General features: G+C 36.6%; 10 protein-coding genes, 2 long non-coding RNA genes and 1 pseudogene across 36 annotated transcripts; 4 read left to right on the forward strand and 9 right to left on the reverse strand.

Moving 5' to 3' along the window:
• On the reverse strand, nucleotides 845–2,720 carry LOC18783822 (shikimate O-hydroxycinnamoyltransferase). The gene is made up of 2 exons (XM_007217168.2): nucleotides 2,270–2,720; nucleotides 845–2,028 (listed from the first exon to the last, which is right to left on the reverse strand). The coding sequence occupies exons 1-2, from the start codon at nucleotides 2,675–2,677 to the stop codon at nucleotides 1,054–1,056; spliced, it is 1,383 nt and encodes a 460-aa protein (XP_007217230.1). The 5' UTR covers nucleotides 2,678–2,720; the 3' UTR covers nucleotides 845–1,053.
• On the reverse strand, nucleotides 11,512–13,014 carry LOC18783866. Its single transcript, XM_007216352.2, has 3 exons — nucleotides 12,352–13,014; nucleotides 12,226–12,270; nucleotides 11,512–11,784 (listed from the first exon to the last, which is right to left on the reverse strand). Exons 1-3 carry the CDS (start codon nucleotides 12,807–12,809, stop codon nucleotides 11,727–11,729), a joined length of 561 nt encoding a protein of 186 aa, XP_007216414.2. The 5' UTR covers nucleotides 12,810–13,014; the 3' UTR covers nucleotides 11,512–11,726.
• On the reverse strand, nucleotides 13,483–18,036 carry LOC18783061. The gene is made up of 13 exons (XM_020560270.1): nucleotides 17,283–18,036; nucleotides 16,952–17,164; nucleotides 16,578–16,782; nucleotides 16,392–16,467; nucleotides 16,133–16,268; nucleotides 15,947–16,051; nucleotides 15,585–15,665; nucleotides 14,751–14,840; nucleotides 14,539–14,604; nucleotides 14,304–14,360; nucleotides 14,077–14,154; nucleotides 13,954–14,001; nucleotides 13,483–13,838 (listed from the first exon to the last, which is right to left on the reverse strand). Exons 1-13 carry the CDS (start codon nucleotides 17,910–17,912, stop codon nucleotides 13,767–13,769), a joined length of 1,857 nt encoding a protein of 618 aa, XP_020415859.1. The 5' UTR covers nucleotides 17,913–18,036; the 3' UTR covers nucleotides 13,483–13,766.
• LOC18782131 (histone acetyltransferase HAC1) lies at nucleotides 18,460–31,180 on the reverse strand. Of its 3 annotated transcripts, XM_020560266.1 has the most exons (17): nucleotides 30,598–31,148; nucleotides 29,603–29,914; nucleotides 27,775–27,883; nucleotides 27,295–27,589; nucleotides 26,732–27,214; nucleotides 24,758–26,586; nucleotides 23,542–23,838; nucleotides 23,165–23,443; nucleotides 22,241–22,369; nucleotides 21,950–22,150; nucleotides 21,701–21,843; nucleotides 21,291–21,603; nucleotides 20,889–21,028; nucleotides 20,410–20,488; nucleotides 19,913–20,305; nucleotides 19,253–19,470; nucleotides 18,460–19,140 (listed from the first exon to the last, which is right to left on the reverse strand). In XM_020560266.1, exons 2-17 carry the CDS (start codon nucleotides 29,797–29,799, stop codon nucleotides 19,026–19,028), a joined length of 5,220 nt encoding a protein of 1,739 aa, XP_020415855.1. In that variant the 5' UTR covers nucleotides 29,800–29,914; nucleotides 30,598–31,148; the 3' UTR covers nucleotides 18,460–19,025. The 3 variants fall into 3 exon arrangements, with proteins under 3 accessions (XP_020415855.1, XP_020415857.1, XP_020415858.1); XM_020560268.1 differs by lacking the exon at nucleotides 29,603–29,914 and having other exon boundaries at nucleotides 18,517–19,140; nucleotides 30,598–31,147; XM_020560269.1 differs by lacking the exons at nucleotides 18,460–19,140; nucleotides 19,253–19,470; nucleotides 19,913–20,305; nucleotides 20,410–20,488 and having other exon boundaries at nucleotides 20,916–21,028; nucleotides 21,326–21,603; nucleotides 30,598–31,180.
• LOC18781628 lies at nucleotides 34,615–38,929 on the reverse strand. 2 transcript variants are annotated; one of them, XM_020560271.1, is made up of 12 exons: nucleotides 38,317–38,922; nucleotides 38,131–38,233; nucleotides 37,731–37,854; nucleotides 37,571–37,591; nucleotides 37,279–37,344; nucleotides 37,073–37,111; nucleotides 36,881–36,961; nucleotides 36,722–36,769; nucleotides 36,563–36,613; nucleotides 36,390–36,458; nucleotides 35,486–35,731; nucleotides 34,615–35,205 (listed from the first exon to the last, which is right to left on the reverse strand). In XM_020560271.1, exons 1-12 carry the CDS (start codon nucleotides 38,603–38,605, stop codon nucleotides 34,954–34,956), a joined length of 1,389 nt encoding a protein of 462 aa, XP_020415860.1. In that variant the 5' UTR covers nucleotides 38,606–38,922; the 3' UTR covers nucleotides 34,615–34,953. The 2 variants fall into 2 exon arrangements, with proteins under 2 accessions (XP_020415860.1, XP_007215360.1); XM_007215298.2 differs by lacking the exon at nucleotides 37,571–37,591 and having other exon boundaries at nucleotides 38,317–38,929.
• Nucleotides 39,451–68,953, reverse strand: LOC18782062. 5 transcript variants are annotated; one of them, XM_020560272.1, is made up of 47 exons: nucleotides 68,406–68,953; nucleotides 68,071–68,148; nucleotides 67,066–67,178; nucleotides 66,713–66,806; nucleotides 66,158–66,195; nucleotides 65,892–65,960; nucleotides 65,482–65,543; nucleotides 63,924–64,125; nucleotides 62,828–62,896; nucleotides 62,663–62,742; nucleotides 61,851–62,000; nucleotides 61,674–61,737; nucleotides 60,595–60,696; nucleotides 60,213–60,410; nucleotides 60,011–60,135; nucleotides 58,679–58,829; nucleotides 57,866–57,961; nucleotides 57,624–57,725; nucleotides 57,011–57,069; nucleotides 56,785–56,887; nucleotides 55,567–55,749; nucleotides 55,363–55,479; nucleotides 53,844–54,124; nucleotides 51,780–53,359; nucleotides 50,544–51,637; nucleotides 50,004–50,132; nucleotides 49,777–49,926; nucleotides 47,994–48,566; nucleotides 47,850–47,921; nucleotides 47,297–47,758; nucleotides 46,968–47,151; nucleotides 46,116–46,881; nucleotides 45,916–46,032; nucleotides 45,466–45,739; nucleotides 44,957–45,070; nucleotides 44,794–44,877; nucleotides 44,259–44,309; nucleotides 43,995–44,174; nucleotides 43,598–43,920; nucleotides 43,157–43,498; nucleotides 43,002–43,065; nucleotides 42,580–42,726; nucleotides 41,337–41,441; nucleotides 41,154–41,264; nucleotides 40,971–41,075; nucleotides 40,819–40,888; nucleotides 39,451–40,652 (listed from the first exon to the last, which is right to left on the reverse strand). In XM_020560272.1, exons 1-47 carry the CDS (start codon nucleotides 68,500–68,502, stop codon nucleotides 39,964–39,966), a joined length of 10,419 nt encoding a protein of 3,472 aa, XP_020415861.1. In that variant the 5' UTR covers nucleotides 68,503–68,953; the 3' UTR covers nucleotides 39,451–39,963. The 5 variants fall into 5 exon arrangements, with proteins under 5 accessions (XP_020415861.1, XP_020415862.1, XP_020415864.1 ...); XM_020560273.1 differs by having other exon boundaries at nucleotides 68,479–68,952; XM_020560275.1 differs by lacking the exon at nucleotides 47,994–48,566 and having other exon boundaries at nucleotides 68,406–68,952.
• LOC18781955 lies at nucleotides 69,537–71,155 on the forward strand. 4 transcript variants are annotated; one of them, XM_020560422.1, is made up of 6 exons: nucleotides 69,537–69,692; nucleotides 69,785–69,880; nucleotides 69,974–70,108; nucleotides 70,234–70,307; nucleotides 70,586–70,723; nucleotides 70,878–71,155. In XM_020560422.1, the coding sequence occupies exons 2-5, from the start codon at nucleotides 69,833–69,835 to the stop codon at nucleotides 70,719–70,721; spliced, it is 393 nt and encodes a 130-aa protein (XP_020416011.1). In that variant the 5' UTR covers nucleotides 69,537–69,692; nucleotides 69,785–69,832; the 3' UTR covers nucleotides 70,722–70,723; nucleotides 70,878–71,155. The 4 variants fall into 4 exon arrangements, with proteins under 4 accessions (XP_020416011.1, XP_020416010.1, XP_020416008.1 ...); XM_007216830.2 differs by lacking the exon at nucleotides 69,537–69,692 and adding an exon at nucleotides 69,697–69,722 and having other exon boundaries at nucleotides 69,812–69,880; XM_020560421.1 differs by having other exon boundaries at nucleotides 69,603–69,692; nucleotides 70,586–71,155.
• Nucleotides 75,378–78,081, forward strand: LOC18783536 (mannan endo-1,4-beta-mannosidase 1). Its single transcript, XM_020559246.1, has 5 exons — nucleotides 75,378–75,728; nucleotides 76,120–76,314; nucleotides 76,891–77,013; nucleotides 77,094–77,299; nucleotides 77,697–78,081. The coding sequence occupies exons 1-5, from the start codon at nucleotides 75,378–75,380 to the stop codon at nucleotides 78,079–78,081; spliced, it is 1,260 nt and encodes a 419-aa protein (XP_020414835.1).
• LOC109947882 lies at nucleotides 80,369–81,782 on the forward strand (annotated as a pseudogene).
• On the forward strand, nucleotides 82,626–85,438 carry LOC109948255. Of its 14 annotated transcripts, none has more exons than XR_002270866.1 (4): nucleotides 82,626–83,243; nucleotides 83,415–83,973; nucleotides 84,392–84,539; nucleotides 85,146–85,438. XR_002270866.1 is itself a non-coding variant. In XM_020560668.1 (3 exons), exons 1-3 carry the CDS (start codon nucleotides 83,153–83,155, stop codon nucleotides 85,353–85,355), a joined length of 519 nt encoding a protein of 172 aa, XP_020416257.1. In that variant the 5' UTR covers nucleotides 82,627–83,152; the 3' UTR covers nucleotides 85,356–85,438. The 14 variants fall into 14 exon arrangements, 1 of the variants encoding a protein (XP_020416257.1); XR_002270863.1 differs by lacking the exon at nucleotides 84,392–84,539 and having other exon boundaries at nucleotides 82,627–83,243; nucleotides 83,415–83,572; nucleotides 83,696–83,973; XR_002270867.1 differs by lacking the exon at nucleotides 84,392–84,539 and having other exon boundaries at nucleotides 82,627–83,243; nucleotides 83,415–83,572; nucleotides 83,751–83,973.
• Nucleotides 104,371–106,323, reverse strand: LOC109947858. Its single transcript, XR_002270629.1, has 2 exons — nucleotides 105,851–106,323; nucleotides 104,371–105,478 (listed from the first exon to the last, which is right to left on the reverse strand). It is a non-coding gene; the product is annotated as an uncharacterized LOC109947858 (long non-coding RNA).
• On the reverse strand, nucleotides 106,437–107,409 carry LOC109947857. The gene is made up of 3 exons (XR_002270628.1): nucleotides 107,259–107,409; nucleotides 106,840–106,917; nucleotides 106,437–106,625 (listed from the first exon to the last, which is right to left on the reverse strand). It is a non-coding gene; the product is annotated as an uncharacterized LOC109947857 (long non-coding RNA).
• LOC18783218 (homeobox-DDT domain protein RLT3) lies at nucleotides 108,408–117,693 on the reverse strand. Of its 2 annotated transcripts, none has more exons than XM_020559787.1 (17): nucleotides 116,882–117,693; nucleotides 116,130–116,486; nucleotides 115,647–115,705; nucleotides 115,298–115,537; nucleotides 115,115–115,177; nucleotides 114,821–115,034; nucleotides 114,604–114,704; nucleotides 113,897–113,983; nucleotides 113,680–113,811; nucleotides 112,955–113,095; nucleotides 112,329–112,451; nucleotides 111,754–112,212; nucleotides 110,805–111,218; nucleotides 110,085–110,699; nucleotides 109,372–109,476; nucleotides 109,065–109,284; nucleotides 108,408–108,881 (listed from the first exon to the last, which is right to left on the reverse strand). In XM_020559787.1, the coding sequence occupies exons 1-17, from the start codon at nucleotides 116,943–116,945 to the stop codon at nucleotides 108,877–108,879; spliced, it is 3,399 nt and encodes a 1,132-aa protein (XP_020415376.1). In that variant the 5' UTR covers nucleotides 116,946–117,693; the 3' UTR covers nucleotides 108,408–108,876. The 2 variants fall into 2 exon arrangements, with proteins under 2 accessions (XP_020415376.1, XP_020415375.1); XM_020559786.1 differs by having other exon boundaries at nucleotides 108,408–108,957; nucleotides 116,882–117,691.

Below are 119,638 nucleotides of genomic sequence, written 5' to 3' on the forward strand. Positions count from 1 at the left end.
TTCGACTTCTGTATCTTTTTATTTTAGTTTTTTTTATTTTCTCACGTGCCGGGCGTGGGGTTTTCACCTACCCCTAAGTCTGGGGCGTGACACTTAATCCGTAGTATAATGGTGTCTGTGGCAGAATTCTTGCTCTCAATCCTGTCTCGCCTCTTCTAGAAGCTTATGTCATGGTTATGGAGGAAAACACTCGTCAGTCTACTATGCTCGGGGGAGGTGCGATGGCCCTAAAAATGGATCATGCTTGTAACTGACCGATCACTCGTCCTGATACGACCGGTCGCCCGTCATCTCACAAGCCCGCATCTTCCAATGGTTCTTGTCCTTTTGAAGGTCATCGTAAGTGTCGTCATTGCAATGGTGATCATTAATCTGAAAAGTGTTTTCAAGAGCATGGTTACCCTAATTAGTTTGCTGACTACAAAACTCGTATGTATAGTCCCAAGGCCGCTTGCACTATGACCCAAGACAAGGCCAATCCTCAGGCCCCGTCTGCAAAATTTGTGTTCTTCTGAGACTATGCCAGGTATGGACTCCAATACTCGGATAATTGACACTGATGCTTCTGATCATATGACTTGTGATATTAATCTGTTTGATGAGTTGTCTCGTACCCTTCATGACCCCTATATTATTAGTGCTAATGGTTTACCTTCCCACGTTTCCGGTTAAAGTACCATCCACCTTACCCTTTCTTTACCCTTATCTCATGCACTCTTGGTTCCAAATATTTGTTACAATTTATTATCTATTGGTCATTTGCTTGACACATTTAATGCGTCTACTACTTTCTATCATACCCATTTCTCTTTTTAAAATCTTAAAACTCACGAGATGATTGGAGTTAGTAAATAAATAGGGAGGTTGTATTACATAACGTTACCAGCTGCAGCAGTTCGTGATTGTATTGCTAATAAAGTTCATATGCATGCATGCTTTTGATACAAACAAGACATACATATATATATATATATATATATATACATATGGTTACAACAATCATGCTATTATTAAAGATAATGGCATAGTTCATGGAAGTGGTAACACTAATATTCAAATTTGACTAAGATAATCAAAGGTCAAGCGTCTAAACACGTGAGCAGCCGCCTTCTCTATCAACTCCAACTGCCCTTTGAAGATGTGCATGTACACAATCCAGTCACCTTTCCTAGCCGGACTCGGCATTGGCATCACATACCCGGCATTGCCGCCCCACGGGAAATGGTACGACCCGAAAACCGGCAGTCCCCACCCGAAATCCACCTCCGAAACAGGAAATCTTTGCCCCGATGACACGACAAAAGCGGGCCCCTCTTCACTCCCACTGCAGTATATCTTGGCCAAGGCTGGCACCGGTTTATGAACCTCAACCCAATCTATTAACCCCAAAAAATGCTCCTTTGTTACAGCACATTTCAAAAAATCATGGACTTCATCAGCTACCCAATTCAACGACTTTTCAACTAGGTCTTCCACTTTTTCCCCACCAAATGGAATGGATAGCACATTTCCAAAGTATGTAGCCATATGTGAAGCTTGGTGACTTCGGTAATTTCCTCGCTCACTTAATCTTGTACGTCCATCAACAACAATGCCCATTTTGCATAATTTTTTGGCACAACCAATTTTAGTGTCAGATTTAGCCACCATCTTCCACAAGAATGCACAAAACGACTCGAGCTTGGTCCTTTTGAACCCATTGGAGCTTGCAAGGGCTTGCAGATTATCAAGTTGCTCTGCTGTGACGTAGTATATGCGACTGATGAGATGGTCTTGGTTAACATCAGTGTCGTTTTTGGGAGGTGGCAGAGCTGTGATGGGCACGTACATGTCGTTTAGGGAGGGATCAATGTGACCAGGACGACGAGGGTTGAGCAAAGAACGACGAAAAGTTGGTAGCAGAGAGAGTGATTTCGACTGAGCCATCTCAGCCCATGAGACCAGAAACATGTTGGTCGAGTAGGCATCTGCTATGCGATGATCAAACGAGCATGCCACCACCATTCCTCCACACTTGAGCTCAGTTGCCTGCAATTCATTTTGTTTCCATAGTGTTAGGATATTTTGTTATAACGTAAATATGATTTTAACTAAGGTTTTGTGTTTGCAATTAATGAGTCAAGTTTTTCTGTTTAAGGTTCTGTGTTTGCAATTAATGAGTCAAGTTTTTCTCGTGGCATTCGATATAACTAAGTCAAGTTCTAGCTGGTCCAGATTTTATCTATGTCGACATAACATGACCTATCTAGAGAGACAGTCTGACAGATACCTGGACAGCCAACACCCCATGCTTCTTCTTGGGAACCAATTTGCCCTCTATGCTCTCATCAGGGTCATAAAGGTTAAGGTCCTTAAGCTCAACATCTGCAAAGGCTTCGAAAAAATCGACACCACGGTTGTTGCACAAGATCGCAGGCTCCCCAACAGAGTTTTGCACCACCTCACCAGAGAAGGCATAGAAAGTGACCAAAGCTTGGGCCATGGCCTTTCTCAGAACCCCAACCATAGACCAGAAGCTCATGCTCTGCTCATTTTTGTAGCAGAAAAACACCCCCACGTCCACAGGAGGCAGAAGCAAGTCAAGGTTGGAGAGTGGCAGCCAATGCTCTTGCAATGGCAAGGCAGCAGCCACCACTTCCTGCTTGCTCATGGTCACCTTGAACTCTCCTCCCTCCATGTTTGATTATTTGATTGCTATATGGTCTGATATTTTTGTGAGCAAAAGACGGGAAGAAAGGGAGGCAATTTATAAGCAGCCAATAGGCTCAAGACGTTTAAAACGAGAATTTTCTAGCAAGACTAGCTAGCCAACTACCCTCCTATTGGGATAAAAAGACAATAAAAGCCCTCAAAACCTGGGAGATGTTTTGGTATTGTTCGGCGGAAAATGGTTCCAAGTTTGGTAGGTTTTTTTTAAAAATAGTACAAGCAATGGTCCAAATTATAAGAATAGGCTTTTTGTGAGAGTTTTTCATATCTCCTATATGAGAATATTATATTTATTATTATAGTTTGATTTTTCAAGCTTTTATTTATTTATTATTTTTGATTATTTTGAGTTTGTAATGTTCGTTGGGATGTTTATGCAAGAATTTCTTCGATCATACATGATCGTTAATGGAAGCATATACCAGATTATCTTAATTTTAATATTAAATCTCTTTATTATTATAATGACCTTTTATAACTAATTTGTATTGATTGTGACTAATAACTTTTTTAATTAAATTATAAATACAATCTTAGAATTTCTCAACAATAAAAACTATAAAAAGAGAGTAAAAAACATTGACAAAGTATTTGATGTTATAAAATAACCTGGAATATGTGCGGATATTGAGCTGCACATAAAGTAGATGAGACACAGTATTTAACGAGGTTCGGCTATGCCTACGTCCTCGGAGAGCAGCAGTAGTAACTTTTCCACTATGTAAAATAATAGGGCTACAACTTTAGTGTTTACAATATGTGTGGCTCACTGAATTTTCTCTCTAGGATAATTTCTCTCTACTCTCTCTTTCCTCTTTCTTCCTTCTCTTCCTCTTGTCTCTTTCCTTTTCTCTCTTTCCTCTTTCCTCTTTCCTCTTTTCTCTTTCCCTTCTTTCTTTCCTCTTCTCTCTTTCCTCTTCTTTGTTTCTTTCCTCTTCTTTTTCCGTTTCTCCCTTTCTCTTCTTTTCTTCTTTTCCCTTCTTTCTTTCCTCTTTTCTCTTCTCTTCTCTTTTCCCTTCTTTCTTTCCTCTTTTCTCTTCTCTCTTTCCTTTCTCTTGGTCACACGGCAAAGGCAAGATAATGCCTTATTTATAGGCAGAGAAAATGATGCCCGTAAGTGTGCATGTGATAAGCTTCCAAAATATTTTGCTTAATTTCTTTGTGGGCCCCATACATGTGGGCTCCACATGTTTATTCTTTACAACATTTGAGTTATTCTTGCCTGCATTGATGGTGAGTACAAGCCTGCCACTTTTTATGGACTATTAGAACAAAGTCAATGTGCCGTCGATTCTTGCTTTAACAAATTAGGCCTCGAGGACTGTGGCGTGGTGATTTTATCCCGGTCCAGTGCCACTCAAATGTGTGCCTCCTGTGTCGATTCTTGCTTTAAGAAACAAAGCCCATTTTTCCACGGTTCTACAACCGACCATAAAAAAGGTACTAAATTTTGCTATTAAAAAAAAAGACAGTGAGCTCACCTACGTACTACCTACCAGATTGGACTCCTTCCAATAAATTGTCCAATCTGGCAGTTCTGCAACCGACCATAAAAAGGGTACTAAATTGTGCCTCGTGTGGTAGGTTCTTCAATTGTGAAACAAATTGGTTCATATAATCAGGGCCGGTCTTGAGATTTTGAAGGTCCTGTGCAAACTTTAAATTGGGGTCTCACATAAGCTAACACAAACTTACACCATTATGTAATGCCATACAATAAATGTTTTTTTTTCTTCAAGTGATCAAAGTACCCCTACTCCCAAGGACAAAATTGAAATTTCACAAAAGAATTAAATTGGATTAAATCGATTACATTGGGTTAGAGATGTGGTCGGGTATTTATTATTTCGGTTTGTGGTTGTGAAAGTAGATGAGATATTGAATGTTGGTGTTGACATTGGACAAGCCTTTAACATAAGCAGGTTTTGAAGTCGAGTCCTGAATAGAAGTTGAGGCCCTACAAACCAACACAACTAGAAACGTCTTTGTGTCAACAATTTGCTCACTCTGTATATATATAACATTTGTTATACATATAGAGTGCTGCTATTTCCACCCACCTGTCCTATTTTCTCACCCACTATGTAAATTTGAAAAATTAAAATCCTACTTTTTCACCCACCATTATTCCTAAAATACCCTTTAATTATTAATTCGACCAAACACCATCAACTCCAAGTTAAAAACATAAAAATTTTAACCCAAAAAAAAATATATATATTTCTTCATCTTCTTCATGTGTTTTCAACATCACGACCTTACCCTACCATATTAATATTCTCATCAACCCCTTAGCAGTATTGGTGGCTTCACGACCGCGACACCACCACCACAACAACATACAACCAACAAGACTACAATGGATTTTTAATTGAAGTGATGTTATATGGAATAAGGACCCGTATGTGGGTTAATTAGACTAAAAAATCTTTAAAATGGAATAAAATTAAAGGACAATTTGGCCTCTATTATCAACACCTACCAACCCTGACACAATATTAAAGGTGGAGTTGAGAATTATGTGACATAATGGGATAATTAACATTGTGAGAAATTTAAACCCCTCAACAAGAAAATGTAGCTTAGGTAAGTTGATCAGGGCAGTGAACTCACATTCTTGAGTTCCTCTTCATGCAAATTAAATTAATTTAAAATAGTTTAGATTATCGCTTGTAATTCAGAAAAAGAAACCCCTTAACTAACTAGAGATATAACCAATATTATACCAGATGTTACTTATACTAATTTGTGATACAAGCAAAATCAATGCATAAAATTAGGTAAATTAGTATAGTAAAGGGATGATATTAGTATTATTATTATTATTAGGTATATTAGAGGATAATGTTGCATAATTTGGTTTTTATGTAATAATCAATGCCGATATTTGGCATTCCTGCATTGTGTGCTTTTATTAACAAGAATGTGTCTATTTTTGCATAGTTTTTACAACCAAGAAAACTCTAACAAACAAAAGACTAATCATATGTTTATAGTGATAAAATAGGATCAAACAACAAAGTATACATGTACTTAACACGAGCGGTGCTAAAATTAGTCCCCCACAATACATCGAAGGTTAGAATTCTCCCATTCCAGTACAACAAAGTAGGGAGGGATTAGCAAAGGACCCACTAGTGTAGTGGTTTGGAGTATTTACTCCCTCAGGCAAGGTCTTGGGTTCGAGTCCCAGCATCCGTGTTTGGTGTGTGAGTTTAATATGCCATTGCCCCTTTCAATAGGAAAGGTCCTTTAAAAAATAAAAAATAAAATAAAAACTAAGGACGGATCTACACTTGGGCTAGAGTGGGCTCTAGCCCATTCCTACTTTAGTAAAGAGGCTTAAGGGTGTAGTCTAACTTAGGTATTTTAGAAACCAGCCTACCCCTCTATACATAAGTCAACCTATTACTATGTATAAAAAGAAGGCTACCCACTTAGCCATCTTTACACACAAGGAGTGGATAAGGAATTCACTAAGCCCAAAAAAACCAATGAAAATAATAGAACAAAAGCCTCCAACCATCTGACCCAAAAAAAACAAGTGTCCAACCAGGAAGCAAGCCAAGCCAAACTTAAAAAAAAAAGCCTAAAAGCCTAAAAGCACGAGAGAACCAAAAAAGAAGTGACTCTCTTCCTCTCCAAAATTGTATCAACATATTTTCAGCGGGTTCTTCAATCTTAGTAAGTTTGTCTCTTTATTTTTATTTTAGTTTAAAGTTTAATTGTTATTGTTAAGGTTTATGATTTAGGATTTCTTTGTTAAATACTGAGTTGCACTACGTGCGTGATAGAAAATTATTTTTGAAAAATTGTAAGTCACACTACACGCATGATGAAAAAAAAAGTCTCCCGCACTCGCGGTAAGGGTGGACTAAATTTTTTTCTTGAAGCAACCCCTAGTAAAATTCTTGAATCAGCCCTTGCAACTAAACCTATCATTCTTCTACCTACAAATACCACTCTAAAGTCAGAAGAGAGAGAATCAATCAAGAACGGACCAAGGCATGGGCAATTTGGATCTGCCAACAAAAGCTAATTGGGCGGGCAGTTCTGCCCAGACTAACCAAGGCAAGAAATTTGGCCCAACATATCTGGGCATAAATTCATGCAAATAAACTCTTTAGGCTCTTGACCAAAATAATAATAATAATAAGGGAGATTCACTATTATACCAAATATAGGAGCCCAAATTATAAAAAAAAACTCTATATGAAATGGACTTTAGAAATACATCCAAAACCCATTTACAATATAACAAAAAGGCTTTTAACTTTTTTTAAATTACAAAACTGCCATTAATTTCTTAAAACAAACTCAACCCCAAAATCTCTTTAAAAAAAATCCAAAACACTCAATAGGCCATCAAAGTAATTTAATAATCAAAATTAAATTTAATAGGGCTAGCTGTCATTTTTTGGGTTTGTTTATAGAAATTAAATGGTGTAGGGTTTATTTATAGTTTTAGTGCTAAGAATGGGTATATGACTAAATATTATCTGAGGAAGAAGAAGGATATAGAAACAGAGAGAAATTGCAAATCTTGATTTCTGTATTGCTTAATCTGTTTTAAGCTCCAGCACTGTTACACTTTATACATGTTAAGTAAGGCTTAACTGTGTAACCAATCAAGCTGTCTAACTAACTCTACTAACAACTCACGTGCCTTGCACACCTGACTTACTAACTGTTTAATATCAATAGTTAATATTTTCCCTACCCTATTACATTTCCTAATCGAAGATGATTACAATGTTGTGAAAATGTAGGACTATGTAATCCCTTTGTGAATACATCTGCCACTTGCTCTTCTATAGGAAAATACTGTACAAGTAAGTCTTTCTTCTGAACTTTCCCTCTCACAAAATGATAGTCATTGTCCAGATGTTTGATCCTGGAATGGTAGACAGGATTAGAGTTAAGTGCTAGGGCAAATAGATTGTCACAATACACCACAGGAGGATTAGGTAGAAAGAATTTCACATGTTACAGCACTTGTCTGATCTAGGCAATATCTGAAACAGTATTTGCCAAGGCTCTATACTCTGTCTTTGTTGAGCTTCTGGAGACTGATCCTTGCTTTTTGAACTGCCAAGAGATGGGATTATTTCCTAAAAACACTATAAAACATGTTGTAGATCTCCTAGTATTGATGTCTCTAGCCCAGTCGGCATCACTATATGCTGACAGCTGCCAAGGATCACTTACTATAGGACTGGTACTAGTAAAATTAATCCCAAAGTTCAGAGTACCTTGAACATACCTTAAGATTCTTTTAACTAGCAACCAATGAACATCAGTAGGACTATTCATCTAGTGACACACTGTGTTTAATGCATAAGCCAAGTCAGGTCTTGTTAATGTCAAATATTGTAAAGCCCCAACGACACTCCAAACAACCCCTTCATTTTAAAAGAATAAATAGGTTTTTTTTTTTAAAAAAAAAAAAGGGGGTTCAAAGGGTATATTATAATTTATTTTCTTGATTTCAAAACACAACCCCTTCATTGATTTTAAGTGACATTTTGTTCTAATTACAATCACCATCAAAGCTCATAACCTCTCAACAAATCCAAGAAAAAGTAAAAAGAAAAAGAGAAAAAGTCTTAAGTAAATTTAGATGAATACACTGGCATTTGTACCATCTTAGTCGTTGATTTTGAGTGTCGCCACCATTAAAAGTATAGAAGATGATCAGTTGAAATGGTACAAATAGATTTATATCAACTCATGATGTTGCGAGTATTTGAATATATGACTACTTAAACCATTCATACATGATAAAATTCAATTACACTAGTATGTACATTTCTATGTATAGGGTGTTGATTTTTCTACTCCCCTTTTATCCACTTACACTGCCTTTTGTTTTTTTAATACTTTTTACTATAACATATAAGGGAGTGTAAGAGGACAAAAGTGAAGTGGGAACATACAATTTCCAATAAAGGGTGTGTAAATGGACAAAAGAAGAGTGAGAAAATCAGTTCCCTATATTTAAAGAGTAATTTCATTTAAATGATGACAGATGGTGGATGAGGCAAAACAGGAAGCTGATGACAATGGAGGGGGAAAAGATGATAGAAAGGGCGAAAGAGATGAAGGAGAAGGGCAAAGTAGTGGAATTGAAAGGTCCCCTATGTAATGACCCAAACCTAAAAATTATATTTAATTAGTAATTTATTATGCGGAAAGACAATTTTGCCCTTTGACTAAATTATGAACTAAAAGTTTACTTTTTGACCGAAAAGGAATTTGACAATTCCACATATACCGTTGCGTGGAGCACGACGACACGAGTTCATAGACACGAAGTGAGCTCGAATCGGAGTTTTAACGAAGAAAATACGATTAAAATATCATGAGGGGCAAAATGGTAAATTGGAAAATCAGAATTTTTATAAAACCTCTCTCTCTCTCTCTCTCTCTCTCTCTCTCTCTCGTCGCGCGACCCCTCCTCCAGCCGAGTTTTCTTCTTCCCGCCACCACTACGTCCGGCCACCAATTCCGTCGGCACTGGTCCCAAAAGAACCAGCTCGTCCTCCTCTACATGCCTCAGCCATCAGCCGCCCCACTCCGCCGTTGCCGTCGCCGGAATTTGCAGAAAACCGATCGGTTTTGTCAAAACTTCAAACCGTTCGTTCTCCTTCAATTCTCCTCCAAATTTGTCGAGTAAGGTATGAATTTCTACCTATTTTCCGTGCTCTAGCTAATGGTTGGGTAGGTTTACATTGATTTTCACCGTAGCTAGCTCAGTTAGCAAATTGAAATTCGGCCGACTTTCGGCCTCCGTGTTCGGCCACTTCCGGTCAGTTTTCGGGGTTGGTCCAAGAACAAAAGTGGTTACAAATATGGTGTTATACCTAGGATAGGAGTTTGGGGCCTTGGTTTTGAGATTTTCCTGCGAGGCATTATCGCTTTGGACGAGGGTGGTGCCATGACACTGTGTTCTAATGCGATCCTTAGGTCGTCATGAGCGCATAGGAATTCGCGGATCTCAATTTGGATACCGTTTGAGCCTTGAACGGATTTTCCATATCGTGCGAGTATCGGGTTTGATACTGTTGAGCCGTTGGATTGTAATCAATTTCAGATATGTTGTTCGAGATAATTTTAGAAACGTGTAGGATTCGACGGATCGTGAATCGGAGTCCTGGATACTCCGAAAACGCGAACCCTATGGCTAGGGTTTAGAAATTATGCGATTACACGATCGTGATTAATCCGACCGTCCAATTGACACCAATACCCTCGGAACATGTGTCCTAGATATATTGGACCTTCTAGTGGCATCCGGATCATATTGTGAGGTCATGGACTCGTGGGGTTCCAGATTAACGTTTGGACTTTAGCGCTTTTTGAGTCCCAAGATACCGCTAAACTATCTCACGTGGAAGGAAAGCTGTTATGGCCTAGGGATCACTTTAAATTGATGCACGTACTTTTAGGAGTCGGGGGTAGGATTTTTCATTTAATACTATATTGTATTCATAGAATATTATGGTAATTGAATCAGGCACCCGGGCACCAGTTGACCCTCAGGAGGGACCTTTAAGAGGTCCAGCGAGCTCAGACTATCAGTGAGTGGACTCTTTGTTTTTAATAAATGAATTTAAGCAGTTCAGTTTCAGTTATCAGCTGTTTTATTATGTTAAATATTTTATGTTGCATGCTGCCGAGTGACATTTCCTTTAAAGAATATAGGAACAGATATTCTTGTTCATTATCAGATAAATGGCAGCAGAATTTTAAAGGTTACAGAAAGTTAATTATTCATAAGATTTTCTTCAGAAACTTTATATTTTCTTAAACCACCTGGTACCCAGATATTAAATGTTGCCTTCGGATTATATTTGTTGCCTTTGGTTTAGTCAGCATGCTTGACAGTTGCCCCACGAGTTCCTTAGTACTCGAACTCGTGTGGAGCGAGTAATGCGGATAAAGGTGGACTACGGTTCCCTGAATCCTGCGAGTTGCGGCTCAGATTGACCTCCTGTCACTGAGACCTGCGAGTATGTGTCACCCATGGTGATGCAAGGAATTGACGGATATAAGGAAATTGACGGAAATAAGGGTACATCTAGGTGATAGTTTACACTGTTTTCAAATGTATATAATTATCTACATGCATTGATTTCAGAAATAAAGAAAATAAGCTAGTTTGTATAACTGTTTTTACAGTGGGGTTAGTATGTTCATATGGTATTTTCTAAACTTTGGTTTTTGGGTCCACTCACCCTTTTTATTGTTTGCTCCCCTAGGCAGTAGACGTGCCCAGAAATCCACCACCGGGCCACTTCCCATCTTCCGCGCCTTTCTTTGATGTAGGCTTTGTATTTTGTACAAAGATTCACTCTTTTGTAAATTCTTAGTAGTCGCTCCGATGTTTTGCCCTAGACTGAGCTTTGAACTCTTGGCATGTGTATATATATGTATGCTGGCAGTTGGTTGTATATATATACTTGTTTTGACAGGTGTAAATGTTTTGGTATTGAGCCAGTTACAAGGGAAACTCTGCCGGTTTTTCGGTAGAAGTCAACCTTGTTATTTTTATCATGTTTTGTATAAAAGGGCAAATAGGTCATTTGTGCCCGACATTCGCCAAGTGTCGGACACGCACAGGGTCTAGCTCGGATTCCAAAGTGAAATTTGGATCGGGTCCTATCACCCTATGCCTCTCCCATTTCATCTTTGTTTTCTACATCAGGGCTTTAATTCCACCTCTCTTGGTACAAAGTTCAAGTCTCCTTGTTGTACTGCATAAGCTGAACCCTTTTGTTTTTTTTTTTTGGGCGATGCTTATTTTTTTTTAATTTATGTTTCCATTTAAAATCTCAAAATATATAGCAATGTCACTTTCCAACCTACACATGCAGTTTCATGAGAAGGTTAAATTTACAATATTTGATTTGAGTAAAATGCCTAAACTCTTAAAGCCCCCCCCCAAAGAAATCAAACTGAAGGCTATACAATTTCTGGTTACAAAAAGATCTTTCAAAAAAAAAAAAAAAAATCAATCAAGGCCCATCGTCACCATCCTTAATCAAATTGCAAATATCTGAGCACTCCACCAAACTGCAAGAAATCCAATTTCTCAAAGAATCAGAAACAGAATTGAGAATTCAGAGTTGCAACTCAAGTAAAATATTAATATTATGTCAACAATGCAAGGAAACTATTATGCCAAAATAGAAAGAAAACACAAATAAGAGAAGCTCTGCTTCTCAAGTGACATTTGGGGTAAGAACAAAACTACATATCTGTGGCCATTGGCTTCTCAGAAGAATGATCAAGCAGCATGTTGCATATACAAGGAAAAATTCAATGGTTGTGCATCAACTTGGCTTGTAATGGATTTTTGAATAAATATCTCTATATGTATTGAAGTGATGCTAATGAGAATAGTATTGTTGAGTGCCAAGCATTTAAAGACAGCAAGCAACTGAAGTGAAGGGCATATAAGTCTATAAAAACTTGCTTATGTTTTGTAAGCTGAAAAAAGAGAGGAGCAAGTACCAATATTGACGACTTCTGAATCCTTGCTTGAAAACAACCAGAGGCCTGCAGCATCAAAACACAAAATGGTAACTCAAAATAACGCAAATGCAATGGAAAATGATTATAATATATTTGTATCTATACCTTCTGACATTGAAGGGGCCTTCACCAGGTGAGCCATCACCTCCTCTGATGCAAGTGGTGACACACTTGATAGTGCAAGACTCTGCCTTTCTTGATTTTGGTCTTTGAATTCTTGCCTTCTTGCAATCTGTGGGCAAAGCACACTCACCAGATAGAGTCTGGGGTATGTTGGAGAGAGTCTCGGAATTCTCAGGAGACTCCATTGCTGCTGAAGCTGAAGTTATCACTGCAGCAGCTGCAAGCAAGCCTGCAGTTGCTAAGAGAATGCTTCTGCTTCTGCCGGTGCTGGTGCTGTTGGTGCTGGTGGTGGCTCTGGTGAGATGACAAGTGCTTCTTCTGAATCTGAGGTTGATGTCATTTGCTATATTAATCTTGTTGGTGCTAATGTTGACTTGTCCTCCAAAGGGCTGTGGGATTTTATGGACAAGGGTTGGAGTTTTTGGGCCATAAATTAGCATATTAAGTGCTATGATTCTGAAACCTGTTTTTCTGGTAGGCTCATTTCAGAGGAAGAGAATGTAACTGACTGTTGGAGGAGCGAGGGAGAGAGAGAGCCTTCTCTCTCAGATTTTCCTTATCCCTTCGGTCTCTGTGAGATGGGGCTGTGCCAAGACTCTCATTTCTGTGCTGATCTACGTGTCAACTCTTGTGGCCTCAACAAGATATGTGTTCATGTGAGAAACAAGTAGTGTTTATTAGTACTTGGAATTAGGGTGCTCTTACCGTTTTGATTTTGGGATTAATTACCATTGGAATTTAAATTTAACATATCTTGGACTTAATATAGAAAAAAATTGATAGTGATTTTTGTCACGTGTAGTTTGCAGGTGATTGTAAATTAGTGTCTAATTGTAAAAAAAAATGTGGATATAAAGCCCTTTTTTTTTTTTTTTTTTTTGGGTTGACAATTTGATATTCTATTCGATTGTAAATTAGTGTCCTTATCTATATATTTTATCATTCATTTATAGTTCAGATTCAAAACAAAAAACAAATTAAAATCAATACATATTCTTCTTAATCTTCGTTGGTGTATTCTTTTAAGGTGGAGAAAGTGGTTGACCCACTACTTGCTGGCTGCATGAGAAAACATGAAGTTTTTAACTTTCATTTACCTCAAATCATTCACTGTTTACTTCTATCTTTGTGTCTTGTCACCATTAATCAGAACCTGAGCTTTCTAAGCATGTAATTGTAGTGCTTGTTATTTACACTTTTGACTTGATTCATGACAATGAAAAATTCACACCCATCGGGGCATCGACATACGAATTTTACAGCAAGAAAATGTTCACGAGAGCTATAGAAAGACAATTGCCTGTATCTGGGTTGCGAAGATAAAAAGATATGCTTTATATGCAGCTTTACAAATGTACTCTTATCTTACTAACATACATCATCCATGCTCAGCATGATCAGGTATTCTTCTCTAGAACCGACAGTGCCGGTGTCAGATAGTTATTGGCTTTGTCAGGCAAATGTGCTACCTGCAGAGGGAATAGACGTGAGAATCCAAGTGGTTACAAGTTTACATACACAAAAAGGGACATGTATTTCTTTTTCATATACAGAATCTGATGATTGATTTTTAATGGTCCTTACCAGCTCATAAAGTTCCTTCCCTTGATCGGCAATGTATTCATAGCATACCTAGAAAATTAGAAGACCAGTTTAGCATATGTCAGTTGAAAGTAATATAGTAAAGGCAAATAGATTGTCACCCACATCAAAACTTTTGTTCCTTGCAGTTGAATCATGCAATGCCTTCACACAGATGTCAGCTACATCAGCACAGCTGATCCCCTAATTTAGAAATGGTTGTTGAGGTTAGATGTTCAATGATGTTATATATAAGTCAAAAGATAAATCTCTTTATCGTCTGGTGAAAAGGGATTCAAGAAAATTTCAATTAGTAGCCGTAGCAAGGTTTTTTAAAAGTCAATCATTCTTACCTGAGAAATCCTGTTTCCCTGATCAAATATGAGAGCACGTTGTCCACCTGGTTCTTCCTGTATAAACCAAACTGGTTTCCATCAGATGGAAAGAGAACAAAAAGTGAAAGTACACGGCCCATGCTTTGCAGCAGAAATGATAAATCAGCTGTTAACAGAACCTATGTATATGCGTAATGTCATTTAGCATTACCAAATGATTAGTAAGCCATGAATTTTAGAGTAAGAACTCCACCTTTAGGGGACCAGGACGAATGATTGTGTATCCAAGCCCTGATTTTCGCAATGACTCTTCTCCAGCCTGGAGAAATTTCAACGTTAAATGAATTAGCTATGTTATAAGATCTAAAATAAAAAAAGGCGTCACATCTGGAAAAAATAATAATAATAATAATAATAATAATTTCACACTTAATCAAATGAAAAATAGAAAAAGAAAGAGCTAACCCTCTTGGCTTTAAGAACCTGCTCCCTTCTAGTTGGTTCTATTCCTGATCCCGTACATGAAACTAAAATGAAGTCCGTTTCTTGTCCAGTCTGCAAAACATCCCATTCAAATTTATCTAAGGCCGTGAATATATTTATTCAATCCTATATACACGACACATCATTACGCATGTTCTTTAATATCCATATCTTAACACTAATTAAACTTTTTGTTCCATCTCATTAACCACACTCAATATGCAGTTGCATAATCTTCAAATGGAAAATTCCAGGAAACCGCAGCAAATATAATTTTCAAGCAAGCCAATAATGAAGAAGGCTCCACACATATATGGTCATTGAATGCCAATGTCAGCACACCAGTCATTAATAAAATGACTCGAAAATTTCCTCAAACTTGGACTATCAGAAATGGGTTCATTTGGAAGAACAATCAGTTTTGAAAAGGTATGACTTTTGGTTTACAACGACATTGATCAAGACAATGGCTCTTGTGATGTAAATGTGAAAACCTAGCACCATTAGCAAGAATCTCATTGATAGTCAAGTGACTATAAGTTCTCTGGTACATCCTATCTTGTCACTTTGATATGGCGAAAGACTGAAAGGGTTAAACAATTATTTGGCATTGAGATTTTCAAATGAATAATGCACAACTTTTTAAGTGACTTCATCATATAGAAATTTCCTTTGCAAAAGACATGTATGTGAATCTATTTGGTTATGAGAGAGAGAGAGAGAGAGAGAGTTCTAACACATCAGAACATAACATACCTAGAATTATAGAACATAAACTGACAGCACAATCAGCATAACTCGAATTTAAAGACTTACTGGCAAAGCTTTTACGTATTCCAGAATAAGCTTAAAGCTTCTTGGGTCTTGCTTCACTCCTGTACGTGATTCAACAGCTTTCTGTGCCACAAAAAATAAATAGATTCAGAAAAGACGAGCAGAAAAGCATTTCATCAAATGTTCGAAAAAATAGTTTTAAGTTGCACTGGGGTTTGCGGATTTAGAATAAGTGATTTGGATTAGAATAACAAATGGGAGATTATCCTCCCCAACATTGTAGAAGAAATAGTAATGCAAGTAAAAATCACCTATCCATTTAAATTATGAAACAAGGCAGCAAGGGGCAAACATATGAACCAAATTTGAAACCAACTTCTCTTACGAGCAGAAAATGAACAAACCTGTCTTCTGGGCTCAAAACGTATGGTTAATGTATGTACTAGGAATGGGTCTAATGGTGGATCATCTGGTTTCACGGGGCGGAATGATGAAAATGGTACTCTGACCTGCCAATGACAGATTACGAGAATTAGGGACAGCATACATAGCAACTATACCCAAAAGAAACACAGCGAATAGATACTTACCCTACAGAATCCTGCTTTTGTGCTGAATCTAGAAAAGTATAATTTACTTTGAGATGTATCTGCTAATGGACCAGCTTCAAGAATTAATATATAAGACCTTCCATTCCCACCAACAGAAAGAACTAGACCTTCATACCTGTATATTGGAAATATAGATAATGGAAGCAGATAAGCCATAACAGTTTAGGTAATGGATGTTTCTATACAGAATATACCATAACCAGCTTCTAATAAGCTTGAGAATGCAAATATGGCATACCTGTCAAGAGTACGACCCAAAGGAAGTGAAAGTTTCTTCGACAGGTCAACATACCCTCCCCTGGTGAAAACATATCCTACAATGGAGCAAAGAACAGAGTCAAAACGATTATTAAGGGTTTAGGGTTTAGGGTTTATTAAGCGGTTGTTATTTAGCACCCAAATGCCCATTAGAGCACTTCTTTACCTGAGAAAACAGCATCCCCGGTAAAAGTGAACTCAAACTTAGCATCCATTCCTCCATCATACTTGGAAGAAACCACATCCTGGAAGTAAGTCCCCTGACGAACTTCCCATCCATCAACTGACTCTGGAGACTTGAACTTTGTAATTGTAAGCTTGCTCTTACTACTTTTCCCTGCTCGTAATTGTGCCATTTTGTTGTTGTAGTCCTGCAATGCATAGAGTCATCAGCTTCACCCAAAGCAACTCTCTGAGTGCCAATTCAAATCCACCATGAACCAGTCCATAAGCTCAAACATAGAACCAATCAGATGATTAACCATCACACAAAAGGCTTAATTTTGGTCAAAAAGAGCAATTGGAGGATATGGTTCTGACCTGAAATGATTTGGTGAGGTTGTAGATCCCTCTGTTATCAACCCTGTAGAGGTCTCCGCTGATAGTAGAGCGTGCAGTAGCGCAATAGATAATCTTGTTACAGCCTTGTACGGCGTCGTATAGCGTAGCAGGATCACCCACATCCCCAGTCACAATCTCCACCGATCTCGGCAACATATCCACCACTTCCTGATCAGCCTTCCTCACCAGAGCCTAAGTCACCATCACAAAACCCACCCCATTACACACAACAAAACCCACAAACCCAAAAACCAAATGAACAAAAAAAACAAAGCATCGAGAATCTCAAGACTTGGATAGAAATGAACACCTTAACAGTGTAGCCTCTGAGCATGAGCTTGCGGACCACTATACGTCCAATGCTTGAAGTGGCTCCGACGACCAAAACGGTGGTGTTTTGGGCGCCGGGAATGACGAACTCGCACATGGGTCCTTCCCTGATGAGAAGAGCGTCAAGCGCGTCTCTTTCATCGGCACGACTGGTTCTCGAGATCTGCCCGAGTCCAGAGAACTTGCGCCACACTTCATCAAACAGTTGGCGCGATCTTCGACCGAGCCCAACTGGGTTCACGTCTACCAGGTCCAATCTCCGCTGCTGCTTCTGCTTCTGCTCTTGCTCTTCTTGAATCTTATTACTGGTATCAATTTTCTCGTTACCAGAAGAAGAAGCAGACGGAGGAGGATCAATGGTTTTGTTCTTGGTTTTGGTTTTACTGCTGCTGCCGCCATTGTTGCTTTCAGAGGGAGCTCCAGAGGCCCTGGGAATTAGTAAGGAGCGGTTTCTGGTGGTGATTGTCAGATTCTGGGAGTTGGGTTTTGGGACTGGGAGAGAAATGGGTCTCCAACATCTTTGGCCGCCCCATTGGTACATGATATAGGTGTTACTGCTGGTGCTGCTGTTGCTCAAGCTCGAGCTAATAACGGCTTTAGCGACGGTCATGATGGTTTTAGCGCCGACAAGGCAAGCGCAAGGAACAAGCCGTTTATGAATATTCAGTACAAGGTTTTTGCCCTTAATGTTTTTTTTTTTTCTATTTTGGAATTGGATAATTAGGTATTCTAAGTTGGTATAAAAAATAAAAATAAAACATATAAATAGTTGTAAAAAGGGAGAATGAATGGTTGGTGTTTTGAGTTTGATGACATATCAAAATCTGAGAGACAAGGATGGAATTTGCAGCACACACCACATCCACAAGACATAATTTGAGGTTTGAAAGTCATGAGACAAAAAAGGACACGTAGAGGTCCAATTTTCCTTTCATTTGTTGGCAGGCAGGCATATGCAGCCAGCCAACGGTTGGGTTGTGTACTTGGTTTGGCTTTGGGTTAAGTGGAAAGAAACAAGCCTTCAAAACCAATGCAATTTCGTTTGCTTTGTCAACAGTGACTTGTTTAAACACTATCAGAGAGAGAGCCAACAATTAACAATCAATTTAATAATTTTGGGAACAATATATGAACATGAAATCCAATGTCGGTGAGAATGAACTGAAACAGTATTGAAGAAGCTACTTATTTCTTCCATTAACAAGAACACAATCTACAAAAAGGGTCAATAATATACTAAAAGGGAGAAAAGGGACAAAAACAAGGATCTGAAACTAACTTCCCTCCCGCATTTCTTTGTAAGAAACCATTTAAGATAGATCAGAACAATTATAGTACATTTGCCAGTTAACAAATGGCATTTGACAGATTACAAAGAGGATAAAATCAAAGAATCACCAATCGGGCCACACATCTGCACGCTCACATTGGAGGCATGGTTAGCAGCTGTTGAAGAGGGCAAGCTCTGGTTGATGAACTTCACCTGTCTTCCTCTTAGGGAGAGTTCAGTCATGGAGATAAGAAACAAAAAAATTGTTCCCTAAAAAGTGAATTTAAACCATATACCGTACTGTAATGCTTATCGCCTTCTAACCATATAAGCACCCCACTTTTTCTGCCACCGCCTGGTTCCCGGTAGTGTGTTTGCGGAGCACAAGAAAACCATTGCCCTGTCCTAAGGTTCTCTTTCTCCAAAACATCCATTTCTATATTTACAATTTGGTCACCCAGTATTGTTGTGTAGCTCGGCAGCTCTCTGTCTCATCATCTCCATAACAGCAGCTCTTCTTCGTGAATCAGACTGCTGCTGCAGCCTCCTCAAATGTTCCTTTAAATCTCTGAAAGCATGCACATGTATTAAATCTAATTCTTAAAAAAAGGGAATCAGGAGAGAGAACTAGGGGAGATTTAAATTGACAGCTCTTAATACAAAAAAACTAATCCACAAACCTGCAGCGTGGCACATGGCACTCGGATTCTTTGCAAGCTCGAGCATGAAGTTGAAGGAGATACCACATTTTCTTACAGAGAACACATCCTCCAGATGCCCGGACTTTGCATTGAATTCCATGGCGGAAAAGCCCCTTCACCTTACGACAATTGGGGTACTGACATTGTGCTGAACGACATTGTGATGCGTGCACCAGAAGATCAAGCATTTTCCTAAGCTGCAAAATTAAAAGTGTTAATTATAAGAATTCGAACTCATCAGGATACATTGGCATCCAACCCTTTCCTCCACTACTAAATCCCATATTCGGCATTATTAAGAAAACACAACAGCAAAATTATTATTAAAACAAAGCAACACCAAGATCATCTTAGGTCATTTTGTAATAACATTCTAGAGAAGCTAGAAATAAATAATACTCTGAAAGATGTGAACGAAGGCTGAGAAAGTTGCAGGAAACCTCTGGAACACAAAACTTATAAATACATTTACATTTGGAAAGATTCTAATTCATAAAATGAAGTGAAAAGAAACGTAGAAAAGATGTCCAAGAAGGGAATCACATCATCTCGGTTAAATAAATGGGAAATTTTTACTAGGTCGTGTCGTAACTGAAATCTGTGACCATTTTTAACGAGGAAAAAACTTATATAAAGCACCTGTAAAACTCGCATTTGCCTAGCTTCTTTGTTTTGTGCATCACGATCAGCTATGGATGGATGATTTGTCAATTTATGATGATGATCTACACCTCCTTCCTTCTGATAACAATTGTTGCATACATCATATTCAGGGCAAACTTCACAACGCCAACCTTGACCTGTTTCAATGTCGAGATGACATATATTGCATGTTGTCACAAATGCAGGAGCAGTTGGGTTATGAAGATGGTAAAGGACCATCATAGAGGAATGTTTAGCCCGCCGTAGAGTATCATACTGATAATGATTCCCTTGACAAAGACTGAGAAATGCCTGTCTGGTGTCAAAGAATTCACTCTCAAGAATCTCGTCTTTGTCCTTTGTGTCAGCAGGTACATCAGTAATGTCAAACTGCAATATATGATGATGTCAGCATTGAGTAAAAAACAAGTTTACAAGAGAGAATAAGAAACTCGCAGAGCCATGATAACTGAAGGGAAGGACAATTCACATACAGGACGCAATTCATGTTTTTCCCTCTGATTGGAAGGGTGCCTGTCTCTTTCTTCCCGCTTTTGCTCTGCTTCATAACACCTGTGGTCCCATGTAAAGTAAACAGAATAAATGAAATTAGTAAATGTTAGTCCAACAGCAATTCCAGAAAAGAAAGATAAAATTGGATTATGAAAAATTAAGTGAGGAACTTCAAGAATAGAAGCAGCACGAAAAAAAGTGAACTTTTCATAATCAAGGAGAGAACTGCTCAAACTGTCTGAATTCTAACAAAACCCTAAACTCAATTAGCAACTATACAAGGGACCTTAACCCATTCTTCTATAAACAAACTACAAACACATTGCAGTTGTATATGAATAAGCAAGAAAACGTTGCACGTATAATATGGTAAAAGGGGTAATAAAAACAAATTTTAATATAGTATTAGGAAGCTATACAGGGGAAGGAGGTAACAGAAAAATGCAAGATTGAATCTTACTTATCACAAAGCTGAAAATTTTTGCATTGGGTGCAGGACCAACGGTTTCCTGATACCATTAGTATACAACAGTGAGAGCACGCATACTGCAAATGAACCATGATGAAATCTTCCTTCATCGGGCAAATGGTTTCACCAAGCTGGGTAAACATAAATACAAAAGTCAGCACCAAGTGCAATTAAATCTAATAACATTGAACAGCTTTCATATATTAAATTTTTTAAAGATGATTTCATAGACTGATTCTTTTATAATAAGATTTCATACATCTATGTGAACGTGCTACTAGAATCAATTAAAAACCTGGGCTTCTTAGATGCTAGAACTCTGAATATCTAACAGCAAAAGCTATAAAGACTGAAGATAAAAACTCAGTTGAAAGACCAAGACTATAAAATTACTTTGTGCATTAGTAGCAGATCCTTTGACGCGTTACCAGAAAGATCAGTCTGACCAGACGCTTTTAAAGCCCTTTTTGTTATAGTCTTTTTGGTTGTTCCTTTCTTATTCTGTTTTCTCCCATCCTCTTCTTGACGCATCTGATAAATCAGATCCTCAGCTGCACCAGGCCAGTAGTCACCATCAAAATAAGGCAGCCTAGCTGCAGTGACTTTAGCCTTGCATTCAGCAGTAGTAACAAAGAAATGATCATATAGATTAGTGAGTTCAACAACAATGCTTTCCTTGGCAGCTTTCCTGAGCATTGCCAAATACCTGAAAGAAACAGGGAGATAGAAAACGACATGTATGAAACAGAATACTTGATGCTAATAATAACTGCAAGCCAATTCACAAAGTTTTAAAAGCTCACCATTCACGAAGCTTATCTGATTTTGGTGTTTTCTGAATTTCCGGATGACAATATAAAATATAATCTTCACCCTTCAAAGGAGGACAAGCCCATATGTAGCAGCTTGTAAACCCTCGTTTCTTGCAATATTCAAGGTATCCAATCTGGAAAGGGTATCATAAACTAAGGCCAAAGCTCCAAGATAACATATCAAACTAAAGAAAACACAGATAATGCGAATAACAATACTAGTGAAAGCCTAGGACTCACAAGAATTTCATGGTAAACAAATGTGCGGAGAGCTTCTCCCGTCACCGCTTTAACTTCGGGCCTGAAATACTTAACAGAATCCAAATACGATAGATATACACGGCGCTGATTTGGAAATTGACATTCAGCTCCAAATTCTTGAACATACATGCCAAATAGGCATACTTCTACACCTTCAATTTTCTGAAACAATAATACAACCTAGACAAAAAATTATGTAATTAGCATCATATTGAAACCATTCCCTGTAACCCATTCTATTATCAAATAAGCCTTGAATATCTTCCCAACCTTAGATTTATATGGGAACTCTGTAGGATAATTTTCTTCCTGAAAAATTTCAAGAAACCGCTGCTTCACTTCCAATTTTTTGTCAACTGATGAAACAACTCTAATTACAAGTGATTCTGCCCCAGGAACCTAGTAGCAACAGTAAAAGATAAAATTAGCCAATAATCAAAAACTTGATTAATTCATGGATCAAATTTTTTTCAATTCTACGGTAATTTATCCTAAAAGTATTTCTTTCGAATTTATGCTTCTATCAGCCATCTTAACTGATCCAGCCTCCAAGTCTTAAGCGGGAACAGTCTAGCTGATTCTGACACTATAAATAATGTATACCAACTTCGGCAAAAATGATGTGGGGTAAGTGGCAGTTTCCTACAAAAGTTCGCCAAAGGCCTAGCAAGGAGGGCTCAAAAACCAAAGTCCTAACTGGCATATGGATAATGTTGGGTGCCAGTCTACAGCAGCAAGCAAGACATTTTAATGTCTGGGGTTCATGTGCTTGATAAATACATAGTCCTATAATAAAGAATGTCTGTCCAAAGTAACCTGTTGGGGTAGTAGTGCATGGTCCTTATAGAAAAATTAATGTTAGTTCATGTAACTGGTTTCTCCAGCAAGCATGCAGCCTAACCCAATGTGTGATAGAAAGGCCTCAAAGAGTGATTCCTAGAATCCTACCAGCGTTATGCTAGTAGTTTCTATGCTTTTCCTAGAATTTCCTTGATCTTATCTACCAACAAGTTACAGAGATCAAGAGACTCAAGTTCAATGAACACTTAATTTTCTATGTATAATTCCTTTGCTCCTGTCCTGCATCAGAATATCATTAGCAAAGGAGAAAAAAAAATATTAATAATAAAGAAAGCATTGTGTGTTGCGTGATCCCTCATAACAGTTCACATAGCATAACACTACATAGATCACCTCATCATAACTTTTTCCTTGCTGCCTCGCCCTCTCTTGTCTTTCCACCTTCAGTTTCTTAAATAACCGTTGCTCTATATGGTCACTCAGTATTGTCCTCGGTAAATCTTTGGCCCCCAGAACAGCACTCTGTGGTAAAGGCTTACGCTCTCCCCTCTCAACCTCTTGTATATAGCAATTAGGGCAAGTGTATTCAGCTTGCCCACCATCATTTCTTCGGCCATTAAACAAAGCACAAATCTGGTGTTGCCAAGCTTCGCATTTGTCACATTGGACCCACTGCATATAAGCATTGGAGGTGAAAATCATAAGATTGACTGTCTAGAACATTTTAACTACAGAACCCAAAAAAAAATTTGTTCCAGCAATAGACATACCCATTCTTCAGTCTCCTCATCATTTTTCTTCTTCTCCAGCCTTGCCTTTGGAATCGCAGTCCCATCAACAACTATAGTGTCTCCACGAGCCTCGTTATAGCATGGAATACAGAAATAATGTCGTGTGTCACCAGCCCCCATAGTATAATACATCGCGTTGCGCTTGATACGAGCGCCACAAGGTGTGCAATATATTGGTGGTGGCTCAAAGGTAAGCTTCTCAACTGCACACAACTGACAGGAGTTCTCACTCATTGAATTCTCCATTGCTTGATTTTTCTCTGCCTTCGCTTTGCTCTGTGAGTAGAAAAGAAATTAATTATATTCTAAAATCAACATCTGATGGAGTATCCAAAACAAAGAATAGCAATTTTCCTAAAGAAGTGTACATGCAAAAAATGGTAAAGGCCAACAATATGACAACTGTTAGAAGTATATATTATGACTTATCAGCAAGTAATCAAAACTCTTTGTAGCATCATGGTTACGAAAATAAAAGTGAAAACCATGATGCTAATGCCACAACAAGGCACACCAAGAGAGCTGAGAAACAGACCATGCAATGAGGAGATTCCCTAAACATATAACCATTTGAAGAGAGACAGGAAGGCCATTGTGGAAAGAACAGGGATAATCTTTGACAAAAATAAGAATTACGTAGAAAACCTTGCATATGAAAACTTGCCAAAGTTGAAGGACAGAAAGACAAAGTGAGTACTACAATATACAGAGAATCCTGTACAACCCCTGCAGGCTCTTCTATACATGACTTTTTTCTTTCTATAAATCAGACACGATAATTATTCTCCACCAAACTAAACATGTCCTAACATGTTTGAATTGCATCATGAACTTACATGTATTGATTTATCTACAAAAGTGAAACTAAGGGTCCATTTGGATAAAGTGATTTCAAATCCTAGGGATTTAGATGATATTATAAGGTTAAATTGTTTGTTTAGACTACTACAATCTATGCATGCCAAGATTTGAATAAGAAGGAAAACAAATGGATTTCAAATGACTCCTTGCATGTAGTCATTTCAAATCCATTCTAAATGTGCTACATCTAGTCATTTCAAATTCATACAATCTAATGTTTTCTAGTTTTCTTTAGCAAATTTAGTTTTGTTGTCAAATCTAAATCCTTTTCTTTCAAATACCTCGGAGCATAATAGGGGGTAAGGTGGGAAGGGGTGAGCGTCCGTTAACTAACCTGGCCAACCCACTGCCTGAGACCTGTAATGTGCGCCCTTACTTGCTCCGGAGTGAAAAGTTCAGTCATTGACACCCCCTTTATTTTAGGCTTCCCAGACTTGGTTGCAGCTGCATTTTCCACAGGCTGGGCAACATTTTCTTGTTTAGCTGGATCAGTTTCTTTCTCAAGTTTGATGTTTTCTTGTCTCGCTAAAACAGCAGGCTCATTATATGAAACAGCTTCACCATCATGCCTTGAATTGCAGTTATCATCAACACTATCCTTCATCTCATCAAGACTCCCTTGCCCAGAACTTACAGGAATTTCCATTTTCACTTCTGCAAACTCGGATTTAACTGGCATAGAAATCTCACTATGTTGGTAATCGTGAATCTGTATATCCTCAGATACATGGGGTTCGCTAATGGCAGAAACTTTTACTGCAGAACTAACACTAACACTATCAGGAACAACAGATTGAGAGGACTGCTCTATTTTCATGCGTTTCATAGAAGGTTGCCGATCCTCAGAAGTTTCAACAACCGGAGCCGTCTTCAAAACCAATCTAGCAGAAGTGTCCCCACTATCATAGACTTTACCGGATCCATTTATTGAGTTCTGCAAACCGGAATCAGAAACTCGACGGTTCTTTTCCTTATTCAGATAATTCAACACAGGGCCACAAACGGGGCAAGCTTTTTTGCTTTTGCAAGTCTGGCTATGTAGAACCAATAACTTTGAAATACGACAACGACTATATGTGCATTGAGAAGATTCGCAGGACTTCATGTGCTGCACCAATTTTTGAACAATTACACAACGAGCTTCTCGACATTTCCCTTCAGGGGCTGTACAACAACGAGCATGGAGCATTAACAGAAGCCATCTCTGTTGATTTAGAAACCATTTATCTCGATTGACATAACCAGATCTAGAAGCAGCACTCGATGAATTGGGGGGACGAGATATGCTTCTAGACCCCATATTTTGAACAACATTAGGTCCTTCTGAAGATGAATTATTACACTGAGCTTCATCTTGCCCAGATATCCTCTGACGGAAATCTTCATGGACATGCTGCTCATGGGACATGTTGGCCTGTCTGTGACTCCCATCTTGCAATTGAGGATGCCATTGACCTTGCAGTACTGGTTCTGATTGAGCTCCAACAGAGAGAGATCTGAAATCATTTTGAGACTCTGCAACCAATTGGTGGGGCTGCAATATTTGTTGCATTTGCTGAGAAGTTTGAGACAATGAAGAGGAGATATCATGTTGACCGGATGGGATATGCTGAGCATTCCTCAAACGATCTTCAACAGAGTGCTGATGGAATTGGTTATGCATCTCCGATAATCGAAACGGTTCTGTAGCTTGTTGGTGCATAGCTTCATTATGGTGGTCCATATCACGCTTTGCACTGCTGAGATCAGATGTCATTTGAGACTGACCAAAAGCATCATTGTTTAACATCTGCTGGCGCTGCGGATTCTGCTGCTTCTGTTGACGTTGCTGGTGAACTAATTGCTGCTGCTGTTGAAACTGATTAGGTTGATGTTGAAATTGTTGCTGTTGATGAGAATGGAGGATATTCTCTCTTGAAGATAGAGGAGTTTGGAAATTTATCTTTTCTAACTGATCAAGTTGTTGAGGCTTCACATGTACACTTTGTTGTGCACCGTGCATATTCGACTGATTACTTATAAGGGGAGGGTTGGTCTTGGATATAGCTGTTGAGCTGACTGAATTCAAATTCTGAGCATTTAACATTGACCCAACAGGCGTTGCAGCACCATAGTAGTTTCCAGGCCCAAATGAATCAGCATTACTCATTCCATAGCTATCACCTGGTAAAACAATTATTACTGTTATGATAAACTGCTCAACGGAACACAGAATGACCTGCAGTTTTATAGATAAACCGGACATTTATGATATACATATACGTATGTGATGCACGCACAGAAAGGGACGGGGGGAGAGAAAGCATACCTTGCATTATAGGCCGCTGATGTTGATCAAAGTGTTGTGATGGTTTGGAAGAGTTAGCATAAGGTGTTAATGCCATATAGCCCTCAGAAGTGCCAGATTCATTAACCAGTGGTAAATTGTTCCCAATCAATCCCAACCCACCATTTAGAGCCCCATTTGGCAACCCATAAGGTTTCTGCTGCATGCCAGACCTTATTCCACTGCCCATTTGGCTGCCAACATTATGAAGTATACGGCTATTTTGACCACCAATATGCTGCTTTTGCTGTTGTGGCTGTGTTACCATTGAAGAATCAACAGTAGAGAACCCACCCCCATTATTTGAAGATTCCAAATTCATGTAAGACTGATTACTACTGCTATTAAACCCAGGAGTAGGAATCATTTGGCTAGTAATTCTTTGCACACCCATTGATGACATGTTTCCTCCAGTACCAATGGAGAAACTGGCAGGAGATTGCTGATATCCATTAGACATAGAACCTACAAAAGCAGATTTTGTAACAGTTGTTTGGAGAAGCAGATTAAACAATTTAGAGAAATGATGAAAAAATACAATTTACCGTCAGATCTATTGAATGAACCGCCAGGTAAGGGGCCAGCAGGCAACAGGTTCCCTGTGTTGACTGTAGTAGGTGCAATGCTAGTACTTCCTCTTGTAGTGTTCATAGAAGCATCCACAGAAGAACTAACCATCATATTTGAGTTCCCATTGTGTGACATACCAGGGGTCGGTATCATTGTACCAATAGGAGAGGAAGAATTAACAAGCTGTTGATACTGTTGGCTCTGGTTTTGGGGTGGTTTCATCAAATTTTGCAAACGACTCTCCAACGTTTCCATGTTCATATAGTCATCCTAAAATAGTATTTGCAAACCACACAACCGTAGGTTACTAAAATGATAATTATTTCAGATAAAATATGAATAATACCAAGTAAGAACCTTTTGCAATAAGACTGGTAAAAGAGAGAAACACCATCTACCTAAATAGCCTAAAAGAGACGTGAATAGAAAAACAGATAGAAAAGAAAATGAGAAACCTTTGTTTGAGCATTTCGCAACAAACCCTCTTCCAATTTTTTAACAAACTCCCTAAACTTTGTGTCACTCATTGGCTGGGGATGTTGCCGCTGCTGTATAATTTGACAGCTGAAAAGCAAGATGGTAACATCAGTACTCGGGTAAACAATGCTCAAACATAAAACGCGGAATACTACATTTGAATCAACAAAAGTACAATTATGAGACAACTAAAAAACAAACAGCAAAAGAAAACTCCAAAATTTGTTTTCCCTTTCAAATAAATAAAAGAACTGACTAATCATGCATTATTGGATCTCAAGCAACACAAACAAAAATGTAATATTCATTGTTAAGAGATCAGGAATATTTTCATAAATATGGAAGAAGAAAGAGAGAGAGAGAGAGAGAGAGAGAGAGAGAGAGAGAGAGAGAGAGAACAAGGCTTCAAATACTAGATATTGTGTTGCACTCATAGAATTCATCTGTGGTTTGCAGGACCCAAATCTTGTTTCACATAAAGCATACTAAATAGACATGAAATGACAATCCACTTCAAAATGCAAGAACAATCAGGATATGCAAAATTGACTCCCCATAGACGGCTTAATAAGGTTTCCATGTGACACAGAAAAAACAGTTTAGCCTTTGTGATATGTGCATTAACTGTTTCTTGAATTATTCGGTTGATCATATTGGTTAAGATTATATGGACACTTTGATAGTTTGTATTTTTTTAGTCTGTAGCATGTGGATATCTTGTCCACTTTGTATTTATTCTTTTCAAATGAATAAAGCATATGTTATTCATCCAAAAAAAAATCAAGCATTTCTTAATATTTTCCCCAAGGATCTGAAAGCATATGTACCAGTCAATGCATCTGATATTCAAGATAAAGGCACATCAGCTACTATTTTAAAAGAAATGAATCAAACAAGAATAATCATATATCAAAAATATCTTTGAACACACTAATAACGCAATGTCCATGTAGTTATGCAGTTTATACTCAAATGAAATAAGGTCGTATTATGCTGTATAGCTTTCAAAGAAATTAACAACGAATGTTATCTGTGGGAAGTTTACCTGTTGCTTTAGGAATCCCATACAAACAAGATAATGCATCCATTTTCTTTTTAGCGTAATCCATCTTGATTTCAGGATGGATGGGAGTATTGACTTGAACATTAACTTTTGTTTCTTGGTGTATTGACTTCAATGTAGTTTGTGTTTTGTTTTTAACATATCCTAAAGCTAACAAACTTCTCGTCCATTTTACTTGTACATCTCCATTTAAGTAATAAAGTTTGTGTTTCTTACCACAAAGATAAAAAAAATTAAAAATAAAATAAAATGTTATTCGGATTCCGCCGTTGTGTTCCTGATGGACCAAATCTCGTTTTTGTAAATTCTTCTTTCTTTAATATAGTTGTAGTTTCCTACCCAAAAGAGGAAATAAACAACAAAATCAACAATGGAAGGACTTGTCATATTTGCAATATAGTGTGAATGGTTAGAAGGCAATCCACATGAAAGAACAAAATATGAGTAATGTAGTGTAGGGAGAAGAAATAATATATGTAGATGGTCAAGTATATTTCATTGTTAATTTAACTTGCAAATATCAACTCAAAGATTCTCACAACCGATGTAAATTTTCTAAGGTCTGGGGAAAGATGATATTTAATTCCAAACTAAAGTAAATAATACTAACTTTGCAGAGTGACAATTAATAAGGAATAGCACACTTCAAAGAAAATGAGCAAAGAATAAAGAAGTCGACATGATAACAAGCAATTCAATATCCTTATAAATAAGGATATAACACCAAAGGAAATGCATCTTACATCTTTTCTTGCATAATTGAACGTAATGTGGGAATCTCAGGATCCATGTTAGACATAGCACGAGCAGGCCCACCTAAGTTTTGCATTTGGGGAGGAAGGGAATTTCCATTATGTTGGGGCAGCACAGGCATCTGAGTGCCTGCCTGATTGGGCACCTGCCCAGATATCTGTCCTGACATGTGTGTCTGCACATTCATCTCCTTTATCCTTCCCCACGCTGACTCTAACTACCAAGTAACGCATAACTTAAAAACCAAAACTTTTGAACTGCACGGCCTACTCATGCTTTAGCCATAATAAACTCCCTCCACACTGTACATACAGTGACGAAACAAAGGAATCATATATATTCAGTCAACTAAAGAACATAAATCATGAGTCTCATTTAGTAGGAGAAATGGCACAAACAAATAAAACTAGTACTTAGGAAGAAAAAACTGAATTATCACGACATGATGAGAAAATTGCTGTATCAATAAACAACCATTTTCTCTTCAAAAAAATAAATAAAAAACCATTCAAAATTGCAAGATAATTAGTAGCAGAAAGCCAAGTAAAAATGTAGAATTGGGCAGGTGCGAATACAATGGAAAACAATACATGAAAAATGTGAAGCAAAATTATACCAATAACAATAGCTTCGAAATTGATATTGATATTGAACTAAGCAGAATCAAATGCCATTTTCACGTAAACATTGCAAATTTTGCATATTTACAATGGGATATGATAAGCATTGAAATATTGAGCTTGTGAGAAATGGATAAAACAAGCAATCAGCAAAGGGGAAAATTGAGGTCAATCAACAAAGGGGAAAAATTGGGGCTAAGAAGATCGTAGCCAAAACCTATGCAGTCGTAAGGGGTAATTAAGTAATTCAATAATAAATAAAACAAGCTGAATTTCTAATTTCACAACAATCCCAATCCAGTAAGTAACCCTAAGATACTAAATCGAATCGAATCGAATCGAATCCGAAAATGAGAGCAACCCACCTGAAGGTACAACGAAGAGCAGCAGCGATCGGAGCTCCGAATTGCTAGAGGGCTTTGAAAAAGTACAACCAGTATGCGAGACGGCGACGACGATCGGCGATTGCGAGTAGCAGAGAGAGAACAACGAAGAGAGAGAAGGTCGGTTCTCACCGTCCCCAAATTTATCTACACACGTGCGAATTGACACGAAGCACAAAAAGGGGTCGAAATCGAAGACGAAGAAAGAGGAAGAAGATGAAGACAGCAGGGGTCAGCGAGAGAAGTCGAATTTTTTCGGGCTTGGGTTTTGGGGCTCAAATCTCAATTGCTCAATTTGGGATTAATTTGCTGCCAAATTATAATTGAAATATGATTTTTTTTTTTTTTAATTTGTTTATGAGTTTAATTGCGAAATGGTTTTTTTTTTTTTTTTTTTTTGGTTATTTTATTTACTACACGCAGTGCGAAGTAAGCACCCAAAAATAATTGAAGGCGAAAATAAATTAATGACACAAACAGGGACGACAAGAGACCGCAGATAGATAAAGATAAAGAGAGAGAAGATGGGAGTTTCCAAGTCCACACTCCACACCATTAAACCAAGCACGCAAATTTACAGAAATACCCTTGATTTTATCCACATTTTCACAAATGATATATTATCCTTTCTTTTTCTTTTTCTTTTTTCTGCTCCATCTCCAAATTTTTCATAGGGTTTTGGGTTTTTTTTCTACATGAGAAAATTATAAACCAGTGGTTTGTAGTTCAAGTAGCTAATAGTATTCATCCATGTATACGAGGTCATGTGTTTTTTTTTAATAATCAAAAATCAAAATTGTCAACAATACAAAAAAATTCACACAAGTAACTAAAAATATCCACATCTGCAAAATTAAGCTTCATCTCAAGCAATGCACACACAATCCAAAACAACCAAAATCCTAAAACAACTCATAATACTAATTACTAAATCATGAGAACTAATTGCATCACATGAAGTAATGCCAACATTAAACTCACCGCATCTAACCAAGAAATCAACGTGGAACATGGATTGCAGAAAATAAGGTCTCCAATAATCCAACTTCGCATAACATTGAATTAAGATCTTTATCAGACGAAGATGGCCAAAAACACCCGAGTAGATAGCAGTAAAATCTTCAAAAAGCGTGGTAACACTAGATTTAGATCAAATGAGAAATCTTAGTGGGGGCATTTTGAGAGAATGAATGGATATAAGAAAGAGCATAAAAATGGTAATGAAGTACTCAAATTTGAGCATGGCTCAAGGAAAATCACTACAAGAAACCAACTCAACAGGAAAAAAAAAAATTTGAGGAAAAAATTGATAAGAAAATGGAAGAGGTCTCCTCCTCGTACGCGGCTAGGGTTCTTTGCTTGATTTAATTATGTCGCCTTTTATTATGTCACACGAATTTTTGTGTTCAACTCCCCTATCTCCCACTTGTTTCTAGAAAAGGAAAGTATATAATCATATATGTGTATGGTGTGACAAAAATAGAATGTTGATTCCACCAACATGTCATATTTACCCTTCCACCTTATATTTTCACTCCACAACCAAATTTAAGAAATAATGATCCTCTCTGCCCACCCTTAAATATCCCTAGAATACCCCGAATATATTTAAAACCATTGTACATATAAAAAAAAAAGGCTTCCTCCATATAAATACATCAGTTTACTAATAAATTGTTACTATTTAAGACCAAAACACTTTAAGACAAATCGGGATTGTTAGAACGCTAGTGGTAAATAGGAAGTAGTATACCATTAACTCTTAGCAATATTTTGATTCTCGCATTTCTTCTATTTTGTGTAAAAGAAAAAAAAAACTACATATTATTTGTCTTGTAATAATACATGAAATCTTTAACAAGCTAACTTGTAAAATGTTTGTATGCTTTGAACGATCTATATTCATCCACGGACGTATTTTGCTCATTACTTTAACGCAAGGTGTATCATTATCATCATTTTTAACACTTGACACATGTTCATAGTCATAATCATAGTTCCACAAATATAAAGCAAAGAATTAACTATGATTATACTAATAGATACATGTCAAGTATTGAGAATGGTAAGGATGATACACCTTGGGTAACTCTTGCACTCCTCATTCTTGTAAATGAAATAAATAGCTGATAAAACAATTATTCGTCACAGATTGTCAATTATACAATATCTTTTAATTTAATTTTAGTCGAAACTCTATGAGAATCTAGCAATAAATGCAACTTTGGATTATTATTCTCATTTGTAATAAACTATTTGATAGAATTATGCTTATTAGAACATCTTCAAGAGATAAGTTAAATACAAAAAAAAAAAATTGTGTGATAAAAATGTCATAGAATTTTATTAGATCAATAAGAATAAAGAGTACAAAGGACACAGACTCTAAAGGGAGCCATCCCAATTACAATATGGCAACCATGGGTAAAACTTCCCCAATGACATGACCCAGCAAAAAAGCTGAAACGATGTAGAGAGAATCACACTTGACAATAATTTTTCTAAAACCCCTTTCAATCGTCATAATTTCCTCAAATCTAGTCTAATGACTTCAAAGTAAAAAACTAGCCACTAATCGGCATGACTCTCTTAAAGAGACTAAGAACACCCAACAAACTCAACTAAGTGGAATCATGAGAGAAAAAAACACAAAAAACTCAGAGTTTCTAGACTTTATTAAACAAACTAAATCAAAATAAAAAACTAAAACAATATCGGCAAAAGGAAAACAAATCGCCGCTAATCTTCCTTCGGGGCATGACATAGAGAGCAAAACATTAATGAATAATGGATCTACCATGACTAAGTCACAACACCTCAAAGAGCAACCTCGCAAGATCTAGATCTGCCAAACAAAGAGTACATCGATATAGGTCCACCAAAAATGGAAGAACACCGAAGATTCGATGGGAAGTTTTCTCTCTCGTTTTCTTTATCTCTTAGAGGCTAGGTTTTTATTTTTTGTTAAACACAAAATGTTTGATTTGAATTTGACAGCCTATGTAGCAATTTGACATTTTTAAAATTGTTAAGTCCACATAAAATGTCAAATATCATATCATTTTGATTCTCATTCATGAACTTGGAGATTTAAGAATACTGCTTGCCTTATTCCTGCAAATTACGGTTTAACACATGTGCAAAAATAATTCATCAAAAATACAAAAAGAAAAACTTTTGCATGCATGTTGTCCTTAACAGGAATGTAGGAGTTCCGAGGAAGGAAGGAAGTATTTAATTAACGAAAATGGTGGCTTGGATATGATTTTATTGTTGATCCCAGAAAATCCATTCAGGCGAAGCAATAGCTGTGCCCCTCCCTCTAATCCTCAAATATAAATTCGTTCTTCGCAGGGACAATGACTTTCGGCGAGCAAAACACGTTTCCGGCCTCGACCAAGCTTTCCAGGCTGGCATAAATTTCTTCGACTTTGCAGAAATGTATCCAGTGGTTTAGCGAGCCCAGATTCGGGGGAGGAGCAAGGAGCGAGAAGCGTCGTTTTGGCCACCGAGGTTGTAAAGTAGCTCTGAGAGTATCAGTTCATGCTAACAATGGTGTGCCAGCTTGGTTTTCACTTCTCATGTGTGAAAATTTGTTCCTTGTGTTATGCTGTGCTGAGTGATAAGTTATGTAATGTTTAACTGCAACTTAAAGGCGATTGCAGACAGATTGCATTGATCTTTATCAGATTCATTGACCTTTGGGATTTTCCTTTCACATTACTCTAAATTTGCAGATTGACATGAATTTGACAATGGGTGTTTGCAAATGCATGCTTGATGTAAATTTAAAGTTCATTGCTTTCACATTTGCTTGCCTTCACCCACCCAGCCTTGTCTTGCTTTTTGCACTTTGTTCTTACACTATCCCTGTTAATAGGACTTGAACTGATTAATGACTGCTTTTGTAGCTCTGTTCCCATGCTTCTGGGGACTCTTACTACTGCTAATGGCGGTATTTTGCCAAACATTCATCACTCTGTTGCCGAAGAAGATTGGTAAAGGGAAATGAGACATTGGATCTGCCTCTCAAGAATTTTAGAGTTGCTTTGTACATGGGGAAGAGCAGGGCAGATGAATACAATTTTAACAAGCATTAACAATAGGAAAATTCGATACATCAACCCTCCTTCCCTTCCATAAGTACCCTTGATCTCTAGTCAAAATTACAAGAATGGCAGGCTTCCATGGATACCCATATCCTGGCGTAAGAGAAGGTTAACACAACCACACAGTTTACCCAGGAACCCTCCTCAATGTCTTCCAAGTAGTTAATTGCACCTCTTTCCAGTGCGTTGTCTGCCACAACTGGAAGACGAAACACGAGAGGCATGAAAATCAATTGTATGTTGTAGGTCGAGGTTTAGGTGGTATATAAAAAGAATTCCCACAGTCTATTGGAGTATGCATCAAGGGGTTCCATCTATCAAATACCAATCGGCCTCCTCTGCCAATTCTTCCTCGAAATTTATAAGGTGGTGTTGGTACCCCATTTTGCGTTGAAGAATCTGATGGTGGAACAATGCCTGCAGCTGCCAACTTCTCTGGAACTAGAGGTCTTGTAAATAACAAAACTGGTTCAAGAGGATCCTGCATAAATCCCATCCAACAGTTCAGATTCACTCATATATACTAACCGAAAAAAAAAAAGAAAAAAAAAACAAAGGGGATCCTACATTCTAAATTAATTTTGCTAGAACTCCCTAACATTTGACATGGTAGCTTACTAGATATTGAATTCATGACAGTGACAAACTTCAGAAATCGCTTATGGAGATATCTCCCTAGTAGACAGAAGAAATAGGAAAGGAAGGGGGAAAATGGTAAAGCCGGATAGGTAGTCCAATTTACAAGAAGATAATTGAAGTACCATTTTATGAAGCCACCCTTGTGGCGCATGCCGCCGCCTAAACTCTTGCTTCATGGTTCCTGTAGGAACCATAACCATATTGGAGTCAGTTAAAGGCGGATTCTGTATTGCGGAAGGTCGTGTGCGGGGCCGACTGTTTGCAACATCATCTGAATCAACAAATTCATCCTCACTTGAACCAAATTTGCAAGATACAGGTGGAAATCCAGGAAGGGCCAAGCTATCTTCCAGGAGCTCAGTTTCATGCTGAAACCCAAAGGAACCAAAAAGGTCATCCAAAAAGGTCATACATGAATCAGCAACAGATCTTAAACCATTATGTATTACATGGCCCAGAAAATTTACCTACAAATGTCCTGAAAATTACCTTTCCAATATCAACTTCATGATAAATATGTATATGAAAAAGTTTACACAAGTACTAATCATGTGATTTTAACTTAAGAGTCCTTCATACACAGATGATTCTGTGGACAGCATTATATGCCTCATGGAAGGCATATCATATTTAGAGGTAAAAAGAAATTACTTTTTTACTTTTCCTTCACAATTTCTTTTTACTTTTCTTTCACAGCGGCATAGGGTGCTCCAAATAGGAATAACAATCTCTACGCTACATACCACAATACCAAACATTGGTAGCAACCTCCCTGAAATAGGAGAGGTAAAAGGACAACGAAGAAAATAGAGAAATTTACAATTGAGCTGCCAGTTTTATCTAATTCATTTATAATAAATAAAACAAACTTGTTCATACAACCTTGTGAAATAGTTCATGCAGGAAGTAGACTTAGATGAAAGTCAAATGGTACAATGGGTTTGTCAAGGTCAATCTTAAAGAGAAAGCTACCGCAGCATTGTTGTAGTTAAAGCAACCAAAGAGAATAATATACCCCAAGCATACCTTGTACTTCATTTGGATTATTTGAAGACTAACTTCAATCTCCATGACTTCCCTCTTTTTCTCTTCTCTCTGCATACATTTGTACATAAGCAATCAGCAGCATTGAGGAGAATTTCATCCCCAGATGAATATAATACCACCCAAGGAAACTATAAACACTTCAATTGAAGCACCTTGATTAAAGCCTCCAGTATGGTCTTGGCTTGGTCCAGGTTGCGTCTGACCTGAGAATAGTCAATTCCAAAAGAAAAGCTTGTGATTATGATGGTCAAATATAAAATTGTGAAATAAAAACATTTCTAGAAAAAAGAAAATTTGAAAGCAATACAAACCTGACGAAGCTTTTCAAATGACTGCACATTGTTTTCCCTTCTTTGCATCTAAAAGCAGGACAAGCAATAAAAACAAATTTACAAATATGTTTATAGAAAACCATTAACTAAAAGCTTCACCCAGGGAAAAAGGAAAACACAAACACGTTTGTCACCTACCCTTCTTGTGTGCAGTCTGTGGGTTTTCTCCCTTGGCCTAAAGACATTGTATGGGTTGGTGTCATTAACCGGTGGAGGAGGCTGTACACAAAGTGTAGATGAGAACCAAGAAATCATGATGAAGAATAAAATGATCTGCAAGCACATATAGGCAGTGACAATATAAGCACATAATCAAGTAAATAAACTAACCTGCAAACGCCGCAAAATAGGCTTCTGCCATCGTTCACGCTGCCAAAAATGGGGGAAAAGAATACATATTCATGAAAAAATATTTTTAAAGAAAAAAATTAGCCTGAAACTCAACTGAGTATCATGCAAATCAGGGTAGTCTAGCTGCCTGAAATTGAGTAATCAAATTAGGTTCTAAAACTCTCAAGCTTGTGTATATTACACACCTTCTCTTTCCAATAATTATAAATAGATTGGATAACAGCATATCTGAGGGACTGAGGTTGGAGAGCCTACATCCAAAGAGAAATTTTTTTTCAAATTAGTAACTTCATAAAAGGATTCAACAAGACCAAAAACTAGAAAAATAAGCATCAAAATGCAAACATAATAGATCTCTTATGAAAAGAGAAATATAACTTCTATCTTCAATAAAAGATGACCAGAAATTATCTTTTAGGATCTTCATAAACTGAGAGAATGGCAACCTTTTCTGTTTAGGAACATGAAAGTATGTACCTCAGTCTCATATAGTAAGACCTAAGAAGAACCAAATTGACACAAATAAATGAATGACACAACCATTGCGATACAGCTAATGAATGCAAAAAAGAACTATTCACAACTAGCATTGGCACTGGTCAGTTCATCTGGAAAAAGCAAAAAAAACGCACATCACCTCACTAGCAACATCATGTTGTAGAAGTACAGGGATTGGTGAAGCAAGTGTAGGAGTTATAACTCCTGCTCTTTCTCGCGCCTTATGATCCAAAACCTCCAACTTAAAAATAATACTCTCAAGCCTGCATGTATAAGCACACACCTGGACGATCAGCTTACCATCAACAGAAGTTGAAGAAAATAGATTAAAAACATAAGACAGTTTCTTTTGGAAAGGGGTACGCGGCAAATTCAAGCTTGAATGGTTGGTCGTCTGCATATTCCACAACATCAATTTTTTGAAATTGGGTTTATCAACTTACAGCCTAAATGCATCAAATGAATTAGAATGAAGGACTTAAGGGGGCTAGTTCTACTGTCCTTAATTGCTTGCTAAAAACAATGGGTAAAATGATTACTTGTCAGGAGCAAGAATATTCTTTTCTTTGTTGAACTCGTAGAGCCAGTCCTCATCCTCATTGTCTAGGTCATACTCCACAAACTCTCCGAGCTCGGCCCGAGCTGCAAATGATGGAAACAAGGTGTCAGCAACAGAATATGAAGAAGAAAATGGAGGTAAGCAATGAGTTTGAAGTTAGAAAAACCTCCTCTTGCGCGAAGGTACGAATTGGGTTGGGCAAAAGTGCGAGAATAGTCGCGCTCATAAGTGTCAACAATAACAAACTGAGGAGTTGGTATTTCAGGAGCGAGTTTCTTGTTGGTGGGGGTTTGGGGCACCTCAGTTTCAATGGCGGCATCGGCGGCGAGACGCAGAAGCTGAGAATTGCGAGTAGAAGTTGGGGTGTCATCGTCTTCGAAGTCCTTAACAGACTTGACAATGGGAAGCTTCTTGTGAATATCAAGAGGGCGAGGTCTGAATGAAAGCCTACTCATTTCGGCTTCTGCTCATATCTCTTCAATCCCTTTTGTTTTCCACACGAGACTAATAAACCAGCCTGTTGGGGTTCTTAGGGCTCAATTAGGGTTTGCTTCAGAAGTGCTTGTGATAATTGGACAGCGTATTGAATTGGGAATTTGTGTACGGTTTTGGATGTTCAGGAATCAAGAACTCGGATCAATCAAGCCCTAAATGTTTCTTCTCCGAGAAACAGAGCCAGAGACAGAGAGAGGCAAAAAAGGGATTTCGTGTTTCTGGCGTTGGAGACGAAGCAGTTCTGCAGAGACCGGATTGGATTGGATTGGGTTCAAAATCTTTTGGAAAATTATTGGCCCACTTTTGAATTAAAACTCTTTGAAACTTCGGCCCAACACAGCTGGCAGATCTATAAGCTTTAATGAAATTACTTATTTACCCCTTATCTCAATATTTTTCGTTTCGAACTTCTTATTTATTAATAATTTGTAAATTTTAAAAGAGAACGAGAAGAGATTATGGCGCCTCTTTTACCAATTTTATAACCTTGCTTGCAGCTTAGAAGAGCAGAAACACTTGTCAATTTTTTTAAGTGTTCTTCAAGGAATCACTTAGATTTTTAAAAATTTAAAAAGTTGTTTCAATAAAAATGCTCATGAACAAAGGCGTTTCCTACCGAAACACTCCCGACCGGTCACATTCACCTGGGGGTTATATATACACATGTTTTACGTCAGTTTTACCCCACTCTCTTTCCTTACCTCTGCTCCTAATTTTCCAGTCAGAAACTACAATATAAGTAGAACAAAGGAGAAAATCAAGAGTCCCAAGCAACACAAATTAGACATACCACCTGAAGAGGTGATAAAAAAAAAAAATATTTTCCGAATTCATTTGATTTGAACTTCTGACTAACATTTTATACATTAAATGTTTCAGTAACCACAAATTCACAAGTAAATATATGCAAAACACTTCCTCAAATTAGGAAATGAAAAACTAACCTATATCTTTCTACTGTACAAAATTTTGGCTTCTGTAGAAATTACATATCGAACACCAGACTGGAAATTCCAAGTCTACATTGTGTAAGACATAACGCGGGGAAAGGTCTCTGGCTGGCATTCTTAATGCTGCTTTCCTATCGGGGGAGTTAATAAAATAAAATAAAATCATACAAGTGACTCATTTCTCACTCCCTTCACCACGCTTCCTACAAAATTTAGTCCTTCAAACTGTGATAAAGAAGCTCGACTTTAGACCTAGTTGACATTACTCCATTGTAAAACATCACAAGATCTGTAACAAGTCCTCTGGCCTGCTAGCATTGTGCAAAATTCAATCCTTCAAACAAGTGTATAATTATGCTCCGCCCGACTTATTTAATGTTACTTCGATGCAGAAGATACCTACAACCCCACCCTTGCTCCTTTCCCAATTCAATCGTAGACAATAAATTCTGTAACAAGTTTTCTGCATCTTCTTGGTGCGCCAATTCCAAGTTTGTCTGAATGAGAGGAACAGTAGGATTGTTCCAACGCCCTGCTCCTGTTCCACTGCTTCTTTTAGCTTGCTGGTTTTGCCGCAAAGGAATATTTGAACTGCTTCCAACTATATGTACTACTCCTTGATCACAGTCAGCATGTATAACACTCTCCAAACGAACTTCCGATTCAATTACCCACTCCAGGTCAGCAGGAACACCTCGAAATTCAGGCTTACCTAAGTCCAGCAGACTTGAGCAGCTTACAATTAACACAAGCCTGTGTGTAATGATGACAAATTTACCAGCTTGTCTTAGTTCTTTGCACATGACCAAAATCTCATCCTTGAGCCTAAAACTATCATCCGCCTCTACAAGTGCTGATGCTCCAACAGCTTCTTCCCAAGTGTAAGGTCTTAAGGGAAGTTCCCTGCTTAAAGGCCTTGGAAGACGGACCCTAAAGCGCTGTTGCCCCATTTGATAGAACCTACTCCGGTTTCTGATACTCTGTGCAGTTTTTCCAGTAACTTCAAGAATACTAGCAGCTGGTTTAGCCACAAGTCCTGTAATACCTAAAGCTATGCCTGCACCATAGATATGGAGAACATGAGAGCATTATCAACAGCCAGGCAACCATATCTAAACACCTGAGCATCTTAAGGTGATAACATCCTTTATTCTGTTAGCTGCCGATCATAATGAAGGCAAACAAGATAATGTTATTATTAATGCATCCCTGTATTGCATTACCTGACAGGACACCAGGAAGACCATGTCTCTCAGCTCCTTTAATTGGTGATTGAAGAAGACCTGTGAGTCCCTGGAATCAACAAAGAGAAATTAATTGAATAAACCTCAGCATTTAACAAATTACTGCACAAATTGATATGCTATCGACATACCTCAAACACCCCATTTATCACACCCTTAGAGTGAGTCGCTACACCAATCTGCTGCTGTTCCACTCCTGAAACAGCCTGGTCATCAAATGTAAATGCCACAATGCCCTACAAATAAAAATCCAATTAATATTTAAAGAAGAAACTAAACTATGGACCACAAAATGTCGTTAGGTATGGAGTTACCTTGTGTGCAGCTTTGCTGAACTGTGTGGCAGCATCACTTATAGCATAGACAGTATTACTTAAAAGACTAGTGGTGCCTTGTGCCATGCCAGTAATAAGTCCAGTGGGGCTCTATCAAAGGATAAAAGAATGATTATACTGATAAATAGAGGAAAGTAATTTTTTTTTAATTCCAAAACTTACCAGAAAAATGCTCCGGGCAGGCACTGACAAGAAATCTCTAATACCAAGCCCCATACTCCTTGCAAATCCCATGGGATTGCCTATAACACCAGCAGAACCAAACACCTGCAAAATAGGTAATTCATTGCATGATGAGCAATGTAACAGTTAGAATGAGCAATCCAAGTCCTAAGAAGCAGCAGTCCACACAGACGGAAATTTAGTCTACGCATAGACTCTTTAGAGACTAGCGGAATGCGCCCTATGTTGAGGGGGCAAAAAAAAAAAAAAACTTACATGCCCTGCACTAAAGTGCCATAATACTAGGCTATGGATTTAGTAGAAGCTGAACAGATGTTGAATTATGCGTACAGTTGCATATATATAGGTCAAGATATGAGCCCCAACGTATGTTTGAAGCACAATTGCAACCAGCAGGTGTAAGTTAAAGATATCCCTTTTGGTAAACCCAGCTTTAAGCACAAGTGTGAATGGTGGAGTTTTAAAAAATTTCAACCATACACGATGTGGTGGCATCCGAGCATAATTGATGAGGTTAAAGTTCTAACAAACTTGCAAGAAGTGGATCACAACTAAATAATCAATAAACCTGTTTTTATTAGAATGTTCATCAATACAATGTTTCTATTCAAAAAAAAAAAAATAATCTTCACAATGCTCTAAGGTCTTTGAAATCTCAGGAGCTCTCTCTGAAATTTCAGAAGTGTATGAGACCTATGTGAAAACACCTTAAACCTTAGGGGTGCATCTGCGTTATTAACCCAAAACATTGTAAGGGTGTTTTAGTCCTTTGATCAGCTTTTTCATGTCAGTTACCTGTGATTTGCACAGGTTATGAGCAACAAATTTGAAATCTCTTGGGGTGTAAATTCAGATATTACAAGGGTTATGAGAAAACATGTTAAACCTCAAGAAGTGCAAATCTATAATGATTTTTAAAATTTTTTATTTATAACTAAGAAACAAAATTCATTGAATAAAAGAAGCATATACACGAAGTTCATGACAAAACAAAAAGACAGCAAAAATGTATTCAGCAGAACAGAACAAGGCATTACTAGGAGCACCAGCTCTCCAATCGGAAAGATAGCAAAGAAAAAACTTCCCCTAAACTCAGGGTTGCCAAAATAATTAACCTGTTTAACTAACCAATTGTGACTAAGAGAATAAAATTGCTCACTATTGCCAAGTGTCTCTAGACACCTTAGTAGGTAAATGTTTAGGGTCTAATGTTAACATTTACCTTATACATCTCATGAAGAAGTTGCCGTGTATAATGCCTTACAAGGATCTCTTGAAGAGACTCCAAGCTAGCAATTTGATGTGCAATTGTCAACTGCTTGAGATGGATTCGTGCACCCTCAACATCAGCAAGAGCCATAAGACCTCTCTGCAATTAAGTATCATTGTAAGTATGAGAAAGTAAACAAAGAGATTATGTATGTCTTCGGGCACATGGTATGTGGGTGTCTGTGTCTGTGTACAGCATTGTGAGATCGAAAGCCTATTCCTTCTTATATGACATCTACTCATACATTACCTCATTTTTTGCCTCAAATGCATGTACACAGCTCAGACAATATAAATAGTTTGAAACTTACTTTTTATGCAATTATATTATATACTATTTAAAGCTTCTCTTAGGATAATATTTATGCCACTTACATGGATAACAGATTCTCCAGCGGTAAGAATCCCATTTTTACGCATCCACGGAGCACTGGAAAAGCTGTTGAGACAAAATTCATAACTTGTCAAGTGGCAAATTTTAAGATATTTCCAACTATTCCAAAGGCATTTTTTATGGATTTGCAAGCCACCTTAAGGTCAAGTTGATGGGGCACAAATCAAACACTTCAACATAGATCTTTTTCTGTCTTCTAGCCAAAAGGTAAATTTGCTGCCATGGAGCTCCAATTGGAACTATTGAAGGTAGTGAGAGTCTGGGCTTGTGGCTTTCATTAAAAACGGGAACAGTCATTAAGTGAAGTTGGTTCACTGTTGCATAGGAATCCATTAAACCCGTATCCTTAATATGAGAGCCCAAGAATGGATCTGATAATGAAAAGACTCTACTCTGGAACCTTGAAGATACATTTTTGATGAAGCCAAAGAGGCTTAATATCAATTCTTGCTCAAGCTCAAGACAGAAATCAGCAACTCTGCAATTATTAAACAGACAACAATAAGCACTAAAAGTTATCAAATTATCTGAACTGTTTTAATTGAAGATTAACTGTTTTAATTGAAGAAATGTACACCTTAAGCTTATATATTCAAATGAAACCAATGAGACATCTTTCTTCCTCCACTTTGATACAGCAAGGTAGAATGCAGGTTCAAAAGAGCTGTGAGAAGTCCTTTGCAGCTTTCTTTCACTTCTTTGTTTCGTGACATCATCCTTATTCACATGGCCAATGGGATTGCTTTTGTAATCACGATCAAAAGACAAAATAACAGGATATGGAGAAGATCGCAGCTGGTTATCAATTTGCAATGATGTGATTTGAAAGGAGAGTTTTTGTTGATCCAAACTCTGTACGAGATCAATTGTAATGTTCTTTGCACAAGCAAAAAGCAATTCCTACAAAAGAAACAACAGTTAGCCATAGTTTGACAAAGCTCCACGGAACCTGATAGAAGATACAATTTCCCTACCTGTGGATGAATATTGATCATGGAGATACCAATGTGTTGAATAACAACTGAAATTCTTTCCATGAAACCTATACACTTGTCCTGTTTCTGTTCATCATTCCTTTTCTCTCTTAAGCGAGGGACACTTGTCTTCTTCATGTCATTTAAAATATGGTAACTTGAGTCAATAACATGGAGGACCTGCAATAAAGGAAGACAATCACTAAGCTAATGAAGATAAGTGATAGAAAGTTCATGGAATGTGCCAAGGTATAAGAGATGAACCTTCGTTGCTCCCTCGGCATGGATGGATAAATGCAATGTTCGCTCACGTTTCTGATTACAAAAGTTAGGACAAATTAACATCCAAATAGAATGCAGATATGAAGCTTAGAAGGAGAATAATCATACATGTGAAGCATGTGTGGTGATTTGATACAACATCAATGTAATACACACAACTTTATTTCCAAATACAATAAATTCCAGCAAGTATTCAAACAACCAGCTAACAATATGTATCCCACCATTTGTAGCAAACAAGCTTCAAAAAGTGAACTACATAGGTTAAGCAAATAATCTTTCCAAATTTATGCGTGGGTTGAAACACACGAAGTAGATGGGAGAAAATCTTGACACAACATGCCACAAACTGTTTTCAAACAACCAATTTAACTGTGCTAATTTATGAATATTTATTCAGGGGAAGTAACTACCTCAGAAGATGGGAGAAAATCTTGACACAACATGCAACAAACTGTTCTCAAACAACAAATTTAATTGTGCTAGTTACGAAAATTTATTCAGGGGAAGTAACTACCTCAGAAGATGATGGCAATTGCACTGGACTATACTCTTTTACATCATCAAGAGTGTATGACCCCAAAACACGTTTTCCAGGTACCTAACAAAAACAAAAAACTCTTTAGTAAGCACAATAAACTATCTATTATTACAGTTAACACACACAAAAAAAGGTGTACCTCCACAGTGAGACGATGTGGATAGCATGGTTCATCCCAGGCATAAGGGCAAGATGTGTAAGAGTGAACAGTAGTTTCAACAGTTTCACACCTCTGCTGGTAGATCCTTAGCCTCTAAAAAGTGCCAAGACGTGCAACAAAACCATTTTAGTAAATGGTATGATAAGGTTAAAATGCAAAAACGTGTTCACTAAGCTTTAGAAAGAATGCTCCACTCAAAAGTAGTTCACAACAATGCATTTTGGCATTTGCTTACGGCTCAACTAAATGTGAAACCAAACAGAGGTTTTCCTTAAACCAGATAATGAACAACTACTAATTTAAAAAACATGACACTGCTAGCAAATACTTATGAGAGAGAGACAGATAAACTAAGGAATTAAATGACAAATGACAATCACATCTCTATGAAGCAGGATAACAAGAAAATAGAAGTAAAACTCAAGGTAATACATAAACTATTCTGAAATATAAACTAGTTTTTTGTTAAAATTAATTGTTATACCAACCTCGTTCGAAAAATTATCAATTCTGTAGGGCATATACCCAGTCTCATCATCTGATATGAGAATCAAATTTGTGCCGGAATTTCCATGGAAGTTTCCAACAATCTTTTCATCTCCCATGGAGACGTCAGCATTCTGCACTTCAACACGTATCATATTTAATGAACCAGAAAGATAATTCCGCATTTTCACTTGAGTATCTCCAAGATGATCTGGCAAGAAGCCACCTGACCATTGCCATCCAGGTTCATCGTAACGAATGGAAACCAGTAACTCCCTGCAGAAGATTGAAATATGAACAAGCAAGTAAGAGGGAAGAAAAAGAAGGCTGATAGATAATATACATGAAAGATATCTCATCTCATGTATTTCTCATCTTAAAGTTTAAACTTGAGCATGCATTCAACCTATTCAACAAAGCCAAGATGATTCAGCATTTAAAACGTAACTTACATGGCTGTATCCATCCAGTGAAGATGAGAATGTTCTCCTATGCCCAAATGAAAAACAAAATCAGTTCCTTTCTGCTTATAACACACGTCCTTGCTGCATGCATTGCTGATAATGTACCTGCAAAATAAAGAAATTTTAACAAGATACAGAAATGAAAAAGCATATGATTTAAAATATCGGTGAATGATGGTTACTGTTACCTGGGTTGGAAAGTAATGGCACTTGTCCTCCCAGCAAATGGGGCAGCAACTGCACTAGAAGTTACAGACAACATGAATGCGGCATTTGATGATGGTTGAGGAACAAGGACAGTAGTAGAACCACTAGGTGGAACAAGGGAAAATGGACTTGACCATAGAGAATTTGGCATATTTTCTGTTAGATATTCAGGCAGACACCTGCTCGCTCTAACTGTAACTTCACCAACAGAAGAAACGGGGTTAGGAGAGAACATGCATGCCCTAGCTCTTCCACGCTCATAACCATAAAAGTTGGAATCTTTTAAGGTCAACTGACAGCTTGAACTCGATTGGTTCTGTGAACTATTAAAAAGAGAATTCTGACGGTCTAAATCACTTCTGCTTGAAAGCTCTTGAAAATTTTCTTGAGAGTTCAATGGATTCAAAGGTTTGCTAAGAAATATTTCTTTGTGAGGATTAGCATTCTCTCTAGCTGAGACAATGTGACTTCTTGACAAGGAACTCCCCAGACCATGTGAATCTGTAGCAAGATGATGGCTAGATGATACCAGACTGAGACCATCTTTTTTTCCATGAAGCAGTTCTTGTTCAGCCATATAATAACAAGATGGAACAGAGCAGCTTACTCCTTTCATTTCACTGGAAGCTTCTGAAATGAAGAGAGGAAAACCAGTGCAATTATACAGCAGAAAGGGAACAAAAATAAAAAGTTCCCTGGCACCAGAAAATGCATCCAACACCTTTTCCACGGTAACATATATAGGACCTAAAACAAAGTAAAACCAATACCATCAACAATCCTACTGAGCATAAAGTTACATTCAACAGAAACAATAACAATAACTGAACTACCGTTTGATGAGTCTGTATAAAAGGCCACAATTTCAGAGAGTGAAAACTTCGCTCCAGCAAACTTAGCCATCTTACAGAATGTTTCATTACGTGGGAAATTCAAAACTGCTGGCTTGAAGCCATGCAAAAGGATCTCCAATTTCAGGTGATGCGAAGGATCAACATTATGAAAGGAAGTTTCCACCTACACAAAACACAAAACACAAACAAAAAATAAAACTCTCCTGGGTAATGGTATTAATCTTTACAAGGATGAAGAAAATGAAAAGCAGCAGAGAACTCCTTATTCAGTGAAAGACAGATCTACTTGGCAACATCACAATACAAACCTCTGAAAGAAATGCAGTCCGAGTAATCCCACCACTTTCTATCGTCAATGTCACTTCCTTGGGAAGGTAGTTATTCACTACTAAAGGGATACTGAGAGTCACTTGGTGAACAAATTGCTTCTTTGACTCCTCTAACTTTTGTGATATTTGACCATCTACAACTGATTGCTTTAAAGTACTTTTCAGATGCGGAGAAAAGGTCTTCCTCGACCTAACAGATGAAGGTAAGCTGATATTTCGAACCGAAATGCAACATCGAAAGGGATCACTATTTGGATGAGCGGGATAGCAGACAAAGGACTTAAGAAATCCAATTTTACTCTCCTGTGAAAGCAGGTTGGAGAGGTTATAAACTTCACTCCAGAGATAAGAATCTCCAATTGGACGCCATCTAATCCTACCAGCCTCAGCCAAATGGAGAGGCAGTGGTAACTCTTGACCAGGGTATATTGGGTCTAGGATCTGAAACGGTAACATAAATATGGCATTGTTAATGTATTGAACTAACTAACTATCATAGGTCATAGAAATGAAAAATGGCTTCTGTTCCTACCATTGGGGACACACCGAATGGAATATCAAATCGCAGCTCCAGTGGCATTGAAGATGCATTTGAAAGTAAAACCTGCATGGATATAAAGTGTAAGGGATACCCTAAGAACATAAAATCATATCATAAATTGAGTTGTTATAATACCGTTGAGTACAGTCGTATTAACTTGGTGTAACGCTGTACCGAAACATCAAACACAACAGGAACAACAAAACCACCAATGGCATTTGTTCTATTATTTCCCCTATTGTCGTCGTATGCCATTGAAAAATCAACCTCAAAGTAGGTAAGTCCTACAAGATCCATTGAGATAGGATCAGAAGATACTGATGTTCCATCAAATTGAATGGTAATATACTGATGAGCAACCCCATTTGCCTTCTGCTCAAAAAGCCTCTCAGAAAAGTGAGCTGGCTTAACATTAATAAGTTGTTCCTCGGGAGTATCGTTGATATAGATTGGAATAGAAGAACCTGGTTGCACATATTTTCTGTTCTTCATTTCCGAGACACCAAAATCATCAGGATTAATTGGGCCTCGATAAACGTCATACAATAGAGGTAAAGATGTCAAATTTTGAAGTACATAAGGAGCGTATTTTCCTGCATATGTGTATTCAGCATAAGGAGAATTTAATAACTTCTGGCTCTCAGGAAGATCATTTGGACCTATCAGAACCCATGCATCCTTAATCATCTCAAATGTTCTGAACACACACTGTTAAGAAACAATAATGAGATGGGCTACAAAATTGACAACTTATTGAAAACCAATGTAATTCACTACATAGAAAACATCATAGTTGCTAAAATATTTGTAACTTCCAGATTTATGCAACTCTTGCATGGGTTCAAAGGTCATTATGGCATGTTTACTTACTTGAAATAGGGCAAGTCATGAATCGGGGAAGTATGGAATAGGGGAGATCAACTACCCTCTAATCAACCTAATTCCAGGTTTTTCAGGTATTAGATTACAAATCGTAATGTTGGACTCACATACTTGTTGATTCCATGTTTAGTAAACATAAGGGAAGTCAGTAATCGGAATAATTCTATTAACCGTTCTAGGTAAGTAACATGTCATTAATAGGGAGTCTAAAGTTGATTCGTATATTGTGATAAGAACCAAAAGGGATCGAATGTGGCCACCACCCTCAATGTGATCCAATGATTTGAGCCATCCTAAAAAAGACCCCATTCAAGGATCATCCTAAAAAATAATTAACAAAATCGGAAACTATTTGGTCATCTCATCTAGCTATGACAAAATAAATAGATGAATACACTGCTTCTGAAAGGTACTGAAGTGTCCATTATGATAATGATATGGTCAAATGATTTCTGGTTTTGCTGACTTATTGAAGGGTTGATTTTGGAATGGGAATCTAAAAATTAGACGGTTAGGATGACTGGACCACATTGCAGGATGGCCCCAACAGTGCGATCCCTTATGGTTATTGTCAAAAGGAATATCTCTTAATGTGGGGACCATACATTATATGTATATACTTGAATATTCTCTGACAAGGATATATGATGGGCACCATTTCTTTCTAGGGAGCATTTGAGGGGACGCAAATCCATAACTAACAACGAAGGCAACTACTGAAATGATAGCCATACTTAGTATTCATGAAGGGGGATCATCTTTTCAATTCCTCACAGATAGGTGTAAGATGTACAAATGTTTTATATGAACAAGCCCCCATTTCACTCCTTTCCAATGTGTGTGTTTCAGTTGTGCAATGAATAACAATGTGACTTCAAACAGGTGCTCTATTCAGGTTGCATATAAAAAATAATAAAAAACCTTCACATTTCATAGGTTGACAATAACACCCTTTATAAGATGCTTGAGACTTTTAGATTAGATGTACTGCAAATTAAAGGATATAGCAGGCTAAGGGATTCGGTGAAGTTCACACCTCTATAAGGGATTCAGTGAAGTTCAGATTAAGGTGCGCCGTTGATTTGATATTGATATCTGTCAAAATGGAGCTGTTGAGACTCATCTCTTGCTTTCGAATCACATCAACCTCAAACTTCCAAGGTTCAATAAAAGGTTCCCAGAAGACCTTCAGTCATTAAAGAAAGAAGCTATTAGAATATCATTGCTATTGAAATGCATGTGAAAGTGTTCGTCAAAATATACCTTGTGAATGTTATTGTAGTTCACTTGAAGGTCACCATTGACTGAACCTTTGAGGTTGTTTTGAGTCATATTAGCATGCAAAAAGATGTTCCCCATAAGAATTTGAAACAGCGGTCCACTACAACTCCACTACATAAACGCAAAAAGGAATCATTAGAATGGCAAGCCTCATGCATTTAGGACACAAACATGTCGATTATCTCAAATGCAATTTATTTTTCTTTTTATTTCCTTCTCCTCAGCGGTAAGAAATTCCAAAGTTGCATGTGTGATGAAACCAATCAAAATGATATTCAATACAGTGCTCTACTATAAAATAGATCAAGCACTAAAATGTTGAAGAAAGACAATCACACAAAATAAAAGGCCATGAGAAACCAAGCATTGCATCACAAAAATACAAGAGCAAACAGTAAAAAAAAAAAAAACTAGGAAAACATACCCTTGATTTACCTATAACAATGAATATAAATCAGATGATATGCAAACTATGGAAAAAAAGAAAATTTATAGCTTCAGTACTGAAGAAGGTCTGCATACCCTTCCATCACTTAGCAGAAACGAAATCTTCTTAAGTTGGACTTTAAAATCAATTCCTCCATAAGAAAATTGAGAAGGACCTCCTTCACCAACATTGAATGGTATGCCGTGCCAAAAGTAGAGAATCCTATGTGAAATCCATACATCTAAATGATCACATTGAACATCTACTTCAACATGTGCAAGCTCCATCTGGTTATTATTAGTCTGAGCTTCCAAAAAAACTTGGCAAATCTGGAAAAGAGGCCATGATTGACCACTTTCCTCCTCGCTCAACAATACCATGCCACTCAGTTTTTCCATGTTGGACTTCACTTTCACATTTCTTCCATCAACAAAAAGTTCACTACTTTTACTGCACAAAGTAACTGCAAGGCATCTAAAGTTTTTTCTGTTAGATGAATAATTTGGATGGCCCTCTCCATGACCTTCATCTACCTGATATTCCTCCCAACCATCATCACCAATCCAGACAGGAAAGTGACATGTAACACAAATATTTTCTGACTTCACAAACAGAACATCAGCATCTTGCTTTAAATTGTCAGGCTCATTTATGGATAATTGTCCAGGATAAGATTTCAAACAGTCAATTACATCAGTCCAGTAAGACAAATATAACCACACATCCACAGAAGGCAAAGAAACCAGTAGCTCCATTTCACCATGAGTTTCCTTTGAAAGAGAAAAATCAAGAACTGCTGAGGTTGAACACATGGATTTGAATCTTGCTAATACGACAGAATCAGGTAATGAATATAAAGCTAGTGAGGAAAAACTAAGCACTACACTTAAGAGATCGTCATTTCTCAATGATGCAGAACACATAAATTGCATTTCCGCCTTAGCAATAGGTTCTTTTAAGCCTTTTCCAAAGCGATTTAACTGCATTGACAAAGAATCGCAATAGCATCTTACTTCTGTAAATGTAATGCTTGAAATGACAGGTGAAACTGCATTATTCTGTTCTAAAGTCCTCTTTAACTGAAGAAACTGCGGAACATCAGATTTGAAACATTTAGATACATCAGAAACTTCAGAAAATTGATTTATGGCATCAAGAAGTCCCTCAAATCCATGAAAGAATTGAGCATCTGTAAAGAAAAAGAGAAGGGTTAATACTTCATACATGCAAAAAAAAAATTATTGTGAAGAGAACTTCACACAGGTAACATAATATATTAATACTGAAGTGATTTTGGTTAAGAACTTGAATATGAAATATGAAACTCTTACCCTCAGCCATAAGTTGACAGTTTTTAATCCTCGTCATGACACAGATGGTTGAGGGAGAACTTGAGGATTCATTTTCACATGGTATCTTCACCCAAACATCAGCACATAGGGGTGCAACTAGTGGAATATCTACATGCTCAATATCTTGATCAAACTTTAAGTAACTGCGTCCATCGTCCTTTAAAGAAAGGAATGACAGGAACAAGTCTCGTCCAAATAAATTTAAACAGTGATTTCTTTCAGAAAGTTTATGTGCAGGAACCCAACATTCAGGAGGAATATCATTCAATACATTATTTAAACTGCTGCTATCAATAAAACTACAATACAACTGCTGAAGTTCAGTCTTTAGAAAATGACCCTCATTGCTTTTCATGGGCAAAATCAAAGTAGAGTCCAGTATCTCAATCTTATATACAAGGGAACACTCATTTCCAGTTTCAGTATATTCACACCCTACAATGACAGGCTGCTCATTTGAATCTGAACTCCAATCAGGCAACGAAAAGTAACCAATTAGTACTGCCAGATACTCAGGAGGTAAAATGCAATATACATGCTGAACGCCAAAGCTTACTTCAATACGAGAACTCAAAGGCCCACATTTTTCTTTACTCACTCGTACATTTAAAATAGGAGATAAACTGGGAAGTGAGGGCCCCCACAGAAACTGACGTAAGTTCTGTGGGTACCAAGATGAAGTGAGAACTAATCCCTCTGTAGAACACAATATATCAAAGCAATTTTCAGAAATGAGTACGGATGACTTAGATGTAGGCAAGGTAATCGTCCCAACGATGCATGAAGAATCATGAAAATGCACTCTGATTTCACAGAGAGTTATATCAATGACAAACAGACTGCTGGTATCAGCAGAACTCCCATCCACATCAGACGCTTCAACAACAGATGCGGACTCTAATGGTGTGGCTTGAAAATTTTCAGATACCTTCTTTGTATTGGATTGTGGACAGCACATTCTGCCTTCCCTTAAACAGAAATATTCTCTCCACTCATGACTGGCATAAAGCAAAGAACTTTCAAGGCTACCAAGGGAACCAGAATTGCATATCGTAACAAAAGGAAAATGATCTAAAGGTATGCTTGCATGCTCAGAGGACCCAGTTTCAATGAAGTTCGAGAAACCAAACCTTTGAAACCCAAAACCATTAACCTTTTCTGGATTCGCAGCATCCACAGTTGAGCTAGAGGGCAGGTTACCATGATCAGATGCACCATATGTAGATAGCTTATCAAAAAATGCAATCAGAAGCCTGATTACATTTGGGTAACAGTGTACATCAGCATTATTCAAGCTTATTCTACATTTTTTATGAACTGACTCCTTCCTAAGAGACTCATACTGTAAAATAAAGCATGCTTCAGTATTTACAATGTTTTTGGCAAAATCATCACTACGGTTGCTCAACCCAATACCATGTTGATGTAAAGCACTTGTAGAAGATTGATTCCCATTTGAATGAAGAATAGGGCTATTACTTTCACCAGTCAAGTGAGAAGTGGTGATCCTCAATGCTTCCATACAGATCCAGAACTTCTCAAGTTCTGTAAGAGCATAGCTGCATTTTAAACAACTCAGCATGAACCTCCATTTTTTAGAGCAAGCTGATGATATTCAATTTTGGAAAATTAAATTGTAACCTCAATGCCCAAATACATGGGTACTGTCTGCTACAAGCAACATACAATTTTGTTGGATAAATATGAACTTTATGGAAGCTTTCATTGGCACTCCAAAAATGCCATCCTGCACTTCTTCATATACAAGTTCCCCCTATGTTCTTTTAAGGGAGGCGTGCATAATGACTCTTTTGGAGTGCCAATAACATTTCTGAACTTTACAAATCAAAAAGAAGAAAATACAAGGGTAGTCCATTACAATCCGGTGGCAGAGATACTTGCAACTCTGGCATGCAATGTGCTATCAGTTTACGCAATCAATGGTAAAACATGCAAGTGGATGTAATTGTCTGCTCAAGAGTGCAAACACATAGGCAAACCCACACGTATACACCACCACAAATAAAAAACAAGTAAAAATACCTGATATTCAATTGTTGGAACACAAGCATAATGGATGTACTGTTTTCTTTCTCATTTTCAAGTTCTACACGACAGCTGACTGTCTCCAGTTTGACATTGGTAGAGAAACCGAAAACAGGACTCCTCGATCCCTTTGATGCGACATTAAATGAATCAATAGTTTCCAAGGATACAGATTCAGAGCTCGATTGCAGAGCAACTAGGTAAGCAATTAATCCCAGAATTGCAGCATATAGGGATGGGGAGAAATGAGCATTAAGTGATGATACATTGATATAAACCTGAAATTAAAAGAAAAACTGAGAATCTTTTCAAACAACAAACCAACTGAGAACAACCAAACTATCTCTTAAACTAGCAAAAATAAAAAGTTAAAAGCAGTTTCATGATGCTAAGCAGTCTACCAATTGATAAATTTTGTTGGTTCACCAATGTTTTCAAAAGTTGAAACTACTAGGATATGAACCAACGATTATTTCATATTCAATCACTCCCACAGTCCCACTCACATGTGGACCTCTTCCCACATGTAGAGAGCCCAATGTGGAATTTAACTTACATTAGGGGATGAAAATACAGGGATTCAAACTTGGGATCTCCTTCTCTAACACCATGATAAGTTTGTTGGTTTACACTATTCCTAAAAGCTTAAATTGTTAGAATGCACAGTTATTTTATATTCTAACACCAAGGACATGTTTATATATGCATATGCAAACTTCTACACATGTATGCATAGCTGGTAAGTGGGCAATTAAAGCATTTTTATGTGGTAAACAATGATAAAACAGTACTTTAATATCTGCTTCATTTTGTTTGTTTCACATTGTCAATTTTAATACTATAAAAAACAATAAATTGAAGCAATACAAATGAAATATAAGTAAGACACAAGACAAAACTAACACTGGTAGCACTACGAAGAGTAGAAGGCTACAGTATGATACATAAGCAGGACCTGTACACTGCATCTAGCGTATTTTGAATTTTCCAGATCACCCCAGAATTTTAAAGTGTTGAGAAAACTTAAGCAAAACTAAAACAACAGCTTCAAAATACAAACATAAAGTACAACAGGACTTTACTAGCCTGCATGTTATGCCATTACGTAACCATAAATCAAACCAATGTTCTATATAGATTAACCTTTGAACTTTTCTTTTCTTGTATAGCTTCTTCTTGCCTGGACCAGTGAGTCATTCTACTTCAAATTAACTAGATTGGTCTAACTTTAGTTCAGGCAGGCATGGTCAGAAATTCAGCCTAGCATGTACTATGTGCTTTCCTAATAGGACGCGCCATCCAGAGATGTGGACAATGATTAAGAAGAAAAAGAAAATGCAATGTGCAAATAAACCATCAGCTCAAACTTGTAAACCACAAAGTACAATGCAAAAGACCATAATAAGGTTTTCAACAATTAAAAGAGAAGGAAGTACAATGGTATTCAGCTAAGATATAACCAAGACAGGGTAAGCATGATCTTTTATTTAAAAAAATATTTTACTAGTAAACATGCCTCCAACTGTTTCAATACAGATTCATCTTGGATCAAGCAACGTGCCAAGGAGATAGAAGCACTGAGTTTCTCCAAGATAGAGATCGGAAAAGTATGAGAAGGCATAGTTATCTTCATCTGCACAACAACATTATTATCACTAATTTGATCCCCAAAAATCTGAAAGAATAGATAGGAGTTCAGAGTATCTGACTAGAAACTAACCTCAAAATCATTTAACTTGACCTCAAAGTGATCATATAGATCTTGAAGTTGGAAGCTTAGAGGAACTTTACACTCAGAAACGGAAGTTAATAAGTTATTCAGAGCATATGCTTGTTCATTATCTGATGGATTAGACCCCATATCGCATTTAGTCCTAAACATAAGAGAGCCTGCTTCAAATACCTATCAAAATTGCAATAGAAGGGAGAAATAAGAAGACAAAAATAAAAGATCTTCAGTGTACTCCAAAAGCATTACGCAATATTTTTTCTCAAAAATAGTTAAACATCAAGAAGGGTGGACTGCTATTGAATTGAATGTTTATGGTTTGGTTGGTAGCTTGTTAGTTTTGGTTGTCAGATGACACCTTGTCCTTTGTAACCTTGTGACCTTTCCATTTATTACTAAGATCTCATTTATCCTTTAGAAAGAAAAAAAAATTGAGTTGGACTGATTGATGGCACGTCTGATATGAGAAGATGCAGGCTGGAATCATCTGGAGCTTTCTCTGAAGCCTCTTTTCAGATTTTTTATCCGAACTTTGGCCAGCTAGTACAATTTGGAAAGCAAAGGTTCCTCCTAAGTTTAAGGCATTCAGTTGGCTTGCAGGGCATTACAAGATGAATTGTTTTAATCTGCTACAAAGAAGTGGACCATATTGTAGTTTTCGCATCATTGGTGCATGTGTGCAAGATGCAGGCACAAAGTGCAGATCACTTGTTCATGCATTGCATGGTAGCTTCAAGTTTATGAGAGAAATTATTTTTGGATTTTGGTGCTGAGTGATACCGGCAAGGTGCTTCTCCTTGTTAAGCGAAAAACATGTGGTCTTTGAACAAAGGAAGATGGCTAAAGTCCTCTTCGGGGTGCAGCGCTTTGGCTGTCTTCTAGGTCATTCGGATGGAGAAGAAAAGGAGGAACTGTGAGATCACAGAGAGGCAGGTGCGTATCGCTTTGGGCTAGAATTGGGTTTTGAGCTTCATTTTGGGAATCTATATTATCTTCTATTATTTTTAAGTGAAGGCTGCACTTCGGCAGTTACATGTTTGTTTTAGCGCTGGTATGGGATATGTTGTAGCTTTTACTGTAGATCTGTTTTGTAATTCTGATGCGGGATTCTTGTCCACATTTATTGTACTTTTTTTATCCATAAAATAGCATCAATAAATGTCAAATTCAAAAAGCAACATTTGATGTAACATGTATCATGGGAATTACCAAGCTATGCTGCTCAGATATTGCATCTCTCCAAGGAACATTTATGATAATATTGAAGATACTAACATCCCACAACACTTTCCTAAGATGGGATAAAAGATATCTGCAAACAATAACATTGATATATTCATCAGTTTGTACGAGCCTTGACAACATCATGGATGTCGATAATTCTTAGGGTAGAGACAAGCAATGGAACATTGCAAGTGGCAACAAGAAAACTTACTCAGCTTTTGACAACAGTCGACCATTGACATTTTCGATCCCATTCAGCGACAAGAGGACCTGCAGCAGTTCATATTTCAAGTGTCAGTGGTTGAATAGAAAACCTCCAGTCAAGAACATCCAAAAGCTTATCAATGTGGCAAGGGAAGGAATTCATTACGCATAGTGAACAAAGTTTTCACTCTTGTATCATTTTTCCGTGAGCGAAGCAAGAGAACACTACTAAAATGGTATTTTCTATTTTTAAAACTCTCCAACTTTAGAACACTACTAAAATGGTATCTTCTCACATAACCTTCGCAACCTTTGCTAATTAAAACTCTCCAACTTTAGAAATTCGAGCAACTTGACACTCTGAGTTGCATTTTAAATGTTTTTTTTTAATTTTTTTAAATCTGGGTCCGAAAACATAGTAGCAGCAAAGAATCAATTTGGTGAGCAAAATAGACAAAAATCAAACCAGAGGGGGAGATATATATATATATATGTGTGTGTGTGTGTGTGTGTGTGTGTGTGTGTAATATCGAGCTTCAACAGAGTTGCTGATAATCATGCAAGGCAAAGACCAATAATAAAACAGAAACTTGTAGCAACAAATTTATATCAATTCTTACCCTTCCATGCTGACCTTCAAAGGACTTCAAAACTCCAAAAAAATCAATCAGATTTAGGAAAAATTCTGCATCAATAGTAACTTCCAGTGGTTGAAGCATGCCCTAGGTACAGGTGTTGGATAATGCAACAGTCAGTAAACAACTTCCAGACAAATAACAACCACCAAAACATATCTAGATATCCAAGAGAGGGTCCTTAAATAACCTACTCAGTATCTAACGGCAATAGATCGTAATGGTACCTTAATGGACAACTCAACCTCAAGGTTTGGTGACAAATCCACTTGCAATTTACAGGAAGGATGCACATTGTCCAATAGTTTCTTCTCAATAATAGGCTGAAAAGAAAATGATCATTCACAGGAACTGTCTTCTATAAGATTGCGTGCTAGAAATTAACGATTCCATAAAGATGTTATTTTAAGCAACATTTCTTATTGGAAAGAGAGTCCATTGAGTATGCGGTCAACTGGTTTGGAAATTAGCATGGCTTGAGATACATGAATCACGGTGGTGCAAGTAACAGTATCTAAACACCCACAAGTAACAAATTAATTATATAATAAATGGCATAGAAAGTTTCATCTCTGTCTAACTCAGGGATATTGCCCCAGTACGTAAGACCATCAGAAAGGTGGGTTGAATGAGCTTTGATTATCCACTGGAGTTTCACAGAAACACTTAATACCTAACATGAAAGTCATTTACTCCCCAGAAAAGAAAACCTTTGTTTCTTTTTATAAATTTTGTTTTAAAAAATGTCTGCAATTTTACCCCCAAAAAATAAAGAAAAAGAAACATCAACTAAAGGACAACGAAAAAATCAATTACAAACCCTTCTCATATGCAGAATGACTTCCTTGCTACAAGGATAAACCATCTGCCCTGAGTTGACAGTGGTGACATGGTAGCAGATTCTTCCCAAAACTTACACTTTACAAAAACCTTTGTTTCTTTTTATAAATTTTGTTTTAAAAAATGTCTGCAATTTTACCCCAAAAAAGAAAAGAAAAGGAAACATCAACTAAAGGACAACGAAAAAATCAATTACGAACCCTTCTCATATGCAGAATGACTTTCTTGCTACAAGGATAAACCATCTGCCCTGAGTTGACAGTGGTGACAATGGTTGCAGATTCTTCCCAAAACTTACACTCTACAATCACCCCATTCAACATCAACTCAGCAATTTCCTGGCCATACTTCCTGACAAATTAAACCATATAGTACCTAAAATAAGTAAATGATAAAGGTAATAGTACACTGGGAAAAAAAAAAGACAAAAAACACCAGTGCATGCATCTTTTGTTCGTGAAAGATAAAAATAGATCACTTACAGAGACAGATGAAGCAACTAATATAAAAATAAAACCTTTTGGTTGGCATATAAAGAAAAAAAATAGAAGGGAAGGGGACTGTTTTTGAAACTCCAAAAAAGTCATCATGCACTCTTGCAGTTGCAATTTCTCCCTTGTGTTATTACAAGGAATGAGTGCATGGTATGTTTTTGGACTGCCAATAACAGCTTCCAGAAGAGAGACATCAAATAATTAATTTATAAATATATACAAATGATGGATTGGAAATCCACTACAACAGATCATCAAAAAGAAGATTTAACTCTAATCTAATGATACGGTACAATCAACAGAGGCATTTTTGTAACATTACTGAAACCATAGAAAACAAACATTTCACAATGGCTTCCACTTGTCTACGAATTAGGATAGAAAGAGTCATCAAATGCAGCTATTCTTTGACCTCTTACAGAAAAATAGAAAAACGCCCCCTATCACAGCAAATTGCTATCTGCCTGAACCCTTATCCCTAACATTTCTTTCTTTCTGGGATGGTTCTTTGTTCAAATACATCTGAACTACGATATCAACAATATTTTGGAATCGCGTAATTCATGGATCCAGGGATTAGGTTTTAATGAGATGAACACTACTACCATTAGGCATGTTATGCCATCAAACTGTCATCTTATCAGTGAATCAAATTAACAGTCTGCCAGCATCCAGTGTTCGACTTTCTCGTCTGGCAAGGGAATGCTTCCAAAACTAGTAAGAACATTTTTAGTAAAGTTTAGCTACTATTTTCTGTTCACCAATTAGTAAAGTTTAGCTACTATTTTTAGTAAAGTTTTCAATTTAATTTATATGTGACACTAAGATATCTTCAAGGAAGATGATGTCAAAAGTGAAAGTGACATGTAGAAATAACATCCAACTCTGCTCAGCTTCACCTCAGTTTTGTCAAGCTTTTCTTCACTCATGCCAAGCTCAAGCATAATGCAAATCCAAACTCCAGCAGCCAAATACTTAACAAATTAGTAACTTAGTATTCTTTTTAGCCAGATTAAGTACTGAAAATAGGCATCATACATGTTTCTCAGCGTTGCAGAAATCTGATGAATGCTGAACTGCAGTGCACATATACTGATCTTGTCTGTCGGAGCATCCTGATTAGATAAAACTGGAGGATTGAACTCTGTGGCCTCATATATATCCTGCACATGTAATAAAACACAGTATTTAAAATTTAGCAACAACCTACTTTACTGCTACCTAATTGGATGAGAAATACCTTAATAACTTCATCAGAAACAACACCAGAAAATTGACCCGAATCATCTGTTCCTCCAGCACCAAGCATGCCACGGGATAGCCAGTTCAGCCATCCACGGGATTTGCCCGCTGAACGCTCATCATTAGGTATCCTCTCCACAGAAATACTGGCAACATTTTCAATTGTGTGTGAAGTTGAAGAGTTCGACAAAAATTCCTGAACGAACATACAACCACGTGGATAGAAATATCCAAATTTAACAAGCAAAACTTTGCATAAGTTAATTCTAAAAATGGCTACAGATAATGAAATTTCTTTTTAAGAAACAAATTTTATGATAATGGAATAGGAAATAACACACTGATATGTGTCCAAACCTACAAAGGAATGTCACTCATACCTGCAGCTCACATTCAGCAGTAGACCTGTAACTTAAAATATCATCTATGTCTAATTCTTTCTCCATTTGCTCCAATTCCCATTGAGTACTTTCGTCAATTGGCTGATAACAAGAAACATAATATCATGACTGAAACCAACCTTTAAATTGAATGTTCATACCTCATGCTTAAAAAAGAAGATAGCACTTTTACACAACCAGCCCTATAATGTAACATCATACGTATCCAGTACAACATGGTCCCGGACTTATAGCGTGCAGGATATTAATATTGCTTTCTATTCAATAAAATATGACTTCCAATAAAATCCTCGTAGATTTCTTCATTAACTTCTAAAATAAAAGTCGCAAAAAAATTATCGAGGGAGACAAAAAAGATAAAGTTGAACGAATTCTTATCCATCTAAGTTCAACTATCATAATATAACTACAATAACAGCACTTTTACACAACCAGCCCTACAATAAGTTCATCTTTAATGTAGTATATTTTTTTTTATAAGAAACCGAATGCTGCCTGTTAATGTCTGCCTGTTAATGTGGCTGTTACGAGCTGATCTAGGATTTGATTTCGGAACTGTTGTGAGTAGAGTTTGAATGTACTTGTTTATAGTCGAAGCCTTGTCTGCATTGAATAAAATTTCTTTCTCTTCGAGAAAGATTCGAATTATCATGGACCTCTAAGGCCCTCATGAAGTTAAATTCAACTATAAAGGCCTCTAACGTAATTGTTCTTCTGGCTTGATTGAGCTGGATTCCTCGACAACGGCCATTTTTATTTCTCGCACCATAGTGGGGGTAAAGAGGGGAGCTTTGAATATATTTCTGCCAAAAGCAGAACAACTAGAGAACACAAGTGTTTTCAACAAATATGATGTTATATCCACTGCTCTTACTATTTAGTGTAACTAGAAAACATTTATGATAAACAATCATACCAGAAATAATTAGATACATCCACACATTTGCATGTGCATTATGAGCCCTGCGCAATATTATCAAACCATATATAATATGGATTTTCATGCAGAAATGACACCAAACACCCAGACGAAGACAGTAAACAAGTACAACAATCACCTGATAATGGCGAAGAAAATCCAGCTTAGTTTTATATAGGTTAACATACTTCCGGCAAGAACTTCTGCAATCAGGAATAAATATTGCAATGTTAACATTTAAATTTTATATAAAAAATTACTTGTTATGCCTCAATGAGTATGACAGAGGGTAAAGTATAAACAGAAACAGACTTACAGTCTCTGTCCAAAGTATCTCCACGAGGATTTTCTTAATCTCTTACGAACATCTGATAGGATAGATTCTTGCGCATAACGCCACCACAGTATTTGCCAGCCCTTCATTTTTTTGGATAACAGACTACACCATGGACGATACCGCCAATACCTTCACAATTCAATCACCAGAGATCAATTTAAACCCACTTGAGATTCAGATGTTACTTATTTTTGCAAGTTTCAAGTTTCAACCAGGAATGCCTCAGCTGAATATAAACTTTACAACAACAGAAATAACAGTAGTATCACGACAGTGAGCCAGCTATGCAGAAAATTATTAAAGTCTTACGCGAAGCACATTCTCCTTTTTTGGAATATCGCCAACTTTTACAAAATTGATAACTAAGATAAAAGAAAAAATATTGAAATAAAGACAGAAGTAGGTTGGCCTTGATTAATCTCATTAAATAAAGAACACCGTAACTTCCAGCTAAAAGGGAAAGATAAGAAAACAGGATTCACACTCTTCCCTGATCTTTTACATAAGATACACTGATGTGGGCATAAACTAAGAAAAAACCTTAACCTTGGTGGAACCTTTGATTTCCAAAACATGCTGAAAGGAAGAAAAGGAGGACTGCCTGGTATATGTCTCAACTTATTTAAATTGGATTTACAAGAAAATTTCCCAGAAGGCTCTAGGCACCATCTTCTTGAAGCCCCTCTATATACTAGAGTCTTATTGACAAAGAAGTGGAACAAATTTTTAGTTTACCAACACAGCGGTTACAAATGTAGAGGCTAAAAGAAGTATGGACAAAAAAAACTTACTTATTTCTCAATTCAGATGTGCACAGGTAATCCCACAGAATTAAAATCTGTTGCAACTGAACCTCATTTAAAGACATCACCTGACAAGCACATCATGAAAATATATGAGAAGATAGTACACCAATTAAACTTGTTTCACAGACACCTTAAATACAATTTACCAACCAAGCCAGTTATCTCAGCGTTGATAGAGTACTGTGGGTTATTGTTATCAAGCTGTCCTGATCTGTTGACCTGCATTGAAGTATGTCACTCAACTTCCGTATACAGGAGAAAAAAGTCTATAATTATTAACATCTGTTATACAAAGTACAACTTCATTTTGAACAATTAGAAGGACTCTCTGCCATGAAGACACACACACACACACACACACACACACACACACATATATGCATATACCTGGACAATACAATAAAAAATAACTTACTAACCATGAGAATATTTAACTTGCTAATAAAAAAATATTTATATTGTCAAGAGTATTTTTGTATTTTTAGCATCTTTAGCGTTTCAAGGTTGCCTTATTTAAAGGGCTTGTATTTTATGCATTAGTTATCATTCTTTGCAAGATGCAACCATTTAATAATATGGTTGTTTCCCTCTCTCTTCTTTCTTTTTCTTAACATGGTGTCAGAGCAAGTTCCTCCCTCTCTTATGGCGGCTTTTTTTTTGCTTGATGTTGTGTTCTTTGTATTATTTTCTTGTTCTTGTCTTAAGAAACACAACGGACTGAGAACAATTAGTGGTGTGGAGTTCAATCTGTAATTCTATATTATTATTTTTTATAGGAAACAAAATTTCATAAATAAATGAACTGTATCACACAGTCGACGAGATGTCCTGAGAGCTTAAGAAACTAACCCTGCTTACACCAACCAACTATACCAGCTACAACATCAGATTAGCAGTTACATACAATAAGACAAATAAAAAGAAACCCAACATCAGGTATTTAAAAATTTGGTAGTTGATAAAGATGCATTTGTTTCTGACATATTGGAGATGGAAGTTGGTGCCTACAACTCAAAATTGATGGTGGTGGTGGAATTTTTTTAAGGTTTCAGATGGGGTAAAAAACAAAGAGACTCTTCAATGACCAATCTCATATTCCAAAGACAAGTTGATACAAAATAATTGAAATCCTGTGAAAAATCATAAACAAACCTTTGTCAAAAAAAAAAGAAACAAGGGGGAGAGAGAGCTCATGATATACAACTATAACAAAAGAAACAAAAAGAAAAAAAATTGATTTTCATACCGAAAGTGACAGGGAAACATCACAAGGTGACAATATAGAGTCATATCTTTCTCTGTCCGATCTTGTATCGTGCCACAATTCAGAGTCCCCACCATTGTTCATAGTCATCAATTCCATCGCTCCATGAAATGTGCCACAATAAAATTCCAAACCCGTAATATCCACAAATTTATTATCTTGGCCACCTTTTCCACCTGATGACCTGAGACATTAGAGATTGATAAAATTAAAAGCCATTTGGCACATGCCATAAGAACATAAAAGGTCCACAATCCACAGCCATTTATTTTGTTTATGAAGGGCAAAGAAGAGTACTCAACAAGAGAACAAACGAAACAAAATCAAGACAAAGGCAGTGGCAGGTAAGTCACTGCAGCAAATGTATGCAAGTAGTATACCCACAAACATAAAACAAATAATTTAAAGAAACAAGGGAACAAAAAAAGAAGTACAAACATCATAGAAATAAGCAATATAAGTCACTCAACCAGAACACTAACCCACCCTTAGTCTCACCCATTCAACACCATTAGCGTCACAACCAACCCACATCCATAGCCCGTGATGACCCCCATAAACCAAACCACAACCTCATAGCTCCACAGTTCACTACCACCACCTATGCCAACAAGCACACCAACTTCGCACTATCAATTGAAGTTTCCATGGTCAAATACTGCTATTGTCGACCTCATTCTTAGTTCGGAAATACACAAAAGTTTTATTACTTTTCAGATCTGGGGCCACATTTTCTGCTTTGTAGGCTTACTAGTCAGATCCAGGGTTCGGGGGCTGGGGTGTGTTCAATGTGTTTGGTCTGTCGTGGGTGCGCCCTAGAAGCTGTTATGGGCTGCTTCTGGGAACTTCTTGGGTTAGGGGCTAAATACAAAGTGATTACCCTTCGGCAATGTGCTTTGGCTCTTTTGTGGAATTAATGTGGGATAGGATTACGTTCTTAGCCTCGCTATGGCTTCTCTATCCAAACATTTGAGAGAATTTCCCCTTAGTGCAATTCTTTTTTATTGGGAGAACTGCTGTATTAAGTGGATTTTTTCACGAGTTGATTCTATGGTTTCATATTTAATTATGTGATTACAGTTTCCCGTGCTTGTGAGAGGTTTGCATCCTACTAATTGTTGTACACTTTTCATCTTATTCCAGTATTTCATTTTCTATTAAGAGTTCTGCAGTTTCAGCAGTTTCATCAAAACAAGGAAGACAAATATGGTGATTCACAAACAATCAAATCAGATTTTTTATTTTCCTGAAACAGTAAACTGACAAAAAATCCAAGCATTGTATAAACCAGTTGCATGCTAACATTCGTCCATATAAGTTAACAGAGATGGAAAAGGGGGCACAATGCAACCATGAAATTCTAGCTAACATTACTGCAGTTGAAAACAATGTAGGTCAAATATAGACAAAAAAACACACTTGAACATTCCATACACCTATTCAAAGACTCTCCTGAGTTTGAACCAATGTAAACACAAAAAAGAATAAATTTAAGAAAAACAGTTGAAACTACCAGTATACCAGAAGAACTGTGAATTACCCAAAAGGATTTTGCTTCATTGTCCTCAAGCTGGACAACTTTAAGCCGAACACAGTATAAGCCTGGAAAACAACAAGCAAGACTGGAAATTTATGCGTTGTTAATTAAGAAAAAAGTTGTGAAGACGGGAAAGTAACTTCAAATACCAAATGACATCCACATCTTAGCAAACAACAATATAAAGTAGGTTTTTCAATAGTTCTTTTAACTTGTATAATAATATTAAATTACAAATAAAAAAATTTATTAGTATAATAAATAACTTCTATTTAATAGGAAACATAATAAACAAAAAATATTAAGACAAAAACCATGAATTGAATACAGAACAACTAGCTACACCAAAGATATATATATATATATTTTTTTTAAATTAAAAATTAACAAGGACTAACATGGAGAAAATTTACCGAGTCACTCAGCTTGTCATGGTACAAGATATGAAAATCTTTGATTGACACTTGGATGCTGTCAAGAGCCTAGGAGGGGAAAGGAATAAACATCAGTGCCATCCAGTAATGATCACAAATCCCAAAAATATTGATCTTAAGATGTCTTCAAGAGTACCAAATTAGACAATTAACTCTTTTTCTTTTAAAGTATTGAGATGGAATAATAAAGAACAAAATGCATCACAAAAATCAACCAAAATTTGAAGTTCAGAAGTTAATGTCACCTTTGCAGAAATATATGATATAAGCCCAGCCTGATTTTCTGCCCAAAAAAGAAACATATAAGCACACATAGTTTCAAGTAGTTGCCAAACTTTAATTTGTAAAGAATCTCTCCCCTTAAAAATCTAGAACTTCCATGAATACTAAGAGAACTATTTTGACAAGAATGAGATCATTGCAATCTGTCCTCGACAGTGAGGAGCTGCCCATGAACTGTAGGCCACGTTCCATGTGTACAGACAAGATATGGTGATAGCTTATCACCTAATTGGTTTAACACAATATGAACTTTTTTGGTAGTAAACAGAACAATTACTTCGTATTTGAAAAAAATGATAACCAAGATGAAACAAAAGCCCAACCAGACTTCACTCAAACGTTAAAATAACAATAATATAGTGGTACCTCATTTGATGATTTGTTTGCCTAAAATTATGAGTTGACTTAACTCTTTTTAAAATGTCACTGCAGCCCTTATAACTATCGAAGTATTACCATAGAATAACTACATTTTCAAAAAATTTAACATTATTGAAAATGGTATTTCAGAAGCTTACCACAAACACGTTTTGATAGTTTTGCCAGCTCTGCTGCAGCAAGTTTGGCCTTTTTTCCAGCCAGCTCTCGTCTTTCAACTTCATCCAAAGTCCACTACACCAGAGAAAATAACTTAACAACAACGATTTTAATAAATAAAATTCCAGATACTCTCTCAATTTTTCTCCTTTCTGAAATTTACATGATATTGGATACCTTTAGATTATCTGTAAAACAGATTTCTTTCTATTTTTCACGGTTTTAGTTAAGTCTTATGATTTATTTTCATTTCACTACATATACCAATGAATTTCTGCTTGTCAAATCCAAGTACATTTTCTTTCAAACAAACATATCTGAGAGTGAAAATTACCTCTTGATCATCCCGTTGGGCTGCAGAAAGAAAGACATTTTCTAAAACAATTTCGATGGGGTCCCAACCAAGCTTTTTCCAAGGAATTTTGATGCTTAGCTTTCCAACCCGCCCTATCAATGAAGTCCATGATTAGATGTAGTTACCAAGAATAACTGTGAACACATATAGACAATAATGCCACGAAAATCACACTATTTTTCTCCTAATCCACCAGTTAAGAAGTTATCATGCAGGATTCTAGGTACGAGAACACCAAATCCGGTTTGTACAGCATGAGACATAAGATACCCATCCATCCCAAAAGATAAAACAAAAAATTAAATAAAACCATAGGTAGAAAGTTACACCTACTGCTTTCAATAATATTCCTAATGTACTTATAGAACTATTATGCCATGTTATTAGACATAAGACTACAGCGCCAAATAAACCCTGTTAATAGTTTCAGCACAAATTCAATATTATTCTATTAGTTATCCCAGTAATCTCAATCTCACAGAATTATTCCACCAAATGATCCTAAAGAATTATGTTAGCAGCCGTACAAACCTTAAATGTATGGTCATTGGTCCCAAACATTGACTCTACAAAAAAAATGTAAAATAAACAAAATGGCTACTCATAAAAATAAAAATCTGGGCCGTGCATATCTGATTTTCTAAGTGTAACGAAGACACAACGTAGTTAAACTTAGAAGAAAAATAATTATTGGAATCACGAAAAAATACATGTGCAGGAACAAGTGACATTTTTCAGTGTGTTGAATCCATTTGAAGTTCAAAAGATCGCCAATTAGCATTGCTGAACAATACTAAACCAAGGACATGAAACCCCAAATTACTGGGTCAATAAGATACAAGTTTACTTACATCAGTACATAATGTATACACCCCAAAACACTGGTTCATTCGTATATAAATTAACAAATAAAAAAATTTACAGATGTCCAACTTGGAAGAACTTTTAAGAACGACGATAGTAAGAAGAGGAGGTCAAAAATACCTTGCTTTAGAGCAAAAGGCAACTGGAGATAATCAAAGGCTTCAAGACTTAGCTCTAGATTTTCCAAGAACAGTGCCCCTGCATGATAACATATGAAATTCAATTCACATATCAATTAATTAAGATTCCTTACCTATGCTATATTATGACCAATTTTTTGCCAAACATTTTGTGTTTTGTGTGTGTGGCCCATGTATTTTCAAGTGTGCAAATCAAATAACAGCTGCATAATTCAATCAATTCTCAGTAACAGATATGAAACCAATATCATAAAACCCAAAATTAAATACGGAATATAAAAAAATTGGGTTTATGTCTCTGTGTAAAAATTATACCTTCCCATAGGGTGAACTTGAGCTGGTGTCTCTGAATATCTCTAAAGTAGCGACCGAGAAAACCCGAAATTACCTGATTAACAACTCCTTCGAACATTTCTTTTCGTGTATGGCCTCCCGCCCTTCTCAGTTTTCATTCACACCCATTAGAGAATTACAATGCGAACTCACGCCCACAACAGGACTGAAAGCAAGATAAGGAATTTCGACTCAGAGGCATTGACAAAGAGGAAGAGAGATGGAGGTCTTAGGGTTCAGGGTTCAGGCAGAGCCTCTAAGAGAGAAATTTCCAGAACAGGAATGAAGAAGAAGAAGAAGAAGAAGCGGGCACCGCCGTAGTTGGCTGCATATGAAACCGAGAAATAGAGCGCCCCAGTTTACCTCCCCAATCCAATTATTATTTTCTTGAGTGGCAATTCATTATCAATTTTTAAAAAAAAAAATCCGTTGGACTACGTTGCCAAAGTTTTTTTTTTTTTTTTTTCATATGAGCCAAATATTCTAACAATTCCCTTGTTACTTAAGCTCGGAATTTATCAAATAACTTGCAAAAAAAAATATATAAAAAATATAAAATCAAAATTTTGAATTTAATTTTCATTAAAATATGTGTCATTTCATAATTTATATACTGTTATTTACAAAGTCTACCATTTACAAAATTCGACATACATAAATCTAAACACTAAAATCTTTAATTGTCATAAATTTAAATTATGAAAATTTAAATTCGGTCATTTTAAAATTATATATAATTTTCAATTCATTTATCTAAACTTGGGTGATACAAATTCCTAAATATCAAATTTTATCACTATGATTTATCCGCACATATTGATTTGTAAGGAACTTTTTTTTTGCTTTGATACAAACAATATTGAAAAAAGGGGGATTCGCAGAACTTCGGATGTTATTTTTAACCATTTGAGCTACAATTTTCTTTTGTAATCCTTTATTGGTTAAAAATATTTTTTTTTTAAAAGAAAATCTTTATGTTGCTGGCACTTATCAACAGTTTATGAGTAAAATTGGTATTTAGAAGTTTCAGCAGATCAGACACGGCCCTATGAGCCAAGATGGGCCTACCCAGTTGGTCCTATTTTGAATTAAAAATAAAGATCAAGCCCAACCAAAATGTTGCTTGGACCCAATAAATAACACGCTTTCCTTCACAAAATTTGGTCTGTAGAAACAGAGTTCCCGCGCGTCTGATAGTTGGAGAAGACAAGACGAAGACGAAGATTTGAATCGTCGTCTTCATCGCAGTCAATCAGATTGAGATCGAAGGCACGGATGCTTATTACGTTATGCTTAATAGTAAGATTATTAATGTTAATGAAGATTTATGCTTAATTTCGTACTGTTTTTGTAATCGCAAGGTTCTGTCTGGCTGATCGCTTAATTAGCTTCGTCGACGATCGATCCAAATGGAGAACAAAGACAGTGAATCTAGAAGAAAACGCATGAAACCAGATGTAAGTATAACGCATTCTGCGATCTCCAAACGGTGCCCTGTGCTTCTTCTGCCGTTGTGTTAGTGTCTGAAATCTGATTGTTGAAATTACCAGGAGGAAGAAGAAGGAGCGATCTCAGACTCAGAAAAGGCACAGAATGAAGAGTTGGAGACGTTCGTTGCTGGATCTGAGGAGGTGGAGCTTGCAGTAGCTCATATTCTTGAAAAGATCGAACGGTTCACTCAGCTGGTAATTAACTGTTCAATTTCAGTGTAAATGAAACAAAAAATGAAAAAGAAAAAAATCCTTGTTTGATTGTATTTACAATTTTCTTTTTCTTTTTTTGTTCCTATTATAATTGGAGTTTTACATAGGTATCTGAACTTCTGGGATCAGGGAAGGCCATGTTTCAGAAGATTGGTGATGAATTCGAAGAGCGGATGATTATGTGAGTTGCAAAGTTTTAGTATATGTTTTTGAGTTATTTTATTTTATTTTGTTTTTCTGTTGCTTTTGTAATATATATCGGGTAATATTAATATTAATTTAATAGTCTAGCGGGAGACGCAAAGGGTTGTAGCTAAGTACTTAAAGAGCAATTATCTTTGCTCCCGAAGTCTTGTTTTCAAACTCCCTCCTTCAATATTTCTTGTATCAAAATAATCTAACTAGAAACGAGAGTTATTTATTATTTGGGTTTTCGATGATTGAAATTTGTGGGTGCAGGGTGCACAAGGAACAAATTGAGAAATGGCAGGAAGAGATCAGAGAATTGCGCATCCTTGATGCCTCAAATGAGGAGGCCAATGCTCTTCTGCATAATGCTCGAGGTTTGCTTCACCATGCTCATGTTGATTCTTGAAGGTGACACTCTACCCAATATTACAAGAATTCTCTGTTTCCACAAATTTCTCAGATTTTTCCCCCAATTATTAAAGGCTTTAAAAAGTTCCACCCAACTGGCTGTTCTGTATGGCTCAATAGGTCTTGGAATGTAATTTAGGAAACTGATACGCAGGTTTTGCTGTCTCCATTGATGTTGGGAAGTTACAAGCTAAAGCGACATGTTAAAATTACTGGCTTATTGTGATGGGATAGTTCTGGTGGTACCTGTTGTTGCATTGAACGAGATTTAGAATTAGCATGTGGTTGTAGCTTTGATATTTCTATCAGTTCAAAAATTTGATAATTTCTCTTAAGATTAAGGATCAAGTCCCTTATATAGGGCCACACTGCAACCAACAAATTTCCCTTCCATAGAACATTTCACTTTACGTACGTTCTATTTAACCTTTTTTCCATGGTTGCTTATGAGTTTTTACAATTGGGAATGACACACATTTACCACAATCGTCTACAAAATTGCTGGCCTCTTATCTCATAGAGGTAGGATTCACAATAGTCTAAAATGTACGAGAGATGTTTGCAATAACTAGATATAGTACAAAATAGATTTTTATTCTTTTACAAAGATGTTTGTGCATAAGTCCACTAGTGTAGTGGTTTGGACTCCCCCATGAAAACTAGCGGATTTAGTCATGTTTTGGGTTAGGCAGCTACCTACCCGAAAATTGTTAGAAAATAAAAATAGGTAGATATGAAGCAACAATACCAAGAAAAAAAGAAAGGGAAGAAGAAGAAAAAAAATAGAAAAGAGGGAGAAGGCATCAACAGGCCCAGGGAAAAGAGAAAGAAAAAAACAGGGGGAGAGAGAGGAGAGAGGTATAAAAGTGGCAGAGAGTCACGTAATTAGATATGAGTGGTATTGGACTCTATAATTATTTTGAATTGGGTAACATTTTTGGACACCCAATTTTTTTGTACGCTCTTGCCTGGTTTTTTAGAAATAGATGCTAATTGTTTTTACATGTATTAATTATTTTTTAATCAAAATGCATTTGATTCATATATTTGATAGATGATTATAACATGATGGATTCAATATCAATTTTTTTATTTATATTATTTTAATCATCGTATCGATGTCATACACGTATCCTAGTTTTTGAAAATTTTCTGTATCAGCATACCCGTACCCGTGTTCATGCAACGTGTAAGTTTCACCTACTCAACTTCCAAATCCTGGATTTATCAAAGGTCCTGGGTTAGAGTCCTAGCATCTATGTTGTGTGAATTTAGTATATTATTACCCATCTCAATATTATCGCCCATCTTAATGTACTTAATATCAACCTGACTTGAGTATTTGAATGCGTAATCTTCTCCTTTCAGTACAAATGGATGTAAACATAGCATAATCTTCTTTAATAGTCATCTAAACATAGCATAATTTACTGACTCTCTCTCGACTAGCTCAACATCAATGCGTCCTGTTCACAATTATACAACTTATCAGTCACTTATATGGTGGCGCCTGTTACGATAAATTTTGTCACTACTTATCAAAGTCTAACAGATTAGGCCAGAGGTATGGGCTGGACTTTCAAACTATTGGGCTTCCATAATTTTTTCTCATTGTTGGACTGTTTAATGGTCAAATTGTTCATTGGTTGTTACAGACATGTTCATTATTCATACATGTATGTAACAAACCCAATAATTAATTAAACTTGCGTATGAGTAATGATTTATCGTGTTTGAATGAGAATTTCTTAACAAAACTATTTGTTTGTCAATTGCTTTTTTATTTATTACTTTATTTTGACTTGTCTCTATAGAATCTAGTTTATTTTTTCTATACTCATGATAATTTATAACGGGTCAGTATACTCACAATAAGGCTAATCACAACTAATTAGGTATTGAACTCATCATAATATATATCGCCCTCTCCAATCGAACGTAAAAAATTACCACTAGACCAAAGACTAGTTGGTATAACACGTGTGAATTGATAATAACAAGTCCTGAAATTCTCATTAATATGATCTCTTTAAAAGGAAATCCAGATAGTGCTTAGTTGTGGTGGGTTTTTTTTTAAAAAATTTTAATTTTAAAAAATTTATAACACGTGGTTTTTATTATTATTAAAGAAGCTAGGCGAATCCCAGTAAGAGATCTGTTTATGGTATCAGTTTAAAGATTTGATAATTTCTCTTAAGATTAAGGATCAAGTCCCCTTGTATGGGGCCACACTGCAACCAACAAATTTCCCTTGCATAGAACATTTCACGTTACATACGTTCTATTTAACCTTTTTTCCATGGTTGCTTATGAGTTTTTACTATAGGGAATGACACACATTTACCACGATGGTCTACAAAATTGCTGGCAGCTTCTCCCATAGAGGTAAGATTCACAATAATTTTATTTCTACGAGAGATGTAGTCAATAAGTAAAGAGATTTTTTATTTAAACTCCGCACTTCTCTTTGTTTACTCCAATACTTAAATCATTAAGCTGTAAGTTTTATTACAGTGTAAAAAGACAAAAAAGGTCATCCAACTTAATACTTAACCCTAGTACATCTATACACACACCCTCATTACTCTTTATATTAAGTTTTAGAAAAATACAAATTCCTCACCACTCTTGACATCCTTGAGATCTGATGCATTGAAGCACCGTGTGCGGCAAGACAATTAGGCTCCATAACTGTAGAAGATTCTTTCCAAGGCTTGAGGAGAAAGATCAGCCGTGACAAAATCTCATGTATACTATAAATACTTTTGCTTCAAACTGTTGCCTAGCACAAGAAGAAAATCTCATGTATTTTTGCTTCAAACTGATGCCTTCAAACCGTCCTTAAATTGATGCCTAGCACATACTTTTGCTTCAAACTTTCACCCCAAACAAAATCTCATGTATACTACAAATATTGTTTAATGATTTAAATATTGGGATGAACAAAGAAAATTGTGGGGTTTAAATAGAAAATCATTTTTATTTCTTATTTTTTCAGCTTGGGGTGTATTTAAGGGTAGTTTAGGAAGATAGTGGGTTTTCTTAGAAATTGTGAAAATTTAAATTAAAAGTTGGGGTGAACTTAGAACATGTGGTGAATTAAGAGAAGTGTGGGGTTTAAATAGAAAATCTCTAAGTAAATATAGTACATAATAGATTTTATTTTTTTACAAAGATGTTTGTGTATAGGACCCACTAGTGTAGTGGTTTGGACTCCCTCATGGAAGGTCATGGATTCGAATCCTAGCATCCGTGTTGTGTGTGAATTTAGTATATTATCGCTCGTCCATCTTAATGTACTCGATATCAACACGACTTGAGTATTTGAATACGTAATCTTGTCATTTCAGTACAAATGGATGTTCTATTTAAAATTGCGACTACTTCTCTAAACATAGCATAATTTACTGTCTCTCAACTTGCTCAACATCAATGCGTCCTGTTTATTAAATTAGTAAAATTATACAACTTAATCAGTCACTGGTGGCTCCTGAAGATAAATTTTGTCATTATCTATAGATATAAAGCAAAAGGCAGAGAATGGTGAAACATTCAAAATACCAAAAAAAATCATTGGTTAATGCAATATTAAGAATTGAAATTATTAATTAAATGAGGATAATATGATAAATTCACACTTTTTCATATTTAAAAAAATTAAAATTAAAAAAAATAATTCAGATAATAAATTCTATTTTTATAGAACACAACTACTCATTATCTTTTTTAATTTTAAACTAAATTTTAATTTATTTTTTTTAAAAAGCCTCTCGCAAGCAGGCGCAGAAGCGCGGAGAGGCTAGTTTATCTTAAGCAAATATTAAATGCAAAAAGTCTAACAGATTAGACCAGAGGTATTGGCTGGACTTTCGAACTATTGGGCTTCCATAATTTTTTCTCGTTGTTGGACTGTTTAATGGTCAAATTGTTCATTGGTTGTTACATACATGTTCATGACATGTATGTAACAAACCCCAAAAATTAATTAAACTTGCGTATGAGTAATGATTTATCGTGTTCGAATGAGAATTTCTTAACAAAACTATTTTTTTTGTCAACTATCTTTTTATTTATTACTTTATCTTGACTTGTCTTTATAGAATCAAGTTTATTTTTTCTGTACTCACGACAATTTACAACGGGCCAATATGCCCACAATGAGGCTAGTCACAACTAATTAGGTATTAAACTTATTACAAATATATATCATCCTCTCCAACTGAATGGAGAAAAATACCACTAAACTAAAGACAAGTTGGTATAACAAGTGTGAATTGATTATAACAAGTCCTGAATTTCTCATTAATATCATCTCTCTTTAAAAGGAAATCCAAAGAGTGCTTAGTTGTGGTGTTTTTTTCTTATTATTAAGGAAGCTAGGTGAATCCCAAAAGAGATCTGTTTATGGTATATATTTGAAAAATGAAGCCAACCAAATCTCTTAATTATGGTAAGAGATCTGTTGTGGAGCACAATCCAGTAACTAAGATATGGTATTGTTAATGTATACATGAACTACACGAGGCTGTCCCAATTCTTCTCTCTTAATTTCTTTTTATTCCTAATTATCCATTATATCACTATATATACTAGCTTAGCCCTAGCTAATAAATAAAAAAGTTAATTAAGGCATAAAATTAGTACTCAACAAACCATGTCGGGGAAGGGTTTGTTTGTTTTGTCAACTCTTTTGGTGTTGATCGTCATTCAACATGGAGATTGTAAAGGTGAAGCCAATCATGCCTCTAATGGTGGTGCTTTTGCTCGAACAGAAGGAACCCGTTTTGTTATGAATGGGAGACCGTTTTACATAAATGGTTTCAATGCGTATTGGATGATGTACATGGCATCTGACCCATCTTCAAGAGCCAAGGTCACTTCTGCATTCCAACAAGCCTCCAGGTATGGCATGAATGTTGCTAGAACTTGGGCTTTCAATGATGGCCGCGGCAAAGACAGACCCCTTCAGCCTTCTCCTGGCTCCTATAACGAGGACACATTCAAGGTACTCCTATGTGCGGCTATGTACTTTCATACAGTTTCACATGTGATCTTGCTGTTAAAAATGGTTAATCGGAACTATTGATTTCACGAATTTTGAAATTTAATTTGAGTATATGTATGGTTCATATTCATAGTCATTCAAAAATAAGGTGCATGATTGAGACGGGAACAACTAAAAGCGCTTCTAGAAAAAATATTTCATATAAAAACAATTTCAAACGAGTCCTAAATTTCACTCAATCAATACCAGCATTAACCTTTTCTATGACCCCGGAAAGTATGACCTATTAATTAAAATTTTTCCCCTTTTCTTGTTGTTAAAGATATTCTTGAATTTTGGATTGTGGTCGATCTTATATGATTAATTAATTTTTAATTTTCTTTTGAGGTAGGGATTAGATTTTGTGATATCAGAGGCTAAAAAATTCGGAGTACATGTGATACTAAGCTTTGTGAACAACTTTAGCGACTTTGGGGGTAGAAAGCAATATGTGCAGTGGGCAAGAGACCGTGGCCAACCCATCAGCAGCGATGACGACTTCTATTCAAACGCTGTCATCAAAGGATATTATAAGGATCATATTAAGGTAGGTGCTTAATTAATTCCTATTTAATTTATTCACATTAATTAATTAGTCCACTAATTCTTTGCTTAGCTTTTCAGTTATCAGTTCAATGTTTTCTTTTTTCAATCCGTTTCTTGTATTAGACAAATTATTAAATACCACTTCAGAAGGGCCTCTCATTTGTTTCCCTAGTTTTGCTTAGCTTTGAACTTCAGATTTAGTCATTAATGTCGCATAGATTTACTTTTTCTCATGTATATTTTGTATACGAGTATGTGAGAATGTTGGGAAACCTTGTTACAACTTCTATTTTCTTTAAATAATAAGATTCAGTTGTAGGTAGTCTGTTCCGAATCACAAGAAAATGTAAACGAGACGACTATTCGATGTCGAAATATTCTCAACAGACTTTGCGAGTTTTATTTGTTATTTTTATATATTTTACAATAACATGTAGACTTCGAGATTTATTTCATACATCAATTTTCTCATTTTTCCATGCCACATACATGGTCAAAGATGCATAGAGAGGATGTAAAATATTGAATTATATATAATGTAAAATAGATTTATCTAACAATCCTAATTCCTATGCAGACTGTGCTCACAAGAATAAACTCCATAACAAGGGTGGCCTACAAAGATGATCCAACCATCTTTGCTTGGGAACTAATAAATGAACCTCGTTGCCAATCTGATGTCTCTGGAGCCCTTCTTCAGGTATCTCTCTTCAAATATTATTTGATTTTCCTTTAAAAAAAATTATTTTAAACCTATTTTGGTAAATTATTATTGTGCAGCAATGGGTGACAGAAATGGCCGCACACGTTAAGTCCATTGATAGTGAGCATTTACTAGAAATAGGGCTTGAAGGATTTTATGGGGAAACGACGCCGGACAAGAAGCAGTACAACCCTGGTAACCTAGAGTTTGGCTCTGATTTCATAGCCACCAACTTGCTTCCCCAAATCGATTTTGCCACTATACATATCTATGCTGATCAATGGTACCTTCAAAATCTCTATCTCCTTAGCTATGTATATATGTATTCAGTAATTTGTCGTGTATATTCCAAGTACATTACTAGAAAACCGAGTATACTACTAGAAAACCTCAAAAAGGGTCACAGATGATCTGAGGCAAATGAAAGCAAATGCCACGATATATCCGTGACCAAAATGAATTGTCACGGATAAGATTACGTCATTGTGCTCTTTACATACGGTGTTGTCATTAAGTTTTTACAACTGCAAAAAAGGTGTATGTGGTCAATTGAGCTTTGGGTCCCACTCTATTCTCAACCCTGTCTACGGCTTTTTCACAACATAATCTCCCTAATAATTAAGCTCCGTAGTAATATTATTTTAACAAGATCTAATATATGAGAACATGATGATGGATAGGTTATCAGGAGAAAGCGAAGAGGCTCAAGCTGGTTTTGTGGACAGATGGGTGCAAGCACACATTCAAGACTGCAACACAGTGGTGAAGAAACCACTGCTCGTGGCTGAGTTCGGCAAGTCTTATAAATTGCCGGGCTATGTCCTACAAAAGAGGGACGCCTACTTTGGAAAAATATACAGTGACATTTACAGCAGTGCCAGCAGAGGGGGCTCATGTGTAGGTGGTCTTTTCTGGCAGCTCATGGCTCCAAATATGGACACTTTCGGAGATGGATACGAAGTCGTTTTGGAGCAGAGCCCTACCACTGCCACTGTCATTGCTCAACAGTCTAGGAAGCTTAATGGGTTAAAGGCTAGTCTAGCAATTAATGTCACAAGGACTTGAAAGTATAGATTTGGTTTTGTATTAGTACTAATTAACTACCTTGACTTGAGATCTGTTAAAGAAGCTAGAATGTAGTGTTGGCTGATTACTCATCAATAAATTGCTGAAGGCATCTCCAATTCGTAAGGTCATTTAATTAGGGGAAACATTACATATTTTGGCACCCCCGTTTGGTTGATGTTGGGTTCATTTTTATATATGATTTATCATGTCATTCATCCAATGTTTTGAGTTAGTTCTTGATATTTTATAGTCTTTTGTGATCTTTTTTGTGTTTTTATTTAATATAAAATCTATTTTTGCTCATTTTCGTAGGTCAACTTCTTGGCCTTGGATTAGCATGTTTCGGTGCTCGGATGTGAGGAAGATCTTCATGAAACTTGTTCCAATAGATGTTGACTACAACATATCCGAATTTGAGCTCCATTGAACAAGTATAGCCTAGCGATTAGGGGCCTACATGTCAAAAAGTATAGCCTCGTGACTATATATATATTTTTTAAAAAGACCACAGTATAGCTGTACCGCCATTTAAATATATTATACTAGCCTCTCCGCCTGCGAGATGCCTTTTTTAAAAAAATTTAAAATTATTTTAGAATTAAAAAAGATAATGGGTAGTTGTGTTTCCATAAAAATAAGATCCATTATCTGATTTTTTTCCTTTTAATTTTAATTTTTTTAATATGAAAAAGTGTGAATTTACTATATTATCCTCATTTAATTAATAATTTCAATTATTAATGTTTGCATTAATCAATGATATTTTCTGGTATTTTGAATATTTTACCATTTCTTGCCTTTTGCTTTATATATATATATATATATTTAAACGGTATAGCCGCGCAACTATACTATTTATTTAAAAAAATTAAAAAATAGAACCCTCCTAGTTGCATTTGTTCATACTTTATGGATATTAATTTGCTAGCTTCAACATATCCAAATCAGATATTTAAGGAGTGAAAAGTGGTGGTCTCTTGAGCAAAGGAGGTCCTAGGTGGAGAGAAATTATACAATAGTACGGTATCACCACGTCAGCTGGTGATACTTCCATTCAGATATTGCCATGTGTCTTTTAAAAGAAAACTTAAAAATGTTTTTCCAACTAGACATTGGGTTTAAATTTTACCCTTTAGAATAAAATAAAATATAAAAACAAAACAAAAAAGAAAGAAGTTGACTGCAAACTTGGCTGTATATGTCTCTCTCTCTCTCTCTCTCTCTCTCTGAATACAAACAGAGAAAGAAGTTCTGCGAACTAATAGAGGAGGAGGCTGCGCCACAGTTATTTTTTTTAAAAAAGATACGTGGCAATATCTGAGTGGAAGTATCACCATCTGACGTGGTGATACCGTACCATTTTATAATTTCTCGAGCCTCACGCACTTGGAGTGGAGAAATTATACTGTGATACGGTACTACCACGTGGCAGTGCCATGTGGTAGTACGTTCTAATAAAATTATGACATCTGGCATTACTGTTATTAGAGAGAGAGAGAGGAGTTTCATTAGAACACTGTTAACGCCGTTTACTCTCTTCCTCTCTTTTTTATTTTATTTTTATATTTCTTTCAAAGCAAATAACCCCAATAGTGCCAGATCATTTTTCAATCTGCAGGTTATGCTATGAAAAACAAATCTAGTGCCAGATCATTTTTCATCTGGCATTACTATTATTAGAGAGAGAGAGAGAGGAGTTTCATTAGAACACTGTTAACGCCGTTTACTCTCTTCCTCTCTTTTTTATTTTATTTTTATATTTCTTTCAAAGCAAATAAAACCCCAATAGTGCCAGATCATTTTTCAATCTGCAGGTTATGCTATGAAAAACAAATCTAAAGTAAACTCCTTCCATCTCACAAATCAAGACATTCCAAATAAAAATTGAAACAAAACCAAAACCCCAAAAGTGAAGCAAACCATGCCAAACATATAAAACAAAAAATTGCAGTAAGATTCTAATTCGAAAAAAATTTGAAGAAACTTAAACCAAAAGACTACAAGAAATAAATGAATACAGAGAGTCTAGTTGGAAATCTGGTGAGAAAATCTTATGAAATGGAAGGTAGCCTTACTTTCAAACTTGGAGAAGAGGAGTTGGAGCCTGGGATGAGATCTCCCATAATTCTTCGTCCAAAACAAAATCGAGGAACTAACGAGCCCCAAAAAAAAAGGAAACAGAGTGCAAAAAATTGGAAAAATAGAAGAAAAGATCTGCAAAAATGGGGAAACAAAATCAGCAGAGATCCTAAGAAAAAGAGATCCATAGTTTTCTGGCTGAAAAATGTATTCTTTTTCTCAGAAGTATTTTATGAATGTTGGTGCAGACTCCAATGACAATTCACGGGTTACTTTGCTTTGAAAGAAATATAAAAATAAAATAAAAAAGAGAGGAAGAGAGTAAACGGCGTTAACAGTGTTCTAATGAAACTCCTCTCTCTCTCTAATAACAGTAATGCCAGATGTCATAATTTTATTAGTCCGTACTACCACATGGCACTGCCACGTGGTAGTACCGTATCACAGTATAATTTCTCGAGAGACTGAATAGAAATGAAAATTCCTCTGCTACACGTATAGCAGAACAGTTTTTGCCAATCTTTCTATTCTCGTTCCTTCTCTCCTTCGTCACTCTCCATTCACACACTCAAAACACTAACATTCTTTATTCTTAAATTTTTAGTTATTGCATTGCGTATGCAGGACATAGAGTGCTTGAAATCTATTACAAACTTGCCAATTCTGATCAAGGGGAGTACTCACTCATGAAGTTGGTAAGATGAACTGATCAAGGCTCCAAATAATCGTATCTTTATCTTCACGTCTTGTAAGTATTAACTCATAAAGGGAAAGATAAATTTGCGTAAAAAGGAAAAAGGTCTCGTAAATGTTAACTTCTCCTGGTATTCAAGGCATGATGATCAGTCAAAATAATCGACTCGGTGAAATACATTGGATTGACACTTGAAGTCAAATTTGGCATTAGCCCTTCTGAATAGGTGTTCTTCTTTCTACCATTTCAGCAAGACATGCTGTGGAAGTAGGTGTTGCTGGGATTGTTGTCTCCAACCATGGAGGCCGCCAACTAGATTATACTCCTACCACCATTTCTGTCCTGGAAGAGGTAGAACTCTATTTCTAATTCATAGTTTTCTGGTGTTGCCTGTAAGCACAAACATGGCCTAACTTACGCATGGCTAAGCTTGTATAAAACCGAAATAGGATCTCAAGAAAAAAGGAGTCTTTAAAAGAAACTCTCCTTGGAAAAGTTGTAAGAATGTTCAATCATATATATCCATAATGTTCTCAGGTAGTTGATGCTGTTGGAGGAAAAGTTCCTGTTCTGCTTGATGGAGGAGTAAGGGAGGAACAGATGTGTTCAAGGCATTAGCCTTGGGTGCACAAGCTGTCCTTGTAAGATATCTATATCTATACAAGCTGCCCTTCTGATATGAACCCTTAAACTGCTTGTATTGTTTTGGATTTTCTTATTGAAATACAGGCTAATGTTGCTGCAGGTTGGAAGGCCTGTAATCCATGGCCTTGCAGCAAACGGAGAACGCGGCGTTAGACGGGTTATCAAAATGCTGAAAGATGAGTTTGAGCTCACTGTGCCCCTCTGTGGCTGCCCTGGTGTTATGGATATTACCGGGAACCATGTGAGAACAGAATGTGATAAACTCCACTCCATGCTTTAATTTGTTTTAGAAGCATCAAAATGAAAATTATGCAGTGAGATGGATGAAATGAGAATGAGGCCATCAATTATTTGGGAAACTGCTTCAATTAACAGCTATTGGAATTTAACTTGTTTTTTCTTCTCTCTCATATTGTAATTCAATTTCATTAAACGGCAGGTTAAATTTATATTTACTATGGAAGTGATAGCATAACATGTGTTTACGTGTCACCGGAGAGAACCATCTTTCGGATGTCAATTTCCTATGCAAGGTGTGATCAGCCTTTCACACCGATACATTCAAGGTGCTAGGTGGGAGGACACGGCCTTTCATCTTAATTGTAAGGAGTAGCCGCCAGGGAGTTGGCCGCCGCCTAGGCCGCCTAGCTCCCGCCTAGGCCGCCTAGCCCCCGCCTAGGCAGGCTAGTGCCCGCCTAGTCCGCCTAGCTCCCGCCTAGGATGCCTGGGTTGGTCTGGGCTGGAGTTTTGCCTTTGAGGCGTCGATGCTTAAGGTGGCACAGAGGCGCTGCAGGAAGAAAGACCGAGAGAGAGAGAGATGAAGTCAAAACAGCGAGAGGAAGGAGTGTAGGCTGCGCTGGGAAGAAGAAGACATCTAATAACTAACGGATTTTTTTAATAAAAATGTATAGCCGCCCGCCTATACTCTGGATATATAGAGTATAGCCGCCCGGCTTTACGGGGGTCTTTTTAAAAAAAATATTATAGCCGACCGGCTATATCCTTTACATAATTTTAAGTTTGACCAGTAGGTTTTGAAGAGTTCGATTAAAATGATTTTCAGAAATGCTTGCCTCTTCTAGGAATGACAGATTTCCCAAGGACACTGGAATTGGACCTGATATTGAATTACTCGAAAGAGGGAAAATTCTGTGGTGCCTCAGCTGTACCGGTGCAGCCGGTTATCCAAAGCTCAGTATTGCATCTTAAAAATGAAGGGCTGAGATTGAATGACCTAAAGACTTGTTGAGCCCTTTGTTATTAAATATCACGTGACATACAAGTGACTCAGAAAACAAGTGAAAAGCTTCAACGAACGCGAGGAAGCCCTGGCGTGCGCGGAAGCTGCTTGTCTCTGCGATCTATCTCTCTCTCTTGGAAATCCAATCCTCATCTATATCCCCAAATCAGAATCTGGGCGTCTCACCTCTGCCAACGCCGAGATGCAACAGCCATCGGACATCGCCGATTCCGGAATCACCATCCACGCAAGGTTTGCCTGCTTAGTTGTCTTCTTTTTCCATCGGTTCAATTCAGAAGATTACTCGGTTTTTGTCTTTGAAGAATCTTAATCAAGAAGCTTGGAAGCAATTGGGTTTTGGGGTTGATACATCTGGCATATCACCACATGCTCTCCATTTGTTTGCTGAAATGTCACACTCATGTTGGGTATGCAATGGTGGTACTGCACTTCTTGATTTTGATCTTGGCTACCATATGGGCATTCGAGACAATGGTGGTGGTGAGTTTCTCACGAGTTGCTGCACAATTTTTTCTGTTCAAGAAGCCTCTACGCTAGTGGAGAGAATTGTGCATCAGAGTTTTGGTCATTTGTTTCTTTTTGAATTTGCAATAGTCATGTTAATTGTATCAAGGTTTCCTCTTTCTATTGTTTATTGTGTGCTATTCATAGTTTTATACCAGTTATCGCACGGAGTAAGACTCCGTTTTCAGGCCACTTTTTTGGTGTTACACTCCAAATAGCACGATGCTTCCAGTTTTTGATTGTGTACTGACATTGAGATGGACAAGTTATGTGCCATTCGTAGATGACATTTGGAATGTCGAGTGGTATTTTTGCTTTTCGAGTGTTAATTTGTTTGATTTTTAGATAACATGTTATTTGTGTTAGATTTAATGTGTCAATTTCTGTTACAGAATTATGATCATGCAATTTTTTTTTTTCCATGTAAGAGTACTGGGATGGATGCTTGCTTGGGCATTCTTCTCATTCTCTTTTCCACTGCAGATTATAAGCTTAGATGGGTCTGCTTCAAGAAGCTTTGTTATATTCATAATCAGCAGTTTATTTTAGTTGCTTGCAGTTTTTCGGTGCTCTCCTCTTCATCTCTGCTTTTCTCATTAATTCATTTATTTAGAGTTTTGTCCAGGTTAGGCTTTGATTTTTGTTCTTCTTTTGTTTTCTCAGGGGATTCTTTTGGCAGAGGAATTGAAGGGTTAGAAGCAGTTAGGTGAAGAAAATGCTTTCTTTGAGTTACTTCTATTTCAACTTTCTGTGAAATTCCCTTTTCATTTGACTGAAAATGCTCTGACCTTCTAATGCAGATCTTCTAAGAAAGAAACAAATTGGATGATATTTAATCCAAGTTATATCATCTTTATATGTTGAATAAATTGTTTTAGTATTTGAACCCAAAGATTGAGTCTTTGGGTGACTATGCCTTTGTTTGTTTGTTTAAACTTATTTATCTGTTTGCCATATCAATAGCTTCATTTTGGTTTATTACGAAGCATACATTTGGTATGTGATTTGGCAATAGAACATAAATTCAGCCACTATTCCTGTTTTCACTAGTTGATATTAGTTTTGTTCTTTAAACTATCTATTCTATTTTGTTGTGTATAATGGATGAAGTAAAAAAATTTCAGAGGGGAACAATTAAGAGATAAAGCTGTGAAGCATTTAAGGTATATACATTACTATTATTTGCAAAGGAGGAGGACACAACCAGGAAAAAATTGTTGACGAAGTTAAAGGATCTTCACAGGCAACCAGCAGTTAGATTACACACAACAGGTTGTGAGAACAAAACATGTTTAGCAGACAAACATACAAATTCCACGAAATAGCAGATGATTGTCTTTTTAGCGGAGAAATAATTAGTATAGCTCTACTTTTTCTTTTCTTTTCCTTTTTTAGGTAAAGAGTTAGTTTAAGTACAGAGTTTCCGTATGAAATTTGTTAATGTTTTTGTGTGATATCTGTTTGCTCTTTGTATAAAAAGCCTTAAAGGCTTCTAATATTTCCATTTTCCCAATTGAACTCCTATATTAGTCCCTTTTCCTATAATAGGAACATTTGGTTGCAATTTTTTTCTTTCATGTTCTGTATTCAGTTTAAGTTTCATGCTTCATGATTGTAATGTTTTTTATTTTAATAAAAGAAAAGCGATAATTTTCTTTTTTAGTTGCACTATTAGAATTCTGAAACTTTAATTATCTACTTCAATTTAGGTAATTGTCATTATAGAATTTGATTGGTTGTATTTTGAGGTTCTCTCATTATTTGGTTGTTGTAGTTCATTCTAATTACTGTTTTTTTCTTTCTTGCTGTTCAAATTTGTAGATTGTGCAATTTTACGATTTCTCTTGCGTCTAATTTTTTTCATTTTTCCTATTGTAGGCGCACAAATTGCAAGGAAGTTTTGCATCACTGCATTGGTTACTGAAAAGGAATATGGATACATGTGAAAAAACAAATAAAGGAAATTTGTACTGGATAATTTGTCTTTGTGCCAAAATCATGAGTTGCTTAAGTGAAATACAAATCTGTTTTTATTATTTGATTGTGTCTTCTGAGGGGTGGTGCCAAGCTATGCGTTATTCTCTGTGAAAGGAAAATCTATTTGGGAAACCAAAGTAATGTTATATTTATTCTGTTCTTAATAATGGAAGCAAATTTAACCTTTTGATGAACCGTAATTCTAATATATTACACCACCTAACCTCACCATTTAGCTAACCCTGTGGGCTTAAGAATTGGTGTTTATATGAAACAATAATATGACAATTAATATAGCAAGATATAATGTGTGGCGCAAGTGGTCTTGAGTTGTGTAGAATGAAAATATTAACTTTTAAAAGGATACCTTTGTATACCTTTTATTTATACTTTTCTATCTCATTATGTCAAAGATTTTCTTCAATATGGTAGTATTTTTGTTCAAAATTTTAAAGATGTCTTAAGCTATCTTTAGTTTGCACACAGCCGGTCGGCTTTTGCATTGTAAACATACAATTGCACGACGTTGATGCAATGCGAGAGTGACTGTGCGCAAACCCCTAAAAAGGAAAAATGGATCTTTTTTTTTTCTTTTTTTTTTTTACTGGCATAAGTAGACCTATTTTTTGTACTATCAAATGAAAGGTACGAAATGATCCTTGCAAAGTTCACATGGACGCAAATCATGTGGAACATGGTTACAGAAGTTAGTCGTAACATGAACTTTGGGATCATTTGGATCCCAACCTTGCTGTTTTGGGTTGTTGACAACATGAGGTTGGTTTGAAGAGGAAGCCATGCATTTGTAATGGATAGAGTCAAAGAGGCAGTCACTCAAATGCCCTTTTATAATAGAATGGAGGGTTTCAAATGTTAACGCAAGGGTTATCCGGAAAGGAAAATTCTGTGGTGCCTCAGCTGTATCGGTACAGCCAGTTATCCAAGGGTCAGTATTGCATCTTAAAAATAAAGGGCTGAGATTGAATGACCTGAAGACTTGTTGAGCCCTTTGTTATTAAATATCACGTGACATACACGTGACTGAGAAAACAAGTGAAAAGCTTCAACGTGCGGAAGCCCTGGCGTGCATTGGACCTGCTTATCTCTGCGATCGATCTCTCTCTCTTGGAAATCCAATCCTCATCTATGGGCAAAATCATTGTTTGCATCTATGTTATTTAGTCTACAATCATAATAGCACAACAATCCTTGGAATATGATTCGTATGTGGGCTAAGCAATGAGATTGGATATAAGAAGACTTCTCATATTTCCACTTCACTTCGTGGTCATATATTATCAATTGGGCATTGATCATAATCGAAAAGGTCCAATTTTCTTTTTCGTCAATTCAATGTGACTCAATCAATCGACCATTAAGTAATAATTTTTGTTGAAAGCTTTTAAATTTATATTTGTACCAACAATCATATGTTTGATTTTATTGAATTTTTTTTTAATTAACAATATAGGAATAATTGGAGATAATCAACAAAGTTCAATTTTATTCTCAATACTTCATTGGGTTAAATTAGTAGTAAATCATGAAAGTTATATTCAGTAATTTATGCCCAACAAACCTACCTAAAGAACGCTAAGCGACTCGTTCGTCGGGTAAATAATGTTGTTCGTTGACCAAATTACCCAACGAACTCCTTGATTTACTCAACAAAAAAGGTATTTTACTTCGAAGACGCAAGGGGAGCGCTCGGTGAGTAAAGCTAGTCGTTCCCCGAGAAATTGGACTAACTAAAATATTTTATCAAACAAACGGGGTGTTTGTTCTAGTGAACGCAAGGGTTGCGTTCGTTCAGTAAAGTTATCTGTTCCCCGTAAAATTGGCCAAACCAACTTACTTTTTCAAACAAATGGGGAGTTTGTTCAAACGAACGTAAGGATTTGCTTTCGTTCAAAAATACTCGACGTTCTGCCGAAAAAGAAGGCCAACATAGCTAATTTTTTAAACCAACAGGGTATTTGTTCAAACGAACGCAATACGTGCGTTCCTTAAAAAAAGTTACCCGTTCGCCGAAAACATGCCCCAACCACCTTACGTTTTCAAACAAACGGGGTATTTTTTCACACCAACGCAACAGGTGCGTTCGTTGAGGAAAGTTTTCTGTTCGCCGAAAAAATATATCCAACCAACTTACTTTTTCAAACAAACGGGCTATTTGTTCACGTAAACGCATGGGTTGCGTTCATTGAGTAAAGTTGCTCATTCTTCTAAAAAATGGGCCAAACTAACTTACTTTTTCAAACAAACGGGCTATTTGTTCACGTAAACGCATCGGTTGCGTTCGTTGAGTAAAGTTACCCGTTCCCCGAAAAAATAGGCCAAACTAACTTACTTTTTTAAACAAACGGGCTATTTGTTCATGCGAATGCAGGGGTTGTGTTCGTTGAGTAAAGTTATCCGTTCCCTTGAAAAATGGGCCCAACTAACTTACTTTTTCAAACAAACAGGCTATTTGTTCATACGAATGCAGGGGTTGCGTTCATTGAGTAAAGTTGCCCGTTCCCCAGAAAAATGGACCAAACTAACTTACTTTTTCAAACAAACGGGCTATTTGTTCACATAAACGCAGGGCTTGCGTTCGTTAAGTAAAGTTTCTCGTTCCCCGAAAAAATGGGCCCAAATAACTTACTTTTTAAAACAAACGGGCTATTTGTTCACGCGAACGCAATGAGTTGCGTTCGTTGAGTAAAGTTTTCCGTTCTTCCGAAAAATGGGCCCAACTAACTTACTTTTTCAAGAAAACAGGCTATTTGTTCATGCGAATGCAGGGGTTGTGTTCGTTGAGTAAAGTTCCCCGTTCCCTGAAAAAATGGCCAAACTAACTTACTTTTTCAAACAAACGGGTTATTTGTTCATGTAAACGCAGGGATTGCGTTCGTTGAGTAAAGTTGCTCGTTCTTCGGAAAAATTAGCCCAACTAACTTACTTTTTCAAACAAACAGGCTTTTTGTTCACGTGAACGCGATGGGTTGCGTTCGTGGAGTAAAGTTGCCCGTTTCTTGAAAAAATGGGCCCAACTAACTTACTTTTTCAAACAAACGGGCGATTTGTTCACGCGAACGTTGGGGTTGCATTCATTGAGTAAAGTTGTCCGTTCCTCGGAAAAATGGGCCAAATGAACTTACTTTTTCAAACAAACGGGATATTTATTCATGCAAACGCAAGGAGTGCGTTCGTTGGGTAAAGTTGCCCGTTCCCCGGAAAAATGGACCCTACTAAATTTCTTTTTTAAACAAACACACTATTTTTTCACGCGAACGCAAAGGTTGCGTTTGTTGAGTACGTTGTGTTCATTTGATAAAGTTAAATGTTGGTGTGTTCGGTAAGAAAAAAAATAAGAGTTCATGAGAAAGAAGAAGACATGATTTTTTATTTTTTATGTTGTTTTGTTTTGTTTTGAGTTGAAGAAATTATTATTATTATTTTAAAGAAAAAGCGTATGGGTGTGATATATAGTATTGTTAATTTAATTGGATCTTTCTCCTGATATTTTTCAGGTGCTTCTTTTTTAAAACTATTTAAAATGTGGTTCTTAAAATTTTTCATGTAAGCCTTGTACCAAGGGATATGCACTAGAAACCAACTCCACTAAATAAATTTTTGTGTCAATTTGTTGCACGTTGGAGTATATATACAGTTGTTATAATAATAATATAAATTATGTAAAATAAATAATTTTAGGGGGTCCTCAAAAATCAGGGGCCCTGTGCATTGGCGCCACTTGCACTATTTCAGGGCCGCCCTTTTCTACTAGTTGGGTTAATCTTAACTATCTCATATATGGGAAGATAGTAGAGAGCTCAAGAGAGACCTATGTGCACCATGTTCAAACATGGCTTACAAACTGCTCGGGTTACGTAACTTGGTATGACTATTGTATGAATCTAGATGGTTGTTCCTCATTGTTTGAACCTCATTGGAGCTCTTCATTTATGTAGATGGACACTTATCTAAATTGTAATTCAATGTTAAAACAAACTATGGATTTATGCATGGTTTATTCATTCTAATCAACATTTTATTTTCAAACTTTTCATTAACACACATTACATACCACTTATATTTCATCATATGTATATCTTATTATTAGTAAATTTTGAGTTTTATTTGTTCAATACATTCATTGATAATGTACATAACATTTATGAAAGTTTTATACCAAAATTATGTGTTTCAATACCTATATCTGTCTTCTTCTTTTTTCCGATACCTAAGACGATAATAATATATCCACCGAAATATCCGTAAATTGGAGGCCCTATATTATTTACATGGTTGATATTTTAATCCTTGGCCCACTCGAACCTTCCAAGGCTGAACCATATGTAGCCTTCTCTTTAAGGTTTAATTTCCTCCATTTATTAGCAATCTCTTCTTGTACCTGGAAAAAAAAATCTCATTAAAAGAGCCTTTTTAATAAAATAATTAATAAACTAACCCAATCCATTGTCATCTCTCACCTTATTGTCCAACTTTGCATTTGCCACTTTCCCCATTTTATGTCTTTTTTTTTTTTTTTTTGTAAATCATTTATTTTTAATCAAAAAACCATCATAATATTAAGCAACTACATTTTCGATTTTTAGATGTACGTGTAACTTACATGAAATTAAAAAATGCATCCTGGCCAACTCTTGATTGTTGCACATTACTGTCGACTTTGCGCTTTCCTTTTGTTGATCCCCTTTTTTGAGCTTCCATAACTTGCACAAATCAAGTACAAAACACTATCATGCAATTGTCTCTAGCGCCGAGAATTTGAATACTAATCCAAAGCCTAATACCCCCTAAACCCCGTAAACACCACAACATCACATTGCTTAATTAAAAACATACGGGGACCTGTATTTGCATACAGTAGCTTAGTAATTGCATATACTGATATGCAATTGCTCGATACTACTTGCAAGTGCATCAGCCCTCGATTATTACATTGTACAGATAATGCACACAACCCACCCATGCATTTCTCTATTGGGTCGGGATTCTTACTCATTTCAAATCCCAATACAAATCTTAACCAATCCTCACATTACACTTTCGGAACACTTTAATCCCCATAACAAATTATTCTAAAGCACAGTCAAACCTACCTACCTACCACGAAATCACCTGAGTTGCATAATTTGAAACAAAAACTATATACTGTCATTGCATTCAATGACTTGGATTTGCATACAGGCTATTAGTAATTGCATATAGAGATATGCAATTGCATATTGAGCTATGCAATTCCACGAACATTACAACTATGAATGTGAGATACGTGCATACTTTGGAAAAAAAAAACTATATACTCTAATTGCATTCAATGACTTGGATTTGCATACACGCTATTAGTAATTGCATACAGAGATATGCAATTGCATGAACATTACAGCCATCAATGTCAGATACCCACTTCACCTCACGCCACTTTCAGAATCACAAACCCACCACAATTAAATCATACACAATCAGAGGCCTCATGGGTATTTATATATACAATCAGATCAAGAGGCACTATAACAACCCAGCAGAAATGCAGAGTGGGAAAAGAAATACAAAATTTGAATCATTAATTTATGGAATTGTTCAATGAAAAAACTGAAACAACAATTCAAAATCACTAGAAGAATAAATTAAATAGAACCATCAATTACACATAACGAAAATCAACACACGAACTTACCGAGATGGAGGAAGCAGCTGGAGAAGACGAAGTGGGTTTATGGGTTTTGGCTGAAATCTGCTCCTCAGATGGAGAAGACGAAGTGGGGGGAGCTTTTTCAGGCTGTAGGAAGCTGTGCAGCTATGAATTCACCGAAATAGAGCTGTGGCTGTGCAAAGCTATGGAGGAGGAGATAGACGAAATCGATCTGTGTGCAGCCTAGGTTTTGAACGAGCGGGAGTTTTTATTTTCCTTAGTTTAACTGGTTAACCAAAAGAACCAGTTTTCATTGTTTTTAAAAAAAGGCCACGTGATGGGCTGTACAGGTACACCCGGCGCACCACAGACAAACTCCTCGAAAGAGCAGGAGGGCGTACATGTCTGAAATTTCCTAGCTGATCGGATAGTGGACCTGAAAAATCGTTTGTTGACAGCTTCAGTGACTCCATTTGACCTGAACTACACCCTGACAAGCTTCCCAATATTTCTGATACGCTTCCATTGAAATAGTTCCTTGACAGATCAAGAACCGTCAACTTACAAAGATTTCCCAATGAGTTTGGCATTTTCCCTTCAATTTGATTAGCGGACAAGTCAAGATTGACAATGGCTGTCAAGTTTCCAATGGAATTTGAAATTTCACCTCGCAAGAGATTCAAATAAAGGGATAGGGACTCAAGATTGCTACAAGTGTACAACCTTTGAGGTATGGTACCCCAGATGATGTTCCACCTGAGATTAACAACTTTAAGCCTTGTCATGTTTGCAACACCAATTGGTATTTGATTTGAGTTCACAACCGGACATATGCAACTCTACCAGCATAGAGGGGAGTGTGTTTGTCACCTGAAACCAATCAGATGCTTTGCTAAGATCTACACACTCATGTCCAGGTTCTGCAAGCTCGAAAGACCAGAAAGTCATTGGAGATTCTCAACCTTCGTCTAGTAGTAGCTTTTACACCGGAGTCCTAGAGAGTGTAGACTCGAGAGATTTCCCAATTGATGCGGAATTATTCCAGCGAACTTTGAGTCTGTATTCCTCCAAAATCATTGTTGCTTAGATCCATGTAGCTCAGATGCTTTAAATTTAGTAGAAAAGTATTTACCTTGCCACCCGAAGAGCTTTCTTGATACAAACTGTAATTCAGATACTCATCTGAATAATAATTTCCAAGGTGCAGCTCACGGACATGACTGGTTAAATTGTCGCAGACAACTCCAGTCCAATTGCAACAATATCCCTCACCAACCCAAGATAAAAGCCTATTTGAAGGATCCTTGAGATCTTGCTTGAACATTAGAAGTGCTTGTCTCTCATTTTGTTTACAAGGCACACCCAAATTTCCATTGCATAAGCTAATGGTAGTAATGGTTGCAATGCTTAGAAATCTGAAAACTGAAACAAATCTCATGGCTTTGTCCATGAAGTTATATCTTAATAGGTGATGTGTGTGAGCAATATAACTCATTTAGAATGGTGCAATATACACACATACTACTACACTAGAACTGAGAGTGAAGGTCCAAACTCAATATTTTTTTCAAAATCATTTTCAAAAATGGTGAACAAAGTCGTTGAGTATGTAGACTAGTAATAAGTTATGGGTTTATCCAGAGAAAGAAGACAGAAAAAAATAGAAAAGAAAGAGTGGGATGACTTGATAAAAAAAAAAGAACAAAAAAAGCAAAATAAAAGATTAGCATATAACCTCTTCAGCTGGCGGGGACTGAATTCAGACTTTGTAAGAACATATGAATAACAGGCATAACCTCTTCGGCTGGTAAAGTTTCAAAAGTTGAAAACACAGAACAGACGTGAAGAAAATGAAACAAACAAACAAATACTTCAGATGGAATCACAAATTCCATATTACGATTAGGATCAAAATGGTTTGCTTCTGGTCATTGGTTAGGGAAAGGTAGATACGGTTAAAATAATAATATTAAATAGATCTAACTATGATCACAATTATGTATCCCAAACCAAACTATAAGCACACAGCAAGAACATCCTCTCAGACAAAGCTATATGGCCACGACTGACAAAAGGGATCAGGGAAATTAGTAATTGCTTGTATATATGGCTTCCACCTTCCATTCCACCTATATAAAATCACACTATTTCCCTTGCTTAGTCACAAAGCAGAACAACTTTGTACAACAAAAATTACTTCAGTATTATAGCTCTACCTCTACCATTGTTTTCAAATATGACAAAACCTACGTATATCCTTGGCTAGCCTATGTTTTGCATGATAGGGCTCTACTGCATGATCAGACAGGCTGCAAATATAATTAAGCCAAAGCAATCGCAGGGCAACTCTTTCTTGGCAGGTCAATGAAAATGATTGTACATTTGTAGATGCATCAGTCACCAGTGCCTGCCAAGAAAGAGGAGCCCTATGACTGCTTTGCGTATTTGACAAGTACTTCTTCTAGTATGTATAGATGCTCCTGCCTGTGTTTCAATGATGGACCGGCACAAGTTATATAAGGGCTCAAAGACTCCAAGATATGGAATAAACCAGTAAGCACAAATGGCATATCCTGAGGATTATGCTGTGAACATCCATCAAGGGCTGCTTTTCAGGGATTTTGTTGGGGCCAGGGCTCATTCTGCTGCTAGATTTTTCTCCTCCTTATCCGAGCCTTGAAAGCGCTCTTTCCTAGCATATGAGATTCTTCCACTCTCTGGGTCCATGAAAATGTGCAATGAAGTTGAAGCAGGAAAAAAAGTAGATGAAAGGAGATGCCTCCCCATAAGGGCCTGAGAAAGAAGGGCTGACAGCATATCCTAATCATATTCGTCTTCTTTTCCTTTTTGCCTACGTCTGTATATTAGTAATTTCTGTCTTGAATACAAAAGAGTGTCACTTTTATAGTGAGCCATCATTACAGGATCTCCAAATTAGTTTGACTTTAGTTAATCTGCTGCACAACCATTCCATGATTGTGCGCAATGCCTCATTCATTAATTTGGTAATCATTTTTCAAATCTTTCTTTTGCGAACGATGTACAAAAAAATCCTCACAACTGTAGAAAAATAAGGCCTACCTGAATGGCTTCATGAAGTTAGAGCAGCCCATGTGATCAAAAGTTCTGAAAGTGCTTGCAGTTGTGTTGTGTAATCCTCACCCTCCTTACTAGTTTCCTTCCTAATTACGCTCTTAACAAAATAAACAAAAACTAAGTAATTATTTTTAGAGCTAATTTAGTTTTAATAGTAAGGCATATATTTAATCACAGGAAGGCTAATCTAATCAAGCTGAGTACAGAAAGTTTTGCTTGAACCATACCAGATATGATCAATTCAACACCACATGTGATGATAGGTAAATAAACATGACATCAACTATATAGATTTTAAAATTTTAGGTTCCAATCTCTACAATATTAATCAAATGTCTCAGAGACATATATTCCAGTAATCACTAATTGACTTTATGTTTGGGAAACATAAGTGACCACATCAATTTTTCTTTTTTGATCATGGACTAATCTGTCATGCAGAATCCTTTGCCCCATGTACCTGCACCACATGCACAACAAACGAAACCAAAATGCAGGTTTAAGCAAGCAATTAGTATAAGATTTTCGTGAAGATTACGTATATATGATATGTTTTCCAAGTATACTTGCCTTCCAAGCATCATGACAGTAGCTTGAGGATTAGCACCCGGGGTGTGATAAAACATTGAACCATCAATAACCCTCAGAGAATCAATACCAAGAACTCTGTATCCTTTATCAACAACCCTCCCAACTTGACACCCTCCATGATAGTGCCATATGGTCTGTTGGAAATTTTGGTTTATGGACACTACTTTTCCTGCAAAGCATCACTGAAATATATATTAGAAAAATGTAATTTACATTGATATAGTGGATTAAATAATATCATGCATTTGGTGTTTGAAGTCCATGCTCAATTTGGAAAGCTGCAGGCCTAATTAAGTCAACTCTACATTGCAATTGAGTTCCAATTATGCTAAGGGCCAAAGCTAAGTATATATTAATTAAGACCTCTCGTACTCAGAACTTACCTGAAAATCTTGTACCCCAACAGTAGAATAATAGTTTTAGATTGAGGCAGTAACATGTATGATTAAGTTCTCACCTCTCTGCAAAATACGTACAGTTTAGGAAATTCTTGCAATGAATCTAGATGGGAATTCTGAATTTCCACAATCATCATACCCTCGGTGCAAATAAACTATCAGATCGAAAATAGGGAGCGGAATCTTCAAAACAATAACAAAAAAGGAATCTTGGGTGGGAATCACAGACAACGACTGCAAAAAATGGGCCGCCCAGCGCCTAGGCACCGCCTAGGCCGATTTTTCCAGCACTGTTTAAAACTCCCACAAACTATTTCAAACGGAGAACGCGGCATGAGACGGGTTATCGAAATGCTTAAAGATGAGTTTGAGCTCACTATGGCCCTCTGTGGCTGCCCTGGTGTTATGGATATTACCAGGAGCCATGTGAGAACAGAATGTGATAAACTCCACATATAATGCTTTAGTTTGCAGAGAGATGGATGAAATGAGAATGAGGCCATCAATTATTTGGGAAACTGCTTCAATTTACAGCTATTGGAATTCAACTTGTTTTTTCTTCTCTCTCATATCGTAATTCAACTTCATTAAACGGCAGGTTAAATATATATTTACTATGGAAGGGATAGCATAACATGTGTTTACGTGTCACCGGAGAGAACCATCTTTCGGAAGTCAATTTCCTATGCAAGGTGTGATCAGCCTTTCACACCGATACGTTCAAGGGGCTAGGAGGAGGACACCGCCGCGATTTCATCCTAATCGTAAGGAGTAGCCGCCAGGGAGTTGGGAGCCACCCAGGCCGCCTAGCCCCGCCTAGGCCGCCTAGAGCCCGCCTAGCCCGCCTAGCCCGCCTAGCTCCCGCCTAGCCCTCCTAGCTCCCGCCTAGGCCGCCTAGGCCGGTCTGGGCTGGCTTTTTGCCGTTGAGGCGTCGACGCTTAAGGTGGTACTGAGCGCTGCATGAAGAAAGACCGAGAGAGAGAGAGATTAAGTCGAAACAGCGAGAGGAAGGAGTGTAGGCTACGCTGGGAAGGAGACATCTAACCTAATTTTTAATATAATTAACGGGTTGGGTTTTGTAAAATGGGCTTAAACCTTGTATTAAAACGGCCCTATATTAAAATAATAATAATAAAAAGTAAACTTTTTTCAGCAGTTTTTTTATATTTAAAAATATCAAGGATACAGAAAATACAAAAGTAAAAGTTGTAAAATATCAAGGTTCGAAAATGTTAAACTTATAAATCATTATAATAATTACGGCAACTTGAATCTCATTGAATTTTTAAATAATATTTACTGTCAAAGTATTTATATATATAATGCAGTTTGCACCATTCAGATGATATCATCTTACAAAGGACTGAACACATTCCATTTAATAGGGCAACTTCATAGTAGTGGGAAAAATAAAAACAAAGAAAAGGTTTCAATGTCCATGCAAAGATTCTATATGTTACCTCCATTCTGAAACTAGAACCTGCATGAAGAAGATCAATTGGTGCCATTATTGCGCTCAACTTTTCCTCAATGCTTAAATCTGAATTCACCTTCCATCAGTCCTAACAACCATACTCCTCCAGTATGGCTCTCATCAATTTCAGTGTTATACTATCACCATGTTATCTTTACTTTTGCCATGGTTCATATAAGTCAGCTTTTTAATTTTGAAATTTCCTTAATTGCACCCAGAATCATCATCACTGCTACATGTACCACTGTCACTAAGGTCATCATCAACTGCTCCAGGGTCTTCGGTATCTGATTGGGATTCCTCCACTTTCTTTTCAGAAAAATTAATACGCACAAGATATGTGGATGATGAAATCTTTTCAAATAATGTAATATCGGTTGAAAGAGTTGAACCAATTAAAGACTCTAGTTCCTCTATTCCACTGGAAAGGTTCAATTCAGAAATCTGCAAAACAAAAACAAAGTCCATCTCTAATTCAAGTGTAATATCACATGAGAGATTATGATAACAATATTTTCAAGAAAATTACCTGCAATGACTTCGCCAACTCAGAAACTTTCAACCCATGAATTCCTTGCTCTAGCAGAACTCTAAACAATTCCCTTCTAAAGTACCAGGACGTAAACCATACTTCACAATAAGGCTCATTTCCTAGAAGATTCAATTTGAAAAACCAAATTTCACATTTATAGATAGGTTTATACAACAACAGATAAAGCTTATCAATTGTATAACATAAATAAAACCACCATAAGAAAGTAAATAAAGGCTCCTGCACTTCTCTAGTCATTAAAGCAAATAATTCCAGAGACAAGCGGAGACAAATAAACCTATGCTCAACAAATGTTATTTAGGAATGCACGATAATGCCAACAAACAAAACTGGAGAAACTATTTCCTTTAACATTCAATCACTACATGTTATATGTAAAACCTAAAATTTCTGATTTTGGTCCTTAAATCTGGAAAATGAATCCATCCAACTGGGGCTCTGCCTCAAGGTAGAAACAGATTATTCGGGGTAATGACAGATCTTAAATGACTATTGCCAATAAGGCCTTGAATGCTCAAGGTTTTGGGTGAACACATATTATTGGGCATCTATAGCACTTTACTTGCAGAGTACATATGTGTTGATAATTAAATAAATTTACATAGAGGGGAAATGGAACTTAGAAAAATCAAGGGAGCTTCACTAATATATCCAAAATAGGGGGTGGAATTATATAAAAAAAACCCCACATGAAATGCACTTTAGAAACACACCCAAAATCCATTTACTACATAAGAAATGGGTGTTGAAGTTCCTATAAATTACATGACTGTCATTGATTAACTTAAAATAAGTCCAACACAAAAAACTCAAAAAAAACCTCAAAACAAGCCCAGCAAACCTGAAGTACATTGTTACTACCATATCATAGAAGTACATTGATAATACCATGTCATAGAAGTACATTGTTAATACCATATCATAGAAATACATTGTTAATACCATTTCATACAAAAAACTCAAAAAACCCAAAAAAAAGCCCAGTAAGACATCCGGTATCCTTTGCAGAAACCACCTCCAATTGTTCACAGTTTCACCATAAACAATCGCAAAGGGAAAACGAAATACCTCTACAAGAAAAAGAAAAAAGAAAATACACTGTTAATACTATGTCATAACACTATCTTCCTAGTAAAAATTACATTATGCATATCATAAACTTCAAGTACATAGCTAGAGCAAATATAGAGCATGCTTTGTTACTGAAAATCTGTTAATACTATGTCATAGAAGTACACTGTTAATATTATATTATAGAAGTGCACTGTTAATACTATGTCATATAAATCATCTCAGCTGCAGGGTATGAACAGTATAACAATTGTTCATACCACTTAATGGAAGTTAACAGCTACGTCATTTCATTTACATAATAGGTACGATAAAGAATCCAAACAGTACCAAACATCAAAACCAAGTAAACACTAAATAGTGTTTTACACATTAAAATCACAAAGAACCTAGATCACTGAGAATCTAGATCCAAGAACAATAATTATCAATTTTCTCAGTAACCAAACATTAGATAGCATACACAGATAGAGCCAAACAAGTCAACAACAATTTGAAAAACAAGCGTAATGAACTCTAAATCACTAATTCCAAATATTATATCATTCTAAAATAGAAAAAGAAATACATCAATGACTCATATTGACTAATTAAGTATTTTACGCCAAGAACTCATCCCAAAATTTTGACTACCACCAACGCTAGCATCGTCGGCGCTCCAAAGAAAGAAGAATCAAATTGAATCACCATATTACCATTGCCAAAACCTCAATTCAATCATATGCTAAGCAAACACATAAATTGAACCCCTTGTTAAGGCTTTTGCATAATCTTTGAGAAATTGCCCTTTAAATATATCATCAAGCAACCTGAGCCCATAACCCTTCTTCTCACATCGCAACTTCTCCAGTTTGGCATATCGGCTTTTTTGAAACTGCAAACAAATCTATTAACTAAAACAATTCCCTTTGCACAATAAAACAAAAATTGCTATAAGGAAAAGTTAAAATACCTATTGATTTGAACAAAGGTCTCTACTCCATCTGTGTTGAGGTTGTTATGGTTGACGTCGCTCAGATTCGACGACGCTGTAGAAGGAACTGGAGGTGTGTCGTCAGTCGACGGAGATTGAGACGAAAATGATTGCGGTGGCGTCAGAGATGAAGAAGGATGGTGCGTTCATTAGAGCGTCCGACGGAGATGGAGGAAGGGAAATCGGAGATAGAGTTTTGGGCGAAGGTGAATTGGCGACGGGTTGTGGTGATGGAGTCGGCGAGGACTGTGGTGGAGACGATGAAGATTAAATGGGAATTGGACTAGGAGAAAAGCCAGAAGCAGAGCTTGATTGTTGAAGAAGAAGAAGAAAGTTCGAGATGTGTGTTGATGAAGATTGAGTTGATTAATAGACAAAGGAAAAGGGCAAAACAGTAATCCAACATAGCTGTTGAGTTTAACAAATCAACGGTTGTCAATTTTTGGGTTTTTATTTTGGGTGTGTTTATATGTATTGAATGGTATAGGGTTTCTTTCTAGAACTATGTCTAGGAATGGGTATTTAACTAATTTTCTAAAAAATCAATTGCAATTATATGGGAGTTAAATTAGAAGACCTTGCTAAGGGCATCCCTTCGCCTTGCACCTTGCTTTGAACCAAAACCAGCGGCAACCAGTACTTGACGCGGTATTTCTGTCCATGTTAAAGGGTTTAGTGATCTCTTCTAGAATTCTATTCCAAAGTGGGTTCTTGATTTTCAACCTGCCAAATCATTTGATAAAGATGTTTAGTTATTGAGTACTTCCATTCAATTTTTTCATAAAAATATGAAATAACAATTAATTTAAGAGATGAGAAAAAAAGTTATCGGCTCCACCGTAGCACGATATTGTCCGCTTCGGGCCCCTATTTCTGCCCTCACGGTTTTGTTTATGGGAACTCACTAGCAACTCCCAGTGGTTCGCTCATCTTGAGATTGCTCTAGCCCCAACTCAACTCACTTCGGAGTTCTCATGACTCCGAAGCCAGTGAGCTTCCAAAAGGCCTCGTGCTAGAAGGAGGTGGGCATGTATATATAAGGCACATCACCCCCTCTCCATTGGTCGATGTGAGATGTTACAAAAAGTCTCCAGTGTTTGACAACAATAAGTTTCTCTAATCAACTATACCACAAAAAGCAAGTGGAGCTTCTAAAAGTGCATATGGATGGACTACCAATAGTCTGATTATGATTTTGTTCAGAAAATTTCTTGTCGCCTAAGCGTATCTATCAGACATTCTGGAATGGACACATTTTCTGCCCTCACGGTTAGTCGATGTGGGATGTTACATTCTCTTTGTTCATAAGTTAAATGAACTGCAAATGTCTGTGATCTGCACGATTATATACTATTTGTTCATAACTCACCGAGTGAATAAATGCAAGAAAATTGCATGATTTGCTCAAATGAGGTATATGGATCCACAGCCAAGCTCGGCTTCAACATTAGATAGAAGAAGCTTCAGAAGGGCCACATGAATTTTTCCAAGTAGCAAGGAAAATACATTTTACGAAACAAAGATGTTGAGCAAGTAGAAGACACAATAAATCTGATGTTGGATCAAAGGTAAGATATAACATTGTCCTGATATGCTTGGGCAAACTCATCAATAGTGAAGGAGCTTATATATCTACCATAAAGGCATAAGTATAAAGGAAATGGAAAACCAGCCCAAGAAGTCAACCCAGAATATATTTGAGTACGATAACTAAACAAAATGTAGCAATCTGAATTGATGACCCCCCCCAGACATATTTGTTAACAAATCCAACAAACAAAAAAAACTACAGCAATCTGGAGTGGTGCTTTAACACTGCACATCTTTTCACTCGCCAGTTTCCATAAGTAATCATAAAGTTGACAAAATAATAACAAATTCCTACACTCGGTACGAACTACACAAAAGAGAATTACAAGTAGATTCCAATATCAAATTTAGACCACATTCCATCTATCTATAGTACTTGATATATGTTTTTCTCGAGTATATCATAGTTTGCATAACATCTCTGCAAGAACAACCTATCACTGCATTCTATGCGATGAGAGAGTCGATGAAAAAGATTGGCAAGAGTAATGAGAGACCATTAGGCAGTATTAGCGAGCACAAAATAGTTATTCCAAGCTTTTATAGGTCGTATAATCATGAATAATAAAACAGACCTCATAAATAAGAAAAAGCAAATGCAATAATAGATGGAGTGTATGACATCTTTCACGAACGATGTCCTATATTTGCAAAAGAACTTAATTAACAAAATCAGGCCACAAATAGTTTGCAATTCACACACCTTGAACAGTTTCTTGACAATCTCTGGAGAAGAATCCCAAGGTTACATACAGAATGGCTGCTTCATCTTCACAGAATTTGGAGGAAACTTGGCCAGCAAATCTGAAATCCCAAAAATTCCTTATCCACAGCTCAAAATATTATACATGCAGTTGCAGGAAAATTTGTTCCGTTCTTCCCCAAAACCAACCTTTGCAAAGTGAACAGGCATGATCTCCATTAGTAGTAAAATGATCAGAGAACCCCAGTGCATTTGGGCTTCCTTGTAATTCTCTCAGCTCCAGCTCTTCATCATCCACAAGCATTGCGATCTTATCCAAGTGTTCTTGGGAATCTGCTCCTTCCAAAGCAAGTTCACATTTTTCTTTGCTTGGCAGAGTCTGATTCTCATTGTTAGATTCCACCTTGCATCCAAAAGCAAAATGAATGTTGCTAAATCTGCTAACTTAAACCATATATTTGCAAGAACAATTTTTTCACTTACTTATCTAGCATCAGGATTGGCTGCCCGCCAGACCGTCATCAAACCTTTTCCATCTCGGGGTTTTTTTAATAATAAAGGGGTTCTTCGATCTAAGTCCAAAATCTCTAATTGCCATTGGATTTAGTCCACACCTTATTTGGGCCCATTGACTTTTATAAAAAATTTATTGTGTCAATTTTACCCTTTGAGGTAAATAAGAAAAGAACATTAATTGAAAATTCAAATTAATGTATCGATTCTTTCCTTCTAAATGGATTTCATATTTTAAATTTTGAATCCTTCTATTGCTGCCATGAAACATCTGTACAACAACAAAAAACGTTTCGTCAAGTAAAATACTTTAACAATTAACAATTGCAATATTTACCTAATATATAGATAAAGTACAATTTAAGTCATGAAAGTAATGACCCACATATTTTATCTTACAATGAAACTTAAAACCCATAGGCAAGCACCAACATAAAACTGTACCTATCCATAAGGGTGATTTGTGAGGTTTCAAGCATAAGAACAAATATAAAAAAAGTTCATATAAAACAATGAAAGTAGGAGTATTATTGATGATGTCTTCCCAACAAATATTTACCTGATTACTAGGTAAATATGAGATAATATACCTAATTATTAGGTAATTATAAGATAATGTACCTAATTACTAGGTAAATATAAGATAATGTACCTAAATATTAGGTAAATATAAGATAATGTACCTCATTACTAGGTAAATATAAGATAATATACCTAATTATTAGGGTAGACAATATTATTATCGCCGCCTGGCTATACTTATTTTTAAATATTAGTATAGCCGGGCGGCAATACTATTTTTGACACGTGGCGAAATGGGCTCTAGGCGCTAGGCGACCGGCGGGTCTCTTTTTATAATATAAATGAAGTATAGCCGCGCAGGTATACCACGGTTTTTATTATAAAAAATAGTATAGCCGCTCGGGTATAGTATTTTTGACACGTGACGAAATGGGCTTAGGCGCGGGTGGTGCTTTTTTATAATCGTATAGCTGTTCGGCTATACTCCGGATATTTTTTTATTAAAAGCGTATAGCCGCCCGGCTATACTCTGGAGATATATATATTTTAAAATAGTATAGCCGCCCGGCTGTAATGGAGTCTTTTTTTTTTTTAATAATAAATATTATAGCCGTCCGGCTATACGCTTTACATAAGCCGCCGTTACCATTTTGAGTTGACCAGTAGTTTTTGGAAGAGTTCGATTAAAATGATTTTCAGAAATGCTTGCCTCTTCTTGGAATGACAGATTTCCCAAGGTAACTGGAATTGGACCTGATATTGAATTACTCAAAAGAGCAAGGAGGCATAAATGTCTGAAATTTCCTAGCTGATCGGATAGTGGACCTGAAAAATCATTTGTTGACAGCTTCAGTGACTCCATTTCTGATACGCTTCCATTGAAATAGTTCCTTGACAGATCAAGAACCGTCAACTTACAAAGATTTCCCAACGAGTTTGGCATTTTCCCTTCGATTTGATTAGCAGACAAGTCAAGATTGACAATGGCTGTCAAGTTTCCAATGGAACTTAAAATTTCACCTCGCAAGAGATTCAAATAAAGGGATAGGGACTCAAGATTGCTACAAGTGTACAACCTTTGAGGTATGGTACCCCAGATGATGTTCCACCTGAGATTAACAACTTTAAGCCTTGTCATGTTTGCAACACCAACTGGTATTTGATTTGAGTTCACAACCGGACATATGCTCTACCAGCATAGAGGGGAGTGTGTTTGTCACCTGAAACCAATCAGATGCTTTGCTAAGATCTACACACTCATGTCCAGGTTCTGCAAGCTCGAAAGACCAGAAAGCCATTGGAGATTCTCAACCTTCATCCAGTAGTAGCTTTTACTCCGGAGTCCTAGAGAGTGTAGACTCGAGAGATTTCCCAATTGACGGAATTATTCCAGCGAACTTTGAGTCTGAGAGTTAAGATATCTTAAACTTTTAAGAGAACCTAAGAAGCTAGGTATCTGTATTCCTCCAAAATCATTGTTGCTTAGATCCATGTAGCTCAGATGCTTTAAATTTAGTAGACAAGTATTTACCTTGCCACCCAAAGAGTTTTCGATACAAACTGTAATTCAGATACTCATCTGAATAATAATTTCCAAGGTGCAGCTCACGGACATGACTGGTTAAATTGTCGCAAACAACTCCAGTCCAATTGCAACAATCTCCTTCACCAACCCAAGATAAAAGCCTATTTGAAGGATCCTTGAGATCTTGCTTGAACATTAAAAGTGCTTGTCTCTCATTTTGTTTACAAGGCACACCCAAATTTCCATTGCATAAGCTAATGGTAGTAATGGTTGCAATGCTTAGAAATCTGAAAACTGAAACAAATCTCATGGCTTTGTCCATGAAGTTATATCTTAATAGGTGATGTGTGTGAGCAATATAACTCATTTAGAATGGTGCAATATACACACATACTACTACACTAGAACTGAGAGTGAAGGTCCAAACTCAATATTTTTTTCAAAATCATTTTCAAAAATGGTGAACAAAGTCGTTGAGTATGTAGACTAGTAATAAGTTATGGGTTTATCCAGAGAAAGAAGACAGAAAAAATAGAAAAGAAAGTGTGGGATGACTTGATTAAAAAAAAAAAAAAAGCAAAATAAAATATTAGCATAACCTCTTCAGCTGGCGGGGACTGAATTCAGACTTTGTAAGAACATATGAAGAACAGGCATAACCTCTTCGGCTGGTAAAGTTTCAAAAGTTGAAAACACAGAACAGACATGAAGAAAATGAAACAAATAAACAAATACTTCAGATGGAATCACAAATTCCATATTACGATTAGGATCAAAATGGTTTGCTTCTGGTCATTGGTTAGGGAAAGGTAGATACGGTTAAAATAATAATATTAAATAGATCTAACTATGATCACAATTATGTATCCCAAACCAAACTATAAGCACACAGCAAGAACATCCTCTCAGATAAAGCTATATGGCCACGACTGACAAAAGGGATCAGGGAAATTAGTAATTGCTTGTATATATGGCTTCCACCTTCCATTCCACCTATATAAAATCACACTATTTCCCTTGCTTAGTCACAAAGCAGAACAACTTTGTACAACAAAAATTACTTCAGTATTATAGCTCTACCTCTACCATTATTTTCAAATATGACAAAACCTACGTATATCCTTGGCTAGCCTATGTTTTGCATGATAGGGCTCTACTGCATGATCAGACAGGCTGCAAATATAATTAAGCCAAAGCAATCGTAGGGCAACTCTTTCTTGGCAGGTCAATGAAAATTATTGTACATTTGTAGATGCATCACTCACCAGTGCCTGCCAAGAAAGAGGAGCCCTATGACTGCTTTGCTTATTTGACAAGTACTTCTTCTAGTATGTATACATGCTCCTGCTTGTGTTTCAATGATGGACCGGCACAAGTTATATAGGGGCTCAAAGACTCCAAGATATGGAATAAACCAGTAAGCACAAATGGCATATCCTGAGGATTATGCTGTGAACATCCATCAAGGGCTGCTTTTCAGGGATTTTGTTGGGGCCAGGGCTCATTCTGCTGCTAGATTTTTTTCCTCCTTATCCGAGCCTTGAAAGCGCTCTTTCCTAGCATATGAGATTCTTCCACTCTCTGGGTCCATGAAAATGTGCAATGAAGTTGAAGCAGGAAAAAAAGTAGATGAAAGGAGATGCCTCCCCATATTATTATAAGGGCCTGAGAAAGAAGGGCTGACAGCATATCCTAATCATATTCGTCTTCTTTTCCTTTTTGCCTACGTCTGTATATTAGTAATTTCTGTCTTGAATACAAAAGAGTCTCACTTTTAGAGTGAGCCATCATTACAGGATTTCCAAATTAGTTTGACTTTAGTTAATCTGCTGCACAACCATGCCGTGATTGTGCGCAATGCCTCATTCATTAATTTGGTAATCATTTTTCAAATCTTTCTTTTGCGAACGATGTACAAAAAAATCATCACAATTGTAGAAAAATATGGCCTACCTGAAGGACTTCATGAAGTTAGAGCAGCCCATGTGATCAAAAGTTCTGAAAGTGCTTGCAGTTGTGTTGTGTCATCCTCACCCTCCTTACTAGTTTCCTTCCTAATTATGCTCTTAACAAAATAAACAAAAACTAAGTAATTATTTTTAGAGCTAATTTAGTTTTAATAGTAAGGCATATATTTAATCACAGGAAGGCTAATCTAATCAAGCTGAGTACAGAAAGTTTTGCTTGAACCATACCAGATCTGATCAATTCAACACCAAATGTGATGATAGGTAAATAAACATGACATCAACTATATAAGATTTTAAAATTTTAGGTTCCAATCTCTACAATATTAATCAAATGTCTCAGAGACATATATTCCAGTAATCACTAATTGACTTTATGTTGGGAAACATAAGTGACCAGATCAATTTTTCTTTTTTGATCCATGGACTAATCTGTCATGCATAATCCTTTGCCCCATGTACCTGCACCACATGCACAACAAACGAAACCAAAATGCAGGTTTAAGCAGCAATTAGTATAAGATTTTCGCGAAGATTACGTATATATGATATGTTTTCCAAGTATACTTGCCTTCCAAGCATCATGACAGTAGCTTGAGGATTAGCACCTGGGGTGTGATAAAACATTGAACCATCAATAACCCTCAGAGAATCAATACCAAGAACTCTATATCCTTTATCAACAACCCTCCCAACTTGACACCCTCCATGATAGTGCCATATGGTCTGTTGGAAATTTTGGTTTATGGACACTACTTTTCCTGCAAAGCATCACAGAAATATATATTAGAAAACTGTAATTTACATTGATATAGTGGATTAAATAATATCATGCATTTGGTGTTTGAAGTCCATGCTCAATTTGGAAAGCTGCAGGCCTAATTAAGTCAACTCTACATTGCAACTGAGTTCCAATTATACTAAGGGCCAAAGCTAAGTATATATTAATTAAGACCTCTCGTACTCAGAACTTACCTGAAAATCTTGTACCCCAACAGTAGAATAATAGTTTTAGATTGAGGCAGTAACATGTATGATTAAGTTATCAGCTCTCTGCAAAATACATACAGTTTAGGAAATTCTTGCAATGAATCTAGATGGGAATTCTGAATTTCCACAATCATCGTACCCTTGGTGCAAATAAACTATCAGATAGAAAATAGGGAGCAGAATCTTCAAAACAATAACAAAAAAGAAATCTTGGGTGGGAATCACAGACAACGACTGCAAAAAATGGGCCGCCCAGCGCCTAGGCCGATTTTTCCAGCACTGTTTAAAACTCCTACAAACTATTTCAGCTGTTCTCAAATGATCTATAACTCTAATTAACAAGCACAAAATGACATACATATATATACATATATGCATAGTTGATAGTTCGAGTATGAAATTACCAAAATGGCATCAATGTCATCCTCAGGTGAGAGAGCTTCTGGTCTCTTTGCGAGCTCTATTTTCCTCAGCTGTCGCTGCTTTCTCAATGCCTTTTCCTAGCTTCTTCGTCTTCTTTCCCATGTCTGGAAACATAGCCAAAGAGGCTCAGACTCGGCGCAAGGAAGAAGAGAGACAGTTATCTGGACGACGCTAATACTACGATTTTAAAAATAGTGTGGCCGCGCGGCTATACTATTTGTGACGCGTGGCAAAGTGTTTGCTAGCTCTAGGTGCGAGCTTTTATTTTATAAATGGTCTAGCCGACCGGCTATACCTGGTTTTTGTTTTTAGTATAGCCGTGCGGCTATACTACGGTCTTTTATTATTGCCTCGAAGTAATAACGGTTCTGTTGTTCATCTTCCCAAACAGGTTCAATCCCTCATAAGATTCCCACTTCTCAAATACCCCTTAATCATTTGTTCCACAAAACAACACCCATTTCCAACATTTCATCAAACAATGTACGTGCACTATTCAGAAACCCACATACCAATCAACGAATTTTGAACAAAAACATCATGTCGAGCCCATACTTAACAACTTGTTCACGGAAACTCCGGCATGTGCAGCCATCAACCCTACTCGTGCATTATTTTACAAGGACAGAACATATATACTCTTTAAAATAAATTCCATAAGTACATTTTATATATTCATTCAACTTTAAAACAAAATATACAAACCTCTCAAAACAAGTTGTAAAAGCTAGCAATGAAGAGAACTCATTTGAGATTATTCGAGGTGATAATTATTCAGTGCAAGATAAAGATATTTCTTCCTCTTCATATTTATTTCCTCCTCGGCATCATCCCTCTCAGTTTCTTCCTTCCTATTCAACTGATAATTTTAAGGTTAAAATGGCCACAAAGACTGAGGCATATATATAAAGTTTGTTGCTCAAGACACTGAGAATTGCTACTGAAACCCAGAAGAAGGCTTCGGGGAATGCACGGAGTTTTTCGTGAAATTACGCAGCAACTATTATCTTAAAAAACGCCATAGAAAAAGTACAGCCAAACCCTAAATGTTTTTACCAATCAATAGCTACGAGAGCCACAATGAAGAAATACAAATTTCAATAAACCAACAAGTCTTTGGCAACAAACTGTGAGGTCGAGGATATTCAACTACAATGAACATTGTTCTAGCTACAAAAGATTATCACAAAGATGACTTTCAAATCTTCTATTTTTATTATTAAAAAAACAATGTTTTGTTTTTCTTTACAACAATGTACATTTGACAACATTTTATTCCTGCTTTAAAAAACTAGAACAAGCATGCATTAACAAAATCTGAATCCTCCATTGACTGAGACCGTAAAGAGGCTGCCATATTCTTCACAAGCGAATATAGGATAAACGTGAGGATATTTCTCTGGAGCAGGTTTCAGTGATATGAAACTCTTGTATCTATTAAACGTCCAACTTTCCTTCATGCTGTACATCTAACGACTCAATGGCCATATATGGCAACTAAATAGAAAACTTGAAGCATAGCTTCATGCAAAGTACCACGGTTTCAAAGCCTGCAACAGTTCCACTGATCTGGCAGTACAATGGACATATAAATGCTCCTCAATCTGTCAAAAAAATGTGGGATTGAATTTGGCTAATCTACCGAAAAAAGGCGGTGCTATTGCTTTGGAGCATGCTTCCCTGAAGTAAAAGAAGCTTTTAAGATGGCGAAAATTTGAACAGCTATGAAAACAATTAAGAAGTCACTCAATTGTCAAGCACCAATCTGCATTATATTCAATCATTACCTCTGACACTAATTTCCAGCCTTTTCTGAGAATGGGCTCTTTCCAAGTATGGAGCAAGTAAGGCATCCAATCTCACCAACCAAAGTGCAACTGCAGATGTTGTTTGGGGCATACATGCAAAGGACGCAATCAGTTCTTCACTAAAATTACAAGAACCTTGCACTGCATTGCATTCATATAATCGGTCCTCGTTGATGGCACCAACAAAATCACCAAGAACCTGCACGAGTAAACAATAAAGAAACTGATGGTTCCGACTAGAAAATAAACAAAAAATAGATAGTGTGAAAACAGGAAAATAGAAAACCTGCAAAAGCTCAGCCAAAGATGAGGTACGTCTTAGTCGTTTCACCCATAGCTTATGAGCAGATTTTTTCCAAGCACCCAACAAAGCATCTTCTGGCATGACTGACTGCACAAAGCAGAGGGAAGTGGAGATCAATATAGCACAGAAAAACATTAAAAACTTTGGGGCGAATAGAAATGTCTTCGATATATAACCTAGAAAACCTGTTTTAAGCATCAGACAATCAAAAGGTTCAGGCCCCAAAATCCAACTAAAATAATCCCACTATTTAGGGTTAGCTACCAGAGGCCCGAACTAATCAGATAGGGCAGGTGGATACTAATCAACCATTCTGCTACATTCACAGCAGTATGCATTTTCATCAATCCCTTCCCAGTAACACATGCTAAATTCCTCTTTTGGCCTTGTTTTCCCGCCATCCCGCATCCCTTCATCTAAAATCCTATTGCACTTCAGAGATTTTCTCTTCTTTTTTTTTTTTATTATATAAAAGCTATCAGATTTGATTGCACAAAAATCTCAAAAGTCACATTCAAATTATCCAAACCATGAACACTTAATTCATTCCTAGGTTGATCCTCAACTGAAGTCCTATTCTCCTCCAGTCTATCAAAGATATGTGTAGCTTGAAATCTTTTTAACTGGAGGCATCTTCATTACTATAACAAACAAATATCAGAAAATGCAAAGCTAAAATCCAAATGATGGGTTACCTCAATTGCATGCATCGCAGCTTTTAGTGATTGGATCTGTGATGAGAGGACCTTATGCTTAGGAAAAGTATCACTCGCTTCTTTCTCCTTACATGTGGCTACATGGATGGCATACCTTTCTTCCAGATCAAAATGAAGCTCAAATGTTGTATGGCAAATCCTGCAGTGCTTCTCATCTCTCCAATACAAATCATGACAACTTTCACATCTAGTAAGTGTATCAAAATATGATCGTTTACCATGTTTGACAGCATTAAGATCTAGGTAAAAGGAATTCCATAACCATGAATCAAATGCTTGGATTCGGCTCCATTTCTGTTTCTGTTGTTCTCCTTTCTTTCTAACTTCAAGAACCACAACTCCAGATGAAGGCAGAGAATCATTTGCTATTCCAGATAAGTTGTTGTCTACATCAGATACTGGTGAATAAGTGTCTTCTCTAACACTATCCAGCTCAGATTGATCAGATTGCGCCAAGTTGTCAATTCTATCACTATTTACCATTCTACTTGACATCGCTTGGCACAGAAAAGCTATTCGTTTCTCCAGGGATTCAATAAGAAGAGCCTCTCGTTTACCCCTGTCATCCAAAACTGACAACAAGGCACACAGAGCCTGCATTTGGTTTAAGAAAAAGCAAGTAAATATTATAACTTATACAAGGTCAAGCAATATGTACTACAATCACATTGATCGTATAACAAAAATTCAGCAGAATACCTCTTCTGTATCAATCACCTCCCAGTGACCATCTTCTGAAGATTCGAAATAAACCCTTCTATGTCCTGGGTCATATGCATTACAAGGGCCCAAGAAAAGCCAGTATCTATTGTATCTACGATCAGACCCCAAAAACACAGATTGCATTGGGTGTATGTCAAACCGCATTTCTCTTTCTTTTCCATTTTTCTCTTTTCTAGAGAATCTCTCGTCAGAGAACTTTGAGATTGACCCTGAAGAATCTATAGGGTGAAACTTTAATGTATAATCTTCTTTTGCACCACTCGTATGTCCTGCATGGACCCAGGTTGGCCTGGGCATGCCATGTTGTTTAGTTGATAACCTCTTAATTTTCGCCCCTGAACCAGAATGAAGACTGCTAGGAACGCATTCAGCAATAGCATTTATAGGATCCTATAAAGGAATAAGAAGAAAATGAGAGACATGTTTAATCTGCTGAAAATTACTTAAATACCATGCATGTTTAAATTCTGTTGAAAACTATAGTTACAATTGAAGAACATTTAAGAACTCAGTGGGGAAATACATGATACATGACAATAGACAAAGACAACAAGAAGCTATCAGTTTCTGTTTTTTTGTTTTTGTTTGGAGAAGCCAAAGAAGGTAGCCGTAATGAACCCATCAGGCTTCAGTCAGGTCACATATGTGGAACCCAAAAGGTAGATCCAATTATAAGGAAAACAATAATACGAGCCAATATTAAACTTATAAACCACCATAATAATTACGGCTACTTGAATCTCATTGAATATTCAAATAATATTTACTGTCAAAGTATTTTATATATAATGCAGTTTGCACCATTAAGATGATATTATCTTACAAGGGACTGAACACGTTCCATTTAATAGGGCAACCCCACAGTAGGGGGAAAAATAAAAACAAAGAGAAGGTTTCAAAGTCCATGCAAAGATTCTAATGTTACCTCCATTCTGAAACTAGAACCCGCATGAAGAAGATCAATTAGAGCCACTATTGCGCTCAACCTTTCTTCAATGCTTAAATCTGAATATTCGCCTTCCATTAGCCCTAACAACCATACTTCTCCTGGATGGCTCTCATCAATTTCGGTGTATACTGTCACCATGTTATCTTTACTTTTCCCATGGTTCATATAAGTCAGCTTTTTAATTTGGGAATTTCCTGAATTGCATCCAGAATCATCATCACTGCTACATGTACCACTGTCACCGAGGTCATCATCAACTGCTCCAGAGTCTTCGGTATCTGATTGGGATTCCTCCACTTCCTTTTCAGAAGAATTAATACGCACACGATATGTGGATGATGAAATCTTTTCAAATAATGTAATATCACTTGAAAGAGTTGAACCAATTAAAGACTCTAGTTCCTCTATTCCACTGGAAAGGTTCAATTCAGAAATCTGCAAAACAAAAACATAGTCCATCACTAATTCAAGTGGAATGCTGTGCTTGGCTGGTATCAACTTAACAATTAAAACATGAGAGATTATGATAACAACATTTTCAAGAAAATTACCTGCAATGACTTCGCCAACTCAGAAACTTTCAACCCATGAATTCCTTGCTCTAGCAGAACTCTAAACAATTCACCCTTCAAAGTACCAGGGCGTAAACCATACTTCACCATAAGGCTCATTTCCTAGATAACAGAAGATTCAATTTCAAAAACCAAATTTTACATTTACAGATAGGTTTATGCAACAACAGATAAAGCTTATTAATTGTAGATCATAAATAAAACCACCATAAGAAAGTAAATAAAGGCTCCCGCGCATGTCTGGTCATTAAAGCAAATAATTCCAGAGACAAGCGGAGACAAATAAACATATGCTCAACAGATGTTATTTAGGAATGCACGATAATGCTAAACATATGCTCAACAGATGGTATGGAAAATGAATCTATCCAATTGCGTCTCTGCCTCAAGGTAGAAACAGATTATTCAGGGTAATGACAGATCTTAAATGACAATTGCCAATAAGGCTTTGAATGCTCAAAGTTTTGAGTGATGAACACATATTATTAGGCATCTATAGCACTTAACTTGCAGAATACAGATGTATTGATAATTAAATACATTTACTAGAGAGGAAATGGAGCTTGGAAAAATCAATTGCAACTACGGTAGTTAAATTAGAAGACCTTGCTAAGGGCATCCCTTCGCATTGCACCTTGCTTTGAACCAAAACCAGCGGCAACCAGTACTTGACGCAGTATTTCTGTCCATGTTAAAGGGTTTAGCGATCTCTTCCAGAATTCCAGAGTGGATTCTTGATTTTCGACCTGCCAAATCATTTGACAAAGATGCTTAGTTATTGCGTAGTTCCATTCAATTTTGTCAAAATAATATGAAATAACAATTGATTTAAGAGATGAGCAAAAAAGTCTAAAGAGTTTGACAAAAATAAGTATCTCTGATTAACTATACCACAAATAGCAAGTGGATCTTCTAAAAGTGCATATGGATGGACTACTAATAGTCTGATTATGATTTTGTTCAGAAAATTTCTTGTCGCCTAAGCGTATCTATCAGACATTCTGGAGTGTACACCTTTTCTGTAGTCACACCAAACTTTTGATTATAAGATGATATCCTCTTTCCTATTTTCTTTAAATTTTTCTGATATCATATTGCTACTTTCAGCGATATTTAACTTCCCTGTAATGAAACATGACAACAGTCTTATAGATTGCACTCTCTTTTTGTTACCAACAAAGTTCCAAACATATGAGCCTTTAGAAAACTGCTGTGACATATATGTACCCAAATGAAATGGTCAATATGACCATACAACATTATCATAAGTTTAAATGAACTGTAAATGTCTGTGATCTGCACGATTATATGCTGTTTGTTCATAACTCACCGAGTGAATAAATGCAAGAAAATTGCATGACTTGCTCAAATGAGGTATAGATCCACAGCCAAGCTCGGCTTCAACATTAGATAGAAGAAGCTTCAGAAGTGCCACATGAATTTTTCCAAGTAGCAAGGAATCCTAAAAGGCATTTTACGAAACAAAGATGTTGAGGGCAAGTAGAAGACACAATAAATCCAATGTTGGATCAAAGATAAGATATAACCTTGTCCTGAAATGCTTGGGCAAACTCATCAATAGTGAAGGAGCTTATATCTACCATAACGGCATAAGTACAAAGGAAATGGAAAACCTGCCCAAGAAAGTCAAACATTAATATATTTGAGTATGATAACTAAACAAAATGTAGCAATCTGAATTGATGACCCCCAGACACATTTGTTAATAAACCCCCAAAAAAAAAAAAAATGCAGCAATCTAGAATGGTGCTTTAACACTGCACATCTTTTCACTTCCCAGTTTCCACAAGGAATCAAAAAGTTGACAAGATAATAATAAATTCCTACACTCGGTACGAACTACACAAAAGAGAATTACAAGTAGATTCCGATATCAAATTTAGACCATATTCCATATATCTCTAGTACTTCATATATGTTTTTCTTGAGTATATCATATAGTTTGCATAACGTCTCTGCAAGAACAACCTATGACTTCATTCTATGCAATGAGAAAGTCGACGAAAAAGATTGGTAAGAGTAATGAGAGACCATTAGGCAGTATTAGCGAGCACAAAATAAATATTCCAAGCTTTTATAGGTCGTATAATCATGAATAAGAAAACAGACCTCATAAATAAGAAAAAGCAAATGCAAGCATAGATGGAGTGTATGACATCTTTCACGAACGATGTCCTATATTTGCAAAAGAACTTAACAAAATCAGGCCACAAACAGTTTGCAAGTCACATACCTTGAACAGTTTCTTGACAATCTCTGGAGAAGAATCCCAAGGTTGCATACAGAATGGCTGCTTCATCTTCACAGAATTTGGAGGAAACTTGGCCAGCAAATCTGAAATCCCAAAAATTCTTTATCCACAGCTCAAAATACTATACATGCAGACACATACGTATTACAGCATTTCATTTTAGATTGGAAAATTTGTTCCGTTCTTCCTTCAAACCAACCTTTGCAAAGTGAACAGGCATGATCTCCATTAGTAGTAAAATGATCAGAGCACCCCAGTGCATTTGGCCTTCCTTGTAATTCTCTCAGCTCCAGCTCTTCATCATCCACAAGCATTGCAATCTTATCCGAGTGTTCTTGGGAACCTGCTCCTTCCAAAGCAAGTTCACATTTTTCTTTGCTTGGCAGAGTCTGATTCTCATTGTTAGATTCCACCTTGCATCCAAAAGCAAAATGAATGTTGCTAAATCTGCTAACTTAAACCATATATTTGCAAGAACAATTTTTTCACTTACTTCTCTTCTTTTGACGAAATGTTTCCTCTTTTCTTGTACCTTATTTCGTACCCGTCCCTGTTTCTGTAAAGGCAACAAATGTCAGACAACTTTCTAAAGGTAACCACTCAGATCGACCTTTAAGATGATCATCCCAAAAGACTTTCTCACATATCTACAAGCAATACAGACTAAATCACTTACAGGAACACATTTTTTTTGTTGCAATCTTCTGTTCTGAGTTACTGGTTTTCGCGATACAGGAGTTGGAATTAATGATACACTAGTGACTCCACCGTTAGCAAAACCCATGTCAACAGGAAAATCTCTAGCATCAGGATTGGTTGCCCGCCAGACCGTCATCAAACCTTTTCCAACACCATGTTTTTTCACTGGAGCACTCTCGTCGCAATTCTGATGACCAATGACAGCATGCTCGGTAACCTAATAAAAATTAAAAGGGTAAGAATATTTGTGGGACCAGTTAAGGACACTTAAGGTAGAAACAAGAGAATCATGAAAGCTGATGCCAACAAAAGAATTTATCCATTACCTTCCTCCTTTTAGTTTCTCTTTGGTTCTCTTTGCAAGGGGGATGTAAATCTTCGGGATCTAAATGGAAATAACAATGTGAGTGAAACCTTCTTAAAATATGTAGTGCAACAAAAGAAAAAATCTACAAAATAGCATCGAATAGAACAAAGAGAGAAAATTTTCCGAACAGCTACTGCAACACCAATACAAATTAACTCTGTCAAGAAGTTTAGACGCAAACTACCAAAAACATCTAATTCTGAATGGCATTAAACATCACGAAACAACAAAATCTCAAAGAATCAAGTCCTTTCCCTTCACAACTCATATAAAAATCAACAAAGAGAATGTTCTCATCAACACACCAAACCACTCTGAGTGAAAATTCTACAACTGATGTGTAGTTTATTTTTTAAACAAACGGAAAAGGAGAATAGATCTCAGATAGACGAAAATGTAGAATAGAAATGATTCATTTTGTCTATGATTTCTCAGTTTTTACCTGTAGAATGGAAAAGTGCCCGAGAGGGGAGAGAGTCAAATTCCACACCAAGGGGAGGACCATCTTTCCGGAACACCTTCTTGAGAATGTAGTCTGGAGTTAACAATTCCTGAATATGATTCCCATTCATTTTTGTTTGCTTGTATCTCAACAACGAAGGAGCTTTTGAGGGGCAGTGTTTAACTACCCTTGGAGCACCAGCTCCCGATCCATTTCTTCCACCCAACTCCTCGGTGGTTTTATTTTCTCGCTTCTCTCTCCTCCTCTTCTCAACAAACCAACCCCGAACCTGCTTGTAAGTCAATCTGAAGGCAGCAGCATGGCATTCCATTGCCGTTCGTGAAGGATACCTATCCTCTGTGAGGGGGAAAAAAAAAAGTTGTAAATATTGGGTTTCGCTCTCTTGTGATTAACATGAAAAGTCCGCTACCATTTTATAAAATCTATAGCAACAGATGCACGACCAATCCTACGTGCTTGTATAATTGTATTCTGCAACTATTTCCTTATTACTTTCTAAAATCAAAACAAACAACGGAACGATTGCAGCTGTCTGTTCCAAGTTTGAGCCAATAATTGCACGTATAAAATGCTGATTTCAATTAAACTGTAAATTGGGTAGCTTAATTCTGAACCCAATAGAGAAACAGAGCAATAATAACAAAAGCTACATATATCAAACACACACACACGCAGAGAGAGAGAGAGAGAGAGAGAGAGAGAGAGAGGTTACAATTAGCGAAAAAGCGTACCTGAGTAGAAGCTCTCAAGGGCTTCAAGCTGTGATTGAGTTTTCCTCTTTATCTTTTCCATCATCTTCTTCTTCCACAAGTACCCAAAATCACAGAAATTTCAAAACCATTTCCAGAAGGAGTTGAAGAACAGAACCCAAAGCAGAAATGGTTGGGGCGGTTGAGAACGCAGAAGCGAGCTATACAAATTAGCAGAGCGAGACTGTGGGTGGCGATATCAGAGTGAGAGTGGCAGCGTCGAAGCCGCAGGGAAATGGAGGTGGGAGAGTGAGCTCTGTAATCTGCATGCTTGTCCGTAGACACCGTCTAATTGTGATGCCAAAGGGGACGAGAAGCAGCAGATAATGAAATGGGAAACTAACCAGGTAGGGTTTTGGGTTTTACCAAAAAAATATCTTCATCAAATTCTTGACGAAAAAAATTAATTAGCTTCAATATTTATATCATCATCTTTTTTCTTTTTTCTTTTTTCTTTTTTTCGGGTTTACATTGGAGTTTTGGGTCAATGGCCCAAAACTTTTTTTTCTGGAAGGCCCGATGGTTCCCTATAGTTTATTCGGATTTTCACTGTCGTCCTTATACTTTTTATTTTTTTCAGTGTCATCCTTATAGTTTTTTTGATGTTGTTGAATGCCTTTGAAAATATGAGCTTAAAATTGAGTTTGGGGACAACTATCCTCCTTTCAGCCCATTTACCATATCATCTTGCATACCTTGTTTGTTCAAGTACCTTGGCCCAAAGTCGAAGGATTTGGTTTGGTTTGGGAAGCCTTTTTTTTTTTGGACTAATATCTTGATCAATGCCCAGTGAATTTGCTTACTTATGAAGCATTTTTGTTTGATAACTTGATCTATATGTTCAGTGAAATTAGCAGTCAAGGCAGTGTGCCGGCTTTGCACTCAAGTTGGATCCCTTTTCCATTATACGAGTAGTTGCTTTGTCAGAAAAATAAAATTTGTCTAGTGAATTTAATGCTGGAACTGACAACATGCCATTATATTGTGGTTTACATGAATAGAACGTTTTAAAACTACCCCCCAAAAAAAAAAAGAGTCTTTAAGTTTTTGTAGCAAGTAGCAAGTGAGAAAATCGAATGTAAACATGTATTTATTGATTTATGTCGTAAAGAGAAGGGAGAACAAAGTTCATATTAGAGGACTTCCAGCAACTCCGACTAGGGGGGGCGCTGGGGGGTGAGGGGCCCAAAAAGTGATTCTAGCAACTCAGGCTGGCCAGGGCAGCTGTTGGGGCCCATGAAACCAGGCCAGCCCTCAGGCAAGATGAGCCATAGTTCACGCCCGGGTTTGCTGACATCAGTAACCAAAAAAAAAAATTTTAATCGAAAAAAATCTTCAAAAAATTTCAGATTTTGTTTTTAAATAAATACTTAGTCATAGTTTTTACTTTCCACACTAAAACTCTATACAAATTTCTCTCTTCACATCTTATGTGAATAGTTGTTGTCATGGCAATTGGTAAAAACACCACAACCTTTTACAAGAGCAGTCACTATTCACGTGAATAGTTGCTGTCCTAAGGACCAAACTGCTGAAAGTGCTCTTATAGAAGTTTGTAATTCAAGTAATAGCGAGCTACACCTAAGGCTGGAATTCGAAAACCCTTTCTCGATGGCCTCCCATGTTAAAATTTAGACCGAAACATATCATTTTGTTATGAGATATCACAATTCACAAGGGACAATGACAAAATCTCATAATGTCAAACAAGTTTAAAATATGAGAGGCTCTCTCAACTTGTGTTATACATGTGGTACAAATTTAAAGCCCCGAGATGGTCTTCAATGGCAAGGCACAAACAAAGTGAGCAGTTGAATATGGAGGGTGTTTTAATTAATTTAATGGTGAAACAAATATATATATATATAAGCCCCAAGAGCCATTGACTTGTCCTGCAGTTTACCAGTCCTCTAACCCTCCCTTTCAAGTTTCAAATCTTCCCACTTTCTCATTCAAGCCGTTTTTGCTGTCCAAGTCAGGTTATATGGTGGTGGGCATAAAGAAAAAAAATCAAAACCCAATCCATCAGAGATTCATATCTCAATATTTTATTCAAGAACAAGGGTTGTTTCACATTATCATCTATGTAATAATAATATTCAATTGGAGGTGTTTTTTTCTTCTACATTTGTTGTGTTTTTTTTAATAGTTGGATCACATTCATATGCATGTAGTTAAGTTTGACAAATGCATTCTTTTATGTTCCACTAGGCACTATATTCTTATTGTTTTCCTATTTATTTTTTTATCTATTAAATTGACTTTATGCCTCCTACCTGGTAATTTCCTTTCTAGAAAAAGTTTGTCTCCCAACATTTTTTTTAATTAAATATATTAGGACAACTCTGCTGGTCATAACAAGTGGACTTTGCACGTAAAAACAATGAAGTAGTGCGCACAAATCATCATGATAAATGTGAAAAATGGATGAACAAATTAGAATTGGACAATGGTAACTCCCTTAACATTTCATGGCCACCAAGTGTCCTCCCTACTCTAAAGTCATGCTAATGGGGAAATTATCAAGGTGAATCTAAAATGGACCCACTTATCTTATCAATGTTCCATGGCCACAAAATTTTATTATTTTAAAAAAAAAATCTATTTCATGGGTACAATTTTTTATTTTCACACCCTTCATTCATATGTAGAATCATTTGCTTTGTAAACATGGATTTAGTTAATTTGGCTACAGTATATGTGCTTCTCACTCTGCATTCAAGTTCGAATTCCCCTTTC

Source organism: Prunus persica, chromosome G3 (genome assembly GCF_000346465.2).
Source record: "Prunus persica cultivar Lovell chromosome G3, Prunus_persica_NCBIv2, whole genome shotgun sequence".
Classification (NCBI taxonomy): domain Eukaryota; kingdom Viridiplantae; phylum Streptophyta; class Magnoliopsida; order Rosales; family Rosaceae; genus Prunus; species Prunus persica.

What these genes read in the sequence shown, in the direction of transcription:
- LOC18782062 (XM_020560272.1), bottom strand. Translation starts at nt 68,502, where the DNA reads ATGTTCGAAGGAGTTGTTAATCAGGTAATTTCGGGTTTTCTCGGTCGC. An exon ending in TTTCTGATGAAGTTATTAAG is followed by an intron (nt 60,136 to 60,212) that starts GTATTTCTCATC and finishes TTACATGTGCAG; the next exon opens with GATATATATGAGGCCACAGA. An exon ending in TTCTGCTAAGTGATGGAAGG is followed by an intron (nt 50,133 to 50,543) that starts GTATGCAGACCT and finishes GCGTTTATGTAG; the next exon opens with TGGAGTTGTAGTGGACCGCT.
- LOC109948255 (XM_020560668.1), top strand. Translation starts at nt 83,153, where the DNA reads ATGTCACACTCATGTTGGGTATGCAATGGTGGTACTGCACTTCTTGAT. An exon ending in CATTCGAGACAATGGTGGTG is followed by an intron (nt 83,244 to 83,750) that starts GTGAGTTTCTCA and finishes TTTCCACTGCAG; the next exon opens with ATTATAAGCTTAGATGGGTC. An exon ending in GAATTGAAGGGTTAGAAGCA is followed by an intron (nt 83,969 to 85,145) that starts GTTAGGTGAAGA and finishes TTCCTATTGTAG; the next exon opens with GCGCACAAATTGCAAGGAAG.
- LOC18783822 (XM_007217168.2), bottom strand. Translation starts at nt 2,677, where the DNA reads ATGGAGGGAGGAGAGTTCAAGGTGACCATGAGCAAGCAGGAAGTGGTG. An exon ending in ATGGGGTGTTGGCTGTCCAG is followed by an intron (nt 2,029 to 2,269) that starts GTATCTGTCAGA and finishes AATGAATTGCAG; the next exon opens with GCAACTGAGCTCAAGTGTGG.
- LOC18783061 (XM_020560270.1), bottom strand. Translation starts at nt 17,912, where the DNA reads ATGACCGTCGCTAAAGCCGTTATTAGCTCGAGCTTGAGCAACAGCAGC. An exon ending in ACCTCACCAAATCATTTCAG is followed by an intron (nt 16,783 to 16,951) that starts GTCAGAACCATA and finishes TATGCATTGCAG; the next exon opens with GACTACAACAACAAAATGGC. An exon ending in AGGGAAACAGGATTTCTCAG is followed by an intron (nt 14,155 to 14,303) that starts GTAAGAATGATT and finishes TTTCTAAATTAG; the next exon opens with GGGATCAGCTGTGCTGATGT.
- LOC18782131 (XM_020560266.1), bottom strand. Translation starts at nt 29,799, where the DNA reads ATGAATGTGCAGACACACATGTCAGGACAGATATCTGGGCAGGTGCCC. An exon ending in TCAGGCAGTGGGTTGGCCAG is followed by an intron (nt 23,839 to 24,757) that starts GTTAGTTAACGG and finishes TTCTACTCACAG; the next exon opens with AGCAAAGCGAAGGCAGAGAA. An exon ending in AGTTCCCATATAAATCTAAG is followed by an intron (nt 22,151 to 22,240) that starts GTTGGGAAGATA and finishes TTTTTTGTCTAG; the next exon opens with GTTGTATTATTGTTTCAGAA.
- LOC18781955 (XM_020560419.1), top strand. Translation starts at nt 69,699, where the DNA reads ATGCTTATTACGTTATGCTTAATA. An exon ending in TTATTACGTTATGCTTAATA is followed by an intron (nt 69,723 to 69,811) that starts GTAAGATTATTA and finishes TCGCTTAATTAG; the next exon opens with CTTCGTCGACGATCGATCCA. An exon ending in TCGAACGGTTCACTCAGCTG is followed by an intron (nt 70,109 to 70,233) that starts GTAATTAACTGT and finishes AGTTTTACATAG; the next exon opens with GTATCTGAACTTCTGGGATC.
- LOC18783536 (XM_020559246.1), top strand. Translation starts at nt 75,378, where the DNA reads ATGTCGGGGAAGGGTTTGTTTGTTTTGTCAACTCTTTTGGTGTTGATC. An exon ending in ATTATAAGGATCATATTAAG is followed by an intron (nt 76,315 to 76,890) that starts GTAGGTGCTTAA and finishes ATTCCTATGCAG; the next exon opens with ACTGTGCTCACAAGAATAAA. An exon ending in TCTCTGGAGCCCTTCTTCAG is followed by an intron (nt 77,014 to 77,093) that starts GTATCTCTCTTC and finishes ATTATTGTGCAG; the next exon opens with CAATGGGTGACAGAAATGGC.
- LOC18783866 (XM_007216352.2), bottom strand. Translation starts at nt 12,809, where the DNA reads ATGCTAATTTATGGCCCAAAAACTCCAACCCTTGTCCATAAAATCCCA. An exon ending in GGCCCCTTCAATGTCAGAAG is followed by an intron (nt 12,271 to 12,351) that starts GTATAGATACAA and finishes TTGATGCTGCAG; the next exon opens with GCCTCTGGTTGTTTTCAAGC. An exon ending in TTCAGAAGTCGTCAATATTG is followed by an intron (nt 11,785 to 12,225) that starts GTACTTGCTCCT and finishes GATTTCTTGCAG; the next exon opens with TTTGGTGGAGTGCTCAGATA.
- LOC18781628 (XM_020560271.1), bottom strand. Translation starts at nt 38,605, where the DNA reads ATGAGTAGGCTTTCATTCAGACCTCGCCCTCTTGATATTCACAAGAAG. An exon ending in TACTGGAGGCTTTAATCAAG is followed by an intron (nt 36,459 to 36,562) that starts GTGCTTCAATTG and finishes AAATGTATGCAG; the next exon opens with AGAGAAGAGAAAAAGAGGGA. An exon ending in TAATCCAAATGAAGTACAAG is followed by an intron (nt 35,732 to 36,389) that starts GTATGCTTGGGG and finishes TTTGGGTTTCAG; the next exon opens with CATGAAACTGAGCTCCTGGA.
- LOC18783218 (XM_020559786.1), bottom strand. Translation starts at nt 116,945, where the DNA reads ATGATGGAAAAGATAAAGAGGAAAACTCAATCACAGCTTGAAGCCCTT. An exon ending in CCTTGAGAGCTTCTACTCAG is followed by an intron (nt 116,487 to 116,881) that starts GTACGCTTTTTC and finishes TCCCCCTCACAG; the next exon opens with AGGATAGGTATCCTTCACGA. An exon ending in TGCCTGTTCACTTTGCAAAG is followed by an intron (nt 114,705 to 114,820) that starts GTTGGTTTGAAG and finishes TTGGGATTTCAG; the next exon opens with ATTTGCTGGCCAAGTTTCCT.